The sequence below is a fragment of the Ovis canadensis genome, chromosome 1 (assembly GCF_042477335.2).
Source record: "Ovis canadensis isolate MfBH-ARS-UI-01 breed Bighorn chromosome 1, ARS-UI_OviCan_v2, whole genome shotgun sequence".
NCBI lineage: Eukaryota > Metazoa > Chordata > Mammalia > Artiodactyla > Bovidae > Ovis > Ovis canadensis.
In genome coordinates, this window is record NC_091245.1 from 10,402,360 (window position 1) to 10,524,255 (window position 121,896).

Here is a 121,896-nt window from a genome sequence, read left to right on the forward strand (position 1 = left end):
ACAGTGTAGAAGCAAGCAGTGGCTGAAAAAGACCTAGAAAGAAAGGCAAGGGCCAGAATGGGACAGACTTGGAGTGTGATGCTAAGCGGTTCCTGACACAGACCTCCAATGACAAGAATCTCTCATCTAGGATATCCCTGGCACATATCTAGGGGCTCAATAGCTATTTGTAGGAAAAACAAATAAGTTAGTAGCACTGAGACCCTGACCCACGACTTTTTCTCTGTTGGAATTCCACTTCAGCAAGAAGTATCTGCCAGGCTTTGGGCAAGTCACATGACCTCTCCAGGCCTTGTTTCTGCATGAAAGGGACTGGGCAGAATCATCACACACTGAGAGTTACACAAGAGCTTGCCACATTAAGCTCTAGAGTTCTTGGTTGCAATTCCCTCTCTGAACATAACATTTCTGAAAATGAATTATTTCCTCCATCACAAACAGCATCATGCCCAACCCTGTTCTAGGAGCTTCATATACACTGTCTCACTGGGTCTTTGGAATCTTCCCATTAGGAAGTGAAGTGAAGTCGCTCAGTCGTGTCCGACTCTTTGCAACCCCACGGACTGTAGCCTACCAGGCTTCTCAGTCCGTGGGATTTTCCAGGCAAGAGTACTGGAGTGGGTTGCCATTTCTTTCTCCAGGGGATCTTCCCAACCCAGGGATCGAACCCAGGTCTCCCGCATTCCAGGCAGATGCTTTACCCACTGAGCCACCAGGGAAGGACTTCACTATTCCGTTTTACAGGTAACAAGCTCAAAGAGGTTAAGCCATGTGCCTAGTGTGCATCCAGTCACACAGCTAACCAGAGCCAGATCCAGGCCCAAACCCATTTTTCTCACTCCAAAAGCTTGCCACCATGTTGAAGATTTTTTAAAGCCAATAAAGACAATTTTTTCAAGTGAAACATGACATTGCTGAGAACCTCAATTTATAAACAATTAAAACCAGAGCTTCCCCTGTGGCAGACGGGGCAGGTGAGCAGCATTCTCTGCTCACTTTTCTCCGGATCCCTACTCACCCTCCCCGCCTCACGGACCACGGACCCCCACCCCAGGGCTCCACGGACCTCTGCAGGCCCAAACCTCTGCACTTCACCCTCTCCCATGCAAGCCCCACAGCCAAGAAAACTGCATAAAAGTTGGACCCACTGAGGGCCCAGACATCAGAAGGATGAGTCCCATGCTCCACAGCTCACAGAAGAAAAATGTATTCCTTCTGATCCCTATCCAGTCTCCCGATAAACCTGGCCTGCCATGTCTTAATATTCCTCCCACTAATGTGTCTGAAGTTCCCTAAGACGTCTGGTTCCAGCCTGCGAGTCTTTGAACTTGAGACATTCTGAGCACCCAGTAGTTGACTTAATAATTCGGGGAGACTTGAAAGGTGGTGCAGGCAGCGGTCAGCCAGATCTCTTCCACAGAACATGTGGGTAGGCTGGATGCTCTCCCTTAGGGCTCCTCTCCAGGGATGGCTGTTTGAATCAAAGAGCTAGAGATTGTGGCAAATTCATCTTCAGCCCCAACAGGATCCAGTGGGCAGGCTGTCCTGGGAATGGGAGGCGGGGGCAGCCCACCTACATCTCCATCAGTAGCTGTGTCCTTGGACATTTAATAATCAGCTCCGCATGGCTTCGCAGTATCAGAGCTTGGAATCAGGTTCTCTCTCCAGGCCCCATGGCTTCAAATTCATGTCAGAGGCAGGCTGACTCCCCTCTCTTCTGGCAGAAGACAAACCACTGCAGTTCCAGGTCACTGAGTCCCTACCTGTGGCTGTGGCCCTGCTGTGACCCAGCCTCCTTTCTTGAAGAGATCAGGGTGCTGTGGGAGAGCTTGACCTCCCTCCTCTCAACAGCCCCCTCCTTGCAGGCAGAGAAGTTTCCTCCTCCCACCTAAGGGCAACCCTGAAGTCAAGAGGAAACACACTTCCTCAAAAATCTACACCTAGGACTTCCCTGGCAATTCAGTGTTTAAGACTCGGCACTTGCACTGCAGGGGTCACAGGTTCCCATCCCTGGTCAGGGAACTAAGAGCCCACATGCAAAAAATAAACCCACAAAACCCCTCCTCTGCCCTCTGGCAACAAAAAGGCTCAAGATCTCTAACGGTGGCTTCCCAGAGTAGTCCTAGCTTGTATCAGGTGGACTTGGATTCAAATTCAGATCCCATTACTTACCAGTTGCTTGATCTTGAGCCAGTGTTTTCGTATTTGCATGTCAGTTTCCACATCTGTACAGCAGAAATTGTAGTCCCCATCTCAGAGAAAGGAGTTCTGTGAGATGAGGTGGTGATGCCTGGAAAGGGCTTAGCACAGGGCCTGCTCTTTCACAGCTCAAGGCTATTAAGTCATTATCATAAAATTGAGACACTATCCCACCAAGTATCTTCCCTAGTGGCTCAAATGGTAAAGCGTCTGCCTACAATGAGGGAGACCCGGGTTCGATCCCTGGGTTGGGAAAATCCTCTGGAGAAGGAAATGGCAACCCACTCCAGTACTCTTGCCTGAAAAATCCCATGGACAGAGGAGCGTGGTAGGCTACAGTCCACAGGGTTGCAAAGAGTCAGACAAGGCTGAGCGACTTCACTTTCACTTTCATCCCATCAAGCTAAGTGCCTCTTTTCTTCCTTTCACTAGCAGATTTCTTATATTTCCTGGGCTTTCAACCCCCCTTAGCCTATTTCAAACAGTACCCTGTCTTCACCCGTCTCAGTCAAGTCACTAATGACCCCTGGTGACCTAATTCAATGGCTTCTTCTCAGCTTCCAATTGAGGCATCTGTTATTGATACCTACCTATTTTCTTTCTCAAATTCTCTCCTTTGGCTTCACAGCTACTCTCCTGGTTCTCCTCCAATGGAGGAGTGGCTACTCCTTTCATGATCAGTGGCTACACACCAGAAGCATCTGGGGAGCCTAAAATACCAATGCCTAGCCCTGCCCCCTCCAGAAAATCTCATTCAGTTGATATTGGAAAGAGTTAAGCATTCTAAGTGCATCCGGGTTTGAGAACTGCAGCCCTGGATGAAGAATATGCCCTTGACCTTTCTACTTGTTAAGACTGTTTTCAGTTTACAGAAGAAGAAACAAACGAACGGTGGCTTAGATAAGACAGAGTTTCATGTCTCTTGCAGGTATGGACTGTAGAGGTCTAGATGAGTTTGGTGGCTGCAGTCATCCGGGCTCAGATTCCTACTCCCTCATGACACAAAAGAGCTGGTTGAGCTTCACAGCCTTGTTCCAGCCAGCAGGAAGGAGAGAGAAGTGAAAAGTGGTAAAGGTCTTCAGGGACCACTTCCCCTCCCTCCTCACTAGCCATGACTTAACACATGGCCACACTCAGCTTCATAGGAGGTTGGGAAGTATAATCTGTATCCCCAGCTAAAACCTGGGGATCCTGATTCCTGAGGAGTAAGAGTGGGCCCTGCCATGATCTCTTCTCTCTCTGCAACCCCTTGTATGGCAATCCCAGGGCCTCTACCACTGCACCTGGCCACTTTCCACAGCCACACCATGGGTCCCTCCAATACAATCTGTTCAAGCCTGATCTCGTATTACCAAAACTCAAATGACCGTGGATATGTGCTTCAGCCACTATAGGCCTTTATTCCTTGTCTGTAAAACAAGGTAAAAAAATTTTTTTTACATCACTGGGAAGATCAAATGGTTGGCTAATATAAAAACACATGGTATTGTGCCTTGCACACAGGAGGAGCTCAATACATGTCGATTTCTTTCCTCCCTTTTTTTTTCCTAGTCTAGAACAACTATTCCCTTTCTCTATTCATGCTGTCCCCCTCCCAAACTGATACAAAGTTGGCCACTGAACCCTGAGGACAAGACCCTTAGGTGTGGCACTGCCCACACATGTCCTTGTCAGGACCATATGGCAGATGGGAGGGGGCACAGAGCAATGGAGGAAGGAGACATTATCTCCACAGGAAAGGAGCTTATTCTCTTATCCAAACCCTTCCTAGGAGATAGGACAATTTCTCAAGAACCAGCTATCTCTGATGACTCAGGAATCCCTCCCCGATCTGCTCTACCTCCCACACTTACCGCAGGGACATCGCTTCTTCCTCCTTCACCCATGGCTGTAGGGCTGCAGGGCAGATGCCCTGTTGGTCAAAGTCAAAAATCTGGTCAATTCCTAATTTCTCAGTTATGGACTGACCCAGTTCCCCAAGCAGACTGATCTTGGACCCTGGCCACAGATCACCCCAGACCTAGTCGCAGACTGCTACAGGTTGAGCTTTCCTACACCTTTGCTAGTCAGAAGGTGGGGCCCAGCAGCGCAGATATCACCTGGAAGCTTGTTAGAAATGCAGAATCCCAGGCCCACCTGAGCCACACTACATCAGAATCTGTATTAATATTAATACCTTTAAAAAGCAACCCATTTGCAACAAGATGCAGATAGAGATTATCATACTAAGTGAATTAAGTCAGAAAGAGAAAGTCAAATACCATATGCTATCACTTCTGTGTGAAACCTAAGATAGGACACGAATGAACTTCTATGAAACAGAAACAGACTCACAGACACAGAGAACAGAATTGTGATTGCCAGGGGAGAGGGGACCTGAGGAAGGGGTGGACTGGGAATTGGGGATTAGCAGATACAAGCTGTTATATCTAGGATGGATAAGCAACAAGGTCTTATTGTATAGCACAAGGAACTATATTCAATATCCTTAATAAACCATAATGGGAAAGAACATGAAAAATAGTGTATGTATATGTATACATACAAGTCATTTTGCTGTACAATAGAAGTTAACACAACATTGTAAATCAACTGCATTTCAATTTAAATTTTTTAATTTAAAAAATCAAATTAAATTAAACCCCCATAATTTATCTCAACTTCTTCCAGGAGAGAAACAATTTGACACAAACAGAGAGGGATTTTCCTTTGCATCTCCCCTTTCCTTCCTCTCACCTTCTCCAAGAACCCAGATCCACAAGGTAACCCATAGTGTCCTCAGCAGGATTCTAAGCCCCTGTTCTTCCAGGCATAACTGAGCCAATCCCTTCCATCAGTCCTACCTGGCAATGAGCACAGCTGATGTGGAATCCTTTAATGCTGTATCTTCGTTTGAATGATGTATTGTAAATTTATTGGGAGAATTAGAATAAAGCATGCAAAATCCCAAGGAGAATACCTAAAACATGGAAGACAGCCAGTAGGTTGGTGGCTATTACTCATGCCAATTGTGTGGCCTTGACCGTCTCTGAGCACAACAGAGCCTCAGCTTTCTCATCATCATTAGAAACGCATGGCAACATGGAGCGGGTCTTATAGTGGGAGTTCAACCTGATTCCCAACTTAGTGCTGGGAGAGAGAATCAAATCCAGGATTAGTCAATGAAGAGAGGTGAGTATGGTCAGGGATATGAGCCCAGATATAAGGACGAGCAAACCCAGGATATGTTTGAGGAATAAGCAGAAGGCCAGCTTGGCAGGAGCAGGTGACACTCAGAGGAGGAATAGATGATACTGGAGGATGACGGTGGCCAGTGATGGACCCTGAAGGCCAGACAAAGAAGTCTGAGTTTATGCTGAACCACAGGAGGTTTTAGATCAGGAGGCAGAAGAGTGGCACAGAGTACGGAAGGAGACTAATCTAGGGCAGTCTGGGACGGCAACACGTGGAGAATGGATTCAGGAGAAATCGCTGCAGAATGTAGAGGACTTTCTGACCAGCAGGGTGTGAGAAGAAGGAAGGCGGAGGGACAGCTTGACAGTGATGATGGTGATATTAGGGACAGGGCAACCCAGAGGCAGAACTGTTTCCAGGTGGAAAGTGACGGGTTTTGCTTTTGAACTGTATTCTTTCATCTAATCAATATTTCTTGAGTATCTGCATGGGGCTTTGAGTGTTTCGTGGTGTGCCAAGCTGACAGTTCCTGCCTGACTGGGGACAGGATGATACCGAGGTGCCTGTGGGGCATCCAGCTAGAGATATCCAGGAGGCAATTCAGAGAGGAGCCAGAGCTCGAGAAGATTTTAGGGTCATTTTCCCAACTGCCCTGGACATGCATTTCAGAAAGCATCCAGAGCTGGAGAAATCATCAGGAGCTTTCTTCAATGCCCAGACCCTGCATTGCTCCCAATGCCCAGTCAAAGCCACCACAGTATCCAGTTTGCTCTGCAGGGCCCCGCTCCAAGGTGAGCACTGGGAGAAGCAGCTCCTTTGGAGATAGGTAACTGCCCCCCAGTTAACAGGAGCTCCAGCCTCTTGATTACCTGCTACTCCTGATTGTAATCATCTAATTAGGGATTCGTGCTCTTGACAGAACTGAGCAGAAACATGGGCCATGAAATCTGGGCCAGGAGAGTCATCTTAGGTATACTGTGATGTGGGCAAGGCTCTTCCTCAGCCCTGCCCCACCTTCATCCCCATGCTGCCCTCCTTCCCTGAACTTCTCCAGAATGCCCATGTGCTAGATGGTCCTCACTCTCCACCCTCCTAAACTCAGACTGTCTCCCTCTCTAGGCCCCCTCTAGCCTCCCATATTCCTCATTCTCACCCCTGGCCCCTGTAAGCCCAATTAAGTCAACAAATCCTCAGGTAATTAAATTGAGCATTTAGTGTGGGGACGTATCATGTGGAGGCAAGTTATATGAATGATACTATGGAATTATATTCTGGTGTGCTCTAATTGTAGGTACAATTTATCACTCACTGTGGCTTTTCTACGGATAATGGATATTTATATCTCTTTTACAGAATTCAGAGGCCAAAATTACTAGTGTAAATGATACAGAAGTTTAGGGCTGTATTTCTCTTTTAGTGACGTAGGATAGTCAGAACTGTAATTTTCTAGCATTCTTTCCTTGGAAAGAAAGCAATCCCTGGGTAACACAGCACTCCAGTGTAGAAAGACTGTCCTCTCTGTCGCCATCTGCTCTATGATGTATTTTCCAGGAATACATCATGGGAGGGACTCCCTTTCCTTCAAAACCTACTCCTCCAGTGATTTTTGCCAGTCTGGATCAAATGTCTCAAAAAATATGCATTCCCTTTGACTCTGTAATTCTACCTCCAGAAACTTATTCTAAGGAAAACATATGTGCAAAGGTGTTCGTGGAGCACTGTTTAAAATAGCTGCTCATAAAAATGGAAAGAACTTAGGTGAAATATGTACACAGTGAGATGCTATGCAAGTTATTTACTTAATGTCTCTCAGCCCGAATGCACGCTTCTGCTGTCTGCTCTTGCTCCTGGGGCCATACTCTGCATACTCCCCTTCCCAGATTCCAAGTCTAGCTGGCTTCCTATTAGGTTCCAGCTATGGGCGGCACTCAAAGAAGATTGGCAGGCAGGGCAAGGGGAGACAGGACTGGGTTCCTATTTCTTCCTTCCCTGACAGCACCACCCCAGAGTGGCAGCAGCAGCGACTGGCTCCAGTCTCCACTTTCTTTCTGCACTTTCAAACCCAGCCTCTGCAGACTCCTCCAAGACACCAGCAGCAGCTGGTGGCAACCCTCTAAGTTCTGAGTGCCCCAGAACCCTCACTCAGAGCTCTTAGGTCCTAATTTCTCCGCATCTTTTCTTTTGTTCCTCTAGCCCTCACCTCAGAGTGGCACCTGCTTCCCGCAGTTATCATCTTTGATCTCTGTGTTTCCTTCTTGTTCTACCAGCTCCCCAACCTCTATGCAGCCAATTGCCTGTATTAAATTCCCTCTGTTTGAAGTACCTTGTGGGGTATCTGATGTCCTAACTGGATCCTGGCTAACATTGATTCCATTTCACACACATCAGATGGGGGAAAATTATAAATGTAACAGTACCAAGGGTTACTCGGGATTTAAAGTAACAGGAAATTTCACACATTGCTGATAGTATTATAGATTTGTATAACTGTTTTAGAGAGCAACTTGGCTGATATCTAGTAAAGTTAAAGGAATGTTCACCCTTCAACCCTGCAGTTTTGATTCAGGATATGAATGCTAAAGAAACTCTTACAGATTTCACAAGAACATAGCATCACTCTTTATCTTTATTATCAGTAGAAAAGGGCTGTCCATTGACAGATGAATGGATAAAGAAACTGTGGTACATATATACAATGGAATATTATTCAGCCATAATAAGGAATGCATTTGAGTCAGTTTTAATGAAGTGGATGAACATAGAGTCCATTATACAGAGTGAGGTAAGTCAGAAAGAGAAAAACAAATATCAGATATTAGTGCATATATATATATATATATATGGAATCTGGAAAGATGGTCCTGATGAACCTATTTGCAGGGCAGCAGTGAAGACACAGGCACAGAGAAGAGACTCACGGACATGGTGGGAGGAAGGAGAGGATGGGACAAACGGAGGGAGTGGCATGGAAACATATACACGACCGTATGTAAAATAGATAGCCAATGGGAATTTGCTGGATGACTCGCGGAACTCAACCGGGGCTCTGCAACAACCTAGAGGGGTGAGAAGGGGGCCAAGCGGGAGGGAGGTTCAAAAGGGAGGGGGAACAAAAGGAAAATGGAGAAGTCAATTGCAGTATACTGATAATGGGATACTAGACAGCAGTTAAAATGAATAAATGAAAGTTACATATAGCAACGTGAGTAAAATTTAGAAGCACCATTTTGAGTGAAGAAAGCAGTCTGAAAAGGGATGTATATAGTAGGATATCACTACATATATAAAGTTTTAAAGCCTACAAAGCAATACTATATATTATTGATAGTATATCTGCATACTGTAATGGGAATATTTTTATGTATGAGAAATGAGAAGTACTAGTTCTAGAATAATAGTTACTTAAGGGCAGAAAAGAAAATGGAATCAGGAAAGGAAACACAGAGTCCTTTGGCTTTATTTCTTAAGCCATGGTGGTGGGTACAAACAAAATAGGAGTCCAGAAGACAGAGATTAAAGAAGGGGATAGGGTCTGTGTTTAGAAGAAGGGAGGAAATGGGAGCCAGTTAGCATATCAAGCACCAACATCCATTAAAATGATTATTCAAAAATAGAACATAGCAACATGAAGAGCTGTTAAGGACATAATAAGTAAAAATAGAGTACAAAACAGGATCTATTCATTAACCATTTTTTATAAAATACAGTATATGTATATGTATATACACTGAGGGGAAATAGCTGGGGAAAAAATACACCAAAATGGTAAGGTGCCTACTCCTGGGTAGGAAGATTATAGATGACTTTTATTTATCTGTATCTTCTATTATTTCTAAAACAAATAGGAACTTCTTATATAATAAATTCTTAAAGATTCTGTTTAACTTACTCCTACAGAAAACCCTCTCTTATTCACTGCTGTGATTGCAACATCCCACTGTAGTGTTTCCTAAAGCATGGGATGTAAAATGCTTTTAGGTGATTCAGTGCAGATTAAGCACTTCTTATTTTCATAAGTATATGTTTATTTTAACGTAAACTACAAAAATAAATTAGTTCCAACAAATGGAGCTGAAACAGCTGGACACCCACATACAAAAACAAATAAACAGACACAGACTTTATAGCCTTCACAAAAATTAACTCAAAATGAATCACTAACCTAAACCTGAAATGTAAAACTATGAAACTCTTAGAAGATAACACAGGAGAAAAATAAATTAGCACATCAAGCCCATGATTCAGTTGATACTCAGATTTTTAAAAATGGGATTCCTACAGTGCATGGCGACAAGGATTATCTTTTCAACAAATGGTGCTAGATCTGCAGGTTAGCTATATGGAGAAAATGTAATTTAATTTAGACCCCTACCTTGCTGTACACAAAAATCAATTCCAGGTATCCTAAATTTTTAAAGATAAAATAAAGCTTCTATGTCAAACATGGGAGAATTTCTTGGTGACTTTGGGGTGCAACGACTTCTTAAACAGAATAAAAAAATTACCAACCACATAGGAAAAGACTGAAAATTTAAACTGCTTTAAAATCCAGAACTTCTGTTTATCAAAGGACACCACTGAGAGAAAGAAAAAACAAAACAAAGAGTAGAAGATGGTTGTAATATTTATAATCAACAATAGACTTGCTTCTAGAAGATATAATGAAGCCCTACAAACCAACCATTAAAAGACAGACCACACAACTGAAAAAGGAGCCAAAGATTTAAACAGGCACTTCACAGAAGAAGCCCAATTATCTCACAAACAGAAGACACATGAGCAGTGCTTGTGGAGAACTGTCAGAGCTCCTCTCTCTTTTTTTTTTTAATAGTTAAATGACTTCTTTTTTTATTATTATTATTCTCTTCCTTAATCTGAGGGGTGATTAGATGGATCCATTTACTTTTAGAGTTTCCTGATTTTCAATGCATGATGCTGTACATTTAAGATTTGTGTACTCTTCTGTACATATATTATACATCAATAAAAAGATGACTTTAAAAAAGAAATTTGGGTAAAAAAAATTTTTTTCAGTCCTTTTGTTGATCTAAAGAAAGTTTGTGTTAACTGCGCAGTCATGTCTGACTCTTTGCAACTCCATGGGCTGTAGCCCGCCAGGCTCCTCTGTCCATGGGATTCTCCAGGCAAGAATCCTGGAGTGGGCTGCCACTCCCTTCTCCAGGGGATCTGCCCGACTTTAGGAACATAATAATGCATCACATACCTTTCAAATAGAAACAATAGAAAGAGAAGCCAAAAGCAAATAAAATTGATTACCCTTGGAGGGAAAGGTGAGAACAAGAAAGAAATAGGAATAGAAATTAGACTTCTCTGCAATGAAGCTGTTCATTTTTTAACAATCTTCATTCGTAATCATGTAAACAGGAAATGCAGTGAAAGCGGAAGTGTTGGTCACTCAGTCATGTCTGATTCTCTGTGACCCCGTGGACTGTAGCCCACAGGCTCCTCTGTCCATGGGATTCTCCAGTCAAGAATACTGGAGTGGGTTGCCATTTCCTCCTCCAGGGGATCTACCAGACCCAGGGATCAAACCCGTGTCTCCTATGTCTCCTACACTGCAGATGGATTATTTACCCGCTGAGCCATCAGGGAAGCCCCAAATAGGCAATATAATTTCAAAATTCAGGTTGACACTTTGCTACATCTATGTGTTATCTTCATTATTATTAAACTGACTAATAGTTCTTAAAAATTAATTTACTTAAATAGGCAATATAATGTTAAACTAAATTAATTTTTTAAACTATTAATCAATTTAAAAAAAAAAAAGGCAACACATAGATGCAGCAAAAATCCGAAAAGTGTCAACCTGAATTACTGAATTCATGTTGTATGAAACTAAGATTTCCGTATGAGTGGATGTGTTGCCACGTCCCATGACACAGCCAGGCAGACATTGCTAAAGCATCAGAGACCTTTCCCACTGATCCTAGATTTCACCTCAGACTCCAACTCAACACAGCACTCTAGGAACAAGTGGGGAGAAGGAAGCAAGGGACAAGACAAGCGTAGGGGATTAAGAGATACAAACTACTATGTATAAAATTTAAAAGCTAGGGAATTCCCTGGCAGTTCAGTGGTTGGGACTCCATGCTTTCACTGCAAGGGAGCATGGGTTCAATCCCTGGTCAGGGAACTAGATCCAGTATGCCACGTGGTGCAAGTAAATAAATATATAAATAAATAATCTACATGGATATATTGTACAACACAGGGAATACAGCCAGTTCAGTTCAGTTCAGTCACTCAGTCATATCCTACTCTTTGCGACCCCATGGACTGCAGCACTCCAGGACTCCCTGTCATCACCAGCTCCTGGAGAACTCATGTCCGCTGAATCAGTGATGCCATCCAACCATCTCATCCTCTGTCATCCCCTTCTCCTCCCGCCTTCAATCTTTCCCAGCACCAGGGTCTTTTCCAATGAGTCAGTTCTTCACATCAGGTGACCAAAGTATTGCAGTTTCAACTTCAACATCAGTCCTTCCAATGAATATTCATGATTGATTTCCTTTGGGATGAACTGGTTGGATCTCCTTGCTGTCCAAGGGACTCTCAAGAGTCTTCTCCAACACAGCAGTTCTTTGGTGCTCATTTTTCTTTATAGTCCAACTCTCACATCCATACATGACTACTGGTAAAACCATAGCTTTGACTAGACAGACGTTTGTTGGCAAAGCAATGTCTCTTCTTTTTAATATGCTGTCTAGGTTGATCATAGATTTTCTTCTGAGGAGCAAGCGTCTATTTAATTTCATGGCTGCAGTCACTATCTTCAGTGATTTTAAGTAAGTAAGTAGAGTCACTCAGTTGTGTCCGACTCTTTGCGACCCCATGGACTGTAGCCTACAACGCTCTTCCGTCCATGGGATTTTCCAGACAAGAGTACTGGAGGGGGTTGCCATTTCCTTCTCCAGGAGATCTTCCCAGCCCAGGGATCAAACCTGGGTCTCCTGCATTGTAGGCAGATGCTTTACCATCTAAGCCACTGGAGCCCCCCAAAATAAAGTCAGTCACTGGTTTCACTGTTTCCCCATCTATTTCCCATGAAGTGATGAGACCAGATGCCATGATCTCAGTTTTCTGAATGTTGAGTTTTAAGCCAACTTTTTCACTCTCCTCTTTCACTTTCATCAAGAAGCTCTTTAGTTCTTCACTTTCTGCCATAAGGTTGGTGTCATCTGTGTATCTGAGGTTGTTGATATTTCTCCTGGCAATCTTGATTCCAGCTTATGCTTCATCCAGTCCAGCGTTTCTCATGATGTACTCTGCATATAAGTTAAATAAGCAGGGTGACAATATACAACCTTGACGTACTCCTTTCCCAATTTGGAACCAGTCTGTTGTTCCATGTCCAGTTCTAACTGTTGCTTATATAAATAATTATAAATGGAGTATAACTTTAAAAAATTGCAAATCACTAAGTTGTCTGTCTGAAGCTTTATGACATTGTACTTCAACCATACCTTTAAAAAAGAGCCAGTACTCGGGCAGCACTGACACAGGTTCAGAACAGGTTTGCCACCCCCATCCTATGAGAGCAGGCGTCCCAGAGTCAGGTAGGAACGGTCACAAACTCACCCAGGTCTCCTAACTCCTCATTCCATCCACAGGAAAACTGAGGCTGAGACACAGGTGGCTTTCCTAAGGACACACCAGGAGTTTAATTTTCCCGCTGCTACACCACTGCTGGCCTTAACATTCCAGCCTAAACCATGGGTCCCGCACACCTGCGTGGGGAAGGCAGACGGAGCAGTCAGCTGGGACGAGCTCTTTGAGGACTCCCAGGCAGGAGCATCAGAGTTGCCCCTCACCACAAGCCTGCTTCTGCATCCAGAGTTCCCTTCCCTAAACAGCTGGGCCACTCTCTTCCCTAACCGCCATCACTGAGACTGACTCCTTTAAAGTCATCCTTCCACGCTCTGGAATGAAGTCGACTCATGGGGTGTGGTCAAGAGGCTCTGGCCAGAAGGATGGAGGGCTCCTGGTGAAGTAGAAGATAGATGGGCCACTGGGTTGGACAGCTGTTATTTGTCAAGTGGAGTCTAATTGAAGCTTTGTTTTCCCCCAGACATTCCAAGGACAAAGCTAGTGGCAAAAGTTGAGCTCTGCTGGAGTAAAGAGATATGATAACCACTCCCGAGGTCAAGGAAACTTCCCCCACTGCACAAATGCAAGAATATTCCTTGGGAGTGAAAAGGGAGTGGGTACCACCCCATGATAAGGGTGGACATATCCCCACAGGCCTCTGCAGCGGAATTTACCTTAGGAAAAAGTTGTTCACACATCTTGGGGAGGCTTCTAGGGCAGGGCAGGTGTGAAGAAAGAAACAAGATAATGGCCAAAGGTAAACAAAGACCCAAAAGAACTGCCCTGTATAAGTGATTTATACCTCCCCTTCAGTGTGCTCCTCCTCATTAGAGCGGACGCCCATACCCTTTCTCTCTGGGTTTTGCCTCCTTGAAACAGTCTTGCTTTCAAAGAGGGGCAAAAGTCAGGGCCACTTTGCTTCTAGCCTCTATACCGTGGTGGTCTAGTGGCTAGGATTCCTGGTTTTCACGCAGGTTCAATTCCTGGGCAGGGAACTGAGATCTCTCTTCAGGACCGCTCACTGCTGCCTTTTTGAGATCACTGGGGCTGGACCCAGGTCAAAGGGCCAACACATGCTCTTGGTCTTTCTCAACCTTCTTTAGACAAAGGACCCTTTGAGAATTTGAATAAAACTATGGACCCTCTCCCGAGTTAAATACATCAAAACACAACATTTTTCACTTAATGTCGAAGGGCAGGGAGAAGAACTTAAGAATTCTACTGCATGACGCTGTGATGAGAGTAACCATTTCCTCCGTGTTTTTCACATGGCAGGATGGTGCTAAGCTCTACAGGTCTTAACCCTATTTAACCCCCTCAACACCAGCATGAAGTAGGAACCATGATCGCCTCCACTTCACAGATGAAGTAAGGCATAGGGGGATGATAGCCACAGGTTCAAAATTCAAATTCAAGTCTCTCACTCTTAAATGACTCATCCAAGTTTTTGATCTGGTACCACTTACGTCAGAATTTCCTGGATCACTCATTTGAAAACGCACATTCCCCAATCTGGGGTTCAGGAATCTGTATCCTTTTTTAAAAACTACTTATTTATTTATTTGGCTGTGCCAGGTCTTAGCTGCAGCATATGGGACACTTGATCCTCCTTCCAACATGTGGGATCTTTCGTCGCAGCATGAGAACTATTAGTTGCAGCATGTGGGATCTAGTTCCCTGACCAAAGTTGGGACAAGGGGCCCCTGCCATGGGAGCGTGGAGTCTTAGCCACCAGTCCACCAGGGAAGTCCCAGGAATCTACATTCTTCTTTTTCTAATTTCTTTCTCTGGCTATGCTGGGTTTTCGTTGCTGCCCCCCGGCTTTCTCTAGTTGCAGCGAGGGGGGGCTCCTCTCAAGTTGCCGTCCACAGGATTCTAGAGCATGGGATCAGCAGTTGCGGCACACAGGCTTAGTCGCCCTGCAGCACGTGGAGTCTTCCCAGACCAGGAATTGAACCTGTGTCCCCTGCATTGGCAGGCAGATGCCTAACTACTAGACCACCAGAAAAGCCAGGAATCTGCATTCTCAAGGAGAGTCTCAAGGAGAGTTGATTCCCAGGTACCCAAAGTTTGAAAATTGCTGCACTGCACCCAATAAGCAGTGGCCACACGGTCCATGGCTGTGTAACAAATCACCCAAGAATTTAGAGATGTAAAACAGTCACCATTTTATTCTGCTCCCAAATTTGTGGTTCAGAAGTTCAGGCAGGGCGTCATTTCCACCAGAACCCATCGACCAAAGCACCGAGCTGGCCCAGATTCAAGAGGAAAGGAATCAGCCTCCACCTCCCGGGGTGGGGGGGGGGGGGGTGACCTAGTCCGTGCACAAGCTCCTGCAATGGGTGCTCGTGTCTCTGCCATCTCTGCAATGAGCAATCTGCCCTTCGAAGCCCTGTTCACATGCAAAATCGGGTCAAATCAACCAGGCTGCTTCCATGAGAAGCCTGGAGAGAACAAAGCTCAGCATTCATCAAAGTCGCTTTCTAACAGGCTTGCTCATGCTCCGTGGTTCACCCTTTCTGCTTGGGGAAGAGCTGCACCAGCTGCCCTGCACACCTCAACAGCCACCCTCAGGAAGTGCCCCAGTGACAACCTTTCCCAGGCAGCTCATGATCTCACGGACTAATCAAAAAAATATGTGTTCACCCAGCTTTCTTCTTCTTCGGTCAGGTGGCCTCACCTGGGGCATAGGGTAATCTGATGAGCGACCCAGAGTGAAAATGAAAAAGGTTCAAAAAGGGACGTCATTGAGAGGGAGGATGTAAATTGGTACAACCTTTCCAAAGGGCAGCTTGGCCATATGTATCAAAATGTAAAATGTGTGGTACTCTTTGACCCAGCACTCTCACCTCTAGAATTTAGCCCAAGGAGATAACAGCCCAAATGCAAGAAAACATATGCATAAGCACTACGTGGGCAGGAATACACAGTGTTGTTTATAGTAGAGAAAAATTAGAAACAACCTCCACGCCCCCCTGGCAGTGACAGATTAGGCAAATAAACTGCCTAGTATTAATTTTCAAAGAGTGAAATAGCTCTGTATGGAGTGATATGGAAAAATCTCTAAGACACACAGTTAAGTTGGGAGGGGGGTAAGTATTTGAACCATACATATCATAAATCATATTTATATAGAACTATATATGCTTCAGCACGAAGAGAGATGACTGGAGGAAGGTCCCCTGGAATGTAGCATTTGGTGTGAATTTTGGTTTCTTCTGTATTGCTGAACTGTTTAATAATGAGGAGGCTTATACTTACTAGGGCTGTGAGCTGTTGTAATCCCCTTACTTATGGTAACTCACCTTATCCTGACAATAATGCTATGAAGTGAATACTGTTATTATCTCCATCTGAGAGGACATGCATACGGAGGCACATAGAGACCAATAGCACACCCCCAGCCAGTAAACGGCAAAGACAGGAGTCAAACCAGGGAGTCAGGCTCTACAATCCATGCCCTTATCCATTAAGCTACCCTGCCTCTACCCAGCAATTTCATAAAGCATATTCACCAAAACATTAAAGCCTTTTTTTAAAAGTCACCAAATGGGCCCTAACAATTTATTACGTTTCAGGAAAGAGTCTCCACGGGTCTCTGCAGGGGATTTTCCTGCCCTTTTATCCACTGGGTGTACAGACAGAATTCCTCCTGGGAGGGATGCCACACAGTCTGCCTCAGGGAGCCCTGTGGTGCAAACAGGAAATAAAGGAGACCCAGCGGGAGGCTTGTTCCCTTGTGTCAGAGTGTGGGGTCCTTCAGGTCTGTGGCTGATCAAAGTTCAAGAAAGGGACCCCTGGAGCCTGCATCCCACAAGCTGCAGCTCCTGACCTGAGGCTAGAAAAATGTGTTACGATAAATGTCTCTTTCAGATAAGACCCCAGTTACTAGACCATGGGATTAGCAGATGGTGGTATCAAAGGATGATCACCGGAAGGGGTGGTGGGTGGGACCAAAGGATGCAGGGATCCATCCAGAGTCTGTCTGTGGACTCAGGCGTGACTGCAGGAGGGCGAGGCCTCACACCAGCAGCTCTGGTGTGAGGATGGAAGGAGAATCGGAAGGAAAACTCATCCTAAAGGAAGGGAGAATTGCAGCCCAGATCTTGGTCCAAAGACAAAGGTGGAGGTAATTCTGAGCACAGCTCCACGGTGTCACCTGGTTCCCCAGCACATCCCAGCAGCCTCGGCCCTAGGACCTGACGCAAGATGCCCCCATAAACACAAGCAGGAGTTTGAGGGACGTTTCTCTCCCACCTCCCTGGGTATCTGCCAGCAGCTGAGTCAGCAACAGCCCCCCACCCCACCCCAGGACCCTAAGCACAGTGACACAGGAGTTGCAGCCCTTTCAGCCCAGGGGACTTTGCACTTCTACAGGGTTGGGAGGGAGACAGCAGACACTGGTGGTTGTTGAAGGCACTTGAGGCATTCTCGGGATGCCAGGAAGAACCTGAGAAGGGATTTAAGGTATCAGGACTTGCCTCAGAGCAGTTAAGGGTTAAGTTACCCAAGGAGGGGCTTCCCTGGGGGCTCAGCCGGTAAAGAATCTGCCTGCAATGCAGGAGACCCAGGTTTTTTCCCTCGATTGGGAAGGTGGGTCGGGGAGATCTCCTGGACAAGGGAATGGCTACCCACTCCACTATTCTTGCCTGGAGAATTCCACAAACAGAGGAGCCTGGCGGGCTACAGTCCATGGGATCGCAAAGAGCTGGACATGACTGACTGACTAACACTTTCACTTACCCAAGGAGAGTGTGTAGTGTGAGAAGCAGAGGTTCAGGTACAAGTTCACAGATGGACAGGAGAGAAAGTGAGCATGCAAGGAGATCAAAAGTGCTATCTTGCACGTCCTGGGGCTTCCGTATCCTGGGGCTTCCCACCTCATCATCCGCAGGCCACCCCAGCCTGCTCCTCCTCCTCACACTCAAAAGCCCCCTCCCCAGCTAGTTTTCAGTGCCCCCTGCCCTGTCCACACCATCTCAACACCCTGGTCTGGGTCTTCCTCCCGTCAAGAGTCCTCAAGAATCAGGTACTGCTGACAGGCTGGAGGAAGAAGGGATCTTACTCTGGAAACTTTCTTTTTAAAGCAGAGCAAGAAACAAATGGCTCTGCAGTCCACCGGGATCACCTAGGGTTGGAAAAATTTTAAATGCATTAAGGTTGAGAGACCTATAAACATGTCATAATATGTGCTGCAAGCTGCTGCCTCTGGGACTTGCAGGCACAGGAGCGCCAGTGGGCACTGGCAGACACGCTCACAGTGAACACAGATGGGCACACACGCCCATCAAGCCTATCCCTGAACACACTCCTTCACACCTGTGCTCCAATGTGCATGCACAGGACAGACACACACAGATCTGCACACACGGCCCCCAATAGAGGCACGCATACAGACCCTGCACGCACACACCCATAGGAAGCGGTGCACAGCTACATCCAGCCCCACCCTTGCGTCTATTCACACCAGCTGCGTTCACACATGCACACAAATTTGCACACTCATCACCCCACAACCTGCACACATATTCACCCTACATATAAGCAGATGCACACACTCACACACACTGATTGCACCCACAGCTAAAGACGTGTGTTCACTTTGTTGCTGCTGTTGTTTAGTCGGTAAGTGTCTGAGTCTTTCAGACCCCATGGACTGTAGCCCTCAGGCTCCTCTGTCCATGGAATTTTCCAGGCAAGAATACTGGAGTGGGTTGCCATTTCCGTCTCCAGGGGTCCTTCCCAACCCAGGGATTGAACCTGTGTCTCCTGCCGTGGCAGGCCGACTCTTTACCACTGAGCCACCAGGGAAGCCCACACATTCGCATACACTCATCCAAAATGTGGACATTAATATGCATACACAGTCATCCCACACCAAACGTATGCATTCACTTTACTCAAAGCAGAGATGTGCACAAACATGAATGCTTGCCCGCCCACATGGAGTGTGTATACAAACTCAGTCCACCAAGATGAAACATAATTACATAAACATTCAGCATTCCCGCCGACTCCAACAGCCATCTGGGTGACCATCCAACAGCCTGGACTCTTGATTTTTTTTTTTTAAGCTTTCTTTTCTTTGGAAATGGTGCCACCATTTGCCCAGTGACTCTTCCAAGAGCCTGAGCATCACCCTTGATTCTGAAATCTTCCTCGCCCTCCACATCCAGACCAGCTGTAAAGCCAATCACTTCTCTCATCTCTGAAGCCATCACTCTGCTCTGTGGCACCATCCCCCATCTCCACCACTGCTGCAGGCCCCACCCCAGAGTTCTTAATTCCACTGTGGCCACCTCCAATCCCTCCTCCACACGGCAGCATGGAGCACAAGACCTTTCAGTGGCTTCCCTCACACTCTAACCAAGTGGACAAATTCCTTACCCAAGCCCGCAAGTGATCAGACCTGTCTCTCCCACCCTTCCCTCATTTCATACCCTCTTACCCGTCCACTGCACGTCACTACACTGATCTCCTTTCACAGACTCGAGCACCCAATCCCTTCCTCCTTCAGAACCTTTTCATAAACATCTCTCTCCACCTAAGATGCACCCCACCTCTTCCTATGGCCACACACACCCTCTAGGTCTCCACCGAAATGTCACCTCCTCCAAGAGGGACTCCCTTGATTTTCTAAAGGGGCTGTGTCCCATCATGTTTTTATCTTTTTAATTGAAGTATAGTTGATTTACAATGTTGTGACAATCTCTGCTATATAGCAAAGTGACTCGGTTTTACACGTATATACATTATTTTTTTTTAATATTTTTTTCCATCATGGTTTATCCCAGGAGATTAGATATAGCACAGTTCCCTGTGCTATACAGCAGGAGCTTGGTATTTATCCATTCTAAATTTAATAGTTTGCATCAGCCTATCCCAAACTCCCAGTCTATCCCTCTCCCCAGTCCTTGGCAAACACACGTCTGTTCTCTGCGGCTGTGAGTCTCCGCTTTGTAGACAGGTTCATTTGTGCCACATTTTAGATTCCACATAAAAGTGATATCATATGGTGCTTGTCTTTCTCTTTTTGAATGACTTCACAAAGTATGATAAGCTTGAGTTGCATCCGTGTTGCTGCAAATGGAATCATTTTGTTCTTTTTTATGGCTGAGTAGTATTCCATTGTTTATATGTAACACATCTTTATCCATTCATCTGTCAATGGACATTTAGGTTGTATCCATGTCTTGGCTATTGTAACTAGTGCTGCTATGGACAAAGGGGTGCGTGTATCTCTGTGAATTACAGTTTTATCTGGGTTTATGCCCAGAAGGGGGATTGCAGGGTGATATTCGCCATCATTTTAAACCCACTGCATCTGGTTTCCAGCATAGCACTTACCACCATAAGCGATTTATGCTCATGTCTGCCTTTCCCCGGAGCCTGCACCATCCAGTAGAGTAGCCACAAGTGGCTGATTCATTAAAATCATACAAAATCAAAATGTTAGTTCCTTAAGCTAGCCACATTTCAAGTGCTCAGGAGCCACACGCAGCTAGTGGCTACTCCACTGCACAGCATGAACATTTCCATCATCACAGAAAGTTCTAGACTGCAGCTTGGAGAGCAGGGCAACGTCTCCTCTACTCACCAACATGTACTGTGTGATCACCGTGGTGTCTGGCACATAGTAGGGGCTCAAGGGATATTTATTGGATGAATTCACGCATGTGTACACAGCCCTAAATGGAGAGTCCCTCTTCCTGTCAAAGACCCCTTTCAAATGCCACCTCTTTCTTGAAGTCGTCTCAACATCCTTCCCTTCCCCTTTCTCCCAGCCAGAACGCTTGTATCTCTGTCACAGAAGGGTCCTATGGGGCACCGTCCTGCGTTTGCTGCAAGCACTGTTACCCCACACCGGCTATGAGATAAGACAAGAGGAGGAATGGGCCAGGCTGTACCCTCATCAAGACCGCCTTCCATCCATCTCTCTGGAGGCGGCAGGACTGCATTAAAAGCACAGGCACTGGGCACAGCAATCCCGGCTCGCACCCAGCTCGGCCTCTTACTGGCAGTGACTTTGGGGAGCTCGTTAAACCTCTTTGAGCCTCCATTTCCTTGTCTGTAAAATGCGGGTGCTAATGCCAGCGTCACTGCTATTAAAAGTAAAAGAACACATGTCAGCAGTGTTGCAGTGTTCCCTTGAGGGCGTTGCCTACCTTAGCAGAAGGAGGATTCATTTACATCCCACCAGCTGTATACGCAGCCTTATGTGAAAACCCCAGCTTGTTCCTAACTTATTCCAAAGATGTCTGAAATTCTTGATGGATAGGTGCTTCGGGTCACTGCCCAGATGGCCTAATGATTAACAAGGCTCTGGTCATAGCCCCATGGCTGCAAGTCAGGAGCAAAACAGCTGATGGCTGTATCTCAGTAATTCGTTTAGATGATACTAAAAAACTAGTACTCATATCAAAATTTCGCTAAAAGCAAGCTATGTTTACCTCTGAGCCCCAGGCAAGGCCTCAAAGGTTGTATTACCCAAGATGGGGGTGGGATCCATGTCTGACCCTACTTGGTCCTCCTGGCTTGAGTCTCTCCAGGTAGGATGAGGGGAGAAAAGGCCCTGGCCAAAATGGATGATCAGAAAGGGAGGAGCAGTCCCCATGAGGATGCTCAGGACGATACAGGAGGGGAGATTATAGGGAACTTAACCCTCGAGGGAAATAGCATGTGCAGTGCTAAAGTCATGGAATTTGATGCCAAACTGCCTTGGTTCAATCCCAGGCTGATCCTCACTGGCTGGGTGACCTTGACCAAGTAATTTTTCCTCTCTACGCCCTTGTCTGTGTAAGCAGGGGAAATGGTAGTACCTACTTCAATGGTTCTTTGGGGGAGTAAATTAGTTAATATTATATAACACTTAGAATAAAGCCTGGCACCCATTAAGGTCTGTACATGTTTGTTACATAAATTGGGAAGGAGAGTGGAGGAGGGCCAAGAACTGGGTCTAGGGAATCTCCCTCCCCCTTTGCCCTCTCCTCTTTCCTATGTCACCTTACAAAACCTCCGTCCCACTTTCTCCAAAGCCCTCTGCACCCAGCCATCCCACCCCCCAATTCTAGGCAGATTCCATCAGACCCCAAGTGGCTCTGAAGGAAATACAGGGGATGGAAACATGGGGATAGAGGCTCATCGTCAGCCAGAGTGGGAATTAAAACCGCAGTGAGGGTTCTGGAAGGTCTCACAGAGGCCGAGAAGTGCTCAGAACGCTTTCTGAATGAGTGCAGCTTTGCTCAGCTAGAAATCTTAATGCAGCATATAATTCTCTGGGTAGGCCTCACATGGCCATAATTTGGCTTTTTTAAAATACTGAAATAACACTGGTACATTAGCAAAAATCACCTACATTTCAGTACAACAATACACAGTACCAGAACACTGGCATATTAAATTTTAAGAAGTCTTAGAATCCCCTTATCACTCTCAGATTTCATGGTCAAGAGCTGCTTGGGAAGAGAATTCATGGCGTGTCCACTGAGGCAGCCTCTCGGTTGTGAAGCCTGGGACGCGGGTGGGAGTCAGAGAGAAAGGAGAAAGAGAAGAAATCATTGAAATAGACAGATGAGCATCAGGCCTAAGGAAGGCAACATAAGAGCCCTCAAGTTCAGTTCAGTCACTCAGTCGTGTCCGACTCTTTGCAGCCCCATGAATCGCAGCACGCCAGGCCTCCCTGTCCATCACCAACTCCCGGAGTCCACTCAGACTCACGTCCATCAAGTCGGTGATGCCATCCAGCCATCTCATCCTCTGTTGACCCCTTCTCCTCCTGCCCCCAATCCCTCCCAGCATCAGAGACTTTTCCAATGAGTCAACTCTTCGCATCAGGTGGCCAAAGTACTGGAGTTTCAGCTTTAGCATCATTCCTTCCAAAGAACACCCAGGGATGATCTCCTTTAGAATGGACTCGTTGGATCTCCTTGCAGTCCAAGGGACTCTCAAGAGTCTTCTCCAACACCACAGTTCAAAAGCATCAATTCTTCAGCGCTCAGCTTTCTTCACAGTCCAACTCTCACATGCATACATGACTACTGGAAAAACCATAGCCTTGACTAGATGGACCTTTGTTGGCAAAGTAATGTCTCTGCTTTTGAATATGCTGTGTAGGTTGGTCATAACTTTCCTTCCAAAGAATAAGCATCTTTTAATTTCATGGCTGCAATCACCATCTGCAGTGATTTTGGAGCCCAAAAAAAATAAAGTCTGACACTGTTTCCACTGTTACCCCATCTATTTCCCATGAAGTGATGGGACTAAGATGCCATGATATTAGTTTTCTGAATGTTGAGCTTTAAGCCAACTTTTTCACTCTCCTCCTTCACCTTCATCCCCCAAAGATGCCCACATTTTAGTCCTCGGGATGTGTGAATGTAACCTTGCAAGGCAAGAGACTTGCAGGTGTGATTCCATTAAGGCTTCTTTCCAGATTACCCTGGATTTTCTGTAGGCCCAATGATATCCTTATATCAGGATTCTGCAGGATCCTTATAAGAAGGGGGCAGGAGAATCAGAGTCAGGGAAAGAGAGATGACAGTGGTGACAGAAGCAGAAATTGAAGTGACGCAAGGCCACAAGCCAAGGAATGAGGGAGGCCTGGAGAAGCTAGAGAAGGCAAGACAGATTCCTGCCCCCTCACAGAAGTAACACAGCCCACTCACCCATGTTCTACTTCTGAACTCTAGAACTGCAAGGCCATACATTTGCTGTCTTCAGCCACAAAGTCTGTGGTAATTCATCAGAACAAGGACAGGAAATTCATACAGAACCCAGGGACTTCTCTGGTGGTCCAGTGGTAAGACTCCACACTCCGAATGCAGGGGGCCCAGGTTTGATCCTTGGCCAGGTAACTAGACCTCACATGCTGCAACCAAGAGTTCACACACCGCAGCAAAGACTGAAGCTCCCACATGCTGCAGTTAAGACCCAGAGCAGCCAAATAAGTAATTTTTTTTAATACAGAATTCATAACCGATAGGAGGGTGACTAATTTAAGAAACATTTATTGAAGTCCTACCCTGTGCCAGGCACTGCTCTGGGCACTGGGGAGGTGGACAAAGTCACTCTCCAAAGCTTCTCATTCTAGTGAGAAGAGACCAGATAAATAAATGAATATAAAGTACATAAGAAAAATAGGAAAGGGTGACCTGAACGTTACTAGTCACAGAAACGGGCTCTGTAGATTGCATGGTCAGAGACAACTGTCATAGGAAGTGGCTAGAATGATGAAAAGCCAGCCACATACAGATCCAGGAGGAGAGCATCTTAGACTGTATGGTTAGCCTTTGCTCTGTAACAAACTACCCCAGAACTCAGTGGTATAAAACTACCCTGTATTTGCTCCCAATTTTGCAATTTTGGCAGAGTTCAGTGACAACAGCTCATCTCTGCTCCATGTCGCATCAGTTGAGATGATCCAACTGGAGCTGGAGAGGGTGCTTCCAATATGGCTCACCCAGATGTCCCAGCAAGTTGGGAGACAGACACGGTGCTAGGCGCTTCCACATCCACTCGCCTCCCTCTAGCTTCCCAGCAGTGGAGTGATGAAGAATTGGGGGCTTCCAATGCCAGGCAGAATAGTTTACACCAGGCACCCAAGGAGCTGCCTGATATGGCCCTGGCGTGCCACAGACACACAGTCTCAGTTGTCACCCCTGCTGCTTCTAGAACTCAGGTCGGAGGAGCCACTTCCTGCATGCCAGGCACACGTTCTAAACGTTCCAGATGTGTTACCTCATTATAGCCTCACAGTAGCCTTGTGAAATAAGTCCCCACATTACAGATGGGAACACTGAGACCCAGAGTCACAAAGTTAGAAATTGGCAGATTTAGAATTTGAGCCCAGGAAGGTTAACTCCAGGGACCACTACCCCATACTGCCACACAGCCATCATCTGGAATACCCGGATCTAAGGATGGCTTCCCTCTTATCGGGGGGAGGCACAGGAGATACAACAGACTTTTCCGGAGAGGGGCCCGCACCAAGACAGCAAGATGCTTCAGGAAGACACATATACACAGGAGTAACATATACACACTTACTATATATAAAATAGATAAACAAGGGCATACTGTATAGCACAAGGAACTATACTCAATATTTTGCAATAACCTATATGGAAAAAGAATCTGAAAAAGAGCTCAGATATATGTGTGTAAAACTGAATCACTTTGCTGTGTACCTGAAACTAACACACCATTGTAAATCAACTATACTTGAATTAAAAAAAAAAAAAGGAACCAGCTTGAGAGTAAGATCAGTGTGGGGCCAAGGTCTGGCTGCCACCTCTTAGCTGCAAACCACAGCGAAAAACCTTATATTCACTGAGCCTCCACTTCCTTTCAATAACAGGGAGATCCTCATTTATTCACTCATGCATTCATTCAACCAATAGATATTGCTGCTGCTGCTGCTGCTGCTGCTGCTGCTGCTGCTGCTGCTGCTGCTGCTGCTGCTGCTGCTAAGTCACTTCAGTCGTGTCCAACTCTGTGCGACCCCATAGATGGCAGCCCACCAGGCTCCTCCATCCCTGGGGTTCTCCAGGCAAGAACACTGGAGTAGGTTGCCATTTCCTTCTCCAATGCATGCATGCATGCTAAGTCGCTTCAATCATGTCTGACCCTGTGCGACCCTATGGACAGCAGCCCACCAGGCTCCTCTGTCCATGGGATCCTCTAGGATCCCATGAGTTGTCCTTTCCTTCTCCGGCAATAGATATTGAGAGTCTTTTATATGCCAGGAGCTATGCCACGAGCGACACACATACACTCTCCCCTGTCCTGGTGAATCTGACACGTAGCTAGGAAGACAGACGGGAAAACAGGTGAACACACAAAATAGAGTTAAGCCCTAATGAGCACCATGAAGGAAATTAGCAGGGAACGGAGGGGAAAGAGCAGGAAGGGGATCTCCTTTGGATGAGAATGGTCACGGTAAGCATGAGAAGGAGCTGGCCACGCAGAGAGAAGAAGCGAGAACACCCAGGCAGGGGAAAGGGAGGGTGCCAGAACCCCAAAGAAGTTTGAGAACAGCCTAGCAAAGCTGGTGTGCAATGAAGGGATCATCGCTGAAGACGCTCATCACTCTTCCCGGCTTGTCACGAGCTTGAAAAGGGATCCTACTTGGAAGGCAGGCGGCATGACAACACCTGATATGCGGTAGACACTTAATAAATGTAAGCTCTCTCTTCTCCCTCCGCGAGCTGGGCACTCTGGGTCCAGAGACTGAGGCTCCTTCTCGGGGAGGGGGTGAGGGCAAAACTTCCGGGCATCTTCAGCCACGAAGCCCCGATGGCTCCTCGAGGTTCCCGAGCCCCAAGCCTGTTTGCCACCATCCAAGTGCGCACTTTCTCCCTTTGTCTAATTATTCCTAATTGGGAGAAAAATTGTTTGGCAAATCAGCCGGCATCTCCTCCGCTCCGGTGTCCTAGCAACCCAGCTCTCAGGGGTGACACCGGAGAGGAGACGCTCTGCCGCCTCCGCAACTGCAGGGAGCGCCAAGGCAGGGCGGGTGCCTCCGCGACGCCCCCAGACTGGCGGCTCCCCCGCCCCTGCGCCCCTCGCCGCCGCACGCCGTCCCCTCCCGCGTGCGCACACACCCGCGCACAGACGCACGCACACTCCCTCCGCCGAGGCCACCCGCTCCGGCCCTCCCCGAAACGTCACCTCAGCCTTTGCGGAAAGCAGAAGGTGTCTCAGAAATAGATTTCTAATTTTCCAGCCACCTGCTCGGCTGAAAGATATTCTGGAGTTTATAATTACTTTTTAGGCACTTACTGGAGTCTAGTTTCTAGGGCAACTCGGTGCACCTTAGTATGTGTATGGATAAATCGCAGCTTCCGCCTTAGCTGGGGTGGCCTGACGGGCCCCAGCCAGGCCCCGGGGAGGAGACTGCCTTCCAGCTTCGTTCAGGCTGTTTAAGAAAAGCAACACTGACCTCGAGGGGTGTGGGAAGGCGTGAATGAGATGATGTGGGTACAGCTTCTGGAACAGGCCCCAGGAAGTTCGCCGAGATTATTTAGCAGCTGTAGTAACGGTTCTAATGAAAACAGATGGCATGGCCTCCACCTTCTGGAAGCATGCAGACTCGGGGGCCAGGCCTCCGAGGCAGAAACGCCTTTGGAAGCCAGAGAGTGTGGTTGCGGGACCAGAGTTCAAATCCCCACCGCACCATTAACTGGCCACGTGATCATGGCGAGTTATTCACCACCTCTGTGCCTCAGCCTCCCCTCCCGGGAAGTAGAGATAATAATGGCTCCCACCTCAGAGGGCTGTGAAGGAGCTTAAAAGAGTTAATTCATGGAAAGCGCTTAGCGTGGTACCTAGCTTATGGTGAGCACCAAGTATTCTATTACTGTTACTATTTTTTAAAAAATCACAGAAAAGCTCCCCAGGGCCAAAAAACCCCTTTGTGGGTAACAAGAAACACCAGTGGCTTCAGGGAGCTCACAAACCAGAGCAGAGGTCTCCCAGGGGAGGGAAAATACCCACATATTGTAACTTCCTCATATTTTTATCTCATCCTTTTTCATTTATATTTCTTGTATGTCTTACAATGAGTATATTATATACAATGAGTATGTATATATAGCCTCATTTAAGCATGTTTCAAGGACAGGGAAACATGATTCAAAAAAGGTAGGAGAGAGGGTGAGTAAAACAAATTATTTCAAATGGGAGGGGCCCTAGGAGTCATTCAGTCAACCCACAGACACTTTTCACACGTGGAGACACTGAAGGCCAGCAAGGGAACCACACTCGACTCAAAGGCTCACCAGAAACAAGGAGCCAAAGCCCGGAGAAATCCACAGAGAGCCAAAAAAGCTGGAGCCGCAGGACTCTTGGGGGACAAGGGTGCCCATGGGCAGTGCAGTCAGGAAGGCTTCCTGGAGGAGGGGATGGGAAGGCTTCCTGGAGGAGGGCATGGGAACCAAACTCTGAGTGAAAGAGCAGGGTCACATCTGGGCAGACCCAAAACATAGAGGAGGAGCCATTGCTTACGAAGCCCCCTCCATGGGCTCCCCAAGGGTCACAATGTGGGTGGGCACTCCACCAGGCCCTGGTCCGCTGGCCGTGGCACACACTCACTCTCAGCTGCCGCCTCCTCCCCTCCTCCCCTTCGTCTGCCTGTCTCCTCTGGGTCAGGCTCTGCCTATTCTGAGGTCTGTGGTCTCATTCTCTGACCTGGGGCAAGGGGCCGGGGTGGGGGGTCTCCTCCCTGGATCTGTACTGTGGGTCCTGTCTCTCTGGGCCTCTCGACCTCCTCAGTCTCTCTGCCTCAGAGCAGGCCTGTGGGTTGACTGGACTGTCTGTCAGCTCCTGGGCCTGTTTCTCCAAGTCTCTCTCCCTCTCTCTGCTTCTGAGTGTGTATGAATGGGGGTGATACACACCTGGGTTTCTTCATCTCAGAGCCTGTCTGTCCATCGGTCTGTCTGCGTGACTTCTCTCTGGGCCTCTCTTTAAGCTGGTGATTCTCAGTTGGGAGAACAGTAGCATTTCTTGGGAATTTGATAGAAATACATATTCTCAGTCTCTCCTCCCCACAAAGATTCTTTCTTTGACCAAACTCTATTCACACTCCTTTGAGCTCGTACAACTGAGCTCTTTTCCAGTGGTTTCCACGTTCATCTCTGCATCGTCTGATTTTAGCAAGAATCCTGCTAAGTCCGTTTAACCAGAAGCCCCTACTCTCTCAATAGATATCTGATCAGTTTCCTCATCCTCCACCATCCCTCACAGGATGTCTGATCACCCTGGCCTGCCACCAGCAAGAGTCCTGCAAGTTTGATTTAGCCAAAATCTCCCCTCACCCCTGATGTTTCCGCTTAGCAATTTTTCATCCACTAACTGCCCACTCTGCTCTTTGGCTGAAAATTCCCACTAGCCCAGTCTCTCTCCCTCGATGCAAAATCCCATGGCAGCACCCTTGGTACCTATCTGGGTACCACCCCCACCCCAAATAAAGTCTTCCTTACTGTGCTCTAACAAGCAGCATTGAATGTTTTTCGCCTTTAACACCCCAGACAGACTGAATCTGAACACTGGGGATGGGCCCAAGCAATTTCTGTTTCTATAAGCTACCCCACCCCCACGCCCGGGTAGCTGGGGGTGTCAGATAAGTTTAAGCATCAAGTCAATCTTCCCGGCTCTGTTCAGAGTCGGGGATGGAGGAGGGCTCCTTACTCTCGGCCTTGTCTGTCACCGTGTCACTGTCCCTCTAGGTCTGTGTCTGTCACATCAGAGGCCATGAGACAGGAAGCGTCTGCATTCCCAGGGTATCCCTCCCTTGCTGCCCCCTGTCCCCAGTGGCTCAGATGCAAACAAAAAGCAGACAGCTAAGAAAAGGAGAGCTGCCCAGTTAGAAGCGCACAGCAGCTTGTTGACTGACCACAAAGCCTGGGAAGTCTGCTCTGGATTAACTGGGAGAAACATCCACCACTCCTTCTGCTGGAGAGGTCCACACGGCTCTGGTCAGATCACCTATTCCAGCTGCAGCACTCAATCACCTGGGGCTTTAAAAAAAGCTGCCAGTGCGGCAACATGGACAGACCTAGAGACTCTCATACTGAGCAAAGTAAATCCGCCAGAGAAGGAGAAGTAGCTTATGACGTCCTTTATATGTGGAATCTCAGAAGAAATGATACAAATGAACTTATTTACAAAACAGAAGCTGACTCACAGACTTAGTTGCCAGAGGGGAAGAGACGGTTAGGGAGTCTGAGATCAACATGTACACGCTGCTGTATTTAAAAATGAGTAACCAACAAGGTCCTACTGTACAGCACAGGGAACTCTGCTCAATGTGAAGGGGCAGCCTGGATGGGAAGGGAGTTTGGTGGAGAAGGGGGCCATATGTATGTATGGCTGAGTCCCTTTGCTGTCCACCTGAAACTTTCACAAAATTGTTACTCAGGTATACTCCAATATAAAATAAAATTTTAAAAATAAATAAATAAAGCTGCCAGGAAAGACTGCTGGAAATTCCGATACAGTTGGTCTGGGTGAAAGCCTGGCATCAGCATTTTTAAGCACTACCTGGGTGATTCTGATATGCAGAAAGCAAAGTCAGAATGTATCCCTCGTTACATTCTGCTTAGAGATGGAGATAGAGATCCCCCTTTTACAGAAGGAGAAACTGAGGCTCAAAGAGGGAAAGGGCTTGAGCAAAGCCAGGTAATGAAAGTGGCATAGCTGAAGTCTGAACCCAGAGCTGTGGCCCATGGTCTTTATTCCACTCTGTGCTTGCATTTGGCGTGTAACACTGTCATTATTTGTGACTCACTCACTTCTGGTCGCCCAGAGTGGCTGTATATTTCTCTTTCCAGCCAAGACAATGGCACCCCCACACACACACACTCCACCACAGTTCTCTGCCCTGGCCCTGGATGACCAGCTCTGCATCTCAGAAACAGCTGACCCCTCCCAGCAAGTGAACTCTCCTCCCTGGGCTGCTTGCAAGATTATTATTTCCCCACCAGGGAGATTTCCTTCCTGATAACCCCTGGAGGGCCTTCCTACATCCCTACTCCAAGTACACACTCTTCCCCAGGCCCAAGCCCCAGAATCTGGCTGGAAGATTTCACTTTATAAAAGGCTGGTGTTTGCTTTCTCTTGGAGTCCAGCACCCCGTGCTTTGCAGCTGCAGTACTGACAGCAGCGTGATTGCCTGACAAGGGTGTCTTAGACCTCCTGCAGAAGTGCCCCAACCCGCAGGAGCGACCCCAGACCTGCGCGGGGGTTGGACCACAGGCCCTCTTAAGCTCAAAATGTCTTTGAAGCCTCATATTTTCTCTTTAAAGCCTTGTCAACTTTGCATTCTACTCCATCATGCATCGCAGTTTGTTTCAATATAAAAATCATGCCGATTGATTGAATGCTGACAAGCACCGTGTATTACTTTTGTAATGTAAAATATTCAATTAGTAAGTAAATAAAAGACTTCTAATTCTCTACCATCAAGTAAAACTGATGATCCAGGGAGACACCAGATTTACTCTGTGGCTTTATGAATTCCCAACACACCTGGGGTGTCCCCAGGGGCATCCCATAATGTATTTATTCTTTCTTTTACTGACTCATTCAACAAATATTCTTAGTAACTACAGGGCCCCAGGCAGGGGGCTCAAGTCTGAGGATATGATGGTGCCTAAAAGAGAAATGCTCCCTGCCTCCAGGGAGCTTCCAGTCCACTCAGGGGACCAAGATGTTACAACACACACGTACACACACAAATCAAAGTGTAATGAATAGCATAATAAATGCACTGTAGAAAAAGCAATGGATGCGCTGAGCAAGAATAATGGAGGAAACTAAGCTAATCTCCAAAGGAGTGACATATGAAAGATGGGCAGGATTTAGGCAGGTAAAAGGAGCAGTGGGAGAATGTTCCAGACATAGGTAATAGCCCAGGTGAAGAAGGAAAAAGAGATAAACCCAAACCTTTCAAGAGGCTCAGAGAGGACTCCTTCATCCTCTGCAGCCAGAGCTCCCAGGCTGGAAGTAGGAGCGGTCCCCTTCACGAGCCCTGGGAGACAGCCAGGCACTCTGCCAGCCACAGTCGAGCTGCAGTCTCTGGGCACAAGGCCACCTGTGATCACGCAGCTAGCTTCCAGCTCCACACCGGCCCTGAAGGAGAACCTAGAGCCAGGTGGGGTGAGGTCTGATGAGACCCATGGATTAAGCCCTTGATGGCAAAGCACACGACTGTGTCAACTCTAGATCAGGCCCAAACCCAAAAGAATCCTCTGGGCTTCCCCACACCTTCTCTGAAGTCTGACAACAGTGTCTTCAGGGCACATGGATATAAGTGAACAGCCTTTAGGTACCATAGGGTCAGCTGCCCTCTGAGCCCAGGTCTGGTCAGAGGTTCCATCTGTTGCCAAAGTCAGCACCTCACCTTATGCTCCAAGTGGACCTTTGGCCCCTGGTCCTGATTTGCTTCCCTGATAAATGAGTGAAAGTCACTTAGTCATGCCCTACTCTTTGCAATCCCATGGACTACAAAGTCCACGGAATTCTCCAGGCCAGAATACTGGAGTGGGTAGCCTTTCCCTTCTCCAGGGGATCTTCCCAACCCAGGGATCGAACCCAAGTCTCCCACAGGTGGATTATTTGCCAGAGAGAATCCTGGAGTGGGTAGCCTATCCCTCTCCAGTGGATCTTCCCAACCCAGGAGTTGAACTGGGGTCTCCTGCATTGCAGATGGATTCTTTACCAACTGAGCTATCAGGAAAGCAGCCCTGATAGCCTCCTGGCAAACCAGTCCAGGTAGGATTGGGGGCTGCCCCCGTCCTGTCTGGGCCAGACCTGTGTCCTGAGCACCCAGAAACCACAGCCATGATGGGTTCCTTCAGGGGTCCTAGCTGAGCCCAGTTCCTCCCAGGGTGATTCCCACAGCTACCTAGAGGCCTGGCTGGTTCCCCTCCAGGACCCTGGCCTCCTCCCAGCTGGACTACTGCCCAGCTTCCTGTCTGGACTTTCAGTTTCCATCATCCTGCCTCCCGAAGCCAGAGTGACCTTTCTAAAAACACACATCTGATAGTGTTACTTCCCTGCTTCAGACATTTCTGTGAGCTTTGCATCATCTTAGGATAAAGTCCAAGCTCCTTGGTAAAACTCAGGCAAATTCTGCATCCACAGCCTTCTCCCATCTTCCAGGAAAAAAAAAAAAAGACTTGTAAAGGAGGAGGGGACACAGGAGAAGGCTGAGGGGAGTGTGTAGGAAAGCATTCAGAGGCAGGAGCACAGGATGGAACGTCCCAAATCTTGCGCCTGAGCGCCCCTCCACCCATCCAGCTGGCCGCAGAGAATGGCTCCTCTGCTGGCTCTGATGGCGGCCAACCTGGGCCTCTGCTGCCACCCAGAGGCTGAACGGATCAGGACAGGCAGGTGAGCTGTGTGTCATCACTCAGCGTATCACCACCTGAAATAACCTATTTCATTTGTCTGTCTGCCCCAGCTGGAAGGTCAGCTCCATGAGAGGGGGCGCCTTGTCTGTCTGCTCACCAGGGTCATTCCAGGGTCTAGTGTGCAGTCAGGTTCCTCGGAGGCTCTCCGTATTTCATGAATGGATAAATTACAGGACCACAGGTGGTGGTGAGAGAGGCAGGAACCACTTCAGGCAGGCGGGTGGTGGTGGTGGGGTGGTGTGTGGACAGGCTGAAGCTAGACTGGAGTTAGTTGTCCTGAGACGGGGGGAGCCCCTCTCCCCAGGACTCCTCAGTGGTGAACAAGGTCAGGTCAAGAGGGTAGGGGAGGAGGGGGAGGGCAAAAGCAATGGTCTCAGTCAAGGGTGACAGTGTCAGGATCCAGCTTAAAGGGTCCTACTGCCAAGTCACTTCAGTCGTGTCCGACTCTGCGTGACCCCATAGACAGCAGCCCACCAGGCTCCCCTGTCCCTGGGATTCTCCAGGCAAGAATACTGGAGTGGGTTGCCATTTCCTTCTCCAATGCATGAAAGTGAAAAGTGAAAGGGAAGTCGCTCAGTCGTGTCCGACTCTTTGTGACCCCGTGGACTGCAGCCTACCAGGCTCCTCCGCCCATGGGACTTACTAGGCAAGAGTACTGGAGTAGGGTGCCATCGCCTTCTCCAAAAGGGTCCTAAGCACAGTTCTATTACGCATCTGCCGTAATGCTTTGTAATTTACCTATTCCCACGTCAGGAAGAGAAGGGGACGACAGAGGATGAGACGGTTGGATGGCATTACCAACTCGATGGACATGAGTTTGAGCAAGCTCCAGGGGTTGATAATGGACAGGGAAGCCTGGTGTGCTGCACTCCATGGGGTCTCAAAGAGTCAGACATGACTGAGCGACTGAACTGTTCCCACATCTGACTCCCTCACTAGACCCTATAATTTGAGGTCTCTGCTCACAAAATAATCCCCTGCCCTCTGGTTGAGCCAGCCTCTCCTGCCCTTACCACTCTGCCTTTTTCTCTCCAAATCCATGGATCCTGGGGAACCGTCTCAGGACAACTAACTCCAGTCTAGCTTCAGCCTGTCCACACACCACCCCACCACCACCACCCGCCTGCCTGAAGTGGTTCCTGCCTCTCTCACCACCACCTGTGGTCCTGTAATTTATCCATTCATGACATACTGAGAGCCTCCTAGGAACCTGACTGCACACTAGACCCTGGAGTGACCCTGGTGAGCAGACAGACAAGGCGCCCCCTCTCATGGAGCTGACCTTCCAGCTGGGGCAGACAGACAAATGAAAAAGGTAATTTCAGGTGGTGATACACGAGTGAGGAGGCAGAATACTAGGAGAGTGGCGTTGAGGAGATAAACTGTGGTTAGGGAAGACCTCTCTGAAGCCAGGTATAATTTTTTTTTTTTGCGGGGGGGGGGAGTATAATTGCTTTGTAATGTTGTATTTGTTCTACTGGACAACAAAGTGAGTCAGCTGTATGTAAATCTATATCCCCTCCAACTTGGACCTCTCTTCAAATCCCCCGCCCCACCCTCTTAGGTCATCACAGAGCACCAAGCTGAGCTTCCTCTGCATTATAGCAGGTTCCCACTAGCTATGCACATACGCATGGTGGTATATACATGTCCATCCTGTCTCCCAGTCGGTCCCACCCTCCCCTTCCTCCCTTAGGTACACGCATTCATTCTCTATTCCTGCCCTGCAAATAGCTTCGTTTGCACCATTTTTATAGATAAATATCATATGTTGACACACATGTGTGGAATCCAGGTGTCATGGTTTTACAGTAAGTCCACAAAGCCTGTGGAATATTTCCACCCCTTTCAAAAAGTAGAATCTCTTTGGTGACTCATTTCTAACACGAAGAATATGGCAGAAGAATGTGTTGACCAGGTATAACTTCCAAGATTAAAAGGCACTGTGGATTCCTCCTGACATGACTCTGTCTTGCTCTTGTTTTCATCCTAGGGCACCAGCCAGTCATGAAGATGCTCAGGGAGCCCCGTGGAGAAGCCCAGATGGCTGTGACCTGGGGCCTCCTGCCAGCAACTGTGTGAGCACACCATCTTGGAAGCGTATCCTTCAGGTTCAGTCAAGCCTTTGGATGGCTGAAGCCAGTGCCAGTATCCTCTGTGCAGCCACATGAGAGACCCGGAGCCAAAACTACCTGGCTAAGCCACCCTGGGCCAATTCCGCCGCTAGACACACAGGCCCAGTGCCCAGGGCCCACAGGACTTTCTAGGACCCACAAAAATGTTTTCATTTCCATTCAAGTTAGGAAAAAGAAAGAAATTTTAGGCACCCGCCAAAAAAAGCTTTAATATATAATATGAAGGTAACTATCTTTATACCAACACAGTCATAAAATAGAATTTTTAATACTTTGAAGAAGGACACGGTCAACAAAGACAAACATCATAATGTGGTGCTGAAGCTGCCCTCGAATTCCTGACCACAGAAACTTTGAGATAACAAATATTTGCTATTTTAGGCTACTGATCAGGAGGGTAATTTGTTACGTGTCAAGAGAGCACTAATGTACTAGCCTCAGGAAGAGCACAGCAGACAGGAAAGAGCAAACATAAAGGCCCCTGGGGTAGATGTAATCTTGCTCAAAATGACTTACTTAACCCCTTTTGGTCTCAGTTTTCTCATCTGTAAAATGGGGGTGATATCATCACAGTTCCCCATTAGGTTGTTGTTGGGGATTGAGTGAACAGGATTTGGCACAAAGTAAGCACTCTATGTTTGCTGTTATTATTCAGCCTCCTCCTGGCCTCTTCTTCTCTTTGCATTTCCTGCTTGCCCTGGATATCTGAAGGCCTGAGCCATCCTCTCACCTCTCACCTAGCCTTCTCCCATCCTGATCTCCACCGACAAACACATCCAACAAAAAGTTTTCCAGATGGGATTTTGAGCTGGGTGAAGTAGCTGTTCCACAGATGGGGATGGGAGACGTTCAAGTTTTGCAGCTCAGTCCTTAAATCACCGCCTTCTTTGCCCATTACCCACTTCTTTATTAACTTTATTAAAAGTAATTTCATGTATTTACTTATGGCTGTGCTGGGTTTCCGTTGCTGTGACTGCTCTTCTCTAGTTGCCGTGAGCAGGGGCTACTCTCTGGCTGCGGCACATGGGCTTCTCACTGCAGTGTCTCCTCTTGCTGCAAAGCACGGCCCCAGCCCATGGGCTTCAGCAGGATCAGCTCCCAGGCTCCAGAGCACGGGCTCAGTAGTCGCGGTGCATGGGCTCAGTTGCTCCACAGCTTGTGGGATCTCCTGGATCAGGGATCGAACCCGTGTCTCCTGCATTGGTAGGCACATTCTTTACCACTGAGCCATCAGGGAAGACCCCACTTGCTAACTTACCCAGATCCACTGAAAGTCTCCTACAATCCTAGAAAATTCCTGATTCTCAGGCAAAGCCCCTGCTTTCTACTAAAACCCCACTGTTCTCCCACACAACCCCTGTGCTCTTGCGCCACTGTGTCACTGTAAAGGCCAAAGCAGGGCCGCAGCCCAAAGTCCCAGACGCAGGGTGGAGAGCGGGTCAACATTAATTTACAGGGACTTCCCTGGTGGTCCAGTGGTTAAGACCTCACGCTCCCAATGCAGAGGACCTAGGTTCAGTCCCTGGTCAGGGAACTAGATTCTGCATGCCGCAACTAAAGGTGCAGCCAAATAAAAAATTTTTTAATAGAATAGCATAAAAACCAAAAAAAAGCAAACAAACCAAAAAAGATTAGACATATTCACATACACTCCTGTAGCCAGAAAGAAGGCTGAACTGTCCCTTTGCTTAGGACGAGTCCTTCCCACAGGATGACAAACAGGTGAGGTGGGAGGCGCTGTCCGTGGTGGACTGGCTGGGTGTGGCAGACGTGTCAGTGAAGTTTGCCCCACTTACTCCCCTGCTCAGTAAACACACCATATTCCATCACGGTAATAACAACAGCAATAATAATAATCAGTAGTCAGAGTGCTTCTTCTACGCCAGGCGCCTTTACACGCACTCAGCCCCCACAGCAACCACCTGGGGAATGGACCATTATCACCTCCAATGATAAGCTGAGAGTACAGCAAGGCGAGGTAAGTTGCCCAAAGTCACACAGGGGTCAGGTAGGAATTCAAAGCCAAGCACCCCATCAGCAGAGCGCAGCCTGAGCCATGCCGGCCTGCATGCCCCGCCCATCTAGTCCTCAGCTGCTTGGAGCCTAGGGTGGCCAGTCCACAGGACGAGGAGCCGAGTCCATCAGTCGCTGTTAGCTCAACTGGCAGCAAGGGGCACAGAGGTCACAGGAGAAGCTGAGCCTCCAGGATGCAGCGGGACAGATGACCCCTGGGACCCGGTGTCAGAGAGGACAGTGCAGACAAGAGCCAGGATGGGATGATGCAGAGCCAGCGGGAGAGGAGCCTGGGACAAACTCAGTTCTGCAGCTCCCCAGTTCCAGGCTGCTGGAGGCCTGGTGGTCGAGTGCTTCTGCACTCAGAGACCTAGAAACCCTGCCGCATCTGAAACAGGAGGGAAGGAGACTGCACAACTTCTGAAAGAATGATGCAGCCCACGGACACAGCATAAACCGGTTAGAATCAGCTGGGTCCAAGATGGCAGACAGGCCACCTTCGACTAGACCTTGGTCCCCAGTCAGCAAGCTCAGTGACACATCCAGAGGCAGTTCCAAGGCACCCTCAAAAGACCAAACAATAGGCGGTGGCCCAATTCCTGGAAATCTCACCACCTCCCCAAAACAGTTGGAATAATCCTCCCACTCATTAGCCTAGGAGATTACTTCAGTTCAGTTCAGTCTCTCAGTCGTGTCCGATTCTTTGCTACTCCACGAACTGCAGCACGCCAGGCCTCCCTGTCCATCACCAACTCCCAGAGTCCACCCAAACCCATGTCCATTGAGTCGGTGATGCCATCCAGCCATCTCATCCTCTGTCATCCCCTTCTCCTCCCGCCTTCAATCTTCCCCAGCATCAGGGTCTTTTCAAATTGAAATTACTTAGCCCATAAAAACTAACTACCCCACGTTTTGGGGCTGCCACACTCGCCCTCTGCAATGGCCCACACTCTCTGCGGAGTATGTTTGTCTCTAAATAAATCTACTCCTTACCTATCACTTTGTCTCTCATTGAATTTTTTCTGCAATAAGACATCAAGAACCTGAGCTTCATTAGGTCCTTCATTAGGTACTGTGAGTTTTGGCTGGGTTTGAGTCCCAGCACATGGATTCAAGTCCCAACCTGAGGTAAACAGTCTCACATCTGCAGGAAATCCCCTTTGTGAGGCGAGCTAGGGAAAGTCTCCCATCCTGGCTCTCAGAAGAGCTCTGGCCAGAAAGTACGATGTGACCTTGGGCAAGTTACCTAGACTACTGCGTGGGGTGGAATTTTGTGAGAATTCAGATACTGTGTGTGGAGCAACTTAGGAGGTTGCGAGCATGCAATGGGTGTGAAGTAAATGGTAGAGACTTTCAGGAGATTTCTGGTGTTTCTCCCCCACCTACTCCCTTTTAGGTCTTCCCTGGTGGTTCAGACAGTAAAGAATCTGTCTGCAATACGGGAGACTCCGGTTCGATCCCTGAGTTGGGAAGATCCCCTGGAGGAGGGCATGGCAACCTACTCCAGTATTCCTCCTTGCAGAATCCCATGGACAGAGGAGCCTGGTGGGCTACAATCCCTTTTGGTGAACTGAATCCTGGGTGGGCCCAGTTCAGACTTGGGCTAGGGTCCTGGTGACATTTGGCCAATGGGACCCTAAGTGAGCTGTGTGGCCTGACTGTGGTACCCCAGGTGCCATCTCCCATGCCCCGTCTGGGTGAGAACACTGCTGTGGGACACCTGGGTCAACTGTCCACAGCCCAGCTCCTCTCTGGGGCCCTGACTTCTGCCCAGCCATCATCAACTCCCTTCCCTGTCCCAGCCCAGCTCCTCTCTGGGGCCCTGACCTCTGCCCAGCCATCATCAACTCCCTTCCCTGCCCCAGCCCAGCTCCTCTCTGGGGCCCTGACCTCTGCCCAGCCATCATCAACTCCCTTCCCTGCCCCACCAGCTGTAATCTGCCCATTGTTTTCCCTTAATAAACTCATTTGGAGATGATGTAAAAATTCACACGCAGTTCAGAGAGCTGTTGTATACCCTTTGTGCTTGCACGTTCAGTCACGTCCAACCCTTTGCAACCCTTTGGAGTGCAGCCCGCCAGGCTCCTCTGTCCATAGGATTTTTCAGGCAAGAATACTGGAGTGGGTTGCCATTTCCTTCTCCAGGGGATCTCCCCGACCCGGGGATCGAACCCACATCCCTTGCATTGCAGGCGGATTCTTTATCCCCAGGCCATCACGGGAGGCTGCCGTATACCCTTCACCTAGTCTCTTTCCTGGTAACGTCTTACACAACGTGCAAGATGCTTATCAAAACCCAGCTACTAACATTCACACGGTTCTGTATCCTGAACTTCAGATGTATGCAGACTCCAACCTCACTGTCTCTTTCCCATGCTGTGTTTAAATTTACTGAGTGTTCTGTGCCCGGAGAGAAATGTTCCCAGCCCAGCTCTGCCCTCAAGGCTGGGGAGGTGTGGGCAGGGCAGGGACTAGACATGTAAAAAAAGTTGCTGATTAACGGTGGGAGGAAGCACGCCTTGCCCTTAGCTCCCTCAGGCGAGGGTCTCAGTCTGAGCCAAGGTTTGAAAGACAAGCAATACCAGCCCCCTTTTCTTTCTTCACCATCTCCAGAAACCAAAAGCTCTTCCCAAGGAAATGGCCTGGGGGTTCCTGCAGACCCGTTTCCCAGTTACTTCCCAGTGAAGACAAAGACTTGAACCACAGAGCGACTGAAGCCTAGGAGCTCTGGAAGCAGACAGACCGGCCAAAGCCCAGCTCTGCCTCACTGCTGTGTGACTCTGAGCAGGTGGCTTAACCTCTCTGGACTTATTAGTTTCCTTGCTCTTTCCTTCTCTCTCTCTCCATCTCTCTTTCTGACCCTACTTTTGCAGACTCTTTCAGACTCAGTGGCTTCCTGTCTCTAGTTCATCTCCCCTCAGTCACCCCCAGCCTTGGCGCTCCCCCCATCTCAAACCCCTTGGAGTCCCATTAATTCTGAGAGGCTGTCTGTACGGATTGCCGCCTGGCCCAGTCCTGGGGCTCAGAGAACTGTGTAATTATCCACTTGGAGCCGAGGGGAAGTGATAACCAGTTCTTCCGCTCTCCTTCCCCGCCTGCCTTACACTCATCCATTTCCCGCAAACATCCCCAGGGAAGCTGATTAGAGAGAAGCCGGAAGCTGATTATGGGAGAAGCCCACTGGGCCGGGCGGGGTGGGGTCCTCATTAGGTTGTAGAAGGTCAGAGAAAGTGAACACGGGCATCCCTCCCACCTCCACCAGGAGGTCCTGTGTCCCTCACCCCTCCACCCCACCCGCTCCACCCCCTGCCCTACCCCGTCCCCGCTAACCTCCGCCACACCCCACCCCACTGCCCCCCTGGCCTGGGCCATTTGTCTGCCTGTTCATCACAGCTTAATCTTTAGACCATTATCTCCAGCCTGGAGCTTGCCTGTGTTCCAGCCTCACTCAGCCAGCTCTCCATGGAACATCCCCGCGTGCACATTCCACTGGCCCTTAACTCTCCAAACCTGGACACACTGTCCCCCCCTGCTTCCCCTACACTGCTCCTCCTGAAGTCCTGCAGCACCAGCCACCCAGATTCTCAGTAACACATCTAACATCATTCTTAGCTCCCTCCCCTCAGCGAATCCTCAATAACCACCCATTTCTCTGTTTACCGCAGACACCAGCACCAGCTTCCATGTCCTAAAAGTCCCCTGGGAACAGACCCCTTTGTCTGGACAGCTTGGGGTCCCTTCAAACTGGCAATGCTCAGGTCTGACTAGATCGTCTCGCCCCACCTCCCCCGATCTCTCAGCCTCTATCCATGGCACCGTTCTTCCCAGTCACTGATCCCAAACCTCTCTGCCTCCTCCTACTCCTCCTCTCTACCTGCAGCCAAACATTCCCTGTGTTTTGACAGGAGAATGAACTTTGGGGTCAATAAGAACTGACCTACCATCCCAGCTTCATCATTTCCAAACTGTGTGATCTGGAGCAGATGGTTTCACCTCTGAACCTCCATTTGCTCGTAAAATGGGGCTAACGGGTACCCATCTTGCAAAACTGTTGGGAAGATGAGTTGTAAATGTCCAAAATTACCATCTCAAATGACTGTAGAGCCAGGCAAGTCCCATACAGGAGTGAAGAGGCCTGGTGGGGTCAGGTCAAACTGGAGAGCAGAGGCCTCGTCAGAGGGGGGCTGTGCTGTGCTTAGCCGCTCAGTTGTGTCTGCCTCTTTGGACCCCATAGACTGCAGCCCACCAGGCTCCTCTGTCCATGGGATTCTCCAGGCAAGAGTACTGGAGCGGGTTGCCATGCCCTCCTCCAGGACATTAAACCTAGGCACAATGAAAATATTATGCTTAATGTTAATGACTCTTAGACATGTCTATATTAGATTAGCAAACAGACATTAATACTAGATTTTTAATATTGAATATTTCCCAGTTCACGTGAACCTGAAATTCATTTAAGTTAATTTCTCTTGTGTTTAGAATACAGAAGGGGGCAGCCATTCGTAACTCCAGCTATTGATGCCACAGGTAATACGGGCCCCATGTTGCTAAACTTCTAGTTTTTCAAGAGCATCCCCCAACCATCTTTTCATGTGGAATCTCCAGATTTGTATACATTGGCAATTAGCGAAATGTTTCTTTAAGGTCCAGGAAGGCCAAACTAAACATTTGCCTCCAGGTCACCAGTTGGTATTCTCTGATGTGTGCAAGGAGTTAGACCCAGTGCATGCTCATGAGTAAGAGTCAATAAGCATTAATTTCCTTCCCTGCCCTGCTTATCGATTCTCTCAAAAGAAAGAAAAAAATAGTAATTCCCAGCTTCTCTTCCCACTCTGCTCCCATCGTCATTACCTCCACGCAGTTCTTGCTGGCCAGCAGGCCCTGTCCAGCCGCAGACCCAGCAGGACTCTGCGCCCTCACCCAAGATGCCTCCCGTCCCCAGCTCTTCCCTCCTAACCCTCACCACCCCTACCCCGCCACCCCCACTCCATCTCTGCCAGTCTTCTGGGCAGAAGGGAGCTCTTTGCTTAGGTTTGATCCTTCAAAGCCCTCTCCCTTTCATTGTCTCAGTTATCCTTTCAACAATCTATAAAGTAATTATTATTGACCCCAATATGCAAATGAGGAAAATAGGTTCCGGAGAGTCTCTGTCAGTCAACAAACACTTATCGAACACCTGATAAGTGGCAAACTGGTGGCAAACTCTGTTAAATGGCAAACCCAAGGTCACACAGAGTACTCTTGGTTGCAAATGTTGTTTTTGTTGTTCGGTTGCTAAGTTAGGTCCAACTCTCTGCGACCCCTATGGACTACAGCATGCCAGGCTCCTCTGTCCTCCACTATCTTCCAAAGTTTGCTCAAATTCATGTCCGTTGAGTCAGTGATGCTATCTAATCATCTCATCATCTGCTGCCCTCTTCTCCTTTTGCCTTCAATCTTTCCCAGCATCAGGGTCTTTGCCAGTGAGTCAGCTCTTTGCATCAGGTGGCCAAAGTATTGGAGCTTCAGCTTCAGCATTTCCTTTAGGACTGACTGGTTTGACCTCCTTGCAGTCCAAGAGTCTCAAGAGTCTTCTCCAGCACCACAATTTTAAACATCAATTCTTTGGCATTCAGCCTTCTGTATGGTCCAGTTCTCACATCCATTCATGACTACTGGAAAAACAAAACTCTAAATTAAACAGACTTGGGCAAAGGAACCATGTTGTAGGAAACAACACTGGGTCCCAAAGACAAATGGAGCCAGGGACACAAGCGCCTTCCGAGCACTCACTTGCTCTACTTTTGTTTCTGCTTTCCTCTCTGTCCCAGGATTATCGTCTCACCCAGCAAAGCAGCATTTCCAAACAGCAGGCCGCCAGCTGGTCCAGAGCCTCACTTCTCACAGTGTTCATCCTTGGATGGACACGTTCCCTGCCCACGTTCAAAAGCCTCAGGGAAGGCCCCTTGGTAGATCAGCGTGGGTGACATTGTCACATTGGGCTGACCCACTGAGCAAGGTCGTGTGACTCATGAGCTCAGTTTCAGGTCAGTTTCACCCTGGACCAGTCAACAGTCCACCGAAGAGCAAGCTTATGGGGCTTGCTGGTGAGTGTAAGGATGGCAGAATCTAATCGGGCAGAAATGAGGCTGCTGCTTCTTCAACAACAGATGTCTTAGTTTGAGCCCCCCTAAAAGGCAAGTCCGAGATACATATTTGCAAGCAAGTTGCTTTTTGGGGAGGTGATCCCAAGAAATATGGGCATGGGAATGGGGGGTAAGGCCAAGAATGGAAGGAAGCTGGCGAAGGGTATTTAATTGAGTGAGTTTCTGTGAACAGCTGGGCTCGGTCATGCTGGAGATTGAACTCAGTCTGGGGAAAACTAGGATGTGGTTGAGATAGCTATCTCAACCCACGAGGAGGAGGCTGGAGGAATCATACCCTGACTTCCATGCATCATTATGTGAGAGCTGCCCCTGGTGAGGCATCAACCCCCTGGTACTTCCAGGCTGCCCCATACGCAGGCAGAGGGGTCCCAGAAGCCAAGAGAGCCTCAGCCAAGAGGCAGGTGCTGGCCACTGGGCACTGGGGGCCCTCCTGCTATAAATCACCAGACTTTACAAAGGTCCCCTCAACCATCAAAACAAAGCGGGTAAAGGAGAAGTGGCCTGGTTTCTGACAGCACTCACTACCTGTACTGACCACTGGACGGAACAAAATTTAAATTCAGATCTGTCCAACTGTTTGCAATAAGCCATATGGCCCCCACAGTAGGCTGTGACTGTGCAGAGGTGCCGAGCATCCAGGCCAGAGCCCAAAGGGAGCTCCTTGGCCCTGGGATGCCAGCACCGGAGAATGTGGTGACCAGTGGCCAAACGGCAAGAACTGTACATCAGCCTCCCCACCCTCTGCAAAGGAGGCCACACAAGCTGCTCAGAACAGCAGGACACCCGGTGACTGGGGCCATCAGTTCAGTCTCACTGTGGGCCTTGCTGGAGGGATGGGGAGCCGTGGAAGCCTTGGGCCCCCAGCTTCAGCTACTGTGGGTCTCACTGCTGCCAAGATTCAGACTGCCCAGAGTCACAGAGATAGTAGAGAGAGGCCAAGGGGCAAAACCAGCTCCAGCCCCCTTAGCTGAGAAAGGGAGCATAGGGAGGGCTGGCAGAGGGGGCTTTTCCCGGCAGCCCAGTGGTTAGGACTCTGCACTTCCAGCGGAAGGAGTGCAGGTTAAATCCCTGGCCTGGGAACTAAGATCCCTCGTGCTCTGCAGTGTGGCCAAAAAGTCAAAGTTTGTTTGTTTGTTTGTTTCTAATAAAGAAGATGAAGAACCAGCAACGGGTCTAAGGCCCCAAGGGAAGTGCATGGCTAAGTGCCCACCGGGGGCCAGTGGAAAAATAAGAATGTCCACCCAACCTATCAGATAGCCAGAGTCTACAGAACGGGAAGTAAGAAGGATCGCTGGGCTGGGAATTAAGGCAGCTGAGTTCCATAGCCTGAGCTCTCAAAACTATATCACTTCAGCACCCTCATGCCCAAGGATTTGGCAGTGCTGTGGCTTTTCTGCTTTCGATAACCAGAATCATTCCTCCATTCATCTTCAAATATCCATAAAGCACTTACTATGTGCCAGGTGCCATGCCAGGCGGTGGAGATGCAGCAATGAGCATGGTCCCCACAGCCCGGCCTCTGGGCCTGGTCCTTGTGAAGATCATAGTCTAAAGAAGAAAAGGACATGAAACACACAAGCACACCGATAACTCTAGGGTTGCAGCTGTGATAGGGACACACACACAAAGAGAATAAAAAGCAAAGAACCTGACCTAGTTACAAGGGTTGAGGGTGGCTTTTCTGAGAGTGACATTTACGTCTGGAACATGATGCTAGCTAGCTTGTTCAGCCACTCAGTCGTTTCTGACTCTTTGCGACCCCGTGGACTGCAGCAAGCCAGGCTTCCCTATCCTCCATTGTCTCCCAGAGTTTGCTCAAACTCATGTCCATTGAGTCAGTGATGCCATCCAACCACGTCATCCCCTCTCCTGCCTTCATCTTTCCCAGCCGTCAGGGTCTTTTCCAATGGGTTGGCTCTTCACATCAGGTGGCCAAAGTATTGCAGCTTCAGCTTCAGTATCAGTCCTTCCAATGGATATTCAGGGTTCATTTCCTTTAAGATTGCCTGGTTTGATCTCCTTGCTGTGCTAGGGACTCTCAAGAATCCAGCACCACAATTCAAAAGCATCAGTTCTTCAGTGCTTAGCCTTCTTTATGGTCCAACTCTCACATCTGAACATGACCACTGGAAAAACCGTAGCTTTGACTATATGGACCTTTGTCAGCAAAGTGACAACGTTTCTGCTTTTTAAGACAGTGTCTAGGTTTGACATGGCTTTTCTTCTAAGGAGCAAGCGTTTTCTAATTTCATGGCTACAGTCACCATCCTCAGTGATTCTGGAGCCCAAGAAAATAAAAATCTGTGACTCTTTCCACATTTTCCCCATCTATTTGCCATGAAGTGATGGGATCGGATGCTATGATCTTCGTTTTTTGAATGTTGCGTTTTAAGCCAGCTTTTTCACTCCCCTCTTTCACTTTCATCAAGAGACTCTTTAGTTCCTCTTCACATTCTGCCATTAGAATGGTTTCTTCATATATCTGAGGTTGTTGGTATTTCTCCCAGCAATCTTGATTCCAGCTAGGGGTCCATCCAGCCTAGCATTTCACATGATGTACTCTGCATAGAAGTTAAATAAGCAGGGAGACAGTATACAGCCTTGATGAACTGCTTTCCCAATATTGAATCAGTCCGTTGTGCCGTGTCTGGTTCTAACTGCTGCTTTTTGACCTGTACACAGGCCTCTCAGGAGACAGGTCAGGTGGTGTGGTATGTTGTGACCCACACAGTCAAAGGCTTTAGCATAGTCGAAATTAAGCAGACGTAGATGTCTTCCTGGAACTCTCTTGCTTTCTCTATGATTCAGCAGATGTTGGTAATTTGATCTCTGGTTCCTTTACCTTTCCTAAAACCAGCTTGTACATCTGGACATTCTCAGTTCACGTACTGCTGAAGCCCGAAGGATTTTGAGCATTACCTTGCTAGCGTGTGAAATGAGCGCAATTGTACAGTAGTTTGACATTCTTTGACATTGCCTTTCTTTGGGACTGGAACGAAAGCTGACATTTTCCAGTCCAAAATTTGCTGAGTTTTCCAAATTTGCTGACATATGAAGTCCAGCACTTTAACAGCATGATCGTTTAGGATTTGAAATAGGTCAACTGGCATTCCATCACCTCCACTAGCTTTGTTCTTAGTAATGCTTCTTAAGGCCCACCTGACTTCACACTCCAGGATGTCTGGCTCTAGTTGAGTGCCCACACCATCATCATTATCCGGGTCATTAAAACCTGTTTGGTATAGTTGTTCTGTGTATTCTTACCACCTCTTCTTAATCTCATCTGCTTTTTTTAGGTCTTTGCCATTTCTCCCCTTTATTGTGCCCATCTTTGCATGAAGTGTTCCCTTGGTAGCTCCAATTTTCTTGAAGAGATCTCTAGTCTTTCCCATTCTATTGTTTTCCTCTATTTCTTTGCATTGTTCTCTTAAGAAGTCTTTCTTATCCCTCCTTGCTATTCTTTGGAACTCTGCATTCTGTTGGGTATGTCTTTTTCCTTTGCTTTTCACTTCTCTTCTTTTCTCAGCTATTTTAAAGTCTCCTCAGACAATCATTTTGCCTTCTTGCATTTTTTTTCCTTTGGAATGGTTTTGGTCACCATCTCCTGTACAATGTTATGAACCTCCATCCATAGTTCTTCAGGCACTCTGCCTACTAGATCTGATCCCTTAAATCTATTGGTCACTTCCACTGTATAATCATAAGGGAATTTGATTTAGGTCATGCCTGAGTGCTCCAGTGGTTTTCCTTACTTTCTTCAATTTAAGTCTGAATTTTTCAATGAGGGGTTCATGTTCTGAGCCACAGTCAGCTTCAGGTCTTGTTTTTGCTGACTGTATAGAGTTTCTCCATCTTTAGCTGCAAAGAATATAATCAATCTGATTTTGGTATTGACCATCTGGTGATGTCCATGTGTAGAGTCATCTCTTGTGTTGTTGGAAGAGGGTGTTTGCTATGACCAGTGTGTTCTCTTGGCAAAACTCTGTTATCCTTTGCCCTGCTTCAATTTGTACTCCAAAACCAAATTTGCCTGTTACTCCAGGTATCTCTTGATTTCCTGTTTTTACATTCCAGTCCTCTATGATGAAAAGGACAACTTTTTTGTGTGTTCTAGAAGTTCTTATAGGTCTTCATAGAACCATTCAACTTCAGCTTCTTCACCATTAATGGTTGAGGCATAGACTTGGATTACTGTGATATTGAATGATTTACCTTGAAAACAAACAGAGATCATTCTGTCGTTTTTGAGATCACACCCAAATACTGCATTTCAGACTCTTTTGTTAACTATGAAGGCAACTCTATTTCTTCCAAGGGATTCTTGCCCACAGTAGTAGATAAAATGGTCATGTGAATTAAATTCAGCCATTCCCCTTCCATTTTAGTTCACTGTTTCACAAAATGCAAATGTGCAAAATGTGACGCATTCATAAAATGTCAGTGTTCACTCTTACCACCTCCTGGTTGACCACGTCCAATTTACCTTGATTCATGGATCTAACTCTCCAGGTTCCTATGCAACACTGTTCTTTACAACATCAGGCTCGGTTCTTGTGGTGTAGCCTGCTCTGTTCCCCTTTGCTTGGCAAGGTAATAAAGCCAGTCTTTACTTCTCCTCCTTAACTGTGTTTCTGTGTTTCTGTTTGACATGGATGCACAAAAAAGCCAATGTTTTGGCAACAAACCTGGGGTCTCGTCCTGGATCTGATCATTGGCAGGCGGCCCCTCGGGGCCACTCAGCTTGACTGGATGCTTGGGGATTTCTCTCTGCACCAGCTTCCTCCCGGGGAGTAGAAGGTTGGAGGATTTCTCTGAGGTCAGATCATCAGGGTTCCCCTGCTGTAGGGTTGGGCCTTGATCACACCCTGTCCACCATCTTGGCTGAGGAGCTCCAAGGCTGCTGTGGAGGATAGGGGAGAGGTTGCCCTAGCAGCTGCCCAGGCTTTCTTTGTCTTGAGGACACCTTCATTTCCCCTTCTCTGCACTGCCCCAGACGTCCACTCCGAGAAGACATTACTTTTGGAGGATCAGAAAGAGGGCATTTGGTACCTCGCAACACACCCGCCAGCAATTTGGTAAGTCTCCTGGAGTGCACACCAGGGCCCCTTTGACCTTGCCTGTTGGGGGAACTTTGATTCCAGTTTGGGGAGTTCTCCCTGTGAAAGGCAACTCCGTTTGTAAGGTGCGCGTTGGACAAGGTCGCATGTCTAGGGGGACTGGGAAGTCACATTTGGGGCATTTGTGCCGTTTGACTTTTGATTTCCGAGCATCTCTTTGCCATCCATTTTATTTCCAGTGTGGCTTCCAGCTGGTGAGGTTTTGCCTGGGTTTGGCTGGCTTGGTTTTGTTCCTTTGGTTTGAGCCTGCAGGTTGGTCTGAGCACACTGACAACTGGTACAAATGGTTTGAGCTGAAATGGGAAGCCTTTCCTCTAAGGTTCTACTCCCCAACATGAGAGGGACAGGTAGACACAGAGCTGTGATCCAATGCCTTAAAAAAAGGCCTAAAAATGACTCTCTTACAATTAGATCTTCATTGCCACCGGATGAGAAAACAGACTGAAGTTACCTTAGGTTCAGGATTCTTCTATAATTAACAGTCTGGGCTGATCATACCAAGACCCCACCCCCTCGAGGAAAAATCCCTGCTGGGACAAGTCTGCCCTAGTCATCAGGGCCAATTTGAGCACTGTCTGGTCTAAATTTGGGCTGTGAAACTATGACCACAGAAAAAGATGATTCTTTTTACTGTATTGCCACAATATTCTTTAGACTCCAGAGAAAATTGGTTAAATTTTTCTGAAATTGTCCTACCAGGAGAAGATTGTTTTCTCTCCTTGTGCCTTGACACCATGGATCGCAGGGACATTTATCTAAACCGTCTTTAATTCCTAAAAATGAAGAGGAAAAAAAGAAGAAAAAAAAAAAAAAACAGGAAAAGAAGCCTTAAATTTTTTTTCTTATTCTAACTGTTATTTATAAACTATTGTTTTATATTATGATATCTGATTCATGACTAAGTTTGGAAAACAAAGTTATGAGATCTCTTGTTGTGTCTATTTGGATATATGTATACCTCAGTATGTATCTTTGTCTCTTTATTGCTTCTGAGATTAATTTGTAAGTGTGCTCTATTTAACTGGCTTCAAGAAAAGTACATGTGTGGTTAGGTGCTCAGTTGTGTCCAATTATATGGGACCCCATGGGCTGCAGCCCACCAGGCTCCTCTGTCCATGGAATTCTCCAGGAAGAATACTGGAGTGGGTTGCCATTCCCTTCTCCAGGGGATCTTCCTGACCCAGGGATCAAACCCATATCTCTTGAGTCTCCTGCATTGGCAGGCAGATTCTTTACCACTGGGAGGTAGGCACTTAAAAATCAAACAATTCTAAGTGCAAGAGAAATTAAGCTAGAGGATTTCAGGTTCATGTGAACCGGGAAATATTCAGTATCAGATTAATACTTGATATTGTTTGTTTGTTGATGCATATGCCAGTACTTAGAATGGCTGTGGTAAATATTAGTAACAAGACAGGGCTCACATGTGACAACACCGGGAAACCTTCCCTGTTGCTTCAGGCTCTGCCTGTAGTGAAAGAGTGGTTGGGATTTTTCCTCTTTGACCAGCTTTGTTATGGGTAAGATTTGTTCCATCTTGAAGCCACCACCCCTTCAGGGTATTTTTACAAGACCAAGAGATCTTCAACTATGCCTCCATGAAAAGCAATTGATATTTCTCTCCCTGTGCCCAGACCGTTGGGAGAAAAAAATAAACAGAATAGGGAATGGGAAAAAGCCTTTTGAACTCAAGAGGGAAAAATTAAGATTTCTCGTTCAGTCTTTATGTAAAAGTTAACTTGTAAATGGACTATTTTAATTGACTTGAAAGTAAGCACTTAAAATTAAACATTGGCCAAGATAAATTTTAGGACCCATGATCTGGGAAATATTCAGTACTGAATTGATATCTGCTATTGAAGGTGGCTTAAACTTGTTGGTTTGATTAATATAGAAATGTCCTTAGAGTTATCAGTGTTAAGTATAATATTATTGTTGTACCCAGGTGTACTAGAGGTCAAATAAGACCTTATTCCATCTTTTACAGATTTGTCAACAAGAAAAGTAATTCAACGTTAAAAAAAAAAAAAGAAAAACTTTTAAGAAAAGTAAGATGTGTTTTTCAGTAGAAGATGTAAGAAATAAGATATTGAATTATGCATGATCGGGATTCTCTGAGATTGGACCGAGCTTAGTTGGATAAATGGATTTTTTGTTAGAAATGGGCTAGAACAAGACTGGGTTTGGTTTCTCTCTCAAGTGTTCTTGAAACACTGTTTTTGATGACAGACCATATCAGGTTCTTTGCCTTTAAGTGATTTGTATTATTTGCTTTTGAGATCCATGGTTACTTTGGTTAAGGAATGTGTCTTGTCTCACGGCGACTGATGATCTGAACCAAGTGTTTTAAACCTTCTTGACAAGCTTCCCAATATCAAATTTTAAAGTTCTTTTGGTTTCCAGCTAGCTTTGGGATACATTAGATGGCCCCCAAGTTGTCTTAAAGAGAAACATTTAGCTAGAATTATTTTGTATGTTAAATGTGATCATTCATAATTCTGGCTACTGTAACCAAGTTTCTTTATCAATTAATCAGATGTTTAACCATACCTCTTTGTACTCTGATGCTGTTACAAAAAGTGTTTCATTATCAAGGAAAGTGAAAGTGTTAATCACTCAGTTGTGTTTGACTGTTTGTGATCTCAGGGTCTGTAGCTTGCCAGGCTCATCTGTCCATGGAATTCTCCAGTCGAGAATACTGGAGTGGGTTGTCATTCCCTTCTCCAGGTGATCTTCCCAACCCAGGTATCAAACCCAGGTCTCTAGCATCGTGGGCAGATTCTTTACCATCTGAGCCACCAGAGAAGCCTTTCATTATCAGAACGATTCATAGAAAGGCATACAAGCAATCACATTAGCTCCTCATCAAGGTGATGGCTATGCAAAGGTTCTAGCCCATACTGACTAAAATCAGAAACTGTCCTGCCCTTGGGGCCCCTAGCTCACAGTCCAGAGATTTTTACTCCCTGACAGGCAGAGTCGACACCCCCACTCAGACTTGAAGCAGTTACATAAGATGGACATCACCCCTCTGCTTCCAATAAGAGTATGGGAGTAAAATCTCTGGGGGTGGGGGATGGGGGATGAAATAGGAGGGAAGGGGCAGGGCACAAACTTTGAAGGAATGAGGTAGCCTGAGGCCATGAAATGGATTAGTTAGAAGCAAATCAGTCCAAGATGGTGGACTAGTCCTTGAGCCTCAGTATGCATTCTTTATAACACATCAGCAAGCTAAGTGAAGGGGGTCACTTAGTTTTTGGAGGGGGTCGCCATTATCTTCATTACCTCCACCATAGTTTGGCTTCAGGTCAAACAACAGGGAGGGAATACAGCCCCCGCCCATCAACAGAAAATTGGATTAAAGATTTACTGAGCATGGCCCCACCCATCAGAACAAGACCCAATTTCCCCCTCAGTCAGTCTCTCCCATCGGAAAGCTTCCATAAGCCTCTTATCCTTATCCATCAGAGGACAGACTGAAAACCACAATCACAGAAAACTAACCAAACTGATCACATGGACCACAGCCTTGTCTAACTCAGTGAAACCATGAGCCATGCAGTATAGGGCCACCCAAGATGGACAGGTCGTGGTGGAGAGCTCTGACAAAACACGGTCCACTGGAGAAGGGAATGGCAAACCACTTCAGTATTCTTGCCTTGAGAACCCCATGAACAGTATGAAAAGGCAAAAAGATAGGACACTGAAATATGAACTCCCCAGGTCGGTAGGTGCCCAATATGCTATTGGAGATCACTGGAGAAATAACTCCAGAAAGAATGAAGAGACAGAGCCAAAGCAAAAACAACACCCAGCTGTGGATGTGACTGGCGATGGAAATAAAGTCCAATGCTGTAAAGAACATTGCATAGGAGCCTGGAATGTCAGGTCCATGAATAAAGGCAAACTGGAAGTGGTCAAACAGGAGACGGCAAGAGTGAACATCAATATTTTAGGAATCAGTGAAACTAACACCCAAAAAAGATGTCCTTTTCATTATAGGAGACTAGAATGCAAATGTAGGAAGTCAAGTGATACTGGGAATAACAGGCAAACTTGGCCTTGGAGTACAAAATGAAGCAGGGAAAAGGCTAACAGAGTTTTGCCAAGAGAACACACTGTTCACAGCAAACACCCTCTTCCAACAACACAAGAGAAGACTACACATGGACATCACCAGATGGTGATAATCAGATTGATTATATTCTTTGCAGCTAAAGATGGAGAAGTTCTATACAGTCAGCAAAAACACGACCTGGAGCTGACTGTGGCTCAGAACATGAACTCCTTATTGCCAAATTCAGACTTAAATTGAAGAAAGTAGGCAAAACCACTAGACCACTCACATATGACCTAAGTCAAATCCCTTACAGTTATACACTGGAAGTGAAAAATAGATTCAAGGGATTAGATCTGGTAGAGTGCCTGAAGAACTATGGACAGAGGTTCATGACATTGTACAGGAGGCAGTGATCGAAACCATCCCCAAGAAAAAGAAATGCAAAAAGGCAAAATGGTTGTCTGAAGATGCCTTACAAATAGCTGAGAAAAGAAGAGAAGCTAAAGGCATAGGAGGAAAGGAAAGATATACCCATTTGAATGCAGAGTTCCAAAGAATAGCAAGGAGAGGTAAGAAAGCCTTCCTCAGTGATCAATGCAAAGAAATAGAGGCACACGATAAAATGGGAAAGACTAGAGATCTCTTCGAGAAAATTAGAGATACCAAGAGAACATTTCATGCAAAGATGGGCACAATGAAGGACAGAAATGGTATGCACCTACCAGAAAGCAGAAGATGTTAAGAAGAGGTGGCCAGAATATGCAGAAGAACTGTACAAAAAAGATCTTCATGACCCAGACAATCATGATGGTGTGATCATTCACCTAGAGTCAGATATGCTGGAATGCAAAGTCAAGTGGGCCTTAAGAAGCATTGCTAGGAACAAAGCTAGTGGAGGTGATGGAATTCCAGTTGAGCTATTTCAAACCCTAAAAAAAATGATGCTGTGAAAGTGCTGCACTCAATATACCAGCAAATCTGGAAAACTCAGCAGTGGCCACAGGACTGGAAAAGGTCAGTTTTCACTCCAATCCCAAAGAAAGGCAATGCCAAAGAATGCTCAAACTACTGCACAACTGCACTCATCTCACATGCTAGCAAAGTAATGCTTAAAATTCTTCAAGCTAGGCTTCAACAGCACACCAACTGTGAACTTCCAGATGTTCAAGCTGGATTTAGAAAAGGCAGAGGAACCAGAGATCAAATTGTCACCGTTGGATCATCGAAAAAGCAAGAGAATACCAGAAAAACATCTACTTCTGCTTTCTTGACTATGCCAAAGCCTTTGTGTGGATCACAACAAACTGTGGAAAATTCTGAAAGAGATGGGAATACCAGACCACCTAACCTGCCTCTTGAGAAATCTGTATGCAGGCCAGGAAGCAACAGTTAGAACTGGACATGGAACATCGGACTTGTTCCAAATAGAGAAAGGAGTACATCAAGGCTGTATATTGTCACCCTGCTTATTTAACTTATATGCAGAGTACATCATGCAAAATTCCAAGATGGATGAAGCAGAAGCTGGAATTAGGATTGCTGGGAGAAATATCACTAACTTCAGATATGCAGATGACACCACCCTTATGGCAGAAAGCAAAGAAGAACTAAAGAACCTCTTGATGAAACTGAAAGAGGAGAGTGAAAAAATTGGCTTAAGTCTATGTTCGATACAGGATACAGGATGCTTGGGGCTGGTGCATGGGGATGATCCAGAGAGATGATATGGGGTGGGAGGTGGGAGGGGGATTCAGGATTGGGAGCTTGTATACACCCGTGGTGGATTCATGTCAATGTATGGCAAAACCAATACAGTATTGTAAAGTAAAAAGTAAAAATTTAAAAAAAAAAAAAGAAAAGAAAAAATTGGCTTAAAACCCAACATTCAGAAAACTAAGATCATGGCATCTGGTCCCATCACTTCATGGCAAATAGATGGAGAAACAATGGAAACAGTGACAGACTTTATTTTTCTGGGCTCTAAAATCCTTGCAGATGGTGACTGCAGCCATGAAATTAAAAGACGCTTGCTCCTTGGAAGAAAAGCTATGACCAACCTAGACAGCAGATGAAAAAGCAGAGACATTACTTTGCCAACAAAGGTCCATCTAGTCAGAGCTATGGTTTTTCCAGTAGTCATGTATGGATGTGAGAGTTGGACTATAAAGAAAGCTGAGCACTGAAGAATTGATGTTTTTGAACTGTGGTGTTGGAGAAGACTCTTGAGAGTCCCTTGAACTGCAAGGAGATCCAACCAGTCCATCCTAAAGGAAATCAATCCTGAATATTCATTGGCAGGACTGATGCTGAAACTGAAACTCCAATACTTTGGCCACCTGATGGGAAGAACTGACTCATTTGAAAAGACCCTGATGCTGGGAAAGATTGAAGGCGGGAGGAGAAGGGGACAGCAGAGGATGAGATGGTTGGATGGCATCACTGACTCAATGAACATAAGTTTGAGTAGGCTCCGGGAGTTGGTGATGGACAGGGAAGCCTGGCGTGCTGCAGTCGATGGGGTCACAAAGACTGGGCTATGACTGAGAGACTGAACTGACTGAAACTGAAGGCTAAATGACACACCCACCAGTGAGTGGTGGCCCAATTCCATATAAAGAAACTTTTAAGGAAACAAAATGTAAATGAGAAAGCTTTTAGATAAACTGTTAAGAATGTTTATGCTTTAGAAATATGTCTAAAATATTCTCTCCAGATTTTTGTAACCTGAAATTCTAGAGTTACACTAAATTAAGTGAGCGAAGTTTATTGAATAGCTGGGTCATTCCCAAATAAGACACCGAAACATTAATGACTGAATATTGACTTCCTCTTACGGAGAAACTAAAGGTGTTTGGCATCCCTGTTGGTTCAGTGGTAAGGAATCTGGCTCCAATGCAGAAACCACAGGAGAGGCAATTTCAATCCCTAGGTCAGGAAGATCCCCCAGAGGAAGGCATGGAAACCCACTCCAGTATTCCTGCCTGGAGAATCTCATGGACAGAGGAGCCTGATGGGCTACAGTTCATAGATTGCAAAGAGTCGGACACAACTGAAGCAACTTAGCACAGGTGCAGTATTGTTCTTTATACCATCAGACTTTCCTTTCACCACCAGGCACATCCTTTGTGCTCTGACGCAGCCCCTTCCCTCTTTCTGGAGTTGTTTCTCTGTTCTTCTGCAGGAGCATATCGGACACCTACCAACCTGGGGTGCTCATCTTCCGGCTTCATATCTTTCTGCCTTTTCATACTGTTCATGGGGCTCTCAAGGCAAGAATACTGGAGTGGTTTGCCATCTCTTCTGCAGAGAATTCTGCATTATGACCCGTCCATCCATGGCATGGCTCATAGCTTCTTAGGATTGCTCAAGGCTGTGATCCATGTGATAATTTTGGTTAGCTTTCTGTGATTATAGCTTTCATTCTGGAGTCTGTGGATTGTGGTTCTTGCTTCTTCTGTCTGATAGATGAGGATAAGAGGCTTGTGCAAGCCTCCTGATGGGAGGGACTGACTAAGGGGAAAACCGGGTCTTGCTCTGGTGCACAGGGCCACGCTCAGTAAATTTTTAACCCAGTGTCTGCTGTGCTCCCTTCCTGTTAGTTGTTTGGCCTGAGGCAACCCAATCCCAGGGCTACAAGCTCTCGTTTTGTTGTTTAGACCCCATGGACTGCAGCACACCAGGATTCCCTGTCCTTCACTATCTTCCAGAGTTTGCTCAGATTCATGCCTACAGGCTCTATGGGAGGGCTGTCGGCAACCTCCAGGAGGACTTATGCCAGCCTCCCAAGACTGCTGCTGCTGGCGCCTTTGTCCCTGCAGCAGGCGACAGCTGACCCATGCATCCACAGGAGACCCTCAAACACTACAGGCAGGTCTGGCTCAGTCTGTTGTGGGTCACTGCACTTTTCCTCAGAGAAAACGAAGACAGAACATTAAGGCATGTGCAAAGGCCCTGAGATAGCAAAGAGATTCCTCCATTCTAAGAACTAAAAGAAGGCCACGGTGCTAAAGCACAAACACGGAAGGGAACAAAGAGCGGCAGAGGCCAGGTAGCTCAAGATTTTACAGGCTGTGTTAGCCAACAGGGGATTTTTTATTTATTTTTGGTTGGGCTTCATTGCTGTACGGGCTTCTCCTCCAGTGGCTTCTCTCTTCGCGGAGCACAGGCCCTAGAGTATCTGGGCTTCAGCAGTTACAGAGCACAGATTTGGTTGCCCCACCACCTGTGTGGTCTCCCCAGACCAGGCTCGAACCCATGTCCCCTGTATTGGCAGGCAGATTTGTAACCACTGGACCACCAGGGAAGTCCAGCCATAAGAGATTTTTTTTATTTCAAGACATGAGGGGAGACTCTGAAAGACCTGGAACATTTTAAGGCTGTTTTACCATGTTTTCCAAAGATGACTGCAGCAAGTGGGCAACATCTTAGAGAGGGGTGTGGGAAGAGTGGGCAGTGTTACACGCCTGATGCATTTAGAGCGCTTGGCCCAGTTTCTGGCACAGAGGAGGCATCCAGTGATGAAACTGACATTATTACCCCATCACCCAACCTCCCCACCTCCCGAGTGGGAAGTGAAAAGACACCACCTTGGCCCCACTGGCTGACCTAGCTTGTTACTCCAGGACCCAAAGTATGCTCGATGTTAGGAATAGCAGTTTTGATAGGTAGCTGGTGGGGTATCAGGTTCTGGTGCCTGTGCATTCAGAAGTGAGCCTGGGGGGATAACTGGCCGCCGGAAAAGACTCCTGCTCTCACCTACCCTACACCCATTAACTGGGAGAACAGGTAGGGGTCAGTCCAAGCCAGAAGAACATGTCAGAGGTGATGACAAGAGTCGGGAATGCCTGGGCTAAGGACTGGGGGGCACAGAGGGCAGAGTAGGAGCCAGGGAGCCGAGAAAGAGCAGAGTGGGGAGGGGAGAGGGTGGCAGGTCTATTTGCAGGGCATTGGCTCTGCAGCGGCTCCTTTGACGTCTATCTCCATCTCCCTAGAAGGAGCAAGCCCTTCTCCAGCCCTGACGCCCCCTGCCTTTCTCCCTCACTTGCCAGCTTCCTGAACACATGCAGTCTGCACTTTCCACCCACTGCTCTCTGGCTTCCATCCCCATCACTCTGCAGAAATCCCTCTAGCAAAAGTCCCCAGGGACCTGACCAGCCTCTCTGACCCTAGGTTTCCTCCTCTGCCCCCCCTGACTGTGCTTTCTCCTCTAAGAGCATCTTTCTGATCTGCTTCCTAAAATGTCAGTGCTCCTGAGAGCCCTGCCTGGACCATCATCTCTTCTCACTCCACACACTCTCCCAAAGCCACCTGGCCCACTCCTGTGGCGCCCACCACCTCCTTGAGGCTGGGAACCCCCAAAGTACCTCCGTAGCTATTACTGCCAGCTGCTGGCTATGAACAGTCCAAGTAACCGCCCTCCACACCCTCTCATTCAGCACGTGGAACACTGAACCCACTGACTCCCGAACATCCGGGAAGAACCTCCCCATCATCTTCCCCTCCCCATCTCCAACAACCTGCTCTCACCCTGTAAACTGGTTTTTTTACCTGGTCTCACATGCCTCTTCTCTCGCACAGACAGAGCTTTCTACACATACAGTCACCACTGTTTACAGATTCCATATGGATGAGTTCATCGAGTCACTAAAATCTACTTGTTTAACCCCAAAATCAATACTCGTGATGCCTTCGCTGTCACCTTGGACAGGCACAGAGCAGGGAACGCTTGGGTCACCTGATATGCAAGGTCCCAGCTGAGGTTGAACAAGCAGATGCTTTGTCTTCCAGTTTCAGCTGATACTGTAAACAAATGTCCCATGGGAGGTCGAGTGGTTGCTATTTTTTCTCATTTTTGTGCTTGTGGAGGTGATTCTGCTGTTTAAACTGGCCCCCAAGTGTGGCGCTGAAGTTGTCTGGTATTCCCAAGCACAGGAAGGTTGTGATGGGACCTGGGGAGAAAACACCAGTGTTAGATGAGTTTTGTTCGGGGATATTTGGTTCCAATGGTTAAGACACTGTGCTTCCACTGCAGGGGGGGCACAGGTTCAATCCCTGGTTGCAGAACTAAGATCCTATACACCAAGGCCAAAAATAAAAGGATAGGAGGATGAGCTTTGTTCAGGAGTGAGTTATAGTGCTGTTGGCTGTGAGTTCAACATTAATGACTCAACGCTGTATATAAGTAAGGTATCTTTCAAGAGAAACACACGCAAAACATGGTTATATATTGATCGATTGATGAAAATGTCATGGTCAGAGGCTCGTGGGAACCATACCCTATATTTCCCCTGCTGGCAAAGTCTCTGGATTAGCTAATTCAGTGTTTGTGGTGACGTACAGAACATAACTACCACAAAGAATGAGGACTGGCCATACTAATCTGATCACGCAGCCTCCTTCCTTCCCCAAGGCCTCCCTCTGCACAAGAGATAATCCAGACCATTTAGCAGAGTGTTCCAGATCTTTCTTGGTCCAGAACATCCTTGCTTTTTAGCGCCACCACTGATAGGACCTACATGGGGTCTTATTGATAAGATGGCTCGTTATGTCCCAACCTCCCAAGCAAGTAAGCAAAGAATAAATCACAGTGATCTGTGAGACTGACCAAATTGCCCAAATGGCATCCTGTTATCTCACTGGCGCCTATCTTCTCAAAGCTGCGAGATCACCAGATTCTAGGCCTCTGGCTACGTGATCTCAGACAGCTTTTCATGGGTGGGGTCTAAGGACTCCGTCAGAAAGGGAGGGCACTGGTTCTCCTTAAGAGCCAGTCACCCTCTCTCTGCCCTCTAATAAATTTCCTTTTCTTGCCTGACTGCCCAGCTCGCTCTCTTTTTCTCTACACTCGCCTTATACCCACCACTCCCTCCTCCAACCCACTCTCCAAGCTTTTCCCTCATCTTTCACTGCAGGCTCTAAGCCCTCTGCCTCAAAGGCCTTTCCTCCTTGTCGCCTCTTGATGAATTCCTAGACATCCTTCAAGACCCAGCTTAAATGGCAGCTTGTCTGGGTCTTCCTCTGGCAGAGCTTGACACTCCCCTCTCTGTTCCATGTCTCTTACAGCTCTGCCCACAGTGCCATGCCCAATCTATGCACATGTCTCCTCTCTCCCATACTTGGTGATAGCTTGGAGGAAGAATGCGGAGGCGGGTAGTTGTGTGTGTCTCTCCCTTTGCAGAGCGCATGCGCTTCACTCATCATTCATTCCATAAACGTAAGCGGAGGCCTAACATGGTACCTAACAGGCCCCATACTAGGCATCCAGGGTCCAGCACTGCCCCACACGTGTGCGGCGCTGGGCCCACGGTGTGGCCTGTGTGTAAGAGCGTGTGGGATATGCCACGCTTGCTGTGGACCTGCACTGTTTGTGGCTCTCGGACACATCGTCCATTGAATTCAGGCCCATGTGACCTGCTGAAAAAGAACATCCAGAAGCTAACCCAACAGGCTTCATCCAGAAAGTTATCATCCATCCTGTGAGATTTTCTCTGGTGAGTCATCTGCCTCCCATTCTTTCTCTGCCCTCCTTCGTCTCAGGGAGAGGAGGTGAAGAGTGGGGTGGGGGGAGCTGTATGGGGACCCACCACATGCTAGGCGTGTGCAGGCAGTTCACACGCCAGAGGCAGTGGCAGGAAGGGCCTCCTCTGTGCCGGGCACTGTCTGGCACGGTGCCTCTGTTGGCTGGGCTAATCCTCGTGCCAACCCTCCGAGGTTGGTGGTACTACGGTCGCACTGCACAGACAGGGAACTGACGCCCAGCACGGAGAGGCAGCGGCCAGGCCGGATTCAGGCCACAAAGCCAGCGCCCTACACCGCACACACTGTCCTCACAGGGCATGAGACGTCTCAGTGTACACCGGAGAAACAGACCTGAACATGCCAGAGGTGAGATTCAAGTCCAGGGTTGGAAGATTGCAGATGCAGCACTGTGGACCCACATGTAGGGGTGCTTGAGCTCCAGCCGTAGGGGAGTGAGGCCCAGATGCAGACGTCCCTGCAGTCAGGCACTTCCCTCGTCTGCCTGCCCCATTAGACAGGGAGGCACCTGCTCTGGACAGGACTTGCCCACCCCGAGTCCCTTCTACTGGAGCTCGCCCTCAAGGACATCCTTATACCTGTGTGTCTCTGGGCCCATCTGTGTGCCAGGGGGTGCTAGTGGTAAAGAACCCGCCTGCCAACGCAGGATACACAAGAGATGTTAGTTCAGTTCCTGGGTCAGGAAGATCCCCTGGGGGAGGAGGGCGTGGCAACCCACTCCAGTGTTCTTGCCTGGAGAGTCCCATGGACAGAAGAGCCTGGCAGGCTGCAGTCCATGGGGTCACAAAGAGTCAGACACGACTGAAGAGACTTAGCCCACACCCAAGAAGGGAGACCCTGCCAACCACTCCTGATCCTCTCTTTATCCGTGTAACCTAGCGCCAAACACAGCACCTGGCTCAGAGCCAAATCTCAGGAATGATTCTTGAATTTAAAGAAAGAGGTAGAGAGTAGCTCTTCCGGGCCAGGGGTGGAGGGTGAAGGACAGACAGCTGTGCAGGCGTTGGGGAGGGGCTCGGTGTACATATTTTGGGGAGAGATGGGGCTGTGTATATAGGGGAGAGGTTGACTTTCTGTGTAAGCCCTTATGTGCTCAGTGTCAGGGTGCAAAGACTGAAGTAGATTCCAGCAGCAATGGGAGCCTGGGCCTAGTGACTGTTCCTGACATCGGTGCAGTCGTAAGAGGCTGTGCAGCTGGTGTTAGACTTATCAGCTGGTAATTAAGGCCAAGTGGGTGAGTTCCTGAGGGTCTGGGGCTGATTTGTGTTGCATCTTGCTAACGACAAGCCCCTAAAAAATGTCCATTGGTGGGGACTGATTTGCTCATTCAACAGGTGAGTCCCACCTGGAGCAAGTTCAACTATTTCAATGCCATCCTATGATAACGTGAAAGCTCAGGGCCGTGGAAGCCCCAAGATGAGGCCCTAAGCCTGCACAATCAGGGAAAGCTTCTGGGAAGAAGGCCAGGCAAGGAGAAAGGTGACGGAAAGGCATCCAGGTTGGGGCTATTGATAGGCAAAAGCATGTGGGCTGGAGACAGAATTTGGGACTCAGTTCCACAGGTCACTGAAGCCGTAAGAACGAAAGGCCCTGAGGAGTAACTGGAGAGGGAGGAGAGTCTGGAGCAGCCCATAGAGTCCCAGGAAGAATCAGAAGAAATTTCTGGAGAGGACAGGCCTTGGCTCCTCCCACACAAGGCCAGGGATGGGAAGACAAGTCAAGGGTCAGAGTGAACCTGTGGTTGTCCCCAAAAGGATACCAGGATTTTTAGGCTCAGCGCCCTGAAAAGAGGGCAACCATAAGTCTCCTGGGCCTCATGAGAGGCAGTCCTGGGAGGCTGGGGCCCAGCCAATGGCAGTTCCCGGCACAGCTGCTCCTCCCCCTGGCCCGCGGCACACCCAGGCTGCCTGCCGAAATCTGCAGGCTGTCCTAGGTTTTCCCAAACACCCTCCCTGGTTCTGACATGAGTGCCGGCTGCCCACCAAGTTGGAGTGCTGGCAGCCAGGACCCGGTGCCCAGAGAGCCCTGAGAAGTAGCCGCTCAGGTAAGGCCAAAGGCCATCTGTGCCCAGAGGTGCCCTCGGCACACCTGGCACAGCCAGCTGCGGGAAGACTTCGCTGACTGCGAGTCAGGGGAGTGGCCGGGGCACATGGCCATCCTGATGGTGGAGAAGGGAAGGGCCCCACCCGCCCCTGCTCTGGGTGCTCCCCCTTTCTCCTCAGCTGTGAGCAGAGGTAGGAGCCGAGGACTAAGTGGGAGAGGGGCTCACAGAGGGGCCAGGAGCTGAGCAGGTGGGGCATCCCTGCCTGGGCCTGCGAAACCCCGCCCCCGCTCTGGGTTGGGCTGGGCAGGGAGCCCTGGGCTGGAGCCTCCTCAGATGCTCCCTGAGAAGCTGCCAGGGGTTCCGCCCACTTCAGGCAGGACTGAGCAGAGACCAGCGGGAGATTCAGGGCAGGGGCCCCACATTCAAGTTGTAGGTGATATAGACAGGACAGCAGAGAGACAGGGTAGGGGGCAGAGTCACTCCAGCCTCCCTCCCTGGGGATCTGTGGGGCTGGGGCAGGGAGTGTGCACATCAGGCAGCTTCCCAAAACCTGAGGAAAGCAGCCCAGACCCAGAGTGTGGGCCATGAAGCTAGCCTGCCTGGGTTCAAATCCCAGCTCTGCTGCTTACCATCTGTGTCACTGTGGGCAAATGAACTAACCTCTTTGTGCTAACCACCTTCCACATCTGTAAACAGGGAATAAAACCTGTACCCTTTTGTACAGTTGCTGTATTGATTCATGCCAACTGCTCAGATAATATGGGGGGGGGGGCGGCACATGGAGGGGAGAACAGCATGGTGACCTCCGATCTGGAGCAGACTTGGAAATGGCAGCAGGAACCCCTTAAAGCAGGAGGCTGTGCAGACAGGCTCCCTGAGGTTCTGGGGAGCCCAGGGTGGTGAGACCATGTTGCATGCATCAGTGGACCCCCCAGGAACCAGACAGAGAGTTTCCAAGAGCACACACAGGCACTCCTCACTCTGAACCATAGTCACGTTGCCTAACTGGAGGTAAATCGGATTCCTGTGTGCTCACAAACTCACCAGTAGAACTGCCCAGAGTGGCATTTCTCATTTTGGTGTCTTAACAAGGCTGTCCCACAAGACGACAAAAAGAAAAGGTTCTGTGATCAGAAGAGTTGGTGCAGTGCTACCTATTCTGACCCCTTATTCATAATGTGAATGTAATCACAGGGTCAAGCAAAGGGACCTGTTTAACTTTGCACTGAACGCAGTGCTTGCCTACCTTTCTTAAACATGGAATCCTTCTCTTTGCTTCTGTTGCCAGGCCATTGGGCAGGGTTCCATGGAATGCCAGTTTGGGAAGCACAAGAACACGAGGCTCCTCTTTGAAGCCTAACATACAAACAGAATCAATGTTCCCTTCTTCTAGTTCCAGCTGGTTTGCCATTGGCCTTGCTTCAAGTGAGTCACACATGAGCAGGACAACTGTCTGCATATTTCTAACATTAGACCAGATGGGAGTCTGGGGACAAGGTTCCAACCATCTCTTTAGCCCCATCTCCCAAGCTGAGTAAAAGGCACAGAACAGGTTCCCCTTGGGAAGAGGCTGCCTAAGTGGGGAGAGAGCCATGCTCAAAAAGGGAAAAAAAAGGCATTCCAAAATCTGGACCACTGAGGAGGGGGAAGGGCCAGGGTTAGGACAGACAGGGAAGGTGGCATTAGCCACCCCCTTAAGCCCTGGAAGGAGCAGGTGGCTTCGCTCACTTTTATGGGGGACAGTTGGTTCTGGGCTGAAGTACCTGTGCTCCAGGCCCACCTCTGCAACTGATCAGGTGTGACCCTGCATAACCCCTCTGAACCCCTGTCTGTAAAGGGGACCAGGATAGAGCCCAGCTCTGCCATGGCCATGAGGATCAAAGCTGATGACCCGGTTCTATAAAGCAGGGAGAGGGAGTGCTCTCTAAATGTGGGAAATGACCATCATCCTCTCTCCACAGTAGCTGCCGACACCGGGGGCCACCATGAACTGGGGGATCTTCGAGGGGCTCCTGAGCGGGGCCAATAAGTACTCCACAGCCTTCGGGCGCATCTGGCTGTCCCTGGTCTTCATCTTCCGCGTGCTGGTGTACCTGGTGACGGCCGAGCGAGTGTGGAGCAACGACCACAGCGACTTCGACTGTGACACTCGCCAGCCGGGCTGCTCCAACGTGTGCTTCGACGAGTTCTTCCCCGTGTCCCACGTGCGCCTCTGGGCCCTGCAGCTCATCCTGGTCACGTGCCCCTCGCTGCTCGTGGTCATGCACGTGGCCTACCGCCAGGCCCGGGAGAAGAAGCACCAAGAGGCCGTCGGGAAGGACAGCGGGCGCCTCTACCTGGACCCCGGCAAGAAGCGGGGAGGGCTCTGGTGGACATACCTCTGCAGCCTGGTGTTCAAGGCCGGCGTGGATGCCACATTCCTCTACGTGTTCCACTCCATCTACCCCAGATACACCCTCCCCCGTGTGGTCAAGTGCCACGCGGCCCCGTGTCCCAACGTGGTGGAGTGCTTCATCTCCAAGCCCGAGGAAAAGAACATCTTCACTCTCTTCATGGTGATCACAGCCCTCATCTGCATCGTCCTCAACCTGGTGGAGCTGGCCTACCTGGTGAGCAAGAGATGCCGGGAGTGCCTGGAGGCCAGGAAAGCCTGGTCTGAGAGCCTGGACCACCGCCTGGACTGGGTCACCTCTTCTTCCAAACAGGGTGATCTCCTCTCAGGCGACCTCATCTTTCTGGGCTCAGATGTTCCCCCTCCACTCTTACCAGACCACCCTCAAGACCATGTGAAGAAAACCATGCTGTGAAGGGCTGCCTGATCAGGCCTGGGTTGGAAGGACCTGGGAGCCAGGGTGCAGCCTTGGGGGCGGGAGTGCTGAGCTGAGAGTAGGGGCAGCCAAGAGGGAGAGTCAGGTGGCCTGGGTTCAAATCCTTTCTCCCCAAGTTCCTGCCACCTGCACCAGCTGTGTGACTTTGCGCAAGTTCCCACCCGGAGCTGAACCTCGGTTTCCTTTTGTATACAATGGAGATGATAAGCCCTGCTGAACAAGGCTGGCGCTGTGAGGAGGGGTTTAATAAGAGAATATTCGTGCACATGCCTCCAAAGTGTGGGGTCCATGGTCAGGGCTTAATAAAATTCAATTCATTCGCTGATTCAAGGTGACCTTTGCTCTTTCAACCTTGGCGAGCTTTATTGACTCCTTTCATCAACTTTTCGCTCCTGCACAGGGCTGCACTTGATCTAGCCAGGTAAGGACTGACATGACTTAGCAACAGCAGCAAGAGGACCCCCAGCACTCCTGGGGGGTCATGCTCTTTGCTCTGGGTCAAGTCTAGCCTTTATCCCCAGTTGCAGTTTTAGGCCCATGGGTTGTCTGCAAAGAGAATGAAGCTTAGTGAATAAGCAGTTGTGTGTCTCAGGGGAAAGTTCATGGACTTCTAGTCATAACACTTGACGTTGAACCCAAGTTCCACTGGGACTCTGGGAGAGCAACTGCAGCTCCTCTGCAAAGTGGGTTAATAATATCAAGCTGGTGGGATGGCTGCAAGGTGGGATGAGCTCACGGCTTCAGATGAGGTTAGCCGGCTGTAAAAGGCCACATAAACGTTAATCACTGGTATTAGGAACTGCTCTATAAATGCTTGTGGGAAATGAGACAGAGGAGCCCCTCCCTGGCTGCACATTAACCTTCCCTATCCCAGGCCCAAGACCCCTCTGCAGCCCCCACCGGGTCAGGCTCTTACTTCCCCAGAAGCCCAGGCCCATGGAGACCGGGAGGCCATGCCTGGCCCCATGCCCGCTGGAGAATTTCATGCTGCAATCTGCATTCCTTGTCTCCACCTGGACAGCGGTGCCTCATCAAGAGGAACAGAGGGTGGGTGGATGGGTAGGCCCTCCCACCCCTACGTCTCACCACCACTCAGATACGTCCTGCCAGAAGCAGGGAGCAGGAGGAGGGCCAGTGCAATCCTGGGCTGAATCAAGGTTGCCCCTTTCCATAGATGTGAGCTGCTGAGGGTCTCACCACCAGGCTTCCAGAGAAATGGGTAGGAGAGAGGCCTAGGGACAAGAGGACAGTGACATTTAGGCAACGGCGTGGGAGGCAGGGGCAGGAAAAATGCCATTTGGTGCTAACCTGGGCCCGACCATGAACACACCAGGCTCCAGAGTCTGCTCAGGCAGTTTCACCCATATACCTGTCAGCATGGCGAGCCAGACCCAGCCATGCCCACTGAGCTACAGAGAAGGCGTGGGCCAGCGGAAAAGAGCCACAGGTGTTTGCCCTGAACATGTGCCCGGGAAGTCCGCCCACCTGCCTGCCTGCCTGCCTGCCCACCCGGTCACTCCCGTTTGGCTCACTAGTTCAGAAAGCCCCACCCAGCAAGGGAGTGAGGAACAAAAGCTGCCTCCAGGAGGTCCCCAGGCAGACGGGCAGACACGCCAGCCCAGGGACAGGAGAGTGGCTGCTAGAACCAAGCAAGGTGAGGACCAAATCGGGCAGGAGACTGAGCTGGGAGGCAGAGACCAGGTGGGCTGAGGATCCCAGGGGACCGAGGGCTGTGGGCTGGGCTTTGGGAGATGTAGGGGCAGACAGGATCTCTGGAGAAACTCCAGGGAAGCCCGAAGGAAGGGGAAGGACTGTCCTGCCAGGCCAGAGGGAAGACAGGAGACTAGGGATGAGATAAAGTAAGAGGCGGGATGAGGAAGTAGTGGGGTTTCAGTTGGGTTGAGCACACATAGGACGCACAAATGCCTACTGTGTGCTCACTGGTCCAGGCTCAGTCCTGAGTCCTAGGGAATCAGAGATGAATGAGATATAGAGGCTGCCCTCCAGAAGCTGGCATGGAAAACAGGTAAATAGACCATTTAGGTACCCATGAGGCACTCTGCCAGGACAGATAGAGGAGGGTGCTCAGAAAATGTCCCAAAGGCACCAAGTCTGAAGATGGTTGATTCCTGAGTCAGGGCAGGGGAGGAGCCAGAGGCAGAGTAGGACAAGATGGCACTCCAGCTAAGGGGTGTGGAGGATGGAGCACGCAGGACATGGCCTGAATGACACAATGGCCCACGTGGGCAGCAAACAGCCAGCAAGCCGACGGAGAAGGAAGATGTCTCTGAAAGCAAAGGTAGACGGTGGGGGGAGGATCATGCCAGAATCTTGCCCCTGTCCCTTCCCCAGTCCCTCCCAAAGGCTGGAATGGTTAGAATTCCAGAGAACCCAGTGGGGTGAGGACAGTCAGCCCTCAGGGCCAGCACCGAAACAGGAGTTGGCAGGATGATACCAAGCCACCATGATTCCAAAGAGCCTGTTTGCTTTGGAAGGGAATGTCAGGTGGGGGAATGTCCTGGAGCCAGAAAGATGAGGGTAGATATTATCTGAGGTCTGCACAGGGCCTGGCTCAGGCCGGTGCTCAGTTGGAGAAAGTTGAAGAATAAAGATACATGTCCCTCAGACTTCCCTGGTGGTCCAGAGGTTAAGATTCCAGGCTTCCACTGCAGGGGGCGTGGGCTCAATCCCTGACTAGAGAAGTTCTTCATGCTATATGGTGTGGCAAAAAAAAAAAATACAGATACACATCCCTCCCCTCCTGCCCGGTCCAGCCTGGCAGCTGACCAAACAGTGGGTCATCCAGTCCACATTTTTTAGTGTTTCTTTAGAAGCTGTGTGACACGTAGAGCCGAAGGTTGGAGTCAGCGAGCTTGGTAGGCACATCATTACAGGATAATTACCCTTCACGTGTACCTATTACTTTATAGAATAAAATATGTCCTGATTTTGGAACTGGAAGATGGGAGCTCAAGACCAGCTCTGCCACTTCCAGCCATGCGCCTTGGGCGGGTGCCTCTCTGGGCTTCCGCTCCCTCCCTCTGAATCTAGGACGATGGCAATCCCTACCCCACCAAGTCATGGCCAGTGTGGACATGATAACACGATGGTTGTGAAATCATGTGCCCATCACACCCTTAATGAAGGTACCCATTTCCAGGTTCTTCCAGCCCTGTGAAGCCAGGGGCCAAGATCGTCCACTCAGGGAAGCGAGGCCAGGGTCAGCATGAATTGGGCGTTCCTGCGGGATGTGCTGAGCGGGGTCAACAAGTACTCCACGGCGCTGGGCCGCATCTGGCTGTCCGTGGTCTTCATCTTCCGCGTGCTGGTCTACGTGGTGGCGGCCGAGGAGGTGTGGGACGATGAGCAGAAGGACTTCGTCTGCAACACCAAGCAGCCGGGCTGCCCCAATGTCTGCTATGACCAGTTCTTCCCCGTGTCCCACGTGCGCCTCTGGGCCCTGCAGCTCATCCTGGTCACGTGCCCCTCGCTCTTCGTGGTCATGCACGTGGCCTACCGCCGGGAGCGGGAGCAGAAGCACCGCCGGAAGCACGGGCCCCACGCCCCGTCCCTGTACGACAACCCGGACAAGAAGCGGGGCGGGCTCTGGTGGACCTACCTGCTGAGCCTCCTCTTCAAGGTGGCCATCGACGTGGGCTTCCTCTACGTCTTCCATCGCCTCTACAAGGACTACAACATGCCCCGGGTGGTGGCCTGCTCCGAGTCGCCCTGCCCCAACACCGTGGATTGCTACATCTCCCGGCCCACTGAGAAGAAGATCTTCACCTACTTCATGGTGGCCACGGCCGTCCTCTGCATCCTCCTCAACCTCAGTGAGGTCTCCTACCTGGTGGGCAAGAGGTGCCTGGAGGTCCTTGGCCCCAGGCCCCGGGGGTCTCGGCGCCGGGCTCACCTGCCGGAGGCATGTCCACCATATGCCCTCTCCCCGGGGGAGCACCCCCAAGGTGGGAACTCTGTCCTAATGAAGGCTGAAATGACCACGGTTGATGCAGGTGGGTTTCCATAACTGGTGAGGTGGGCAGCTGAGACCACCAGAGTCTCTGCCTGCTCCAGAAAGCCTGCTCCAGAAAGCCACCACAGGGCAGGTGGGGAAGGCAGGTGTGGAGCTCCAGATGCCCACCCAGGGACCAATGCTAGGAAGCAGTTTGGTTTCTGGGTCCTGAGCCCCGGGGAAGGCAGGCTGATAGCTGATGGGGATTTTTGTATATGGCGATGGGGTATGTCAAGTCCTTAATAAATATGATTTTCTCAGTACTTTGCAGATCGGGGACAGAGAGGGATGGGAAGGAAAGTGGGGGAGGGGGGGTCACAATGGACCTTGGAGAGGCGGCCAAGACCACTCAGTGGGCATCTGAGTCCTCGAACCTCAGATCCAGGTTTACCCATCACACACACACACACACACACTCCCAACACACGCCCCACAGAGCCTGCCCCCACAAGGTGGTGGGAAGCCCAGAGGTTGATCCAGTGGTCTCTGGACTCTGCAACCAGCTGGTCAAAGCAGGAAGAGAGATCCTAGGAGACCCTGTGCCAGTATGAGTTGGTGCCCCTCAGCCAAGTGCCCATGGCTCCCCCATCCAGGCCTCCCTAACCCTGCCCAGCACAGGTACCCAGGGGTGAGTCCTTCAAAGGATGAGGGGGAAGGCCTGGTGTGGGTGGGACAGCACTGAGAGAGAGTCCGGGATGGGGCGTCTGCCTGCGTGTTTAAGAGGCCCATCCCCATGGGCCAGGACCCATGGAGTGCCTCCAAGCTGACAGGTTCTTCATGGATCCTTAAGGCTGAGGGATTTCTCTTTACTGAATACACAATCCTTCCACCCTACACACACCACTCAGACCTCAACAGCTCCTGAAACGAGCTGGACTAGCTTGAGTCCCAGCACCCACACCAGTCTGACTCATGGGACAACCCTCTGGGAGACCCCCAGGCACCTCCCATTCAGCAACCCCTAAGCTGACCATGTCATCTTTCCCCAAAAAAGATGCTCTCCTCAAGCATCACCGCCCACCCACCCCCAACACCCCACCATGAACAACACTGCCACCTACCCAGTTGTCCAAGCCAGGAATGGGTCTTGCATCCTCCCTCTCCCCACCTCCCAGCCCCTCATGGCCCACATCTCAGTGTGGCACCAAATCCCACTGATTTCAGCCCCTGAAAGTTTCCCGAGCCTGCCTCTCCTCTCCCACTCCATAGCCTACCCCTCCCACTGGGCCTCTCCCCCTGCCCTCCTCTATAAGGACAGAGTGGTTGTGTACGAATCTAACAACATCACTCCTCTGGCTTTGAAAGTCCCTCCACTACGACCACCATCCCCATTGCCCTCCACCAGGCCCTGTTGACCTCCCCAGCCTCACAACACCCCCTCCTCTCTCCTGAAAAGTGAAAGTGGTCGTCACTCAGTTGTGTCCAACTCTTTGTGATCCCATGAACTGTAGCCTGCCAGGCTCCTCTGTCCATGGAATTCTCCAGGCAAGAATACTGGAGTGAGTAGCGATTCCCTTCTTCAGGGGATCTTCCTGACACAGGGATCAGACCCAGGTCTCCAGCATAGCAGGCAGATTCTTCACCGTCTGAACCACCAGGGAAGCCACCTTTCTCCTGGTACCACCAGTAACACACCAAAGGGCTTGAGGATCCTCAACCAGACACATCACACTGGGTCATGCCTCCAGCCTTCAGACATGCTGTTCCCTCTGCCTGGAATGCCGTTCCTCCCTCCTCTGGGACGCTTCCTCAAACCCCAGAGACAGCCTTAACCTCCTCCATGTGCCAGCCTCACCTGCACCTCAGCCACTCTCCCCAAATTGGAGGGGTCTGTTCTCCCCATCAGTCTGTGAGCCCTTTACACATAGGACACTGAGTCGTCCAGCTCCCCAGCTGCCTTCAATAAATGTTTTTAAATGAGTAAATATGGTCTATGAGCTGCTTGACAAAAGGGACCGTGTCTCATTTATCTGAATCTGAACCCTCCACCACACCTAGCCCAGGGAGTTCAGCAAAGTGTTTCCTTGTTTGTGTGTTTTGTTGTTGTTGCTTTAATTAATCCAGCCTACAATATATATTTTGGCCACCTGATGTGAAGAACTGACTCATTGGAAAAGACCCTGATCCTGGGAAAGATTGAAGGCAGGAGAAGGGGATGACAGAGGATGAGATTGTTGGATGGCATCACCGACTCCATGGACATGAGTGTGAGCAAGCTTCGGGAGTTGGTGATGGACAGGGAAGCCTGGCGTGCTGCAGTCCATGGGGTCGCAAAAAGTCAAAAACAGTTGAGCGACTGGACTGAACTGAAAGTTTTTGTTGTTGGTTTTAAGCGTAACTCTTTTTGAGAACATATTTTAAAAGCAGTCTAGGAACATTTAGGACAAAGAAATAATAAGGATACCATAATTAAATGAATTCAAGACATCCTTAGGGGTGCAGTTTATACAGCCATCCCTTGATATCCATGGAAGACTGGTTCCATATTCTTTTTCTTTAATTAATTTTTATTGGAGTATAGTTGCTTTACAATGCTGTGTTAGTTTCTGCTGTAGAGCAAAGTAAATCAGTTATATGTATACATATTAATACATCCCCTCTTTTTGGATTTCCTTCCCATTTAGGTCACCACAGCAGTAAGTAGAGTTTCCTGTGATATATAGTAGATTCTCATTAGATAGTAGTGTATATTTTGGAGACGGCAATGGCACCCCACTCCAGTACTCTTGCCTGGAAAATCCCATGGATGGAGGAGCCTGGTGGGCTGCAGTCCATGGGGTCGCTAAGAGTCGGACACGACTGAGTGACTTCCCTTTCAGTTTTCACTTTCAAGCACTGGAGAAGGAAATGGCAACCCATTCCAGTGCTCTTGCCTAGAGAATCCCAGGGGTGGGGGAGCCTGGTGGGCTGCCATCTATGGGGTCGCACAGAGTCAGACACGACTGAAGTGACTTAGTAGCAGCAGCAGCAGCAGCAGCAGTGTATACTTGCCAACTCCCAGTTCAGCCCACCTCTATCCCTTCCCCCAGCCTAAAGGTTTTTATAGGTGAGGAAACTTTGGCCTGGAGAGGAGAGGGGAACTTCCAAGTCCAAAGGGATGAGCTGAATCTGTGGGGGGCTAGGTCCCCCATGACCCTTGGAGAGCCTCCACACCCAACCCCTGATTATGGGACAAGGTCAGAGAGTTAGCCCTGTCTTAGGTCAAGGTCCCTGGAAGCAGGGCCAGTGGCAGGAGTCTGTGTGCGGGTAAGAAGAACAAAGGAAGCAGGATAGGGAGAGGGCGGAGCTGCGCAGGGCTCGTGTTCTGGGAAACTCAGCCTTGGCCTGAGCCCCATGGCATGAGTGGGCCTTTGGATCATAAACCCCATCACAGAATTGTCCCCCCAGAGTAAAGAGCAGCAGATTTTGGAACTCCCATAGCTGTCAGTCATTGGTTTCAGGCTTCCCCAAGCAGGAGGGCTGGTGGGAAGGGTTGATGGGTCCCACTCAGTCAAGGTCAGTTCTCTGGGAGCAGCTATAAGCCACGAGTGGACGTCCCCCAGGAATGAGAGTGTGGGCGGGCCACCCGACCCCAGGAAACAAGATGGCCCCCACCACCAAGCCAGACCACAGCCGTGACCACCCAACCCCAGAGAACAGGGCGGCCGTCTCAACCAGTTCAGAACCAGACGGCCCCACGCTGCTTAGCCCAAGGCAGCTCCCGCATGTTGACCTGCAGACCCACCATGGACAACTCCCTCCGAGACTCCAGGCTCCTCACTCCGGGGGCTTCCAGGTCCAACATTGGGCAAGAGCATCGTAGAACCTTGACTAACCCCACACCAGGCCTTCTCATGGGCACTCTTCCCAGAGGTCTTTAAGTCCCAAGCCACTGAGCCCAGTGGAGACGAAACACCACCTGACCAGCCAGAAGCCATCATTCTCTGTCCTTCCAGTGCCATCTTCCTGAAAACTCTTCCCTCGCTTTGGTCCTGCCATCTTTCTCCTCCACCCTCCGCCTACCCCCACAGCTGCACCTACTGCTCATTCACTAAAGACTGGAGCGCGTGACTGTGGCCTTCTGGTATTCTCTCACGGCCCACGGCCGCAGGGACCACTCATGTGTCACTCTGCCCTCTTCATTCCATGCCAGCCTCGTGGCCCGGGACCTCCTCCTCCACTGCATTTAGCCAGGCGCTCGCAGGACCGCAACCCGGACCTGTCTTCCCCCAGAACTGCTCCACCTCTAGAATCTTCCATTCAGTTCAGGTTGGTAACTATTTACTGTTCACTTCAGTCAGGTGCACAGGATTTGTCTGGGAAGAATCAAGCAACAGTTCCTGACCTCATGGAGCTTACATGCTGTGAAGAGGATGGCTAATGAACTCGTGACTTGCTGGGGAAGCTGGGGGTATGGGGCGGGGCCAGCGGTGGCTGGGGAAGAGGGAGGGGAATCAACATTCAGGCACCCAGGAAAAGCTTCCCTGGGACCTCTTAAACTGACACCTAGAGAAAGAGGAAGATTTTGCCCAACAGAGAGGAAGGGATTCCAGGCAGAGGGGAGAGTATATGAAAAGCCTAGCACAGAGATCAAACCTGATGCCAAGGATTGGAAGGAACCCAGGTGGGCTGGAGGCAGGCGAGCGGGCTCATAGTAGGTGTCAGGCTGAAGTAGACAGAAGCTGGATGTGCAGCGCTTTCTCTAGCAGTCTTTGTTAATGATTTCAGACTTTATCCTAAAAACAATGAAAAGTTACCAGGGAGACTTTGCACAGAAGCCATGTGATCTAATTTACAGAGTCTGGTCACAGTGTGGAGGGGCCAGGGCAGGGCTCTCTGTTTGAAGCCTGATACAATAGTCCAAGTGAGAGAGAGCAATGGCCTCAACCAGGGTGTGCACAGGGGTGATGGAAAGAAACAGCTGGATCAAAGAAATGCTTATGAGACAGAATCGAAACGATGTGGTGACTTGGTTGGGTGTGGGGATCAGAAGAGAGCAGAATCAAAGTGACACCCAAGTTTCTGGTTCTGGGTGGCGGTGCCACTTGCCGCGCGGAGGAGTAGTTGTGCAGAGGATGCTGATAACTTCTGCTTCAGATGTGTCGAGTTTGAAATGCAAATAAGATGCCTGGACACCCCCTCTCATTCATCGACCATATTACACCCTGGCTCGCTGCTAAGACACTTATTATTGTTCACACCCAAAACCTTGACCTCTCACTTTCTGGACTTCCTCGTTTCCAACAATCTTTTTTTCTCCACCTGTCCAACCTCACCACATGTGTGCTCATAGCCTAGACCCCATTTGTAATGAGAACTGCACTATCTCCTCTCTCTTGTCCCCCTTTAGCAATCTTTCTGCCCCCAACTACTGGTCAATAACCCCGCTATCTCGATGTCCATCACCCCCTTCACATCCCCACCTTCCCTCCTAACTCCAATTAAATTCTCCAGGTGGCCCCTGTTCCAGAATATCTGGAGAATAATATCACTGGACTGGCTGGTTTCAGGTGTACCTTCTGGCCACAAAGTTCAAGTGGGCACTCCACATGTCTAAGAAATTCTACATTTTCCTAAAACTTTAACCCTATTCTCCAAGATGACCTTATCATACCTCTCTTTCCCCAAACCTCAAGCCCCCATTCTCTTAATCCCCCATTTCAGCAGAGAGCCAGGCATCCTATGCCAATGGGCAATAGAAGCAGTAGGCAAGCACTGGCTTATCCCCATCTACCAAGTCCTCCTTCTCCCCTTAACATGGATGAAGCATCGTGCTCCTGGTAGCCCCTGCTGCACGTGGGCACTGTCCTCCATCACCTATCACCCACCCCTACCCCCAGCTGTGTTCCGCAGCTATTGCCTCACTAGTCCTTCTCTGTAAATACACCTTATAACATTTCCCTCTCTCTTTTTTTTTAATATCCTTCTCCAGCTACTACCCCACTTACGAAAAAAAATCCTCTAAAAGTTGTCTACACTTGACATCTCCACTTCCTCATCACTTTAGCTACTGCTATCAGGACTGCTCTTATCAAGATCCCAAGTGGCCAACACTGTTGTCAAATCCATTGGTCATCCTCATCTTACTCCCTCAGCAACACTTGGCCATTGAGAGCTTCCTCCTTAAACACCATCTCCCCTTGACTCCCAGGCAGCACCCTCTCCTGACTTCTTCCCAGCTCGCTGATGGGTCTTTCTTGATTTCACTAATTGTTCTCGCTGATCTCTAAACGCAAAATGCCCCAGGGCCCAGTTCTCCACCCTCTTTTCTCCTCTATCTACTCTGTGATCTTGTCCAGAAACATCCATAAAATCATCTCTAAACTGATGACTCTCACATTTACAAGTTCACACCTAACCACTCCCCTGAGCGCTGGACTCACGTTTCCAACTTCCTGTTGATCATCCAAAACAGAACTCCTAACCCCCGAAAAGAGGATAGATTTATGTTCTGTCCTGGTCTTCCCCGTCTTGGAAGATGACATTCCCGTCCACCCAACTGCTCAATTCAAAGACCTAGATGTCTCTTTCCTGATAATCACGTCCCCACTATTAGCGGGTCAAGCTGGATATAATCCAAAATGTGTTCAAAGTCCATTCCCTTCCTACCACCTCTGAGAGCCACCTCATTGAACACTGGATGCCTGAAGTGGCTCCCTGCCCCAACCCTTGCTCCTCCCCGCTTTCTCCTCCACATGGCAGCTTGAGAGATCTTTCTATCATGTAAATCAAACCAAGTCACTCCCTTCCTTGAAACCCTCCCAGTGACTTCCCATCATGGTTGTAAAAATGATGATAAAATCTTTGCTATGGCCTGAAAGGCCCTACCTGGTTAGGTGCTGGCTTCCTCTCCAAACTCATCTCCCTAAGCCCTTCCCTTCCCGAATGCCACCCCTCCCCCACACCCCAGCCCCCTCCCCCCAACCCTAACCCCCCACCCCCACATACACCAGCCTTCTGACCACAGTGGGGTCTTTTTGCACCAACTTCTGCCAACCCTCTTCCCCAGAGCGTCACCGACTGTCTCCTTGGCATTCTCGTCTCAGATCAAACACTCCCTCCTCCAGGAGGCCCTTTCTGACCCATACCTCCCCCCATGAAACACACAGGCCACACAGTCACCCTCTACCACACAACCGCACGTCACATGCTTCGTGGCGGCTGCTAGTACAGGACGTTTCCCTATTTGCCCACATGTTTATTCCATGTCAGCCCACTAGGATGGACTCCTTGAGAACACGGACTCTGGCATGTTCACCCCTTTATCCACCCGCACCCAGGATGGTGCTTAACACACAAAAACACTTCAACCCACTGAGTGCGTGGTACCCAGGTGAAGACGTCTAGTAGGCTGTTGGGTATAAGGGGGAAAATCCCTGGCCAGGAGATACCAATTTGGGAGTTGTCAGCAAAACATCTGAATGCTCTTAGATGCTCAGTCGTGTCCGACTCTTTGCAGCCCCATGGACTGTAGCCCGCCAGGCTCCTCCGTCCATGGGGATTCTCCAGCGAAGCATACTAGAGTGGGTAGCCTATCTCTTCTCCAGGGGATCTTCCTGACCCAGGAATCGAACCGGGGTCTCCTGCATTACAGGCAGATTTTTTACCAGCTGAGCTACCAGAGAATATATGAGATAAGATTTTGTTCCAAAATTATCTCTGAGGTAGCAAAGATCGGTCTCATATTCCAGTCCTTACAAAGCCTCCCGCATTACAGGGCACGCTCTCAGCACATTTAGAACAAAATGCTCTTTGGGGAAAACTTGTTAGCCTGAAACAACCTCAATCAATGAAGTTTTGGATATGTATGGGGGTCACTTGGTAGAATCAGAAAATAATGGAGGCAAAGACATTTCAAATAGATTCAAATATTATTTCTGGAGGTATGACCTTATAATTGCAAGTATTCGTCTTTTTAAGCAAGCCATTCTTATAAAAAGTCACTTCAAGAACAATAAGGAAAGTGGCTATGTTGTGGAGACAACAAATACACACCTACCAGATGTTTAGTTTATTTATGCAGCCCGCTGCTGCTGCTGCTGCTGAGTCACTTCAGTCGTGTCCGACTCTGTGCGACCCCATAGACGGCGGCCCACCAGGCTCCCCCGCCCCTGGGATTCTCCAGGCAAGAACACTGGAGTGGGCTGCCATTTCCTTCTCCAATGCATGAAAGTGAAAAGTGAAAGTGAAGTCATTCAGTCATGTCCAGCTCTTAGCGACCCCATGGACTGCAGCCCACCAGGCTCCATCCATGGGATTTTCCAGGCAAGAGTACAGGAGTGGGGTGCCATTGCCTTCTCCATTTATGCAGCCTAGTATTATGCAATCAGGCTTTTATGGCAAAGAACAGAGTTTACAGCGTCATACACTGATTCAAAAAGCACTATGACACAAATAACTTGGGCAAAAATAAAGTTTATATGTTTTATAAAAGGTTCATAACAAAGCTTTAGTGATACTAACCTGGGTTTTAAAGAGAAATGTTAAAAGTTTAAATAAAACTGCTTCAGAAAATAGGAGGAGAAAAAAAATAAAATGTCTTGCTACAATGTCTTATACGACATCTGATTTTTAAAATGTACAGTGAACTAAGTTAATAAAGGATACTATTATTTCAACCACACTAAAAGTTTACATATTCAAGTTAGCCCCCAAACTTTTTGGCAAGCTTCCTCACTGGGAATTTAGGGGATTGCTTTTAATTTGGTTTTTATCTTCTATCTGGGCCACTATGGTAGGTGATTGCTTAAGCTCTGAGACTGGTTAATACTATACAGAAGCTATTTGGGGGAGAGATAAGAAGCCCTTGGACGGAGGCTTGAAGACCAAATGGAGTGGGACTGTAGGGTAAACTGTTATCATAAAAGCCCAGGGGCTACAGTGTCACAGAGGAGGAAGTTAATGTCAGAAGCAGAGAGAAGATTCTAGGAAGAGTTTCTAAGAGAAGAAGAAGGTGCCCACTGGGGCCAAACACTGTCATGGGTCAAATAAAGACTGCCAAGTATTCATTAGATTAATAAAGATGGTCATAGGTGCCCGTGGCAGGAGTATCATCCACAGAGAATGGGCTGCAGAAACCAGGTTCCATTGAACTGAGGGGACAGTTTGAAGGCCAAGCAAGTGGAGACAGCAAGAGAGGACAACTGGACGGAAAATGGGGGCTGAAACAGAATGGAATAGAATAGAATAGAAAATGAGAGGATATTGACTGCAAGAGAATGGGGGCAGTCAAGCAATTTAAGGCAATGGCACCCCACTTCAGTACTCTTGCCTGGAAAATCCCATGGGCGGCGGAGCCCAGTAGGCTGCAGTCCATGGGGTCGTGAAAAGTCGGACACAACTGAGTGACTTCCTTTCACTTTTCACTTTCATGCATTGGAGAAGGAAATGTCAACCCACTCCAGTGTTCTTGCCTGGAGAATCCCAGGGACAGCTGAGCCTGGTGGGCTGCCGTCTATGGGGTCGCACAGAGTCGGACACGACTGAAGTGACTTAGCATAGCATATATGCATATTATATACATTATATATTATATTATATATTATTATATTATAGTATTATTATTTCAGCCCCCATTTTCCATCCAGTTGTCCTCTCTTGCTGTCTCCACTTGCTTGGCCTTCATAATGAGAGAGACTTGGGAATATTTAGCAGTGGTGAGATGAATCCAGTAGAGGGGAAAGAAAGTCAGCATCCCCAAGAGAGTCAGAGGGGATGGGGAGAGCCCTTGGAGTTTGAGCCTTGGAGGCTCAAACTTCAACAGGAAAAGGACAGGTCAGCTACTCTAACAGGAAGGGCGGGGCAGGGATGAGTCACCCCACTCTCTAACCGCGCTTTCCTCAGCCTTCACTCTCAGCCACATCTGCCCATGCGTGTTGACCTCAGAGGCACCTCCAGACCTGACCCTGTGACCCTCTCTCTGTCTGCCAGCCCCTCCTACATTCCTGTCCATCTGTATCCAGCCTAGACAACACAGAATCCCTCCCATTACCCTCATCTCACATGGGAGCTTCTAAATAGATGTTTGCCCAACCCCTCATCCCCGCTAAGCAGAGACATTACTTTGCCAACAAAGGTCGATCTAGTCAAGGCTATGGTTTTTCCAGTAGTCATGTATGGATGTGAGAGTTGGAGTGCCAAAGAATGGATGCTTTTGAACTGTGGTATAGGAGAAGACTCTTGAGAGTCCCTTGGACTGCAGGGAGATCCAACCAGTCCCTCCTAAATGAGATCAGTCCTGAGTGTTCATTGGAAGGACTGATGCTGAAGCTGAAACTCCAATACTTTGGCCACCTGATACAAAGGACTGACTCATTTGAAAAGACCTTGATGCTGGGAAAAATTGAAGGCAGGAGAAAAAGGGGACAACAGAGGATGAGATGGTTGGATGGCATCGCCAACTCCATGGACATGAGTTTGGGTAAACTCCAGGAGTTGGTGATGGACAGGGAGGCCTGGCATGCCGCAGTCCATGGGATTACAAAGAGTCGGACACGATTAAGTGACTGAACAGAACTGAACTGAACCCCCACTAGAGGCCAGCCTCTCCGAGGGCAGGAACACAATCTACCTGGTTTGCTGACATGTCCTTAGGCCCCGTACCATGCCTGGTGTATAGTCAGATGGTAAGAAATACTTGCTGAGATAAAACTGGAATGAACTGCCATCCCACCAGTACCCTTATTGTCCCTCTGCCCCTCCTGCTTGGCCGACCCCCAGCCCAGATCCATCCAACCATGCCGTCCCACCTCCATACGCTGTGCTGGGCTCTGCTGGTGAGAATCAGGCCGCCAGTGCTGGGCTGCTGCAAATGCATGTTCTTCAGTCCACGTGACTCTCCTTATCCTCCCTGCTCCACTCTATTTGCTGCTCTTCATGCTGGTTAGCTTTCTCAGCGTTCTCCACTCTGCTTGCACCTTCTAGCCGGTTCCATCTTGTTTTCATCCAACCTCTCAGGGAAAGTAGAAGCTGTCTGAGAAGAATGCTTTCCTATACACGGTCACCAGACCTACAGACCTACTGTATCCATACAGGCCCTTCTCCTTCCCCCCAGCACAGAAAGGGGGTGAGCCTGCTCCTGCCAACACTCGAATCTGCCCCCTACGCTGTGCTCAGATGCCCTACCTCCCCCAACCTCCTCCCTCTTTCCTATTTCTTCAACCTCTGCTCCTTTCCTGGCTCTCTCAGCATCCAAGCATGTTCATCTCTCTCCCATCCAAAAACCAAAAACAAAATCCTTCTTTGAACCCCTGTCTCCTGCAGCTTCCTCCTTATCTCTCTACTGCCTTGCACAACTGTTCCTCCTGAGTCAGAGGTCTGCACATACTGTCTCTACATGCTCACCTCCCTCTGATTCCCACCAGTTATGAGCCAGTCTCTGGCCCAGCACCCCACTCACACCTTTCCTTGCCAAGCACACCAAAGATTCCTTTGTGAGTAAGCCCAGTGGGTGCTCCCAGGCCTTGTCTTAAACCATGAGTCATTTCAGAGATTAAGCAGCCCTTCCTTCTTGAGCCTCTTCCCCAATGTATCCTGTCCACTCAAGATTCTCCTCTCCCTCTAATCTGGGGTGCTAAAGTGACAAATAGATTCAAGGGATTAGATCTAATGGAGTGCCTGAAGAACTATGGATGGAGGTTCATGACACTGTACAGGAGGCAGGGATCAAGACCACCCCCAAGAAAAAGAAATGCAGGAAGACAAAATGGTTGTCTGAGGAGGCCTTACAAATAGTTGAGAAGTGAAAGGCAAAGGAGAAAAGGAAAGATATATGCATTTGAATGCAGAGTTCCAAAGAATAGCATGGAGAGATAAGAAAGCCTTCCTCAGTGATCAATGCAAAGAAATAGAGGCACACAATAGAATGGGAAAGACTAGAGATCATTTCAAGAAAATTAGAGATACCAAGGGAACATTGGTATGACACCACCCTTATGGCAGAAAGTGAAAAGGAGCTAAAAAGCCTCTTGATGAAAGTGAAAGAGGAGAATGAAAAAGTTGGCTTAAAGCTCAACATTCAGAACACGAAGATCATGGCATCTGGTCCTATCACTCCATGGGAAATAGATGGGGAAACAGTGGCAGACTTTATTTTGGGGGCTCCAAAATCACTGCAGATGGTGACTGCAGCCATGAAATTAAAAGACGCTTACTCCTTGGAAGAAAAGTTATGACCAACCTAGATAGTATATTTAAAAGCAGAGACATTACTTTGCCAACTAAGGTCCGTCTAGTCAAGGCTATGATTTTTCCTGTGGTCATGTATGGATGTGAGAGTTGGATTGTGAAGAAGGCTGAGCGCCAAAGAATTGATGCTTTTGAACTATGGTGTTGGAGAAGACTCTTGAGAGTCCCTTGGACTGCAAGGAGATCCAACCAGTCCATTCTGAAGGAGATCAACCCTGGGATTTCTTTGGAAGGACTGATGCTAAAGCTGAAACTCCAGTACTTTGGTCACCTCATGAGAAGAGTTGACTCATTGGAAAAGACTTTGATGCTGGGAGGGATTGGGGACAGGAGGAGAAGGGGACGACCGAAGATGAGATGGCTGGATGGCATCACGGACTCGATGGACTTGAGTCTGAGTGAACTCCGGGAGATGGTGATGAACAGGGAGGCCTGGCGTGCTGCGATTCATGGGGTCGCAAAGAGTCGGACACGACTGAGCGACTGAACTGAACTGTACTGAAAGGCAACTGCCCGTCATGCATCCTGGCCTGCTTACCTCAAGGTGGATATGTGCTCTAGGTGGGGCCACTCAGGGCTCTTCCTTGGGTTACTTGAATCCTTCCTAAGGGAAGTGTGTAGCAGCAAATCCTGGGGAGGTGTGCACTCAGAGCTGCTGCTGGCCATGAGCAAAAGCCTTTTGCAGAAGCCCATCCATACAAGGAGAGAGGAAGCTGGCAGCTGTCCCAGAGGACCAGGGGTGATCCAGGCAGGAGCCAGGTCCTAGAAAACAGACCTGACTCTAGCCAGGTGCTTGTGGGGCCCTCAGGTACCCCTGCCCTTCCCACATTTCTGCAAACCAATTAATTCCCCTTTGTGCCCAAACTAACTCTAGGTGGGTTTCTGTCATTTGCAATCCGGGGCACTGACTAATACATCCAGGCTTCTAGAACACCATCATTCTTCCAGTTTTCTGCTGCTCCAATAACTCCCCCTCAATCTCCTTCTCCTGCCCCCTTCATGGGCAAGGTCCTCTGGGCTCTGTCCCAGGCTGTCCACCCACAATCCTCAGTGGTGTGCCCTCTTCCACGGGCTTCATGACCATCTGGACAGCACTGACTCCCAAACCCATATTTCTTTCCCCCTTTTCTTTTACCTTCATTTTTTTATTGTGAGAAAATACATATAACATGACATTGCCACTTTAATCAGCTTTAAGTGTAAAATTCAATAGTGTTGAAAGTATACAACCATCACTTCTATTTCCAGAACTTTTCCATCACCTCTGCAAAAAGTCTCTACCCATCAGACAATAACCCCTATGCTCCCCTCCACCCAGCCCTGGTAACTGCTGACAACTTATTGTCTCTATGAATTAATCTTGTATTTTGTATAAATGAAATCATGTGATATTTGTCCTCTGTGTCTGGTGTATTTCACTTAGCATAGCGTTTTCAAGATTCATCCACGTTGTAGCGTGTCTCAGAACTTGATTCCATTTTACGGCTGTCACGTACAGATGTGAGAGTTGGATTACAGAGAAGGCTGAATGCCGAAGAATTGACGCTTTCAAACTGTGGTGCTGGAGAAAACTCTTGAGAGTCCCTTAGACTGCCAGATCAAACCAGTAACTCCTAAAGGAAATTAGCCCTGAGTATTCACTGGAAGGGCTGTTGCTGAAGCTGAAGCTCAAGTACTTTGGCCACCTGATGTGAAGAGCCAGCTCATTGGAAAAGACCCTGATGCTGGGAAAGATTGAAAGCAAAAGGAGAAGGGGGCAGCAGAGGATGAGATGGTTAGACAGCATCACCAACTCAATAGACACGAATCTGAGCAAACTCCAGAAAATAGTGGAGGACACAGGAACCTGGCATGCTACAGTCCACTAGGTCACAAAGAGCTGGACATGACTCGGTGACTAAGCAGCAACAATATCCTATTGTACGGGGGACCACGTTATGTCCATCTGTTCTTCCTTTGATGGACACGCAGCTTGTTTCCAAACACTTGGCCATTGTGAACAATGCTATTGTGAATGTTCATGCCAGGTATTTGTCTGAGTCTCTGTTCCCAGATCTTTCAGGTATACACCTGGGCAGGGACTTGCTGGGTCAAGTGGTAATTCTATGCTTAACTATTTGAGGACCACCACGCTGCTTTTGGCAGAGGCTGCACCATTTTTGCATTTGTACAAGCAAGCCAGGAGCATTCCCAGTGTTCTCTTTCCCAAGGCCCAGGCCCACGCATCCGGCTGCCTCCAGAGGTCCATGCACGTGTGTCCCCCGGGGAACTCAGACCACCCGCTAGGGCATTTGGCTGTTGAGGACAGCCTGGCTGTGTCGAACTAACCAGTCCTGAGCACACCTCAGCCCTGAGGGTCCAGAACAGGCCAAGTGTTGCAAGTTCAGTGAGGTTTATGGATAGAGTAGGGGATGCGGGCGAAACTGCCTTCTACGGGCTTCCACCATAACAAAGGGTTTCTACCGGCCATGTAAGAACGCTCCAGCAGCCCCTATCAAAAGGTATGCATCGGAATACCATCACAAATACCATTCAGCAAATTCCAGGCACAAGGTCACTGCTGCTGTCCCCTCCCCACCTGCCCTGCTCCTCTCCTACTCCCAGCTTGGCTAACGGCCAGCCACCCATCTAGGCACCTAGCTCATGTCCTCCTCAGTTTGCAAAAACAGTGAGTTCAGGAACCACAGCCCTGCAACCCAGACCCATCCTAGGCTCTAGTCCCTGGCGCCCAATGCCCGTCACCTCCTTGGCCCAGGATCAAGGTTCCCAAAGCTCTCACCCTGCAGGGGACTGCTGACTTCAGGCATATTCCACATGTCTCACCCCAACTGGCTTCACCTGGCCCCCAAGAAAGGGCCCACCTGACCCATGAGGACCAAGGGTTTGGGCCTGGTGGCAAGAAGAGAGGGAGACAGACAAGGCTCGGTCAGTAAAAGCTTCCTGGAGGAGGGTGCATGGTCAGAGACTTCTGGAGGGCCAGAGGTTGGGACCGTAAGCTAGAAGGGGCTCATTAAACAGTGGCTGCATGCTGGCCCAGGACTGGGGCTTATTGCGCTTTGCTCTACAAAGTGCCAGACCCTGTTTCAGGCACTGGGAATACACCAGTGGACACAAGACAAAAATGACTGTAGATTGTAGTGATGGGGAGACAACTAACAAGAAGAATAAGCAAAATACAAAATATGCTACATGATTATAGTGCTAAGGAGAAAAATATAGCAGGAGAGGAAGGAGCAGGGCTGAGGGCGTGGGTTGCAAGATGAACGGGGAGGCCAGGGAAGGCAAGGGAGCAAGCCAGGCAGAGGTTTGTGGGAAAAGTGTGTCAGCTAGAAGGAAGGGTGAGTTCACAGGTGCTGAGGCTGGGGAAGATTCAGTGTGCACCCAGGACAGCAAGGAAATCAATGAGGAGGGGCAGAGGAGAGCCAAGAGTTGTGGGGAATGAGGCCAGCAGGTTCCAGTGAGGCCTCAATAGGGTCAGCACACATAGGGTCCTAAAAGCCACCCTGAAGCCTTTGGCTGTCACTCTGAGTGATCAAGAAGACAGTGGACCATTTTGAACAAAAATTACTAGCTGCGTTAGCAGTAGATACATGGGGCAATGGATAAAACAGGGTGACCGGCTGTAAGACTATTGCAATAATGCAGGAAAGAAATAATTCATGGCTTTAACGCTGGCAGAATAACACTAATGGAGTCAGTGAGAAATCTCTCAATTCTGAAAATAATCTGAAAGTAACAGCAAAATAATTCACGGACATCAACCGTTCGGGCTTTTTGAGCGTGAGCCACCTGTTCTCCTTGCTCAGCCCTTGCAATAAACCTTTATTGGCTCCAAACTCAAAAAAAAAAAAAGAAAGAAAGAAGAGGGGAAAAGAAAAAAAAAGATTCACCAACATTGAATGTGCGGTTTGAGAAAAATGAGTCACCGTGAGTCCATCTGAGGCCTGAACAGGTAGGTGAGTAAAAGTGCTGTTTACTCCTAGAGCCCATGAGTGGAGAAGGCTGGAGAGGAATCCAAGGAATAGGTTGCCAAATAGAATACAGGACACCCAGTGAAGTTTCAGTTTCAGATAAACAACTAATTTTTTTTACTTTAAGTATGTTTCATGGACTATCTGAAATTCAAATTGAACTGCGTGTCCTGCGTTTGGGTTTTTGTTTTTGCTTTGCTTTTGCTTTGTTTCTAAACCTGGCAGTTCTATTAAGAAGAAGCTGAATTTGGGAGGTGTTTGTAATACCTGCTAGATGTCCAAGGGGAGAGGTTGATCTGGAAATGGTCTGGGCTGGAGATAAGTATTTAGGAGCTGTCAGCCTAATTTTGATATTTTGAACCCTGAGAGGGATGACATTCCCAAGGGAGTGAGAAAGGACAGAGAAGGAGTCCTAGGAATAAGCACGCCTATATTTAGAAGTCAGGGAGATCGGGGGTGGGGAAAGGGTGGGACCAGCAAAGGAGACCTAGAAAGAAAGACCAGAAAGGAAGGAGAGAAGTCAGGAGACTGATGTTCCGGCCATCAAACGCTCCTGGGAGTACAAGGAAAGATACGTGCTGAAACTTGACTGTGGGGTTGAGCTATGGAAACATTGGCTGGAATAATGTGGAGCAAAAGCCTGATTAGAGTCCCAGAGAGATAATAAAAGGTGATGAGGCATTAAGACAACCCATCTGAGAAGTTTTGCTATTAAAAAAAAAAAAAAAGGAAAGAAATGAGGCTGAGGGTAGAAGATATGTGGTCAAGGGAGTTTTGTTTGTTAGGATGTAGAAATACCAGGATGCTTATTGTCATGGGAGAGACTGGGTAAGGAACAAAAGGGTGATGACTAGAGAAGAAAGAGGTCGTGGTGAGAGGCCCTGGGGTGGGTGAGAAGGTACGGGATCCCAGGACACCCTTCCCCAACTCAGAGAAGCCCCGGATTGCCTCTGTTTGAGGATCAAGTTAAGCAGTAGAAGTCCAGTCCTGAAAGGAAAGTGGCATTCGAGCCCAGCTCTGGGACTAGCCCTTTTCTACCCACAGCCAACCTGCTTTCCAGAGGGTTCTGTCTGCCCCATCTCTGTGCTCAAGGGTGGAGAGGCCCTTCAGGGCTGCCCACAAACACAGGAAAACCCCAGCAGGAGAGAGAAGCCCCCGCTCAGGGCCCCGGCAGAGCTGCAGACTCAGGGGGCATCAGCAGCTGGGCCCAGCCTGAGCGGGAAGACCACAGTGGAAGGCTTCTGGCCTGCCGCCCCCGGAGAGCAGGTGCAAGCCCACAGGGGAACGGCGGTGGCAGGGGCAGCTGCCAAGCCCGGGTGCAACACAGCCCTGCCCTGAGGCAGGAGGATGGCCTAGATGGCCTCGCACACACTCCCCTGTGCAGGAAGCAGAAGCTTGGCGTGGACAGCACGGCCTGGAGGTCCTCCTTCTGGAATGGGGACCCTTCCAGCTCACTCCAGAAACAGCAAGGGCATCCGGCAAGGTCAGAGTGATAGGACCTGGGCAGTCAAACCACCTGGTCACCAGGCCAGAATAACCCCACCACACATACAGCCACACATGCACACAACCTCACAAAACCCTACCAGTCACCTCCACACAGTCACAGCCACACACACACACCCCAAACCTACACAGCTGTACTCCAAGCTGCCCCCTTGACACACAGCTACCCTACCCCACCGAGTAACCGACAGTCCTCACACACAACCTTTTACTTCACAAATAGGAACCGACGTCGACAGCCAGGGAGCTCCCTGCTCTCCTGGAAATAAGCCCAAGGGATGTTCTGAAGAGCGAGTGCTGAGGAAGTGGGTGAGGTCTCCTCAGACGGGCTGACCAGGGAAGACCCCTGTGAGAAGCTGAGACCTGAATAAGGAGGAGGAAGCTGCCCACTAAGAGCAGTCCAGGCAGAAGGAGCAGCATTTAAAGGCCAGCAGGGTAGAATAACACGGCTGCTTGTAGAGGGAAAGTAGGCCAGTGTGCCTGGGCAGCGGCGACCCAGCAAACACGTGACGGCAGGTGAGGCGGGGCTAGGCCACCTGGGGTTTTGAGGGCGATGTCAGGAGAGTGGGTGTCAGAATAAAAGTAATGGTACGTCTCTCTAAGATTTTAATAGGGGAGTAATACGATCTGATATATAACATTAAAACACTACTTTAGCTGGAAGAAACCATGGGAGAAGAACTTTTTCCAGTTCTCAGAAGGGGAAGCCATGTCTAATTATAACCAAATCCCCTGGTGGCTCAGATGGAAAGCGTCTGTCTACAATGTGGGAGACCTGGGTTCGATCCCTGGGTTGGGAAGTTCCCTGGAGAAGGCAATGGCAACCCACTCCAGTTCTCTTGCCTAGAAAATCCCATGGACGGAGGAGCCTGGTGTCCATGCGGTCACAAAGAGTTGGACATGACTGAGCAACTTCACTTTCCAGAGGCCATAAAAGACAAGATTGACACGACTTGACCACATTAAAAAAAAAGTTTAATTCTGCATGGCAAAAACCCCATAAACAAAGATAAAATACAAGTATCACACTTAGAGGGGAGGGTGAAATCCTTGTTATTTGCATTATAGACACAAGGTATATTTCTTTAATATGTAAAGAGCAAGTAGGAAATCAATAATTTTAAAAACACAACCACCCAACAGAAAAATGGGCAAAAGCAAAAGACAGTTCACAGAAAAAGGAACACAAGTGGCCCTTAAGTGTATGAAAAGATGCTCATTCTCACTCATAATAAGAGACATGCAAAATAAAAATATAATGAGATACTACTAGCAAAGATCATAAAGTCTGCTAATGCTCTATTTTGATAACAATATGGGGAAACAAGCATCTCTTACACCTGATGGTAGCGTAAACTGACACACCTATGAAGGAGATTTGGCAACATCTGTCAAAATTTTAAATGAGGGGCTTTCCTGATGGTCCAGGGGTTAAGATTCTGCTTTCTAGCACGGGGGTTACATGTTCAACCCCTGGTCAGGGAGCTACGATCCCACATGCCTTGCCAGCAGCCAAAAACACAAAACATAATACAGAAGCAATATTGTAACAAATTCAATAAATGCTTTTAAAATTTTTTAAATAGCATACTTGAACTCCAAAATTCCACTTCTAAGAATATCCTATAGACACAATTTTTAAAATGTGTTCAGTGATGCTTGTCTAACTGTACTTATTGCAATGATGTTTACAACAGAAAGAAATACAAGACTGAAAACATCCTTAATTTTCATCAATACAGTAGTGATTAAATATAACACATATGCTATTCAGTTATTTTTTTTTTAAGAAATAGCTTTGCATACACTATAGGGGGAAATGAAATACTATTCAAATATTTTTTGATCTGATAGCTCTATACCTACTGACAGAGGAAATGTCCTATATTTTGTTACATGAAAACAGCCAAGTGCAAAACTATGTACCCAGCACACCTCCATAGGGTAAATGAAAAAAAAAAGAGGAATATCTATCAAGTGGAATATGCAGTTAATCTCAGGAAGGAAAAAACAATAACTAGAACTGGTCAGGTGGGCAGCCCTGGTACATAGTCTGGGGTCCAGGGAGACGTCAAGACTGGCACTAGAAACGTGGAACTCAGCAGACAGCAGATAGTACTGCAAGCCTGGGACGGGATGAATTCTCCCAGGAGACGAGAGGCTGAAACCCGGATGAGAAGGTACAAGGAAACTAGGAGTCAAGGAAGCTAAGGGAAGAAAGTGTTTTGAGAGGAAAGGAGAGGTCAGCTGTGTCAGGTACTTCTGAAGATACAGGAGGACAGAGACACTACTGCAGGATTTAGCACCTGGGAATCCATGTTGACCTTGACAGGGCTGTCTTTAGTTACACAGTTGGGAGGGACCATTGTTCAAAAGGATTGAAGAGGGACTAGGAGGTGAGGAAGTGGAGAATGAGGCTTGCTCTGAAACGCAGCGCCAGAGGTGGCAGGGTGCTGTTCAGCCTCGGCAATAATTCTCAGAGTGGCCTCTGATGGCCTCAGCCCTGCGGTTTTGCCCAACCCAGAAACTCAACACGGCTGCAGCCTCCGGAGCTGGCTCTGTTCCTTCTTGTCTCTGTGACCCTGGACAAATCACCTAGCCTCTCTGTGCCTCAATTTTCTCTTTCATACCAGTGGGAAGGATTGTACCTTCATCCGGCAGCATGAGGATGAAGTAAAGCCTGCGCAATAGTGCTTGGACCAAAGATGTCTCTGAGCCCCAAGGCAGTGATCATTTTCTACAAGGAGTAGTAAGCAGGGTGATGGTGTAATGGATCTTCCCAAGTTTGGGGGTACTTTTGACAGTAAGAGGGGGTGCTGTTAATTACACCAGGGCCACAGGCCTAAGCCAGTACAGTCTTGGGGAGAAGCCATAGCCACCCTCCTGCTAGCAACATCATCTCAAACAGGGGGGTCCTTGGGCCCTTTGGTGACTGACTAAGCTCCAGACTCCTCAGGAGGCCGGAAACCCTGGAGGTTCCCCGACAAGGCTGAGGCCCAGGGACTCCCATAGGTTCCTAGTCATGACACATTAGTCAAGAAGACAAAGAGGCCTTGTCTTCAGAGCCCAGCCCATCTCAGCCCAGTCCAACCGGCAGGCCCCGCCCGCTCCTCAGGGGGTCTAAAGCACAGACGAGGCGCCCTCACCTCCCGCTTAACCATCCCCGCTCCCCCCATCCGCCTCCCCCCGCACACATAAACAGGATCTGCCCCTTGCAATAACTCCAGGTAACAACCTCCCCCCATCCCCACCTCACCCCTGGACAGAGGATCCACCTGGCTCCATCTCCTTTCCACAGCAGAGTGCCTGTTCCTGCTGCGGGCACAGGAGTCCTGCCCGCCCCCCTGGTTCTCCAGTGCCCCTGCCCCCACTCCAGGACGCGGAGCCTGAGCCACGCACGTGTTCGGGGAGGGCAGCTGCCCACGCAGGGTCGAGGCCAAGGACCAGGCGGGGACAGTGACCCGCAGGGCGCGGACGCAGTCGCCGTGGTAACACACGTGGGCGAGTCCCGATTGCAGTCGGCCCGGGGACCACTTGGAGCCCTTCACGCCCCGAATCTCATTGGGGCCTTTGCCACACAGCCCTGCCCAGGGCCACCGATGGCCCGGTTTCGCACACGAAGAAGAAACCGAGGCTCAGAAGAGCGAGCGTCAAGCCCCGACGAAGGTCGCCGGAGGAGCCAGGCACGGCGTCGGGACGAGAACCCGACCCTCGCCGCGGGCGGCTAGCGAGCTCCTCCCCCGACTCGCCCTCCCCAAAGCCGCCCCCGGCTGTGCTTGCCGCCACGCGCCTGCCCGCGACTGCAGAGACGCGGCTCCCTCCGTGCCCGCCGGTGCTTCGGCTCTTGAGGACGCGGGGTCCTGGCTCCCCCGCTGGCCGCGCCGCTGCGGGTAAGCTTCGGGGTGCCTCCCCACCCTGCGACCGCGCGCTGAGCGCCCCGGGTGACCCTGGGCGGGGCTGGGGCTTGCTCCTGCCTTCCGGCCAGGCTGAGCCTGGGAGGTGAGAGAATGGGAAGAGATGAAGGGACCTCCCCCCACCCCACTCCCCAGCTGCCTTCTCACCCCCTGGGTTCTGGGCGGGGTGGGGGCTCCAGCTGCCGAAGGTTCCTGGACAATCCCCTCCCACGTCGCGCAAACTTAATGGAACGGACAGGAACTGGGGGTGGCGGGTGGGGAGAGAGGGGTTCGGCCCCCGGGGAGTGGGGCCGACCGGTGGGCACTGTGGAGTGGGCAATGAAAGCTGGGTTCGGCTAGGTCCTGGGGCATGGGCAAAGCGGATCGCAGGGAGCTGCTGTTGGGGACGGCAGTGGGGACCGGAACCGGCTCCACCAGTCCCCAGCCTCGGCTTGGAGGGAAATTCTTTGCCGGTGAGTCGCGTTCCTAGGGCGTGTCAGGCAGGACTGGGCAGACGGGACTGGAGGGTGGGAGGAGGCCAAGGAGGGACGGCCCCCAGGTGGGCCGGTCTGGGATGGCTCAGGTGGAGACACCTGTCAGCGCCCCTCTCCTCCCGGGCTGGCAGACAGGGTTCCAACCTCCACCGCGGTCTTCTTGAACTCCCACCAGGTGAGTGGCAGGCTGCGGAGGGAACGGTCTTTTATGAGCCTTATAACAGCTCAAGAAAATAGGAATTATTTTCTCCCTTTGGAGATAAGGCAAGAAAGTCAAAGAGATTATCTGGGAAGTCACCCAAGGAGAAGGGGTAGAGCTGAGGCTTAAATCCAGATGTGGCTCCAGGTTCCATATACCTCCCACTGCCCCTCCCCAAAGGTCTCGAAGGAATGGAGGAGGGGGTGGGGGGGACGGTGATGCGGGGGAGAGTGACACTTTTATACGCTGTTTTATTGTATGGTACTGCCAGTGCATATACAATAATTGCCCTTGTGAAACAGAAATTCATGAAAATTCAGAGAGGTAGAGGATTAAACAAATACTTTAATTCCTAATTCCCTGGGTCTGGAAGATCCCCTGGAGAAGGAAATGGCAACCCACTCCAGTATTCTTGCCTGGAAAATCCCATGGTTGGAGGAGCCTGATAGGTTACAGTCCATGGGGTCACAAAGAGTTGGACACAACGAAGCGACTGCACTTTTTCACTTTAATTCCTACTGGTAATTAAATTCTAGGAAGAAAATAAAGGGGACAGGAGAAGAATAACTGGGAGGGCAGGGCCTCCAGGTATCTAGGGAAGCCTCTAATTAGAAGATGTTTTAGCGGAGGCCTCAGTGATGACAAGGGTCCAGTCATGCAAGGTTCTGGAGGAAGAGCACTCCAGGCAACAGGAATAATTACAAAGCCCCAGAGGCACTCATTAGAGTGCAGGAGAGGAGGGTGAGGATGTAGACTCCGGAGTTTTACTCTAAGTGTAATAAGAAGCTAGTAGAAAGCTGTCGTTGCTGTTGCTGCTGTTGTTGTTGTTTGCTTTGCTGGGTCTTTGTCTCAGCCAGGGGCTCCTCTTGTTGCAGTGCGCAGTCTCATCGTGGTAGCTTCTCTTGTTGCCGAGCACAGGCTCTAGGACCCTCAGGCTGCAATAGCTGTGGCTCTGGGGCTCGGTAGTTGCATTTCCCAGGCTCCAGAGCACAAGCTCAATAGTTGTGGCACATGGGCCTAGTTGCTCTGCGGCATGTGGGATCTTCCCGGACCAGGGATCACAAACCCGTGTCCCCTGCATTGGCAGGCGGCTTCTTTACCACTGAGCCACCCAGGAAGCCGTAGCAGAAAGTTTTAAATGAGGGAGTGACATGATTCAACTTAATGAACTTGGGGGGCATAGGAGCAAACACTTAGGCCAGCCAAGTGAGTGAAAGTGCCTCAGTTATGTCCGACTCTTTGCAACCCTATGGACTATACAGTCCATGGAATTCTCTAGGCCACAACACTGGAGTGGGTAGCCTTTCCCTTCTCCAGGGGATCTTCCCAACCCAAGGATCGAACCCAGGTCTCCCTCAGTGCAGGCGGATTCTTTACCAGTTGAGCCACAAGGGAAGCCCAAGAAGCCTTCTAGGCCAGCCAAGAGGCTGTGGCAATAATATCAGCAAGGGTGATGGTGGCTGGGAGCAGGGTGGCGGCAGTGGAGGGGTGAGAAGCAGCGATACAGGGATGGCCCTGAAGTCCTTGCGCACGCTCAGTCACACAGCAGCTCCAGGAGCTCACAGGCCCACACAGACACATGGAGAGGCTCCTACACCCTCTAGGCAGATACTAGGTGCACTCAGGCAGGCCCACCCATCCACACCCTCTGAGTCACGCCAGGACTGGGAGGAAAATGTGTGATCCAGGGACCTAAACAAAGCATGGCTCCCCACCACAAAACCCTGGCCTCCCGCATCGCTGGGGTGGCTAGGGCCCCCTCAGGCTCCAGCACAGCCTGCAGCGGATGTCCCTGGACTTTCCCTGGAACTGATGTCTCCAGGAACCAGACCATCACCCTCTCCATGCACCCCCTCAGCATGAATTGGTCTCCTAACTTCACAACCCACTGGCTGTGAGACCTTGGGGAAGTTGATTTCCCCTCTCTGAGCCCCAGTATCCTCTCTGAAGAATGGGGTTCATGACCCCAGGTTCACAGGACGGTAGTGTGGCATCAACAAAGTCAGTTCTGAGAACCTGGTCTGGGGCAGACATCCATCGGAGAAGGGGAGAGACACCTTCTGGTAGACAGCCCAGCTCTGAATTCAGTTCTAGTTTTAAATGAGTGACTTGACCACTCTAGATATCATATCATAGTGAGTAGCCAGCATTTACTGAGCACTTACTGTGTAGTGAGTGCTTTGCGGTCATTTTCTCATTTGATTATCAGTTTCTTCATTTGTCAATGAGAAGCATAATAGTGCCTCCCTCACAGGGTCGTTATAAGGATTAAATGAGTTCCCTGGTGGTTCAGGCAGTAAAGCGCCTGCCTGCAATGCTGGAGACCTGGGTTCAATCCCTGGATCAGGAAGATCCCCTGGAGAAGGATATGGCAACCCACTCCAGTACTCTTGCCTGGAAAATTCCATGGTCTGAGGAGTCTGGTGGGCTACAGTCCATGAGGCTGCAAAGAGTCCGATACAACTGAGCAACTTCACTTTCACTTTCATACATAAAGTGTGGCCTCATAGTAAATGTTCAATAAATAATAATTATTGTTATCAGCAAGTGTGCGTTCCCTTCCTGCCAGCACACTGGCTCTGTTACTTTGGGCAGGTTACTTTACCTGTCTGTGCCTGTTTCCTCCCTGTAGCTTAGTAGGAATAGTCCTGATGTCTCAGAGTCGTTGGGATGAGCAAACGAATCCATCCACATTAAGAACTTAGAAGGGCATCTGGCACTCAGTAACAGCTCTATGTGTGTGTGCTAAGTCGCTTCAGCCGTGTCCAACTCTGCGGCCCTTTAGACTGCGTAGCCTGCCAGGCTCCTCTGTCCATGGGGATTCTCCAGGCAAGAACACTGGAGTGGCTTGCCATGCCCTCCTCCAGGGAGAAGTTCTCTGGGGCCTCTTGGTTCACATCGGGGTTTTCCTATTCTGTCAGGTGGGCACGGCCCCGGCGCCCCGCCCCAGGCACCATGGACTGGAAGACGCTCCAGGCCCTGCTGAGCGGAGTCAACAAGTACTCCACAGCCTTCGGGCGCATCTGGCTGTCCGTGGTGTTCGTCTTCCGCGTGCTGGTCTACGTGGTGGCCGCGGAGCGCGTGTGGGGGGACGAGCAGAAAGACTTTGACTGCAACACCAAGCAGCCGGGCTGCACCAACGTCTGCTACGACGAGTTCTTCCCCATCTCCAACATCCGCCTCTGGGCCCTGCAGCTCATCTTCGTCACGTGCCCGTCGCTGCTGGTCATCCTGCACGTGGCCTACCGCGAGGAGCGCGAGCGGCGGCACCGCCAGAAGCACGGCGACCAGTGCACCAAGCTCTACGACGACACGGGCAAGAAGCACGGCGGCCTCTGGTGGACCTACCTGCTGAGCCTCGTCTTCAAGCTCCTCATCGAGTTCCTCTTCCTCTACGTGCTGCACACGCTCTGGTACGGCTTCGGCATGCCCCGCCTGGTGCAGTGCGCCAACGTGGCGCCCTGCCCCAACACCGTGGACTGCTACATCGCCCGGCCCACCGAGAAGAAGCTCTTCACCTACTTCATGGTGGGCGCCTCTGCCGTCTGCATCGTGCTCACCTTCTGTGAGATCTGCTACCTCATCTTCCACAGGATCGTGCGAAGCCTTCACAGGAAGAGCCCGCGCGGGGGCCGCGGCCACGCGCCCTCCGCCAGCCGGGCCTCCACCTGCCGCTGCCACCACAAGCTGCTGGAGGCCGGAGACCTGAGCCCGGACTCCCGCGACGACAAGCTCTGTGCTTCCGCGCCCACCATGACCCCCATCTGACCGCGGGGCTGGGGGCCGTCCTGGGGCTGCCCGTGGGGACAGAAGCAGGGGCGTATGGTGCTGGTGGAGGGGTCCTACGGGTGCTGCATGCCCCCACTCTGAATTCACTACACTATGCAATTTCATTAGCAGATTTTTTTTCCTTTTGAACGCTGGGCACTGTGCTGTCTATCTGGTATAGGTAACACCACAGGCCCAGTGGCAGCCCTCCTGGGAGACAGATGTTGAAACAAGCCAGTTAACTGCTGCCTACCAGGTGACACTTGGCAGGGCTTCCCCTAACCCAGGAAGGAGTGATCACGAGAGGCTTCCCCGAGGGAGGAATGTTTAAGGGAGGTAAGATGAGCTTCTTAGCAGGGGAAAGCAAGTGCAGATGCCCAGAGGCCATAAAACAAAATGCTTGCCTTGGGTTGGATGCACCCGGCCAAAGGGCATCTTCCTTCTGGTGCGGCACCCAGATTCCTGGGGTGGAAAGAAGTGTCCGCCCAGCGGTGGAGGCCTGGAGAGCCTGGGAAGAGAAGGAGGCTCTGTGTCACCACTGCCCTCCAGGAAGTCCCCGCACCCCCAGTCATTCCTCCAGCCTCAGGCAGCTTTGCTCCCATCTGTGCTCAGTCTGGTGCCAGCCTTTCAGGGACTTGAGATGGATGTACTGATAGGAACATCCCCAAGGCATTTTCATTGAAATCAATAAAGGCTGTGTTTTATACAGGTCGGCTCTCCTCTTTTCTCCCATGCTCCCACCAACTTCCCTGGTGGCTCAGACAGTAAAGAACCTGCCTGCAATGCAGGAGACCAGGGTTTGGTCGGGAAGACCTGGGTCGGGAAGATACCCTGGAGAAGGAAATGGCAACCCACTCCAGTATTCTTGCCTGGAAAATTCCATGGACGGAGGAGCCTAGCAGGCTACAGTCCATGGGTGGCAAAGAGTCGGACATGACTGAGCAACTAACACTTCCCCAGATCATATCACCAGCCCAAATCTTCCACCAAATGCCACCAAGCAGCTCTATTTGCATGACCCCAGGCACAGCAAGCTCAACACACCCTGAATGAAAGTGAAGTCGCTCAGTTGTGACTCTTTGCATGTCCGACTCTTTGCGACCCCATGGACTGTAGCCTACCAGGCTCCTCCCTCCATGGGATTCTCCAGGCAAGAGTACTGGAGTGGGTTGCCATTTCCTTCTCCAGGGAATCTTCCAGACCCAGGGATCAAATCCAGGTCTCCCGCATTCCAGGCAGACACTTTACCCTCTGAGCCACCAGGGAAGTCCAACTAAACCCAACCCACCCACAAGACCCTGAGGGCAGAGAAGGTAGCACTCTGAAGAGGACAGAGCTCCAGGCTTGGGCTGGGTTGACCCAGGTGCTACAGATATATATGCTGTGATTGCCTATGTGGTCACAAGAGGGCGCTGTGCTCCCTCTACAACAGGACCGCTACTTTACAACCAGACTCTGCGCTGAGCACACACAATCACAGCCCTCTGGTTGTAAAGACAAACCACACCGCCCTCTTCCTTTGTAACCTGATCACTGCCATCCACAACCGGTGCCCCACCCTATGTACACAAAATCCCTGTTACTCATACTTTTCACTCCTGTGTGTGCTCACCACAGGCTTCTCCAACAGCATGCAGCCCAGCCTCATCCAAGTGCCGTCCAGCTCCTTCCGTTGCCCTGAGCATTTTCTCCATCCCAGGCTCCGCGGCAGACACAAGGACTGTGCCGGGGATTAGGATCTGAGCCCAGGGAGCTCAGTCTCGGGGAGACAGAGAATTTCTCATGCCCTGCATTAACCAAGCCCAGGTGGTTCCCAGCCCCGCTCCCAACACCATGTGCTGACCTGAAATTTAAGGAACACCCAACACCCAAGCCAGGTCAGAATGGAAAGCAAAAGGGGGTGCAAGGTTATACTAACCAGAGGAACATTTAGTAACTATCAAAGCCAAGGCCAGGAGCCAGAAATCCAGGAGGCAGGGAGCCAAGAGCTAATGCAGGCAGGGAAAGGGACCGGTCATTGCGTCGACAGAACAGGCTGGGGTTCACCTTTGCTCTCCTGTGTGGCCATGACCCGGGTGGATAAACCAGCCAAGTTTAAAGGGCCCAGGGCTGGGCTGACACCCACCTCCCAGACTGAATCATAGCTTAACCACTTCAGGACCACAGCTTCACCACACTGCACCTTGAGCAGGCTTTCAGAACCTCAGTATGGTCATCAATAAAATGGGAATTAGTCAAGGTCTCAAAGAAGACAGCACATTCAAACCAAGGAACTGCAAAGAGTTTTCCTTGAGGGACTGTTTTTGAAGGTATGGGCCGTGTATGTGTGTGTGTGTGTGTGTGTGTGTGTGTGTGTGTGTGTGTGAGAGAGAGAGAGAGTTGCTCAATCATATCTGACTCTTTGTGACCCTATGGACTATAGCCTGCCAGGTGCCTCTGTCCATGGGATTCTCCAGGCAAGAATACTGGAGTGGGTTGCCATGCCCTCCTCCAGGGGATCTTCCCAACCCAGGGATCGTCTCCTGTGTCTCTGCGTTGGCAGGCGGATTCTTTGCCACTAGCGCCACCTGGGGAGCCCCATAGGTATGGGCATGATTAGGGAAACCCACAAATGGAACTCTGGGGCTAGGAGCAATGGATGGGGTCGCTACACAGGAGCTGCAAGGATGCACCGAAGCACAGCAATCAAATACCATGGCTTCACTCTCCCGTCTCCTGCTCACCCGAGCAGTGGCTCCCACTGACCCAACACAACCAGAAGCAAGGCCAAGGAAGCCTATTGAGGCAGTACAACTCAGGCTCCCAGGGCACAGAGCAGATCTGAGGGGCAAAAGGAACATATTCAGCCCGGTCTCAGAATAGTAACCACTCCTAGCATTGTTGTAGAGACAAAAGGAGACAGCGTCAGTAGTACATGGGTTCAGTGCTAACATATCCAGTCGGTATCCAAGCACACCCATGCTTAGGAAAGTCTGCCTGCCACCCAGGCCATCTCCTGTGTCAATCCCAGCTTGGAGTGGATGGTTGCAAAGGTCCCAGGGAGGGGTGATCTCCACTGATTTACTGCCTTGCATTCCAGCACCTTGGAGGGCCTGGTTAAGCGTGGCTTGGAGGTCAGAGCAACCAGAGAATACCACCAGTTATCCCAGCATGGACTGAGCCTCCAGTCCTGGCCCCGCTTCTCCAGGCTGTGGGCCAGGACCACAGATGAGGGAATATTCCAGCCCTGAGCATCCCACCTTGGGCCTGAGAGCTGACCCCACCAGTGCCATTCACACTTTCCATCCATCCAACGTGTGTTGAGTTACTATTCACCATCCAGAGTCCCCAGCACATACCACCATCACAAGGTGACTCTCAAGTCTCCTGGCCTTCTCTTCTGAGGGTTCAGTTCAGTCGCTCCATCATGTCCAACTCTTTGAGACCCCATGGACTGCAGCACGCCAGGCCTCCCTGTCCATCACCAACTCCCGAAGCTTACTCAAACTGATGTCCATAGAGTCGGTGATGCCATCCAACCATCTCATCCTCTGAGAGGATCCTCTCATCCAATCTTCCCCAACATCAGGGTCTTTTCCAATGAGTCAGTTCTTCACATCAAGTGGCCAAAGTATTGTAGTTTCAGCTTCAGCATCAGTCCTTCCAATGAATATTCAGGATTGATTTCCTTAAGGATGGATTGGTTGGATCTCCTTACAGTCTAAGGGATTCTCAAGAATCTTCTTCAACACCACAGTTCAAAAGCATCAATTCTTTGGCGCTCAGCTTTCTTTATGATCCAACTCTCACATCCACACATAACTACTAGAAAAACCATAGCTTTGACTAGATGGACCTTTGTTGGCAAAGTAATATCTCTGCTTTTTAATAAACTGTCTAGGTTGGTCATAACTTCCCTTCCAAGGAGCAAGCATCTTTTAATTTCATGGCTGCGGTCACCATCTGCAGTGATTTTGGAGCCCCCCAAAATAAAGTCTGCCACTATTTCCACTGTTTCCCCATCTATTTGCCATGGACTGATGGGACCTGATGCCATGATCTTCAGTTCAGTTCAGTTCAGTCGCTCAGTCGTGTCTGATTCTTTGCGACCCCATGAATCGCAGCACGCCAGGCCTCCCTGTCCATCACCATCCCCTGGAGTTCACTCAGACTCACATCCATCGAGTCCGTGATGCCATCCAGCCATCTCATCCTCTGTCATCCCCTTCTCCTCCTGCCCTCAATCCCTCCCAGCATCAAACTCTTTTCCAATGAGTCAACTCTTCACATCAGGTGGCCAAAGTACTGGAGCTTCAGCTTTAGCATCATTCCTTCAAAAGAAATCCCAGGGTTGAACTCCTTCACAATGGACTGGTTGGATCTCCTTGCAGTCCAAGGGACTCTCAAGAGTCTTCTCCAACACCACACTTCAAAAGCATCAATTCTTCGGCGCTCAGCCTTCTTCACAGTCCAACTCTCACATCCACACATGACCACAGGAAAAATCATAGCCTTGACTAGGCGGACCTTAGTCAGCAAAGTAATGTCTCTGCTTTTGAATATACTATCTAGGTTGGTCATAACTTTTCTTCCAAGGAGTAAGTGTCTCTTAATTTCATGGCTGCAGTCACCATCTGCAGTGATTTTGAAGCCCAGAAAAATAAAGTCTGACACTGTTTCCACTGTTTCCCCATCTATTTCCCATGAAGTGATGGGACTAGATGCCATGATCTTCGTGTTCTGAATGTTGAGCTCTAAGCCAACTTTTTCACTCTCCTCTTTCACTTTCAACAAGAGGCTTTTGAGCTCCTCTTCACTTTCTGCCATAAGAGTGGTGTCATCTGCATATCTGAGGTTATTGATATTACTCCCAGCAACCTTGATTCCAGCTTGTGCTTCATCCACCCCAGCATTTCTCATGATGTACTCTGCATATAAGTTAAATAAGCAGGGTGACAATATACAGCCTTGATGTACTCTTTTCCCTATTTGGAACCAGTCTGTTGTTCCACGTCCAGTTCTAACTGTTGCTTCCTGACCTGCATACAGATTTCTCAGCAGGCAAGTCAGGTGGTCTGGTATTCCCATCTCTTGAAGAATTTTCCACAGTTTGTTGTGATCCACACAGTCAAAGGCTTTGGCATAGTCAATAAGCAGAAGTAGATGTTTTTCTCAAACTCTCTTGCTTTTTCGATGATCCAACGGTGGCAATTTGATCTCTGGTTCGTTTGCCTTTTCTAAATCCAGCTTGAACATCTGGAAGTTCACGGTTCGTGTACTGTTGAAGCCTGGCTTGGAGAATTTTGAGCATTACTTTGCTAGCATGTGAGATGAGTGCAATTGTGTGCTAGTTTGAACATTCTTTGGCATTGTCTTTCTTTGGGATTGGGATAAAAAACTGATCTTTCCAGTCCTGTGGCCACTGCTGAGTCTTCCAGATTTGCTGGCATATTGAGTGCAGCACTTTCCCAGCATCATCTTTTAGGATTTGAAACAGCTCAACTGGAATTCCATCACCTCCACTAGCTTTGTTCATAGTGATGCTTCCTAAGGCCCACTTGACTTCACATTCCAGGATGTCTGGCTCTCGGTGAGTGATCACACTGTTGTTTTTATCTGGGTCATGAAGCCTTTTTTGTACAGTTCTTCTGTGTATTCTTGCCACCTCTTAATACCTTCTGCTTCTGTTAGGTCCATACCATTTCTGTCCTTTATCGGGCCCATCTTTGCATGAGACGTTCCCTTGGTATCTCTAATTTTCTTGAAGAGATCTCTAGTCTTTCCCCTTCTGTTGTTTTCCTCTATTTCTTCTGAGGGTACGCACCTCTCTGTCCTCTTCTCCCACTAGGTAGATTCGCTGCACGCTTCCTTCAACGGTGCTTATGTAGATGGTGCGGATTTCACACGCACACTCCAAGTTTACATCAGCTGCATGGTGTGACCGCCAACCAGCAGCCCAAGGCCAACAGATTATTTTGTATTCATCACCCTTATCCAAGCCCCTTGATACGGACAAAATGTTTGTGTCCTCCCACAACTCATTTGTTGAAATGCTAATTTCCAGTGCCATGGTATTAACAGGTAGGGCCTTTGGGAAGTGATGGGCCATGAGGGTGGATCTGTGCTCTGATGAGAAGAGACACAAGGAGAATGGTCTCCCTCTCTCTCTCGCTCGCTGACACATGAGGACACGCTAAGAAGACAGCCCAACATAAACCAGGAAAAGGGCCTTCACCAGGAACCCAACCAGGCTGCCACCCTGATCTTGGACTTCCAGCCTCAGAACCATGGGAAGTAAAGCTCTGCTGTTTAAACCACCCAGTCTGTGTGTTGTTACAGCAGCCTGGGCTGAGACACCCCCGTCATCACTCAGGGATCACTGCAACAGTCTCCCTGCTTCCTGGCCCCGACTCTGTAGATGCTGCAGAAGAGTTAGGAGAGCAAAAGGCATCAACGGAAAGGGGAGGAACAGAACCGAACAATAAGACTCGTCTGTGGGAGCTCTGTGTCCATCACACAAAGGCAGTGGGTGAGAGGAGTCCCATGTTGCATGGAAATGGCCCGACCCTTGACCACACTTGGCTCAGCCATTGCCCGGGGCCACTCCAGCAGGGCCTGGCCACCTGCGCCACTGAAGCAGACCTGCAAGTGCCAATAGCTGGGGGCCGTCAGCTGGCCACGCTCCGCACAGCTGCGCAGCGAGCCCTCTGTTGAGGGAGGCCGTCTGCATCCACCACCCACTCCCACAGTCTAGTCCCAGGAAGGTGATCAGAGCGTCCCCTAAAACCTAAGTCAGGCTGTGTCACTCCTCTGCCCCAAACCTCTAAAGGCCTGTAGAGACCCACAGGGTTTGTCCCACCTGTTCCCTTTGTGAACCCATCTCTCCTCCTTGCTGACCTCAACGTCATGTTGACCTTCTTGCTGTTCCCTCAAGCAGGAAACACCAGGCACCTTCCTGCCTCAGAACCTTTGCTCTCCCTTTCCCTCTGCCTGGAATGTGCTTTCTCCTAGAGAGCCACCGGGCTCCCTCTTTTCCTTCAGGGTCCACAACAAAGGCCAGCTGCTTTTTAAGAATTTGGCACCTCTCCTGTTCAAAATCAAAGCCCTCCCCCACCCCCACCGCCACGCCCTGATCCTCCTTTCCTGCTTTACTCTCCACCTACCAGGTATCACCCTCTATCACCCTCTAACAGGTTCTGTATTTTGTCTGTAAAGCCCACAAGACGGGGATTTGTGTTATTGCTGTTCCCTGGTTGAGCTCCAGTGTTTAGTCCTCAGTAAATAATTTATGGATTCGCAAATTTATATATGAGCCTGGTTCCCTGCTACGGGCTGGGCATGTAAACAGGACTCAGTCACCTGCCCTCAAGGGGCTCACAACCCACCAGGGGAGGAGTAAGCAATGCACCCTGGGTGGGATCGGGAAATGGGAGTGTGCCATCTCCAGAGATTCCATTTTGCAAGCTGAAAACGCTCTAGAGATCCATTGCACGACAATGAGAATGAACTTAACACAACTCAACAGTGTGCCCGGGGGCGGTAGGTGAGCCACCGAGGGCACGCCTAACCAGAGGAGGCCAGCAAGGGGAACTTCTAGGAGAAGGGACCTGGAGCAAAGTCCCGAATGGCTGAGCGCATGAGGTGAGAGGGAACAGCACAGACAAAGGCAACAGTCAAGTATGGCTGGATGGTTGAAAGAAAGGGGAAGAGGGAGGATGCTGCAGCGGTGGCTGAGGCCAGGAGGCAAAGGAGCATTTTAAGCAGGGCGGTGTGTGGTCTGATTTCTGGGGAAGGGTGGAGGCTGGGCGGGCAGCCAGGAGACCAGTTGGGAGGCCACTGAGATGGTGGCCTATACAGGGTCAGGGCAGTAGGAACGGTGGGGAGTGTGGAGATCTAAGGATGTTTCCCAGGTGGAAGGGCCAGGTGTGGGATTGTCTTGGCTGACCCCGGCTCATCCCTTCCCGGAAGGGGCAGGGTCATTCAAACTCTGACCTCCAGAGCCCCTGGGGAAGGGTGAAGGCAGCTCTTCCCTCCTTCCCAGTAGATGGGATCAGATCAGATCCAGCTCTGGGAGAGCCAGCCACAGGAGAGGAACTCTGGGAGCAGAGGCTGCAGTGGGGGCGTGGTGAGAACCCGCCTCCAGGGACCTCAGTTCTCATGCCCTCAGAGGTCAGAATTTAGTAGGCGCAGTTGTCAGCTCTGGAAGTCCTGGAGGCTCAGCTCAGCATGGTCCTCAGGGACAGGCCTGGAAAGGGAAGTCAGCTCAGCCCGATCCTGAAAGTTCTGAGGTCAGAGCTGAGCCCACCATACTTGGTGCCCCAGAGGTCCTCCAAAGGCAGGACCCTTGGGGACCCATCATGGGATACCGGGAGTCCACAGGCTGAATCCTGTTGTGGAGAAACACAGGACCTTTCTGCCATCCAGCCTCAGACACCACCTTCCACATCCCATTTCCTGAACTGCCCCATCCTTCACCAATATTCCACCTGAGCTGCCTCCCTCTCAGCGCTTTCTGCTCCCGCCAAGACCCACCCACCAACCCTTTCGGTCACAGAAATGTTTTGTTACAACGTTTTTAGCCACCACCCATTGGAAAACTTTCTGTGTACTAATATGATGCTGTAAACTTTGATTGGATCTCCCATCAGCCCTACGGGTAGCATCTATTATGTCCCCAATCTACAGAGGAATACTCTGAGGCACCAGTGTGTAAGCAACTTACCTAAGGGCCCAGGGGTCAACAACAGCCTCAAGTTCTAGGCCCTACACCCTCTCCCACCAAGGGAGGTACAGCCTCAGGACCTGGCAGCCTTTGTTCCTGCAGTTCTTTTGCCTAGAATATTCTCCCCACCCTCCACCTGGCTGATAAGAGTTTCACATATCTAAGTATGGGGAAGCCACAGCTTAAGCAAGAGTTAATCCGAATTTTATGCTAACTAAAACATCCAGTTTGTGGCCCTATCAAACACACATTGTACATGTGCTTTAATTATGAAAGAAAAGGGTGCATTGACCAGAAGTAAAGAATGTTCATGTTAAAAATAAAGGTTACATCATGCCTGCCTTTCTGGAACACCAATGCTGCTACTCCTTCGATGATAAGATTTTCTTCCCAGGTGCCAAGGCCGTACTGACTCTGTGTACTGCTGATCTGTGATTTTGTGGGTTTTGGTTTTGTTTTTTTCGCAACTTTGAAGTATCCCTGACTTGTTTGACGTTCTTTGTTCCAACAAGATATTAACTGTGCTAAAAAACCATGCTTCTCCCGAGCAGTTGCACCGAGTTATCAGAGGCTGTCTCCTGGGCAAGAATAGTCAGTGTGGCTCAAATAAAACTCTTTTCTATTCCTATTATAGACTCCTGATTATTCCCATCCCCCTGGCTAATGCTGTTTCCTCCAGGAAACATTCCTAACTGAGCCTCCCGAGTCAGGGGAACTTCGCATCTTTACTCTTCCCCAAAGGCCGATGGGCACAGTTCCTGCCTGTCTCCTCTAGCCAGAGTCACAGGCCAGGGACCACATCTAGCTGGTTTATGCTCAACTCCCCAGCTCCACAGACAACGCCTGCAGCCCATGGATGTTCACAGAGAGGATAATGCCTGAATGAACAACAGGCGGGCCCTGCCCATCTCTTCACTTCTTTTGGATGCCTCCCTCCACCCCACGTTTAGAGCCATGAGGATGAGATCCAAGCTAAAGGTCAGGAGAGTCCCCCCCCCCAACCCCCCAACCCTCGTCCTGTCTCTAGTGGACCATGGCATTGCTTGCCCTCTGATGGTGCAACCTTCCCAAGAATGGGGATGTTTAAGATCTCAGCAAGAACAGGGGCTGACTAGAGACCCCCAGCTTCACCACAGACACTAGAGAAGGCAGATTATAACCCCCTCTCTCCCATGCCCTAAGGAGGCTTCATTATCAAGTCCTGGTATGGCTCTGGGCACACAGTGGCCGCCCCACAGGGGTGTTCTGCCTTCTCAACAAGAGCGAGAGGCCCCCACGGTCAAGGAGCTGCCCTTCCCAGGAGGCCCCATACCCTCACCCCCACCTGCCCATCTCTCAGAGCCTCCCAGGACAGCTGCCTGAGGTCAGAAAGTTCTGGCTGTAATCCTTTCGCATGCAGCCACCCTGGAAAACATCATCCCTCCGGAGACCTCTCTGTTGCACAGCCAAAGAAGCAGTCTCTCCCCCCACGCTCCTCGCCCCCGACTCCCAGTGGCACCTCCCGGGCCCTTTTCTTGAGAGTGGCTTCAGGGAGCCCGCGCCTCCCGTCCCGCCCCCAACCTCCCGCTCGGAACAGCGCCCGCCGCCCGCCCGCCGCTTCCTGCCCCCACCCCGCCCCGCGCGCTATTTAAGGCGCCCCCGCCGCCTGGCGCCGTCCAGCAGGGCTCCCGCGGGCGCCGCTCCGGCCGACTTGCGTCCCCTCCGCCACCTGGGCCGCCCGCAGGCCGGCGGTGAGTTGGGCTGGGGGGCGCGCTGGGGCGCCACCTGCCAGCGGACCAGCGGGCAAGGGACAGGGGGCCACCTGCCAGGGGCGGAGGGCTGCTGCGGGGGGCACCCACCGCGGGCCTGGCTCACCCAGCCTACCTGGGCTGGCCTCAGAGGCTAAGCCGGGTTCCTGCCGTCTCTCGGTGGGCCCTCATAACCCTCGGAAGTAGGAATGTTAACATTTTCCAGGAGAGGAGACTGAGGTACTAAGGGGCCGTCACTTCTCCGAGGCCTCCGTTAGCAGGAGAGGTAGGATTTGAACCCAGGTCTGGCTCCAGAGCCCGGCTGTAAACCGCTTTGCTCCCACAAAGAAGCACCTCCCCATCCCCTTTCCCCCTCCTTCCTCCCCCCACCGGACTCTCCCCCTGAAGTTCTGGGAACTCTGTGGCCTGTGCCTCCACCCTGCTATGACAGTTCCTTTCAAGAGCCTAGAATCCGGCAGCAACAGCTTTGGCAGGGGGAGGGAGTGGAGAAAGGGGACCCGAGATCAAGAGTGGGTACTTAAGCGGCAGGTGGCCGCTATTGCTGACAGGTGGAGCTAATGCAGGATGCTGCCTTGAGTGTCTAGCATGCCTTCACCAGGAACTCAGAGGTTAGAGCGAGGCCAGATGGGCGAGAGCTGCTGGGGAGGGAGAGGGGACCTGAGGCTTTGGGCCCCCTGGGAAGCTGGAGTTACCACCACCACCTCCCCCTCACTGTCTGGGGACAGCCTGTCCTGGGCCGAAGGGAGGAGGGGCATGGCGCAGCTGTGTGACCTTGGATGGGTTCCTCAAATTCTCTGTTCCCTTAGGCTCAGGAGGCTCACCTGGATCCAGAGCTCCTTCGGCTGGGTCAGGAGGGACCCAGGTGGGACTAGGCAAGGCTCCTAGCTGTACCCTTGCCAGAGCTTAGCAGCCATCAGCCAAAGGCCTGCTTTTAGTCCTGCTGGGTGTGAGCCCCCAGGCCAGTCCCTTCCCCTCCGGGAGCTCAGTTTCCCGCAGACCTGTTGCTAGGACAGCTGAGAAGGACACTGACCGTGTCTTATGCCTCCCTGCAGACGGAGGCCCGGGAGCCATGGGCGACTGGGGCTTCCTTGAGAAGCTGCTAGACCAGGTCCAGGAGCACTCGACCGTGGTGGGCAAGATCTGGCTGACGGTCCTTTTCATCTTCCGCATTCTCATCCTGGGCCTGGCCGGCGAGTCGGTGTGGGGCGACGAGCAGTCGGATTTCGAGTGTAACACGGCCCAGCCAGGCTGCACCAATGTCTGCTACGACCAGGCCTTCCCCATCTCCCACATCCGCTACTGGGTGCTGCAGTTCCTCTTCGTCAGCACGCCCACCCTGGTCTACCTGGGCCATGTCATCTACCTGTCTCGGCGCGAGGAGCGCCTTCGGCAGAAGGAGGGGGAGCTCCGGGCGCTGCCAGCCAAGGACCCACGCGTGGAGCGGGCGCTGGCAGCCATAGAGCGCCAGATGGCCAAGATCTCGGTGGCGGAAGACGGTCACCTGCGGATCCGTGGGGCGCTGATGGGCACCTATGTGGCCAGCGTGCTCTGCAAGAGCGTGCTGGAGGCGGGCTTCCTGTACGGCCAGTGGCGTCTCTATGGCTGGACCATGGAGCCTGTGTTTGTGTGCCAGCGCTCACCCTGCCCCTACCTCGTGGACTGCTTCGTCTCTCGCCCCACGGAGAAGACTATCTTCATCATCTTCATGCTGGTGGTCGGACTCATCTCCCTGGTGCTCAACCTGCTGGAGCTGGCGTACCTGCTGTGCCGCTGCCTCAGCCGGGGGGTGAGGGCCCGGCAGCGCCAGGATGCGCCTCCAGCCCCGGGTACCTCCTCGGAGCCTTACGCCGACCAGGTCTTCTTCTACCTCCCCATGGGCGAGGGGCCCTCATCCCCGCCATGCCCCACCTACAACGGGCTGTCGTCCAGTGAGCAGAACTGGGCCAACCTGACTACGGAGGAGAGGCTGGCTTCTTCCAGAGCCCCCCTCTTCCTGGACCCACCCCCCCAGACTGGCCAGAAATCCCCCAGTCGCCCCAGTAGCTCTGCTTCCAAGAAACAGTATGTGTAAGGGCCTGAGGCTTCCATCACCCCGCAGCGGGGCCTGGGAAGTCTTGCTGCCTTTAATGCAAGGTTCCACGGAGATGGCTGGGGGAAACAGGTGCTGGCTGGCCAGACAGCCTCCTTGCATGTTGTTCTTGACACCTGCATCCTTCCTAATGACCAGAGGGCACCACACTTTCCCCTCCAGAACGTGGCTTTGTCCCAAGCATGGACAGAGCCAGCGTGGGGTGCTCTTAGCCAAGGGTGTTTGAGCCCTTTGGTCTTTTTCACCTGGTTCAGAGGGATTCGGAGACAACTTACCCCACCCCCACCCCCGTGGCAGATTCACCTCCACCCAGGCTGTCTGCACACCCTGTCCTCTCAGGAAAGGCTGGTGGAGGCTGCTGGGTCAGCCTTGATCACACACACAGAGATACACACACACACAGAGCCTGTGCTGGATCTGGCCCTGTCAAGGGGAGTGGGGTCTTATTCTCATCACTCCTTCCTACTTCCACTGTTTATCCTTCTAAAATAAACAGGACTTGATCACAAGTGAGGTGTGTGTTGATACTGTCATGATGTACCTTTGCATGGGGGGTTGGAGGACAGTTGCTTTGCCCACGGTTCCTTGCCTCTGCAATCCCAACACCAGCCAGCGCCTTAAACCCTCAAACTCCTACGTATCACCTCTCAGCAGCTCTGAGTCCTGAACACTGCCTTCTGAAATTATTTGCCTCAGCACCAGACTCTTTCCATCCTCACTGTCCCAGCCCCTTCAACCTGTCCATTAATCAGTGGCCTAAACAGTGTCTGTCCTCATCCTGCCCCCCGGCCATCCAGCGCCCCGGCCATGCTCCCCACTGCAGTGTGCTTCCTTACTGGACACTGCTCCTCACCTGCCCTGGGCTTCCCTGGTGGCTCAGAGGGTAAAGAATCTGCCTTCAATGTGGGAGGCCCAGGTTCAGTCCCTGGGTCAGGAAGAGCCCCTGGAGAAGGGACTGGCAACCCATTCTAGTATTCTTGCCTGGAGAATCCCATAGACTGAGGAGCCTGGCAGGCTACAGTACAGGGGGTTTGCAGAGTCAGACATGACTGAGCAATTAACACTCTTCACCTGCCTGCCTGCCAGCCAAGCCCTTCAGAGTCTGGCTCAAGTGGGCCTGCAGTCCTTGGTGTTTGGGGAGGCAGGTTTAGACCACTTACCCCTGCTGCCTTGGCCCTTTCTTGTCTGCCCACCAGAAGGAGCAACTTAAGGACCTGCATCATGCCTCCTCCCCATGCACCTCAAACTCAGGACAGACAGTGGCCATGCAGAGAGGTGCACGGGACTGTCAGGGTCCAGTGGAGGAATGGAATCTTGCCTCTGAGTCACAAAGGTTTCAGGGGAAAAAAAAAAAACAATTGAACTGGCTCTTGACAGATAAAGTAGAAGTCTACCATGAAGGGAAGAGGATGTCTTGTTTAGACAGAAAATTGCGCACAGGCACAGAGGAGGGGAACCACTGAGGATTAAGGGGGGTGCTCAGGGCCTGATGAGCCATCTGGGATGTGGGAGGTACAGCTGAGGATGAGTCCAGTGCTGGCAGAGTTGACCTTCCGTGTGGAAGCTGACCCAGATGGAGGGAACACTCAGCGGCCCTTGAAGGAAGCTGTTTGTCTCCCATATCCAGGGAGGTATGGGGCTAAGCTTTTAGGAGGGAGTGGGGTGCATCTCACGTGGCCACATGCTTCTCCTTGAGAGCCTTTACAGCGGGGGAGCAACTTGGCCCTGTCCCACCAAGGTAGGTCTTCAAAGCACCAGCTCAGTATCCTTGACCCCAGGGTTCACTCACTCACTGCTTACCCAGCAAGTCTGAATGCTCAGCCTGATAAGTTACAGTCCTCACTCTTCTAACTTTGGTTCCCCTTGTTCCCTCTGAATTCCCTGAGATCCAATCAGACCAGCCTCCTCACGGTTCCCCAGACTCACTGGGTAGGTTCTCATCCTGCTCCTTTGCCAGCCTAGAGTGCCTCTTCCCCAATACTTCCAAACCCCACCAGTCCTTTAAACACAGCTGTACCCCCAAAAGGCAGAGCCTGAATGCAGAAGAAAGAGTAAGATGAGCTTTGATGTTAGAGAGTCCTCAGTTTAAATAAGGCCTCTAAGACACATAAATCCATGTGATTTTAATCATTTCATTTCTCTAAGTCTCAGTTTTCTCAACTATAAAATGCAGATAATATTGCCTGCCTCACAGGTATAAGAAATAAAAATAAGAGAAAGTACATGATTGCACCTGGCTCCTAGTGTCATGCAATAATAGCTCACCCTCTCCAGCAAGGTTAGCATTGGTTCTTCCTCCTCCAGGAAGCCCTTCCTGACCTTCAGCCAGTCTCCAGTGATGGAGACTACCTTTCAGGAATCTGGATCGCTGCTTGGTATGAGCCTATTTCACACACGCTCCACCCCACTGAGTCCCTAAGGATTGCTGGGGTGATGCTCTGGAGTCACAACGGGCCTAGACCTGCATTCACTTTGACTATGAAAGGAGGAATTAAGTTAGGCTGGGCAGAAAGCACACCATTCATGTGTTAGAAGGGCATAACTCCAGGAGGCTGAAGTCCCCTTCAAGGGATTCTTGCCTTCTTGAAACCAAGTAAAAGTTAGACATTTTGATCTGTTATCTGGATGTTTGTCCAACATTTAAAACTTTTCCAATTTTCTAAATATCCATTAGCAAAATAATTGAATTATCAAGATCTGAATTCAGAGCATCTTTTAGCCCCTCCCCCATTGTTAGAATTACCACCTCAATTAACTGCTACACCTGTACGATCTAAAGAGCTCTATGGGAGAGAATGAATACATGTACATGTATGGCTGAGTTCACTTGCTGTCCACCTGAAACTATCACAACATTGTTAATCAGCTATAAAAAGTTAAGTAAAATCACTCAGTCGTGTCTGACTCTTTGCAGCCCCATGGACTATAGCCTACCAGGCTCCTCTGTCCATGGGATATTCCAGGCAAGAATACTGGAGTGGGTTGCCATTTCCTTCTCCAGGAGATCTTCCTGACCCAGGGATTGAACCCAGGTCTCCCGCATTGCAGGCAGATGCTTTACTGCCAGGGAAGTCCTCATTAATCAGCTATGCTGCTGCTGCTGCTGCTGCTAAGCCGCTTCAGTCATGTCCAATTCTGTGTGACCCCATAGATGGCCGCCCACCAGGCTCCCCGCCCCTGGGATTCTCCAGGCAAGAACACTGGAGTGGGTTGCCATTTCCTTCTCCAATGCAGGAAAGTGAAAAGTGAAAGTGAAGTCGCTCAGTCGTGTCCAACTCTTCGCGACTCCATGGACTGCACCCCACCAGGCTCCTCCATCCATGGGATTTTCCAGGCAAGAGTACTGGAGTGGGGTCCCATCGCCTTCTCCATAATCAGCTATACTCTAATATAAAAATAAAAAATTTTTTAAAAAGACAGCTCTAAATGACAGAAGACTGTAAAATAAAGAGTACTGTAAATTGTAAAAGGTAGCGGGAGGGGATTCTCCCTCAGTCAGGCCGAGAGGCCAGAGCTGTGGGGTCAGAGGTTGGTCTCTTAGAGCCAACCCCACCTGGGGACCCTGGGAGCCTGTGTTTCTGATGTCCTCTGCCTGTCTTGGCCTGGCAGGATGGGAGAAGACAGGTGTAGGTGAGTGAGGAGGGCATCCTTCCCCTCCCTCAAGGCTCACCCACTCTGAGCGTGGTGTCAGGGCTGCGGTCAGGCCAGGGCCCAGAGATGTGGGCCTTCAGCAAGGCTGGTGTTGAGTCCCAGACTGGTGGCCGCACAAACACAAGGGCAAGTGGGCTGGGGATTTAAGGGTGAGGACAGTGCAGTGGGGAAGGGAGCGCACAGATGAGGCGCCTTGTCATGAGGACGTATGCAATGAAGAGTGGCTGCAAGCCCCGGCCCAGCCCTACTCACTTCCTAGGGCTGTCATAACAAAGTCCCTCAGACTGGGTGGCTCCAGTGACCGAAGTGTATTGTCTCAGTTCTGGAGGCCAGAAGTCCAAGATCAAGGTGTCCACAGGGCTGGTTCCTGGCTGTGAGGGGAGTTTGTTCCACGCCTCCCTCCTGACTTCTGGTGGGTCGCTGCCATCCTTGGCATTCCTCAGCTTATAGACGCATCACCCCCATCTTTGCCTTTATCTTTGTGTGGCATTCTCCCTGTATGCCTGTCTGTCGTGGGTCCAAACTTCTTTTTATAAAGATACCATTCCTACTGGATTAGGGTCATCCTATGACTTCATTTTAGGGTTTCCCAGGTGGCTCAATGGTAAAGAATCTGCCTGCTAATGCAGGAGATGCAGGTTCAACGATCGCTGGGTCGGGAAGATCCCCTGGAGGAGGAAATGGCAACCCCCTTCGGTATTCTTGCCTGGGAAATCCCATGGACAGAGGAGACTTGCAGGCTATAGTCCATAGGGTTGCAAAAAAAGTCGGATACAACTGAGCACACATGTAACGACTTTATTTTAACTTGCTCACTTCTGTGAAGACCCTATTTCCATATCAGGTCACCTTCTGAGTGGCTGAGGGCTAGCAATACCTTTTGGGGGAACACAATTCAACCCATAGCACCACTCCATGGGCCCACCTCACCTCCAAGGACTGATAGAGGAGGTCAAGGAGAAGGTTAATACATACTGAACTGAACACTACTGTATTTAAAACAGATAACCAACAAGGACAGGGAACTCTGCTCAATATTCTGTAATAACCTAAACCAGAAAAGAATTTGAGAAAGAACAGATACAAGTATATGTATAACTGAATCACTTTGCTGTACCCCTGAAACTAACACAACAGTGGGAATCAAATATGCTCTAATATAAAATAAAAATTACTTATATGTATGAACAATATGAGCATATATAGTACTCAGTCATCTCTTTTGTGATGTGGCTTGGATGGAACATAGCAGGTTCACATTTCATTTCTTCCATCACACTCTTTTTCCTCCCACCAGCCTATCTCTCACCACCAAAATCTAAGCTGATAACAGGCAACTCTCAGTCACAGAAAGAGCCGGAGGAGGCTTGACTCCTGCCTCACTCACTTCACTGTGGTCCTTTCTCCTCTCTGGGTCTTTAGTGTCACCATTGTGAAATGGAAGGATTGGATGAGAAACAGGTATTTGGCAGCTATGAGGAGCATCACAGGAGTAACTCGTCCCTAATCATTGATCTGCAGCTCACAAGAGATTTGTTATTTTTCATGAATCAGAACAGATTCAAGATTTTTTAAAATTTATTTTTAATTAAAGGATAATTGCTTTACAGAATTTTGTTGTTTTCTGTCAAACCTCAACATGAATCAGCCATAGGTATACATATATCCCTCTTGAACCTCCCTCCTATCTCCCTCCCCATTGCACCCCTTTAGGTTGATACAGAGCCCCTGTTTGAGTTTCCTGAGATCTACAGCAAATTCCCATGGGCTATCTGTTTTACATATGGTGATGTAAGTTTCCATGTTACTCTCTCCATACCTCTCACCCTCTCCTCCCCTCTCCCCATGTCCATAAGTCTGTTCTCTATGTCTGTTTCTCCATTACTGCCTTGCAAATAAATTCTTCAGTACCATTTTTCTAGATTCCATATATATATGTTAGTATATGTTATTTACCTGGAGAAGGACATGGCAACCCACTCCAGTACTCTTGCCTGGAGAATCCCATGGACAGAGGAGCTACAGTCCATGGGGTCGCAGAGAGTCGGACACGACTGAGCAACTTCACTTTCACTTTTCACTTTCCTGCATTGGAGAAGGAAATGGCAACCCACTCCAGTACTCTTGCCTGGAGAGTCCCAGGGACGAGGGAGCCTGGCAGGCTGCCGTCTATGGGGTCGCACAGAGTCGGACACGACTGCAGCGACTTAGCAGCAGCAGCAGCAGCAGCAGCTTCCTGATTCACTTCACCCTGTATAATAGACTCTAGGTTCATTTCTTATAATAAGGTCAATTCCAGTCACTTGAATCCACATTGCCTTTCTGAGTAAGGAAAAGACAGGGTTATGTGGAGTGCACTGGGAATTTTTCACAACCCAAGGTCATCTTATCTGCAGCCCATGGGAGCGGTGAACATCACGAGCTGCACATAAACAAAGCCGAGAGCTCGTGGGCTGGCTGATGGCAAAACTTCTTCCCAATCTAGTGTGCTGACTCACTGACCACTGGGTTGCTGACCTCGTGAATTTACCACTGACCTCCAGTGCCTTCACTGGGGCGAGGGTGGCGGGGGGTCGTCCTTCATTTCCTTTCACGCTAATGTCAGCTTGACCACTGATGTTTCCAGGAAGAGGTATTCCTCTCAGGATTGTTAGAACTTCTTTTTCCACCTTACGGTCTCTCCCACCAGCCCTGGCTCAGACCTCAAGGGCCACATAAGGCTCAACAGCTCTGCCCTTCCCGCCCAAGCACTGCAGCCACCTACTGACAGCCACCAGGCGGGTCCTGAGCACGTTCTCCTATTCCTCCAGCTGGCTGAATTTCAGAAGTCTCCGGCCAACCTGGAGTTTGTCTACTTTCCTCTAAACGTGTGCCACAGTCCCCTGGGTGCCAGACAAGATACTCCAGGTGGTCAGAATGCAGATTAGCACCTCTCTTGTCTCAAAATCTCTACTTCTATTAATCCAATCGAGGCTTATGTTAACTTTCCTATTTTCTTCTCTTTTTCATATATAGAATCATATATGAATAACATATGATTCTATATATAGTATTATGGAATATAATAATATTCTATATTATTAGGGAAAATAATAAAGGCATGATCATTATAGACAATGAGATTCTACCATCTAGGGGTAACAACTGTTAATATTCAGAAGTGATTCCTGCCAGACACTTCCATGTATATATTTAAATAAAATCTGAATAAAGGTATAACCATAATTTTGTATTCTGCTTTTTATTAAGTTTACATTAAATCATAAGCCTTTTCATGTTATCAAGTATCCTTTGGAAACCACTTAATGTCTTTATCAGATGGCTTTATCATTGGACAGCATGTTAAAAATCAAAGACATCCCTTTGCTGACAAAGATCTATATAGTTAAAGCTATGGTTTTTCCAGTAGTCATGCACGGATATGGAAGTTGGACCATAAAGAAGGATGAGCACGGAAGAATTAATATTTTTGAACTGTGGTGCTGGAGAGGATTCTTGCAAGTCACTTTGACAGCAAGGAGCTCAAACCAGTCAATCCTAAAGGAAATCAACCCTGAATATTCATTGAAAGGACTGATGCTGAAGCTGAAGTTCCAATACTTTGGCCACCTGATGCAGAGCCAACTCATTTCCCTGATGCTGGGAAAGATTGTGGGCAGGACGAGAAGAGGGCAACAGAGGATGAGATGGTTGGATAGCTTCACTGATTCAATGGACATGAGTTTGAGCAAACTCCAGGAGATAGTGAAGGACAGGGAAGCCTGGCGTGCTGCAGTCCACGGAGTCAAAAAGTACTGGACACAACCTAGCAACTGAACAACAAAAATCATCTACTTAACCTTGACCCTAATGTTGGATTTTTAGATTGTTTGCAACTAATTATCCTCTGTTATAAATCTGGGCTTCCCTGGTAGCTCAGCTGGTAAAGAATCCGCCTGTAATGTGGGAGACCTGGGTTTGATCCCTGGGTTGGGAAGATCCCCTGGAGAAGGGAAAGGCTACCCACTCCAGTATTCTGGCCTGGAGAATTTCATGGTATAGTCCATGGAGCCACAAAGAGTCAGCACGACTGAATGACTTTCAAAAATTCAAATAAATTGTACTGTGATGTGGATCTCTGTACGGGTTTTCCAAGTTATCTATTTCCTTAAGAGAAAGACATTCTAAGAAGTGAAATTACTGGGTCAAAAGGTATGACATTTAAACTTTTTAAAAGTTAGGGGCTTTTTTTCTGATTGTGAAAGGAATTCATTGTGGGTGATTCAGAAAAGCACAGCTAAATCATAAGAAGTAAACTACCTCTGCGGGTGTAGAGCAAGTGGAGCCAAAAAGACTGGGTCCCCCCCTCCATTCTGAGCAGCGAGGCGCCCACCCTTCCCCTACCCTCTGGAGCTAGGAGAGGGTGGGAGCGCCATGAAGAATATGGAGGAATGAAATGGAAGTTACACACTGAGTGGCGAGACCCTCAGCCATCTCCCCCTAGCTGGCTCCCAGAGGGCGGGTTGATAGCTAAGACTCAAAGAAGAGGATCTGATCTAGACAGCCAGGCCGGGAAGGCTCCCTGAGGAGGTGCGCTTCAGCACCTGAAAGGTGAGGAGGAAGGCTCCAGGGAAGAGATGGGGAAAACCTCTCACATGGAGGGAACAGCTGGAGAAGAGAGGGGATCCATATAGTCGTTCAGGACGGTTTTAGATGTAACACAAGCTTCTTTCTGGCAAAAATGTTGCATATGTTCAATAGTATTGTATGAAAGTGTCCATTTCAAAGCACTCACACTAGCACTATTAAAATTGTTGATTCCCAGCAGATGAATGGATAAGAAAGCTGTGGTACATATACACAATGGAGTATTACTCAGCCATTAAAAAGAATTCATTTGAATCAGTTCTGATGAGATGGATGAAACTGGAGCCGATTATACAGAGTGAAGTAAGCCAGAAAGAAAAACACCAATACAGTATACTAACACATATATATGGAATTTAGAAAGATGGCAATGACGACCCTGTATGCAAGACAGGAAAAAAGACACAGATGTGTATAACGGACTTTTGGACTCAGAGGGAGAGGGAGAGGGTGGGATGATTTGGGAGAATGGCATTCTAACATGTATACTATCATGTAAGAATTGAATCGCCAGTCTATGTCTGACGCAGGATACAGCATGCTTGGGACTGGTGCATGGGGATGACCCAGAGAGATATTATGGGGAGGGAGGTGGGAGGGGGGTTCATGTTTGGGAACACATGTAAGAATTAAAGATGTTAAAATTAAAATTAAAATTAAATAAAAATAAAATTGTTGATTCCTTTGTTTATTAATTATTAATCAGGAAAGAATATATCATCTTTCAATGAATAAGGCTTGATTAGTAGTGAGCCTAAAGGTTTTAAGATATACGTCTTTAACATGTGTTTCTTCTGTGATTTTTTTTTGGGGGGGGGTGCCCATTTTTCACTCAGGTTTTCTGCTTTCTGATCAATTTGTGTAACTTCTTTATAGACAGAAAATTTCAACTCTTCATCTGGTATATTTGTCATTTTAAAAATTTCTTGGGACTTTCCTGGTGGTACAGTGTTTGAGAATCTGCTCTTCCAGTCCAGGTTCCCCTGCTTGGGCAAGTAAGACCCCACTCTCCACAGGGCAACTAAACCTGTGCCACAGCTACTGAGCCCACACATTCTAAAGCCCGCGCTCCGCAACTAGAGAAAGCGTGCCCACCACGGTGCAGAGCCCGTGCACCGCAAGAAAGACCCAGTCTTCGTTCCCACCTCAACGAAACCCAGTCAAAAAACACTCTCAGTGTGTTATTTTGTCCTTTTTAATTTCTATTTAGTCAAATACATCAGTTTTTTCTTTTTCTATTATTTATATTTTAATTGAAGGATAATTGCTTTACAGAATTCTGTTGTTTTCTGTCAAACCTCAACAGGAATCAGCCATAGGTATACATAGATCCCCTCCCTTTTGAACCTCCCTCCTCTCTCCCTGCCTATCCCACCCTCTAGGTTGATACAGAGCCTCTGTTTGAGTTTCCTGAGCCATACAGCAAATTCCCATTGGCTATCTATTTTACATATGGTAATGTAAGTTTCCATGTTACTCTTTCCACACATCTCACCCTCTCCTCCCCTCTCCCCATGTCCAAAGTCTATTCTCTATGTCTGTTTCTCCACTGCTGCCCTGTAAATAAATTCTTCAGTACCATTTTTTTGAGATTCTGTATATATGCATTAGTATAAGATATTTATCTTTCTCTTTCTGACTCACTTCACTCTGTATAATAGGTTCTAGGTTCATCCACCTCATTAGGACTGACTCAAATGCATTCTTTTTACAGCTGAGTAATATTCCTTGTGTATCTGTACCTCAACTTCTTTATCCATTCATCTGTCGATGGACATCTAGGTTGCTTCCATGTTATGGCTATTGTAAATAGTGCTGCAGTGAACAATGGGATACATGTGTCTCTTTCAATTTTGGCTTCCTCAGGGTATATGCCTAGGAGTGGGATTGCTGGGTCATATGGTGGTTTTATTCCTAATTTTTTAAGGAATCTCCATACCGTCTTCCATAGTAGCTATATCAATTTACAGTCCCACCAACAATGCAAGAGCATTCCCTTTTCTCCACACCCTCTCCAGCATTTACTGTTTGTAGACTTTTTGATGATGGCCATTCTGACCAGTGTGAGGTGATATCTCATTAGTTTTTTCTTTCAATAATCCTTACTACACAAATTTTTGATATCAGCGTGACCATATATTACAGTTTTGTACATAAAATGGCCTATTTCTGGACTACCTAAAATTCTGTTCCATCAACCTATCAAATTACATGATATTACCACCCTTTTCATTAGAGTAGCTTTGTAACACATCTTAATATCTGGTAGAACACATTCTACCAAAGAATTTATGTTTTCAAATTGTGGTGCTTCTTTCTTGAGAATCCCTTGGACTACAGAGAAATCAAACCAGTCAATTCTAAAGGAAATCAACCTGAATATTCATTGAAAGGACTATTGCTGAAGCTGAAGCCCCAATACTTTGGCCACCTGATGTGAAAAATCGACTCATTGGAAAAGACCCTGATAGTGGGAAAGATTGAATGTAAAAGGAGAAAGTGGTGACAGAGGATAAGATGGTTAGACAGCATCACTGACTCAACGGACATGAATCTGAGCAAACTCCAGGAGATAGTGGAGGACAGAGAAGCCTGGCGTGCTACAGTCCATGAGGTAACGGACAGTCAGACGTGACTAAGCGACTGAACAACAAAGAATTGTTTTTACTTTTCTTGAGAATCTTGGAAGCCAGGTATATATTCTCCAGGCAGATGTTTGAAAGACTCTTCTATGTGGAATCCGACAGATCCTAACGAAAAGACCTACAGAAAGGGGCACTAGGGTTCCCCAAGGAAACAGCTGGATGATCATGCAATGAGGGCCGCAGTCAGGAAGCCCCACTCGTTCACCCAGAGCAACTTTCCAGTGACCCTCTCTCAAATATGAGCACACAGCCAAGGACGTCAGGCACTCAAGGGAAGCATCTTATGTGAAAGAGTCTGAAACAAACAGAATAAAGTTTTCTAGAAGATACAGATTATGCATGGAGACTCAAACTTCTTTTAACTATCACTGCTTTCTTTAGAAAGATAAAAGTGTATTGCAGCCTTAAAAAAAAAAGTGACAATATGCTAAAGAAGAAACGTGCAGAGAACAACAAAATCAAATTCTTGGGGGAAAAAAAAACCAAACGTAATTTGTTGTTTTTCAGTCACTCAGTCACGTCTGACTCTTTGTGACCCCATGGACTGCAGCATACCGGGCTTCCCTGTCCTTCACTGTCTCCCAGAGCTTGCTCAAATTCAAGTCCATTGAGTTGGTGATGCCATCCAACCTTCTCATTCTCTGTCATCCCCTTCTCCTCCTGCCTTCGATTCTTTCCCAGCATCAGGGTCTTTTCCAGTGAGCTGGATCTCCGTAATATCTGTATCTTTGTCTTTTACTCTATTTTCTGGGGTGGTTGCCTAGCTATCTTCCAAAATGTTTATTGAAGTTTTCAATTCTACTACTATCATAATCACACTACTACTACTTCAATAAATATTTTGGAAGATAGCTAGGCAGCCACTCCAGAAAACAGAGTAAAAGACAAAGATATAGGCATTACAAAAGTTTAGCTTGTTTTTTTTAAGTTAGAAGACCAACTAACAGGAGTTCTAAAGAGGGGAACAGAAAAAAAAAGTGAAAGTAATCAAAGAAAATCCTAGATTGACAGGATTTTCAATCAGTAGTGCCCGGCTCAATGGACAATATAAATCCTCTATATTGTCTGAATATTTTCAAAACACAGAAGACAAAGAGATGGGCCCACAAATTTCCAGAGAGAGACAAAACACAGTCTCAAGAATCAGAACGGCATCACACTTTGCAACAATACCAGAGGCTACAATAGTAGAAAATGAATCACAGCCTTCGAAATTCTGAGTCAAGTGATTTTCAAGGTGGAATTCTCTACCCGGGACAATGACCAACAAAACTAGACTATACGCTCTGCGATTGTTTTAATAGCAGATTCCCTGAAGGCCTGAACAAACTTGCTATAAAACCAGTTAGACTCAACGCCATCTTTATGCCATCCTTTAAAATTTTTTTCACTGACTATTTGCCTATTCAAAATTTTCTTCTTCATGAATCTATCTTAGTAATTTATATTTTATCACAAAAATTACCTGTTTAATTGTGTGAGCAATCTTTTGTCATCAGACCATATATTCTCACTTTACTTACACTTCAACTAAAAGCCTTAGTAAAGTTGTTCCTAGGCTTCTTTGTGTGCCATGTAGAGAGAGACATTTCATAATCAGGGTCATGCTAGTTTGGCAAAATATAATTGGAAAGCTTTCCAGCTAAAACCCTCAAGTGTTTTTCATGTGAGCTGCCACTAAGCTATTACCAAGCCTGAGCTCCTGTGATTGTGAATCTGAGAATTAAAAATGACACGTCTGACATCTGCACCAGCGAAACGCCATCATGTCCACTTCAGTCCATTGCTCCAACTGACAAGAACCGTCCTCTTAAATCTGGAATCTGTCATCTGGAGTATTAGCCACTTCTAGCTTCCATAAATTGGATTTTTTTTTTCATCTGACAAATCTGAGAGTTTAATGCAATTAAATAGCCTTTCCTGGTGGAGACTATGTTTATTCCAGGGTCTGTATGTTTGGGGTCTTTGTTAAGTGGAAAATGTTGTTTCTAAAAGGAGCCTAGTGGCTAAGACTCCACACTCCCAATGCAGGGGGCGCAGGTTCCATCCCTGGTGAGAGAACTATTAATAAATTCCACATGCTGCAGCTGAAGATCCCTCATGTGGCAACTAAGACCCAGCACACAAATATAAATAAATACTTTAAAAAGTGAAAGTAAGTATATAAAAGGCATAGCCTTTGCTCCACCCCCTCCAAAGGTGGGGAGGCAGCAGAGCAAAGTGCCACATGAACCTGAGCGTGTGGGGGACCTGACTACCCAGGCCATGTCCTGGGCTCAGTGAACAGTGGTCAGGCAGGCTTGGCTGTGACCCAGAGGAGCTCTAAAACCAGAAACAGAAGCTCAGTGCAGGGAGGGTGAATTCCCACAAGGGGGAATGCAGGGCAGACACAGGAGACAAAGCCCAGCACACAGCCCAGAAGCATGAGATGTGTTGGGTTAGGACCACAGGTACACAAGCCAAGTTTTAGCCATGGGAAGACCCATTCTCAGCCTTACAGTAGTTGGTCCCTGCAGAGAACAGAACTCAGTAAGGCAGCAAGCCCAGGATGGCTTCCCAAGACTGGATCTAAAGAGGCCTCCACACAGACTGAGGCGACGACAACAGAGCGTGGTCAGAGCCAGACATCCCTAACCTAGGGATAATGAGGGACAACCAAGGCCGAGAGCTCTACCAACCCAGCAGAGACATTAATGTGTATCTTGACCTTATTTCCAAATGAGGTTAAATACACAACTGGGTTTTAACATACGTGTTAAAGAGCATTAAATATGGGCATATCTGAAACATGACACAATTCTGGTGACTCTCTCTATGCAATTCTTTGCTAAAGAAGACACAGAAGAGCCATAAGAAAGATCTTCACGACCCGGATAGTCACGATGGTGTGACCACTCACCTGGAGCCAGACATCCTGGAGTGGGAAGTCAAGTGGGCCTTAGGAAGCATCACTACAAACAAAGCTAGTGGAGGTGATGGAATTCCAGTTGAGCTGTTTCAAATCCTGAAAGATGATGCTGTGAAAGTGCTGCACTCAATATGCCAGCAAATCTGGAAGACTCACCAGTGGCCACAGAACTGGAAAAGGTCAGTTTTCATTCCAGCCCCAAAGAAAGGCAATGCCAAAGAATGCTCAAACTACCACACAATTGCACTCATCTCACATGCTAGCAAAGTAATGCTCAAAGTTCTCCAAGCCAGGCTTCAACAGTATAGGAACCACAAACGTCCAGATGTTCAAGCTGGATTTAGAAAAGGCAGACGAACCAGAGATCAAATTCCCAACATCTGATGGATCATGAAAAAAGCAAGAGAATACCAGAGAAACAACTACTTCTGCTTTATTGACTACACCAAAGCCTTTGACTGTATGGATCACCACAAACTGTGGAAAATTCTTCAAGAGATGGGAATACCAGACTACCTAACCTACCTCCTGAGAGATCTGTATGCAGGTCAGGAAGCAACAGTTAGAACTGGACATGGAACAACAGACTGGTTCCAAATCGGGAAAAGAGTACATCAAGGCTGTATATTGTCACCCTGCTTATTTAACTTCTATGCAGAGTACATCATGAGAAGCACTGGGTTGAATGGAGCACAAGCTGGAATCAAGGCTGCCGGGAGAAATATCAATAACCTCAGATATGCAGAT

At 49.2% G+C, this 121,896-nt stretch overlaps 4 protein-coding genes and 1 long non-coding RNA gene across 7 annotated transcripts; 4 read left to right on the forward strand and 1 right to left on the reverse strand.

Moving 5' to 3' along the window:
• Positions 1-61,795: 61,795 nt before the first annotated feature.
• On the forward strand, positions 61,796-65,103 carry GJB5 (gap junction protein beta 5). 2 transcript variants are annotated; one of them, XM_069585572.1, is made up of 2 exons: positions 61,796-61,945; positions 63,910-65,103. In XM_069585572.1, exon 2 carries the CDS (start codon positions 63,931-63,933, stop codon positions 64,750-64,752), a length of 822 nt encoding a protein of 273 aa, XP_069441673.1. In that variant the 5' UTR covers positions 61,796-61,945; positions 63,910-63,930; the 3' UTR covers positions 64,753-65,103. The 2 variants fall into 2 exon arrangements, with proteins under 2 accessions (XP_069441673.1, XP_069441662.1); XM_069585561.1 differs by having other exon boundaries at positions 61,802-61,945; positions 63,907-65,103.
• Positions 64,991-73,446, reverse strand: LOC138437744 (uncharacterized). The gene is made up of 3 exons (XR_011256130.1): positions 73,361-73,446; positions 65,860-66,005; positions 64,991-65,319 (listed from the first exon to the last, which is right to left on the reverse strand). It is a non-coding gene; the product is annotated as an uncharacterized lncRNA (long non-coding RNA).
• On the forward strand, positions 68,000-69,017 carry GJB4 (gap junction protein beta 4). Its single transcript, XM_069585586.1, has one exon. The coding sequence runs from the start codon at positions 68,000-68,002 to the stop codon at positions 68,798-68,800; it is 801 nt and encodes a 266-aa protein (XP_069441687.1). The 3' UTR covers positions 68,801-69,017.
• A 16,433-nt stretch (positions 73,447-89,879) lies between the features above and the next one.
• GJB3 (gap junction protein beta 3) lies at positions 89,880-95,489 on the forward strand. 2 transcript variants are annotated; one of them, XM_069585604.1, is made up of 2 exons: positions 89,880-90,317; positions 93,935-95,489. In XM_069585604.1, the coding sequence occupies exon 2, from the start codon at positions 93,969-93,971 to the stop codon at positions 94,779-94,781; it is 813 nt and encodes a 270-aa protein (XP_069441705.1). In that variant the 5' UTR covers positions 89,880-90,317; positions 93,935-93,968; the 3' UTR covers positions 94,782-95,489. The 2 variants fall into 2 exon arrangements, with proteins under 2 accessions (XP_069441705.1, XP_069441708.1); XM_069585607.1 differs by lacking the exon at positions 89,880-90,317 and adding an exon at positions 90,887-90,989.
• Positions 95,490-105,117: 9,628 nt separating this feature from the next.
• Positions 105,118-107,828, forward strand: GJA4 (gap junction protein alpha 4). The gene is made up of 2 exons (XM_069585613.1): positions 105,118-105,212; positions 106,283-107,828. Exon 2 carries the CDS (start codon positions 106,300-106,302, stop codon positions 107,299-107,301), a length of 1,002 nt encoding a protein of 333 aa, XP_069441714.1. The 5' UTR covers positions 105,118-105,212; positions 106,283-106,299; the 3' UTR covers positions 107,302-107,828.
• Positions 107,829-121,896: the final 14,068 nt, after the last annotated feature.

What these genes read in the sequence shown, in the direction of transcription:
- GJB5 (XM_069585572.1), top strand. Translation starts at nt 63,931, where the DNA reads ATGAACTGGGGGATCTTCGAGGGGCTCCTGAGCGGGGCCAATAAGTAC.
- GJB4 (XM_069585586.1), top strand. Translation starts at nt 68,000, where the DNA reads ATGAATTGGGCGTTCCTGCGGGATGTGCTGAGCGGGGTCAACAAGTAC.
- GJB3 (XM_069585604.1), top strand. Translation starts at nt 93,969, where the DNA reads ATGGACTGGAAGACGCTCCAGGCCCTGCTGAGCGGAGTCAACAAGTAC.
- GJA4 (XM_069585613.1), top strand. Translation starts at nt 106,300, where the DNA reads ATGGGCGACTGGGGCTTCCTTGAGAAGCTGCTAGACCAGGTCCAGGAG.